We start from the raw sequence: 138,396 nt of genomic DNA, 5'->3' as shown, positions 1-138,396 counted from the left end.
TCTATAACACTGGTACTCACCAGGAGTTGAAGTGAACCGAGGTGGGTTGGCTGAGTACTTCAATCTGGCCAACCCAATCCCTGTACAGTCTGCTTTCCTAGGGAATTGTTTAATGTTTACCTTAAATCCTACATCTTGACATTCTTTGACTCCTATTCTATAAGTCACTCGTCCTTGATGGTCAGTGTGTTATATAGTTTGTCTTTTACTTCTTATCAATGACAACGGCATTGTATAATTAGTACCGGAAGGTGGTGGATCTGGATGTATCAGAAAGATTACCAAGACTATGATGCAGCTCAGAGTCCCTAATATTTCCAAAAACCGCCAACCCTCTCCTGCCCTTAGTCGGTCTGCTAGGTACCACCCCATACTCACACTTCTAGGAGCACACACAGTGATGATAGGTCAGGGTAGGAAATCTTCGTTAAAGTGGTAACCCCGGACCCTATTGGTACTCGGTTCTGCTCCCTAACTCTGTGTGTGTTCAGCAGTGTTTGTATGCGTTCCTACCTTTTTGCAGTGGGTAACGTGGACCCAAGTGGCTCTCTCCGCTATTCTAATGGCAAAGGCGGTGGTTAACAGAACCTGGTATGGGCCGTCCCAACGGGGCCACTTCCAGTCTTTTCTCCTCAAGGATTGAATCCACACCCAGTCTCCCAGTTGGATCGAGGGAATCACCGTCTTCTGTAACTCACCTTTAGGACACAAAAGCTTTGAAATACGGGTGTGGTTAACCTGTTAGGGCTAGGGGGCAGTATTTACATGGCCGGATAAAAAACGTACCCGATTTAATCTGGTTATTACTACTGCCCAGAAACTAGAATATGCATATAATTATTGGCTTTTGATAGAAAACACCCTAAAGTTTCTAAAACTGTTTGAATGGTGTCTGTGAGTATAACAGAACTCATATGGCAGGCAAAAACCTGAGAAGATTCTGTACAGGAAGTGCCCTCTCTGACCATTCCTTGGGCTTCTTGGCTCTCTTTATTGAAAACTGAGGATCTTTGCTGTAACGTGACACTTCCTACGGCTCCCATAGGCTCTCAGAACCCGGGAAAAAGCTGAATGATGTAATTCCAGCCCCTGGCTGAAAAACATTAGCGCCTTTGGTAAGTGGTCTATCAGAGAACAATGAGACTGAGGCGCGTGCACGAGGCGACCCCATGTTTTTATTTTCTCTCGCTTTGAACTAAAACACAGATTCCCGGTCGGAATATTATCTCTTTTTTACGAGAAAAATCGCATAAAAATTGATTTTAAACAGCGGTTGACATGCTTCGAAGTACGGTAATGGAATATTTAGAACTTTTTTGTCACGAAACGCGTCGGGCGAGTCACCCTTCGTCACCCTTCTGATAGTGTCTTGAACGCACGAACAAAACAGAGGATATTTGAACATAACTATGGATTATTTTGAACCAAACCAACATTTGTTATTGAAGTAGAAGTCCTGGGAGTGCATTCTGACGAAGAACAGCAAAGGTACTCCAATTTTTATTATAGTAAATCTGAGTTTGGTGAGGGCCAAACTTGGTGGGGTTCAAAATAGCTAGCCCGTGATGGCGAGCTATCTACTCAGAATATTGCAAAATGTGCTTTTGCCGAAAAGCTATTTTAAAATCTCACACCGCGATTGCATAAAGGAGTTCGGTATCTATAATTCTTAAAATAATTGTTATGTTTTTTGTGAACGTTTATCGTGAGTAATTTAGTAAATTCACCGGAAGTTTGCGGTGGGTATGCTAGTTCTGAATGTCACATGCTAATGTAAAAAGCTGTTTTTTGATATAAATATGAACTTGATTGAACAAAACATGCATGTATTGTATAACATAATGTCCTAGGAGTGTCATCTGATGAAGATCATCAAAGGTTAGTGCTGCATTTAGCTGTGGTTTGGGTTTATGTGACATTATATGCTAGCTTGAAAAATGGGTGTCTGATTATTTCTGGCTGGGTACTCTGCTGACATAATCTAATGTTTTGCTTTCGTTGTAAAGCCTTTTTGAAATCGGACAGTGTGGTTAGATTAACGAGAGTCTTGTCTTTAAAATGGTGTAAAATAGTCATATGTTTGAGAAATTGAAGTAATAGCATTTCTAAGGTATTTGAATAACGCGCAATGGGATTCCACTGGCTGTTGAGTAGGTGGGACGATTTCGTCCCACATACCCTAGAGAGGTTAATGTAACCACGTTAACCGAGTTCAAAAAGGCTTTACGGCGAAAGCATAAAGTTAGATTATGTTAGGACAGTGAAAACACAAGAAAAACCACACAGCCATTTTCAATGCAAGGACAGGTGTCACCAAAAGCAGAAAACCAGCTAAAATGATGCACTAACCTTTGACGATCTTCATCACATGACACTCCTAGGACATTATGTTATACAATACATGCATGTTTTGTTCAATCAAGTTCATATTTATATCAAAAAACAGCTTTTTACATTAGCATGTGACGTTCAGAACTAGCATACACACCGAAAACTTCCGGTGAATTTACTAAATTACTCTTGATAAATGTTTACAAAATACATAAGAATTATTTAAAGAATTATAGATACAGAACTCCTTTATGCAATCGCGGTGTCAGATTTTAAAATAGCTTTTCGGCAAAAGCACATTTTGCAATATTGTGAGTAGATAGCTCGGCCATCATGGCTAGCTAAACAGACACTCGCCAACATCGAGGCTCAGTAAACTCAGATTTACTAGTAGAAAAATTGGATTACCTTTGCTGTTCTTCGTCAGAATGCACTCCCAGGACTTCTACTTCAATAACAAATGTTGTTTTGGTTCAAAATATTCCATAGTTATGTTCAAATATCCTCCGTTTTGTTTGTGTGTTCAGGTACCTATCCGAAGGGTGATGCGCGGACGCCTGTCGTGACAAAAAAATTCTAAATATTCCATTACCGTACATAGAAGCATGTCAAACGCTGTTTAAAATCAATTTTTATGCTATTTTTCTCATAAAATAGCGATAATATTCCAACCGGGCGACGTTGTTTTCGTTCAAAGGCTGAAAGAAAAACATGGCCACTTCTCGGGGCCGCGCATCTCCTGTCTCTGAGCCACCAGCCTGACCACTCACAAACAGCGCTCCTGTACCTAGCCCAGAGACAGCAGAGATCTCATTCCACTTTCTGGCGCCTTCAGAGAGCCTATGGGAGCCTTAGAAATTGTCACGTTACAGCAGAGATGCTGTATTTTTGACAGAGATGCCACAGAAGCACAAGAAATGGTCAGAGAGTGCACTTCCTGTATGGAATCTTCTCGGGTTTTGGCCTGCCATATGAGTTCTGTTACACTCACAGACACCATTCAAACAGTTTTATAAACTTTAGAGTGTTTTCTATCCAAATCTACCAATTATATGCATATTCTCGTTCTGGAAAAGAGTAGTAACCAGTTTAAATCGGGTACGTTTTTTATCCGGCCGTGAAAATACTGCCCCCTAGCCCTAAGAAGTTAAATGAAGGTCATAACAAAAATCCTAATCCGAAGAGTTATGATTAGAGATAGGCTTAGAACAGTCATCGATAAGTATGTGTTGACAGTATATGCATTTGTTTTCTCTGATGTCCTGAATTAGTTTGATTTTGTGTGACATTTCTGAATTAGTGTGATTTTGTGTGACATTTCTGAATTAGTTTGATTTTGTGTGAAATTTCTGAATCCAATAAAAATAGATGTGTTATAGTGTATGTGAAATATTTAGCCAATAGGGTGGATTGTAATGGAAATCATATGATTAACCTGTTATGGCTAGGGGGCAGTATTTTCACGGCCGGATAAAAAACGTACCCGATTTAATCTGATTATTACTCCTGCCCAGAAACTAGAATATGCATATAATTATTAGCTTTGGATAGAAAACACACAAGTTTCTTAAACTGTTTGAATGGTGTCTGTGAGTATAACAGAACTCATTTGGCAGGCCAAAACCTGAGAAGATTCCTTACAGGAAGTGCCCTGTCTGACCATTTCTTGCCCTTCTTGATTATCTCTATCCATTACAGGGGATCTCTGCTGTTACGTGACACTTCCTACGGCTCCCATGGGCTCTCAGAAGGCGGCAAAAAGCTGAATCGTGGCTTTGCAGGCTCTGGCTGAAAAAAAGTAGCGCGTTTGGTTAGTGGCTGGTCACAGTACTGTGAGACTCAGGCTCGTGCACGAGGGGATCCCATGCTTTTATTTTCTCTCTCTTTGTATGTATACACGCTTTCCCGGTCGGAATATTATCGCTTTTTTACGAGAAAAATGGCATAAAAATTGATTTTAAACAGCGGTTGACATGCTTCGAAGTACGGTAATGGAATATTTACAATTTTTTTGTCACGAAATGCGTCGTGCTCGTGACCCTTATTTACACTTCGGATAGTGTCTTGAACGCATGAACAAAACGCCGCTATTTGAATATAACAATGGATTATTTTGAACCAAACCAACATTTGTTATTGAAGTAGCAGTCCTGGGAGTGCATTCTGACGAAGAACACCAAAGGTAATCAAACTTTTCTAATAGTAAATCGGAGTTTGGTAAGGTCTAAACTTGGTGGGTGTGTAAATAGCTAGCCGTGATGGCTGGGCTATCTACTCAGAATATTGCAAAATGTGCTTTCACCGAAAAACTATTTTAAAATCGGACACCTCGATTGCACAAAGGAGTTCTGTATCTATAATTCTTAAAATAATTGTTATGTTTTTTGTGAACGTTTATCGTGAGTAATTTAGTAAATTCACCGGAGGTTTGCGGGGGGTATGCTAGTTCTGAACGTCACATGCTAATGTAAAAAGCTGTTTTTTGATATAAATATGAACTTGATTGAACAAAACATGCATGTATTGTATAACATAACGTCCTAGGTGTGTCATCTGATGAAGATCATCAAAGGTTAGTGCTGCATTTAGCTGTGGTTTTGTTTTTTGTGACATTATATGCTAGCTTGAAAAATGGGTGTCTGATTATTTCTGGCTTGGTACTCTGCTGACATAATCTAATGTTTTATTTTCGCTGTAAAGCCTTTTTGAAATCGGACAGTGTGGTTAGATAAAGGAGAGTCTTGTCTTTAAAATGCTGTAAAATAGTCATATGTTTGAAATATTGAAGTTTTTGTATTTTTGAGGAATTTGTAATTCGCGCCACGCCTATCATTGGATATTGGAGCAGGTGTTCCGCTAGCGGAACGTCTAGATGTAAGAGGTTAAAGTCAAATCATGATAGAGCACTACAGAAGCCGAGTCCTCTACTGCCCGAGCTGCTGCCACCATAGACTCTAAACATAGTGGCATGGCTTGGGCTACTTCCTTTAATCGGGAGGAATAGTAAGCAATAGGCCTATTTTCCCCCCCGTGTCTCTGGGTAAAGTACTGACGTCATGTACCCCTCCCTACAGTCTACTGTCTGTGTAAAGGGGCGATCATATCTGGGAAACGCCAGTACAGAGCTAGATGTCAATAACCTCTTTATGTTTACAAACTGATTTTCAGCCTCATCTGTCCACTTGATCTTATCTTTTGCTGCCATAGCTTTACCATATATCAATTCACTGAGCTTCCCTGTATGTAATGCAAAGTGGGGTATCCACACACGGCAATAGTTAATCATTCCAAGAAAACTCATCATCTATTTCTTATTGAGTGGTTTAGGTGCTTCTAGAATGGCTGTCTTTCTTGTAGAATTAAGTGTTCTCCCTTCCTGGGTTATAGTGTGCCCCAAATAAATAACTTCCTCCTGCCAGAGTTGCAACTTCCTCTTGCTAACTTTATGACCTTGTTCTGCTAAGAATACTAACAGAGCCAGAGCATCAGCCTTACAGCCCTCCTGAGAGGGATTCGCCATCAATATATCGTCTACATATATCAAAATTTGGCTGTAATTCGGGGGGTCAAATTGTCCTAGATTTTGGGTAAGGGCTTGGCTAAATATTGTTGGACTTTCCTAAAATCCCATTGGCAGTCTTGAATACACCCATTTCTTTCCCAAAAAGGTAAAGCCGAACCATCCCTGGCTGTCTGGGTGTACTGGAATGCTAAAAAATGCATTTCCTAAGTCTGTCACCGTGAGTTAAGCATTTTTGGGTTTCAACCGATTCAGTAAGGTGTGTGGGTCCGGTACGCATGGAATTCGTGGAATAATTTTATTATTAACCCCTTGTAAGTCTGTTACCATCCTCCAATCAGTACTGGGTGCTGTCTTGTTAACAGGGAAAACTGGTGAGTTGCAAAACGTTTCATCTCCTGGCACTATCACCCCTCCTTGTCTCAACTGCTCAAAAACAGGCATAATGCCTTTTATTGCCTCAGGTTTCATGGGATATTGCTTCTGATATGGTCGGAAATTTGATTTTGGCACTACTTGTTTGGGGACTACTCCTTTAATTAATCCTACATCTGCTGGGCCTTGTGACCATAAATATTCAGGAACTTGTCTTAATTCCTCCTCTTGTCCCTCAGTCAGCAGATACATCTTTTCTCATTTCCCCCCATGGTCGCTCAGATGTACCCCAGGAATACTATTGGCTCTCCAATTCAGCTTCCTACGGTATCGATCAGTGGAGGGACTGTGCTGGTCTCCCCCCGTCACATCAATCCAATCTGTAATTCTCTTTCCCTTAGACACCCACTCTCCCATGTCCTCCCACCCCTCTGAAGGCTCTTTGGCGAGAGATACATGCGCACTCCCTCTCTCCCTGAACAGCTTCTTAGTCTGAGGCAACAATTCTACTTCGACTGCAGCGTGTGTACTGTCATAGTGAAACCAATTCAAACCGATAGTTCTTTCTGCTGTTTTAAACAAAACCTCCTCATAGGCTGGGTCTGGACCCGAATGCTTGTTATACCAGAGAGTACAGTGTAAATCATTGGGGGACATCTTAGTGGGTCCTGATACTACATCATCAGCGAGTTCCATCAAAGTTTTAGGAATATTGGTCAATCCCCCCCTCAGTAAATCTTGACTGTACCAATAATATGGTTCCCCATCTCCACAGACAACCATATTATCTCTGACTATGTATGCTTTCATTCCCCTCTCCGTGGGAGTAACTACCACATTCAGTTTAGTCATTACATCCCTACCTAACAGGTTAACCTCTTACATCTAGACGTTCCGCGAGCGGAACACCGCTCCAATATCCAATGATAGGGTGTGGCGCGAAATACAAACTCCTCGAAAATCCTATCCTAATTCTATCCAAAGCCAATAATTATATGCATATTGTAGTTACTGGGCAGGAGTAGTAACCAGATTAAATCGGGTACGTTTTTTATCCAGCCGTGAAAATACTGCCCCCTAGCCATAACAGGTTAACTTGGGTCAAACGTTTCGGGTAGCCTTCCACAAGCTTCCCACAATAAGTTGGGTTAATTTTGCCCCATTCCTCTTGACAGAGCTGGTGTCTCTGAGTCAGGTTTGTAGGCCTCCTTGCTCGCACACGCTTTTTCAGTTCTGCCCACAATTTTTCTATGGGATTTGGGTCAGGGCTTTGTGATGGACACTCCAGGAACCTCAAATTAGTATAATATGTTATGTTTGGTATGGTTATATAAGACAGAAGGTCACTTGAGGCAAAATCGAAAGGAGGGTGGTTGTTCGGAGTGGATTGGTGGGCACATAACACGAACATCTAGCAAATCAAAGGTTGCGTGTTTGAATCACATCAAGGACAACTTTAGCATTTTAGCTAATTATCTACTTTAACCATCAGTCATTGTTCTTCATGAATCTTTGCCACACTTGATGTTCTGACTCATTTTCTGTGTTCTGACACATGTTATGTTCTGATTTCATCTTCTGTCTCACTTTGTAAAAAAAGCAATTCTGCAATCCAGAGACAGAGTCCAGAAACAGACAGAGAGATACAATACCTGACCCACTCAATCTCTCAGCACACTTTCCTGTGTAGGAGGGTGGATAAAGTCCAAGAGGAAAATGTGTTTGTGTGTGTGTGTGTGTGCCTATGGTTTAACCTCTCTAGGGTAGGGGGCAGTATTTGCACGGCCGGATAAAAAACGTACCCGATTTAATCTGGTTATTACTACTGCCCAGAAACTAGAATATGCATATAATTGTTTGATTTGGATAGAAAACACCCTAAAGTTTCTAAAACTGTTTGAATGGTGTCTGTGAGTATAACAGAACTCATATGGCAGGCAAAAACCTGAGAAGATTCCTTACAGGAAGTGCCCTCTCTGACCATTTCTTGGCCTTCTACACTCTCTTTATTGAAAACTGAGGATCTCTGCTGTAACGTGACACTTCCTACGGCTCCCATAGGCTCTCAGAAGGCGGCAGAACGTTGAATGATGACTTTGCAGCCCATTGCTGAAAAACAGTAGCGCATTTGGATAGTGGTCGATCAGAGAACAATGAGACTGGGGGCGCGTGCACGAGACGACTCCATGTTTTTATTTTTTCGTCTTTGAACGAAAACAGGGTTTCCCGGTCTGAATATTATCGCTTTTTTATGAGAAAAATCGCATAAAAATTGATTTTAAACAGCGTTTGACATGCTTCGAAGTACGGTAATGGAATATTTTGAATTTTTTTGTCACGAAACGCATCGGGCGAGTCACCCTTCGTCACCCTTCGGATAGTGTCTTGAACGCATGAACAAAACAGAGGATATTTGAACATAACTATGGATTATTTTGAACCAAACCAATATTTGTTATTGAAGTAGAAGTCCTGGGAGTGCATTCTGACGAAGAACAGCAAAGGTAATCCAATTTTTCTTATAGTAAATCTGAGTTTGGTGAGTGCCAAACTTGGTGGGTGTCAAAATAGCTAGCCCGTGATGGCGAGCTATCTACTCAGAATATTGCAAAATGTGCTTTTGCCGAAAAGCTATTTTAAAATCGGACATAGCGATTGCATAAAGGAGTTCTATATCTATAATTCTTAAAATAATTGTTATGTTTTTTGTGAACGTTTATCGTGAGTAATTTAGTAAATTCACCGGAAGTTTGCGGTGGGTATGCTAGTTCTGAACGTCACATGCTAATGTAAAAGCTGTTTTTTGATATAAATATGAACTTGATTGAACAAAACATGCATGTATTGTATAACATAATGTCCTAGGAGTGTCATCTGATGAAGATCATCAAAGGTTAGTGCTGCATTTAGCTGTGGTTTGGGTTTATGTGACATTATATGCTAGCTTGAAAAATGGGTGTCTGATTATTTCTGGCTGGGTATTCTGCTGACATAATCTAATGTTTTGCTTTCGTTGTAAGGAACTGACTTCGGCGGAAATCGTGACAACGCTCTTCTCAATTTACCTCAACAACATAGCCCAGGCAGTAGGAAGCTCTCTCATCCATTTATATGCAGATGATACAGCCTTGTACTCAGCTGGCCCCTCCCCAGATTTTGTGTTAAATGCTCTACAACAAAGCTTTCTTAGTGTCCAACAAGCTTTCTCTACCCTTAACCTTGTTCTGAACACCTCCAAAACAAAGGTCATGTGGTTGGGGAAGAGGAATGCCCCTCTTCCCACAGGTGTGATTACTATCTCTGAGGGTTTACAGCTTGAGGTAGTCACCTCATACAAGTACTTGGGAATATGACTAGACGGTGCACTGTCCTTCTCTCAGCACATATCAAAGCTACAGGCTAAAGTTAAATCTAGACTTGGTTTCCTCTATCGTAATCGCTCCTCTTTCACCCCAGCTGCCAAACTAACCCTGATTCAGATGACCATCCTACCCATGCTAGATTATGGTGACATAATTTATAGATCGGCAGGTAAGCGTGCTCTCGAGCGGCTAGATGTTCTTTACCATTCAGCCATCAGATTTGCCACCAATATGTACATGAAAATATATGAATGAGCGATGGCCGAACGGCTTAGGCAAGATGCAGTAGATGGTATAGAGTACAGTATATACATATGAGATGAGTAATGTATGGTATGTAAACATTATATAAAGTGGCATTGTTTAAAGTGGCTAGTGATACATTTATTACATAAATGTTTCATTATTAAAGTGCCTAGAGATGAGTCAGTATGTTGCAGCAGCCACTCAATGTTAGTGATTGCTGTTTAACAGTCTGATGGCCTTGAGATAGAAGCTGTTTTTCAGTCTCTCGGTCCCCGCTTTGATGCACCTGTACTGACCTCACCTTCTGGATGATAGTGGGGTGAACAGGCAGTGGCTCGGGCGGTTGTTGTCCTTGATGAACTTTTTGGCCTTCCTGTGACATCGGGTGGTGTAGGTGTCCTGGAGGGCAGGTAGTTTTCGTCCGTTGATGCGTTGTGCAGACCTCACCACCCTCTGGAGAGCCTTGCGGTTGAGGGCGGTGCAGTTGCCGTACCAGGCTGTGATACAGTCCGACAGGATGCTTTTGATTGTGCATCTGTAAAAGTTTGTCAGGGTTTTGGGTGACAAGCCACAGTTCTTTGTTGGTAATCAAGCCTACCACTGTAGTGTCGTCTGCAAACTTGATGATTGAGTTGGAGGCGTGCATGGCCACGCAGTCATGGGTGAACAGGGAGTACAGGAGAGTGCTGAGAACGCACCCTTGTGGGACCCCAGTGTTGAGGATCAGCGGGATAGAGATGTTGTTACCTACTCTCACCACCTGGGGGCGGACGTCAGGAAGTTAAAGACCCAGTTGCACAGGGCGGGGTCAAGACCCAGGGTCTCGAGCTTAATGACGAGTTTGGAGGGTACTACGGTGTTAAATGCTGAGCTGTAGTCGATGAACAGCATTCTTACATAGGTATTCCTCTTGTCCAGATGGGTTAGGGCAGTGTGATTGCGATTGTGGACCTATTGGGGCGGTAAGCAAATTGGAGTGGGTCTAGGGTGTCAGGTAGGGTGGAGGTGATATGGTCCTTGACTAGTCTCTCAAACACTTCATGATGACGGAAGTAAGTGCTACGGAGCAATAGTCATTTAGCTCAGTTACCTTAGCTTTCTTGGGAACAGGAACAATGATGGTCCTCTTGAAGCATGTGGGAACAGCAGACTGGGATAAGGATTGATTGAATATGTCCGTAAACACACCAGCCAGCTGGTCTGCGCATGCTCTGAGGACGCGGCTGGGGATGCCGTCTGGGCCGGCAGCCTTGCGAGGGTTAACACGTTTAAATGTTTTACTCACGTTGGCTACAGTGAAGGAGAGCCCACAGGTTTTGGTAGCGGGCTGTGTCAGTGGCACTGTATTGTCCTCAAAGCGAGCAAAGAAGTTGTTTAGTTTGTCTGGGAGCAAGACATCGTGGTTCGCGACAGGGCTGGTTTTCCTTTTGTAGTCCGTGATTGACTGTAGACCCTGCCACATACCTCTCGTGTCTGAGCCGTTGAATTGCGACTCTACTTTGTCTCTATACTGCCACTTAGCTTGTTTGATTGCGTTGCGGAGGGAATAGCTACACTGTTTGTATTCGGTCATGTTTCCGGTCACCTTGCCCTGATTAAAAGCAATGGTTCGCGCTTTCAGTTTTGCGTGAATGGTTTCTGGTTGGGGAATGTTTTAACCTCTTACATCTAGACGTTCCGTGAGCGGAACACCTGCTCCAATATCCAATGATAGGCGTGGCGCGAAATACAAACTCCTCGAAAATCCGGAAACTTAAATTTTTCAAACATATGACTATTTTACACCATTTTAAAGACAAGACTCTCGTTAATCTAACCACACTGTCCGATTTCAAAAAGGCTTTACAACGAAAGCAAAACATTAGATTATGTCAGCAGAGTACCCAGCCAGAAATAATCAGACACCTATTTCTCAAGCTAGCATATAATGTCACATAAACCCAAACCACAGCTAAATGCAGCGCTAACCTTTGATGATCTTCATCAGATGACACTCCTAGGACATTATGTTATACAATACATGCATGTTTTGTTCAATCAAGTTCATATTTATATCAAAAAACAGCTTTTTACATTAGCATGTGACTAGCATTCCCACCGAACACTTCCGGTGAATTTACTAAATTACTCACGATAAACGTTCACAAAAAACATAACAATTATTTTAAGAATTATAGATACAGAACTCCTTTATGCAATCGCTATGTCCGATTTTAAAATAGCTTTTCGGTGAAAGCACATTTTGCAATATTCTGAGTAGATAGCCTGGCCATCACAGGCTAGCTATTTTGACACCCACCAAGTGTGGTACTCACCAAACTCAGAATTACTATTAGAAAAATTGGATTACCTTTGCTGTTCTTCGTCAGAATGCACTCCCAGGACTTCTACTTCAATAACAAATGTTGGTTTGGTTCCAAATAATCCATAGTTATATCCAAATAGCTGCGTTTTTTTCGTGCGTTCAAGACACTATCCAAAGGGTGACGCGCCCGGCGCGTTTCGTTACAAAAAAATTCAAAATATTCCATTACCGTACTTCGAAGCATGTCAAACGCTGTTTAAAATACATTTTTATGCGATTTTTCTCGTAAAAAAGCGATAATATTCCGACCGGGAGTCGTTGTTTTCGTTCAAAGACTGAAAATGAAAACATGGAGCCATCTTGTGCACGCGCGCACCAGTCTCATTGTTCTCAGATCGACCACTTACCAAATGCGTTACTGTTTTTCAGCCATGGCCTGCAAAGTCATCATTCAACGTTCTGGCGCCTTCTGAGAGCCTATGGGAGCGTTAGAAAATGTCACGTTACAGCAGAGATCCCCTGTTTTGGATAGAGATGATCAAGAAGGCCAAGAAATGGTCAGAGAGGGCGCTTCCTGTTTGGAATCTTCTCAGGTTTTGGCCTGCCAAATGAGTTCTGTTATACTCACAGACACCATTCAAACAGTTTTAGAAACTTTGGAGTGTTTTCTATCCAAAGCTAATAATTATATGCATATTCTAGTTTCTGGGCAGGAGTAATAATCAGATTAAATCGGGTACGTTTTTATCCGGCCGTGAAAATACTGCCCCCTATCCATAACAAGTTAATAGACGCTGTGGGTACAACATCACCGATGCACTTGCTAATAAACTCACTCAACCAGACCCACTGGTTGCTGCTTTTTTTAACTCTTAAGCCTCACTTCCCCCTATCTCTGATATCTACTGCAGCCCTCATCCTCCACATACAACACCCGTTCTACGAGTCACATTCTGATAAAGATCCCCAAAGCACACACATCCTTGGGTCGCTCTTCTTTTCAGTTCACTGCAGCTAGTGACTGGAACGAGCTGCAACAAACACTCAAACTGGACAATTTTATCTCAATCTCTTCATTCAAAGACTCAATCATGGACACACTTACTGACAGTTGTGGCTGATTTGTGTGATGTATTGTTGTCTCTACCTTCTTGCCCTTTGTGCTGTTGTCTGTGCCCAATAATGTTTGTACCATGTTTTGTGCTGCTACCATGTTGTGTTGCTACCATGTTGTCATGTTGTGTTGCTACCATGTTGTTGTTGTGTTGCTACTATGCTGTGTTGTCATGTTGTGTTGCTGCCTTGCTATGTTGTTGTCTTAGATCTCTCTTTATGTAGTGTTGTGTCTCTCTTGTTGTGATGTGTGTTTTGTCCTATATTCATATTGTATTTATTTATTTATTTTATTTTTAATCCCAGGCCCATGTCCCCGCAGGAGGCCTTTTCCTTATGGTAGGCCGTCATTGTAAATAAGAATTTGTTCTTAACTGACTTGCCTAATTAAATAAAGATTAAATAAAAAATATATAATAATAACATAAGTAACCTATAGCCATACTGCCTGCCATACTATACGTAACATACAGCCATACTGCCTGTCCTACTATACGTAACCTATATCCATACTGCCTGTCAAACTATACATAACCTATAGCCATACTGTCTGTCATACTATATGTAACCTATAGCCATACTGCCTCATACTATCCTTTCAAAATATCCCAGGTTTCGCATCTCATTTTTATTTTACTGAATTTTTTTATTCAACCTTTATTTAACCAGGTAGGCCAGTTAAGAACAAGTTCTCATTTACAACTGCGACCTGGCCAAGATAAAGCAAAGCAGTGCGACAAAAACAACAACACAGAGTTACATGGCGAGGTTTGTAAATGTCTAACCAAGATGCCTGGACAAGTGAATACATTATGGCTCCTATAAATGGTGTCTGAGGGAAGCAGTGTTGGCAGATAAAAACAAATGACAGGACTCTAATAGAGGCCTACCACTCCAACCGTTGCAATGACGTTGAAGGCTGAAGGGAAAAGAGAGACGAGGAGGAGGAGGGAGGGGTGAGTGGTTAGATGGAGAGAGTGGGTGAAAGAGACTCAATGCAATTGTTAAAATTCTATAAATAAAAAAATGTAAATCATGATTTCCGAAGATTTTGTTGAAAAGTTTGTTTTTAAATACCTCACCAACGTCTCTCTACCTCACTATCCATACCCTGACACAGGAAGCAGCAGATTTTACAGCGTTCCTAAAACAGCTGCCAGGAAATGAAACCTAAGATGTCACCATCAGGGTATCTATTCAATAGCCAGGTCCCAGATCTGTTTGCGCTGTCTTGCCAACCCCTATGGTCATTGTCACGCTATTGGTACAAACAGATCTGGGACCTGGCTATCTATTCAGGGGCTGGTTAACAGTGGGACCAGGGTCGATACACTTTTGCCTACATACTGTATAGCCAACAGTACCACGTTATTCACACACTAGTGAAAGTTCTGAAGCTGTGGTCAACAACATCAGACTGGTGTTAGAGTGCCACTTTCCATTGTGGACAGGCAAGGTGCTCTCATTTTAAGATATTTTTTCCATCAAGAAAGTCATCAAAACATAATAATCTATGCAGTGCAGTATATCAGCTATATGGTGGTGCTGCTGTAATTGTCACGTTCTGACCAGTAAAGGGGTTATTTGTTATTGTAGTTTGGTCAGGATGTGGCAGGGGGTATTTGTTTTATGTGGTTCGGGGTGTGTGTTTATGTAAAGGGGTGTTTGGTTAGTGTTTTCCAGGATTTTTGGGCTATGTTCTATGTTAGTATATTTCTATGTTCTAGTCTAGTCTTTTTAGTTTATTGATTTGGCCTTCAATTGGAGGCAGCTATTCCTCTTTGCCTCTGATTGAAGGTCATATAAAGAGGGATGTGTTTTGTTTGGGTTTCGTGGGAAGTTGTGATTGCATAGCTGTGTTTAGCCTGTAATCCTGTTCGGTTGTACGTTTTCGTAAGTGTTCAAAAATAAATATATAATGAGCACTCAACCCGCTGCGCTTTGGTCCACTTACTACGACGACCGTTACAGTAATGCTTGACATGATGCAACAGTTCTGTTCATGTTCGCAACGCAACAGTTCATTGGTTGCAGAGCAACAGCTTGTGTTTTAAAAGGGGATGTGGTTATGAGAGGGTGGTTTTCAGGGTTGAGTTAAATATATTCTGCTTTATAAAAGGCTGGCGTAGAGTAAGAGAGCAAGGAAGTCACAGAGCGAGCTGTGAAGAGATGATCTACACTAGATATTAGATAATTTTGTGATCTTTTAATGACTTTTGATTGAACAGAATCAATCTAAAACAGTTTGCATATGTTATGTTCTTGGAACAGTATGTCATATTTATATTTTATGTGACTATGTGGGTCAAAAACACTTGTTTTCATTTTCCGATCGCAAAAAGTTTTCATGGGGTGTGCCCTAGTGAACACAACCATTTCCTCTCCACATGCTGCGCCGGCTCCAGTCAGGCCTCTGGTCTAGTCCAGGTCAGGAAGTAGTTGAGACAGGCAGCCCATGTTTGACGGCTGTCTCGATTGTTTGAGCCTTTAGAAGAAACACAAAAAACAAATAGATCCAAAATAAATCCCAAACATTTGTCTAATATATTCATCATCTGCATGAACAGGAGAAGGGGTGAGGAGACAACAGGATGAGCTGGAACCGTGCCAAGATCATATCTATTGGCCTGTGATTGGCTCGCTAGCATATAAAGGGACTGTGTGGAATTATGTGTGTTGAATGGCTAGAGGAGGAACTTTGGGACAGAATAAACTGGTCTGTAAAGTGAATGTGCATTGACCCATAAAAATCACTCCAAGATCAGTGACAAACCACTTACCCAATTTGCAAAACTGGTTGAATCAACGCTGTTTCCATGTCATTTCAACCCAAAAAACTGAATAGGTTTGCAAAAATTCACCAACATAAGTGAATTTTGTATTTTTTTCACCTAACTTTTAACCTAAATATGATGACAGGGTAAAATTTGTGGTTGATTTCAAGTTGAATTCACATTCAATTCAAGTTAGTTGACAGCTCAACCAAATGTAAATCCAAACTAGACGTTGAACTAATGTCTGTGCCCAGTGGTTATGCATTACAATCAGTCAGGCTATTATGGTGAACAAGCCCATTTTTCTAAGTCTGGGGTAATATGATGAAGCAAGAAGTGTAAACTCAAAGGGTGAAACAGAATGGTAAACATTCATCTGACATGGCATCTGACATGACATTTGACAGGAATTAGGGTTTTCGTGTATTTCGTGAAAAGGTTAATTTTCCTTGGTACTGTAGCCCAGTCTCACTGACTGGCTTTAACGTCAGCTCTGAATAAAGTCTGTGGTGGACCATTTATACATCTGTGCTCCACATCTTCTCTAGTAGGGTCCAGAACATGTACAGTAGGTGAAATACTATTGTAATCCTATGTATAAGAACTATATTATCTAAAGCAAAGGCTTTGTGTACATACTCATTGTGAGTGTGAGGAAGTACATCTGCCTACTAAGCTAGTCTTTGCGTTTTTATGTATTGTAAGAAAGTTATGTTGGGAAATGAGCTACACTAGATGAATTATTGGCAGTGATTATTTTGTAAGGGATAAATGGTAGGTTATCAAAATGTTTTTCAGGTCCCACCTGCTCAAATATCTCAAAACTGCATCTGTTCAATCTTCTCTGCCTTAGTTCACAGTATCATCTGTCGGTGTAACTTAGCAAGAGTTCCCTCATCACTACCATGAGAATCCTTGGCAACTAAGGGCAGTACGTACAACAGACCCACACTAGGAATCTTGATGAATTCTTTGATCCATTGTTGGCACCACTAAAGTCTTGCCCAGGTCAGATTCTAGTCACACTAGGGTCACAGTAGAGTAAAACTGCTGCTCCTCCCTGGGCACCAGAATGAATCCAGGCCATGCCAGTTGTCTGTCACCACTAGGTCCACAGGTCACCAGAGCTCCATGCCTGTGCTATTGTTTAGGAGCGAGGAACACTGACGTATTCCAGATGGCCATCCCCACCCATCACCCAAATGTCCTCACCCCAAGACCTCACAAGTTCGTCAAGTCAACCAGCGTGTATTCCCCGTGCTCCTGCTTTTTCTATTCTCTCTTTTGCTAGTCCTCCCGGTTTTGACCCTTGCATGCCCTGACTCTGAACCCGCCTGCCTGACCATACTGCCTGCCCTGACCTCGAGCCTGCCTGCCACTCTGTACCTCCTGGACTCTGACCTTGTTGTGATATTTTTGCCAGTCCACGACCATTCTCTTGCCTGCCCCTTGGAAACTAATAAAAATCTGAGACTCGAACCATCTGCCTCCCGTGTCTGCATCTGGGTCTTGCCCTGTGCCCTTATAGGTTGGTCAAAATGAGGCTACATGAAAAGTGGAATTGTAACGGCTGTCGTCGGGAATAGGGGACCAAAACGCAGCAGGAATGTGGATGCTCATCTTGTTATTTTAAATAAAGATACCACCAAAATAACAAAACAGTCTTGTCACACTCACACAGGCAAAACAATCTCCCACAACACCAAACCAAACAATTACCCATATATAGGACTCTCAATCAGAGGCAACGAGAAAGCACCTGCCTCCAATTGAGAGTCCAACCCCCCATCAACCTAAACATAGAAATACAACAAACCAGAAAGAACACAGAAATATAGAACATAGACCAAAACCCGGAAATAATAAATCAAACACCCTACTACATACACAAACAAAATACCCTCTGCCACGTCCTGACCAAACTACAATAGCAAATACTCCCTAAACTGGTCAGGACGTGACAGGAATAATGTTAATAAAACCGTGTGTTAGTGTGGGTTTTCAATGAATTTATGTAAATTACAAAGCTCATCTGTATTTCCTCAACCACATTTCCTGTGATCAAATTAAGTGCCTACAGTGGTGACGTCTGCCACTAAGAAGGTGTTGACAACACCATAACCAAAAAGAACACCGTGTCTCTATAACGTTGTCAGAAACGCCACGTTGCACTCGGCTTCTTTGCTCTCAGCACTCCTTCTTCCTCTTCTAAGACAAATAATAACTGTACTAGCAAGAGGAGCAGAAGTACAATTGATATACTGTTGACGATGTGTTACAGTATGACAACGAATGTTTAAGAAATAGAATAGTGGCATTAAAAGTTAAAATCCTAAAGAAATTGATTATGATTGTGACAAAAAAAGCAACGATGATGATATTGTTCCTTTGAGTAAAATGTTGAATGTGCATTTTCTGTGTGGACCAAATAAACCACACGTTCTAAACCTGTGGTAATCCTGTGGCTTGGGTGGATGACTATTCAGTTTTCTGTCATTCAAAAGCTAAATACTGCTGTCCTATACTTAAAAAAAAAAAAAACTTTAAAATATTTCTTTACGCACAGTTCCCAGAAAGAAAATGACTTGTTTTTAATGTCCATTGTTAGTGGATTCCACTGGGAGTTTTGTATATTACACTACATTGTTACATTGTTCCATTGTTATCAGTATGAACAGACGCCATCTGCTCAAAGACGAAAAGGAGACAACCATATATTTGTCATCACGACCATTAATAGACAACCACAGCCTATGGGAGTGTGTCCAAGCAGTGTTCTGTATAACAATGAACAGTCTCACAACCCAGACTCCTTAAAATGTCTGATTAAATTTAGGCCATACAGTTTGATAGAGTGGAGGAAGTGGAAAACAAGGTTGTCGATAGAAAGAAAGACATAGAGAGGGGGAGGAAACTATTTGCACATCATTACAACACAGTATATATCCATAATATGACATTTGAAATGTCTCTATTCCTTTAGAGAGAGAGAGAGAGAGAGAGAGAGAGAGAGAGAGAGAGAGAGAGAGAGAGAGAGAGAGAGAGAGAGAGAGAGAGAGAGAGAGAGAGAGAGAGAGAGAGAGAGAGAGAGAGAGAGAGAGAGAGAGAGAGAGAGAGAGAGAGAGAGAGAGAGAGAGAGAGAGAGAGAGAGAGAGAGAGAGAGAGAGAGAGAGAGAGGAGAGAGAGAGAGAGAGAGAGAGAGAGAGAGAGAGAACCACCTAAAAGGAAGCAATTCCCAAACCTTCCATAACAAAGCCATCACCTACAGAGAGATGAACCTGGAGAAGAGCTGGGGCTCTGTTCACAAACAGGCCCCACAGAGCCCCAGGACAGCAACACAATTAGACCCAACCAAACCATGAGACAACAAAAATATAATTACTTGACACATTGGAAAGAATTAACAAAAAAACAGCGCCAACTAGAATGCTATTTGGCCCTAAACAGAGAGTACACACTTATTTCACTTGCTTTGGCAATGTAAACAAATGTTTCCCTTGCCAATAAAGCCCCTTAAATTGGAGAAAGAGAGAGAGTCCAGTTTAGGTCGTGTTGTTGTCATGGAACCCTAAAGAGCAGAGATCAAAAAATAAAATTAAACAGCAGCAGTTGCTAAACCCCCTCCTCGTCCTCCAACCGCATTGCCCTGCCTCACTGTCTCAGGGGCGTGACTCAACAGCAGCGGCTCAACTGAAACTCTGCCCAGAAACCTCTTAGTATGTCAGTAAGCCAGACACAGCCCAGACCACCACACAGGGTGGAAGAGAAGGAGAGCGAGTCAGAGACAGAGAGTTCTAGGCAAGTGATGAGAGCACAGTGACTACTTGTCATTTTATCTCTCATTTGGTGATGTCAGCAGAACTCAGTCTACTAGACAGAAGCTTGACTGAGTTGATGGAAACGGGTGCCATTTATCTTCAGTAAAACAACCCTGAGAAGTTTGGAGAAACTCCTGAGAAGAAGAGAAGACGGATCTTTATCACACTTTTGAATAGAGTTTCAGCCCTGGTCTAATCTTGTGCGTTGTGATTCTCATAGAAGAGGTAGTGAGATTCTTCTTCACCATGACAGGCAGAGTGCATCTCCTGATTCTGGGTGAGTCATTTTTGTAAACTGTTTACACAGAAGTCATGTTGCCATGGAGAAGGTTGTGTGTTTGGGAGAGAAAGCACTAAATCAGAGAGTGTTTATGTTTGATCGGGGATGGTTAGATGAAGAGTAAAGTAGAGTAAAAGACGTGGATGTTGAACTTGAAGAGGCAAATCCTAACTTGAATTGAATTTTCACTTAGTCTCCCATTGATATCAAAGCATAACTAAGTGATCATTTGACTTAAATTAGGATTTGCCTGAAATGCTACTGTGCAAATTCATTGGCAGGTCATTATGATCAGGGTCCCACAGGAGGTCACTACAGGGTTGAACACCTCTCAGCTTAGCCTGCTCCAAGATCTGTTCTTACTGTCTTGCCAACCCCTATGGTCATGGTCACATGCCAGACACAAACAGATCTGGGACCAGGCTACTCTCAGATTGCATTAGACATAATTTCTGACATGAACTGAAACTACATTTAGGAACAACTGAAAAATGTTATTAAGTAAAGCGGAATGGTTGAGTTATCAGTGGTGGAAAAAGTACCCATTTTTCATACTTAAGGAAAAATAAAGGTACCTTAATAGAATATTTCTCAAGTAAAATTACGCAGTAAAATACTACTTGAGTAAAAGTCTAAAAGTATTTGGTTTTAAATGTACTTATTTATCAAAAGTAAATGTAATTGAAAAAATATACTTAAGTATCAACAGTAAAATATCTGGCAAAAATGCTGAGTTGTGAGTTACAGCCGCTCTAATATTCAAAAGTTATTTCTGGCTGTATATAATAATGCAAAGGACGTTCTGAGCTAATAAGGTGAGAAATAACATAAAAAGGAGCCATGAACACGGCGACCATCTCTATCAGCGCCATCTTGAAAGCTATGCAAGGGGGAAAAGATTATAAGCCTTGAGAGGCACCTAAGGGTAGAATCATGACAAGCCATGATGTCAACTGTCACACTCTGGCAAAACTGTGGAGGGAAAACATGGTGCCTAAGCCAGCCTGTCGGGCTTTCACGCCCTGGCTGGCTCGAGAGGTTTTCCTGGTTTGGCGGCTTCCCACCCCCATCACACTCTACTGGATCATCGGGCTCCCCTTCAGCGGGATCGACAGACGTCATGCCTCAGCCGGATCGTCAGGCTCTCATGCTTCAGCCGTGTCTCTAGGCTTTCACGCTCCTGCCGGTTCATCGGGTTTTACGCCCCAACTGGCTTGCCCAGCGCCCATGCCTCGGCCGGTTCGCCCAGGTGGGACGCCGGGTGGCGTTCCAAGATTAAGGGAAAACCCCCCTAATTTGGACAAAATAACATGGGAACATATTGGCATAGCACGAATCATACACACGATTGTAAATACCACCGAAAGCGGTCCATCTCCGGGCCAATCATATGGCAATTTTCCGATGGCAATTGCCAATTGTAACACCCCAAATTTCCAATAGATGGCGAGCGCGCTCCACCGTGGATTGATACCCAAGTCTACACCCAAGGGTCAGATTTTGATAATATGATATTTTTTTGAAAACTTATCAACCCTTAAAAAAGTGGTTTCTGGACCGTTTTTCGAAAATTTTTCGATTGTTATGTCAATTACACATGTATAAGAGCTGTATGAACATGCTTATGACGTTTTTTATTGACGTCGTTTTTTGGGTTGCTTTTGCTTGTGCACAAGGCATATGATTTGTGCATTTTGAATATGATTTCATAGGAAAAAAGTGACATTTTTCTTTTCATTTTTCTGGCAAAATGACATATCCAATGCTTTTTTTTGTCAATTATGAAAGTATTGAATGTGCCAAATCACAGCAAATATCCAATAGATGGCTAGAGCTCTCCGCAGTGAATTTTCATATTGCAAATGTAACACAATTCAAGACCCAAGAGTCAAATTTTGAAAAAATGACATATTTTTGGAAAACTTTTCAACCCCTTAAAAAGTGGTTTCTGGACCGTTTTTCGATTTTTTTTCGATTGTTATGTCAATTACACATGTATAAGAGCTGTATGAACATGCTAATGACGTTTTTTTATTGACGTCGTTTTTTGGGTTGCTTTTGCTTGTGCACAAGGCATATGTTTTGTGCATTTGGAATATGATTTCATAGGAAAAAAGTGATTTTTGTTTTTCATTTTTTTTGCAAAATGACATGTTCAATGCTTTTTTTTGTCAATTATGAAAGTATTGAATGTGCCAAATCACAGCAAATTTTCAATAGATGGCTAGAGCTCTCCGCTGTGAGTTTTCATATTGCAAATGTAACACAATTCAAGACCCAAGAGTCAAATTTTGAAAAAATGACATATTTTTTGAAAACTTTTCAACCCCTTAAAGAGTGGTTTCTCAATTTTTATGGCAATTACACATGTATAAGAGCTGTATGGACATACATTTGACATATTTTATTGACATAATTTTTTGGGTTGTTTTTGCTTGTGCATAAGGCATATGTTTTGTGCATTTGCAATATGATTTCATAGGAAGTCAAAAGTGACATATTTGCTTGTGCATAAGGCATATGATTTGTGCATTTGGAATATGATTTCATAGGAAGTCAAAAGTGACATATTTTTTTCTTTTTTTTATGCCAAATGCCATTAGAAATGTGCAAATGAAATGTCCAATTCTTTTTTGTCAATTATACGTGTATGAAAGTATTGAAGGTGCCAAATCAGGATGTTTGTCTGTTTGCCATGTACGATCATAGGAAGTCGGTTTCCAAACCCAAAAGTCAGTGAACCATAGTCCAAATGGTATTTATACTGCCCAAATGATATATAGCCCTATGTTAAGCCATGAATCAATGCAGACAGTCTACTTGTCATGTATGATGAGGGAGAAGTGGGACACTGTTGCTTTAAACATTTTTAACGAATTTGACATGCTCAGAATGCATAATTGACTGGCCCGATGATCTCGGGATGGCCGTGCAGTGACTGTGGTTCCTCTCCATCGCTCGTTGTGTTGATTTCATCATGTCAACTTTGGTGATATTTTTTGCTGTTGAATCATGTTGAAAATGCGCGTTACGTTTGCAATATAGCGTGTTACGTTTGCAATATGATTCAATGGGCATTTAGCATCACGAATTTAGGCATGCTCAAAAATACTGCAGAAATGCATAATTGACTGTCCCGATGATCTCGGTATGGCCGGACAGTGACTGTGGTTCCTCTCCATGGCTCTATGGTGACATGAGAGAAGTGGGACTGTCGTTTTTTAGCGTATTTTTTGAAAAATGTCCAAAATGACTAGGGGCGCCCCATATTGGATGGGCACTGATGGAAGGTGCTCCCTACCCAACTGTGGACCCCTTGCACCCCCCTAAAGGCATTTAAAACCCTTCTAAAAAAATTATCCTGGTAACCCATTTCGGGTCACCATGTGCACGGATGCGCATTTGCAAAATGTTTCAATGGGCCTCAACATCACGAATTTGGCATGCTCAAAAACCCTGCAGAAATGCATAATTGACTGTCCCAATGAACTGGGGATGGCCGTGCAGTGACTGTGGTTCCTCTCTATCGCTCATTGTGTTGATTTCATCATGTCAACTTTGGTGATATTTTTTGCTGTTAAATCATATTGCAAACGCGCGTTACGTTTGCACTTTTTCCAACTCGTATAGAAGCCAACTATCACATATGTCAGAGAAGGCCCATAATTCACAGTGCTTTCAATTTTAACCATAAAAAACCATAAAACACATAGTTACGTTATAGCTGCGGGTCCAGCTCTGACAATATGTGTAGGCCTATGTGAGGCGACCCCGAATCCCAAGTTTCGGCTCGATAGGTCATTCGGTGCCCGAGCAATGGCCTTAATTGGTGCTGAAAATCCACTTTTTCATGGTGTTACTACGGGGTCCCTGAATGAGCTATCGGACAGAGACATTGGGGTCCGTCTCTATGGGCTGAGGCGGTTTCAATGCACCTAGTCTTGCGACTCTGGGACATTTCTACATGTCGCCATGTCCGTGATATTCAAAATGAATTGAACATATTGCAAATGCACGAGGCGATTTCTCGGTCTGAGAACCTTCTAGAGCCACATAAATCACCGTGCACTATCGACTTGAGCTCTAGAACAGGTTTCTAAAATTTCGGAGCTCTAGGTCTGACGGTTCTTGAATTGTTTGAACGAAAATAACTATTGAAGGCGGTATAAGCCTCTAAGCCCCACACTATGTAACTATGGCCAAATTGTGTGTATGTGTTTTAGTTTTTTTTTGCAAAAAGAATAGACACACGTTGTCTTTGGGGTAGGCATATACAGAATCCTGAATATGAAATCTCTACCTTAAGAATTGAATGAATGACAGATGGTTGAGTTGCGTGATTTTCACTATATGAGTTTTATATGACAATAGCTCTAGGCTGTTTTTAACAACTTCCGGTTGTCACAGGAAGTTCTTACTCAACACACGTTGTCTTTGGGGTAGACATAAACAGAATCCTGAATATGAAGTCTCTACCTTAAGAATTGACTGAATGACAGATGGTTGAGTTGCGTGATTTTCACTATCTGCTGGTTTGCCATAAGACAATAGCTCTTGGGTGTTTTTATCAACTTCCGGTTGTCACAGGAAGTTCTTACTCCACACACGTTGTCTTTGGGGTAGACATAAACACAATCCTGAATAAGAAGTCTCTACCTTAAGAATTGACTGAATGACAGATGGTTGAGTTGCGTGATTTTCACTATGTGCGCTTTATATGACAATAGCTCTAGGCTGTTTTTAACAACTTCCGGTTGTCACAGGAAGCTCTTGCTCCACACACGTTGTCTTTGGGGTAGACATAAACAGAATCCTGAATATGAAGTCTCTACCTTAAGAATTGACTGAATGGCACATGGTTGAGTTGCGTGATTTTCTCTATCTGCTGGTTGGCCATATGATAATAGCTCTAGGCTGTTTTTAACAACTTCCGGTTGTCACAGGAAGCTCTTGCTCCACACACGTTGTCCTTGGGGTAGACATAAACAGAATCCTGAATATGAAGTCTCTACCTTAAGAATTGATTGAATGACAGATGGTTGAGTTGCGTGATTTTCACCGTGTGCGTTTTATATGACAATAGCTCTAGGCTGTTTTTAACCACTTCCGGTTGTCACAGGAAGCTCTTGCTCCACACACGTTGTCTTTGCGGTAGACATAAACAGAATCCTGAATATGAAGTCTCTACCTTAAGAATTGACTGAATAACAGATGGTTGAGTTGCGTGATTTTCACTATCTGCTGGTTGGCAATATGACAATAGCTCTAGGCTGTTTTTAACAACTTCCGGTTGTCACAGGAAGTTCTTGCTCCACACACGTTGTCTTTGGGGTAGACATAAACAGAATCCTGAATATGAAGTCTCTACCTTAAGAATTGACTGAATGACAGATGGTTGAGTTGCGTGATTTTCACTATCTGCTGGTTGGCCATATGACAAAAGCTCTTGGGTGTTTTTAACAACTTCCGGTTGTCACAGGAAGTTCTTACTCAACACACGTTGTCTTTGGGATAGACATAAACAGAATCCTGAATAAGAAGTCTCTACCTTAAGAATAGACTGAATGACAGATGGTTGAGTTGCGTGATTTTCACTATGTGCGTTTTATATGACAATAGCTCTAGGCTGTTTTTAACCACTTCCGGTTGTCACAGGAAGCTCTTGCTCCACACACGTTGTCTTTGGGGTAGACATAAACAGAATCCTGAATATGAAGTCTCTACCTTAACCTCTATGGGCTAGGTGGGACGCTAGCGTCCCCCCCGTGGTGCACTCCATCAACAGCAGGTGCATTTCAAGAGCGGCAAATTTGCAATATTGCGCGTTACGTTTGCAATATGATTCAATGGGCATTTAGCATCACAAATTTAGGCATGCTCAAAAATACTGCAGAAATGCATAATTGACTGGCCCGATGAACTCGGGATGGCCGGGCAGTGACTGTGGTTCCTCTCCATTGCTTGTCACCCAGCAGTCAGCGTCCATCAGTCAATTAGATGTCATTCTGACACCAAACTGATACCATCTGACACCAAATCCACTTTTTCCAACTCGTATAGAAGCCAACTATCACATATGTCAGAGAAGGCCCATAATTCACAGTGCTTTCAAATTTAACCATAAAAAAACATGAAACACATAGTTACGTTATAGCTGTGGGTCCAGCTCTGACAATATGTGTAGACCTATGTGAGGCGACCACGAATCCCAAGTTTCGGCTCGATAGGTCATTCGGTGCCCGAGCAATGGCCTTAATTGGTGCTGAAAATCCACTTTTTCAGGGCGTTACTACGGGGTCCCTGAATGAGCTATCGGACAGAGACATTGGGGTCCGTCTCTATGGGCTGAGGCGGTTTCAATGCACCTAGTCTTGCGACTCTGGGACATTTCTACATGTCGCCATGTCCGTGATATTCAAAATGAATTGAACATATTGCAAATGCACGAGGCGATTTCTCGGTCTGAGAACCTTCTAGAGCCACATAAATCACCGTGCACTATCGACTTGAGCTCTAGAACAGGTTTCTAAAATTTCGGAGCTCTAGGTCTGACGGTTCTTGAATTGTTTGAACGAAAATAACTATTGAAGGCGGTATAAGCCTCTAAGCCCCACACTATGTAACTATGGCCAAATTATGTGTATGTGTTTTAGTTTTTTTTTGCAAAAAGAATAGACACACGTTGTCTTTGGGGTAGGCATATACAGAATCCTGAATATGAAATCTCTACCTTAAGAATTGACTGAATGACAGATGGTTGAGTTGCGTGATTTTCACTATATGAGTTTTATATGACAATAGCTCTAGGCTGTTTTTAACAACTTCCGGTTGTCACAGGAAGTTCTTACTCAACACACGTTGTCTTTGGGGTAGACATAAACAGAATCCTGAATATGAAGTCTCTACCTTAAGAATTAACTGAATGACAGATGGTTGAGTTGCGTGATTTTCACTATGTGCATTTTATATGACAATAGCTCTAGGCTGTTTTTAACCACTTCCGGTTGTCACAGGAAGTTCTTACTCAACACACGTTGTCTTTGGGGTAGACATAAACACAATCCTGAATAAGAAGTCTCTACCTTAAGAATTGACTGAATGACAGATGGTTGAGTTGCGTGATTTTCACTATCTGCTGGTTGGCAATATGACAATAGCTCTAGGCTGTTTTTAACAACTTCCGGTTGTCACAGGAAGTTCTTGCTCCACACACGTTGTCTTTGGGGTAGACATAAACAGAATCCTGAATATGAAGTCTCTACCTTAAGAATTGACTGAATGACAGATGGTTGAGTTGCGTGATTTTCACTATCTGCTGGTTGGCCATATGACAAAAGCTCTTGGGTGTTTTTAACAACTTCCGGTTGTCACAGGAAGTTCTTACTCAACACACGTTGTCTTTGGGATAGACATAAACAGAATCCTGAATAAGAAGTCTCTACCTTAAGAATAGACTGAATGACAGATGGTTGAGTTGCGTGATTTTCACTATGTGCGTTTTATATGACAATAGCTCTAGGCTGTTTTTAACCACTTCCGGTTGTCACAGGAAGCTCTTGCTCCACACACGTTGTCTTTGGGGTAGACATAAACAGAATCCTGAATATGAAGTCTCTACCTTAAACTCTATGGGCTAGGTGGGACGCTAGCGTCCCCCCCGTGGTGCACTCCATCAACAGCAGGTGCATTTCAAGAGCGGCAAATTTGCAATATTGCGCGTTACGTTTGCAATATGATTCAATGGGCATTTAGCATCACAAATTTAGGCATGCTCAAAAATACTGCAGAAATGCATAATTGACTGGCCCGATGAACTCGGGATGGCCGGGCAGTGACTGTGGTTCCTCTCCATTGCTTGTCACCCAGCAGTCAGCGTCCATCAGTCAATTAGATGTCATTCTGACACCAAACTGATACCATCTGACACCAAATCCACTTTTTCCAACTCGTATAGAAGCCAACTATCACATATGTCAGAGAAGGCCCATAATTCACAGTGCTTTCAAATTTAACCATAAAAAAACATGAAACACATAGTTACGTTATAGCTGTGGGTCCAGCTCTGACAATATGTGTAGACCTATGTGAGGCGACCACGAATCCCAAGTTTCGGCTCGATAGGTCATTCGGTGCCCGAGCAATGGCCTTAATTGGTGCTGAAAATCCACTTTTTCAGGGCGTTACTACGGGGTCCCTGAATGAGCTATCGGACAGAGACATTGGGGTCCGTCTCTATGGGCTGAGGCGGTTTCAATGCACCTAGTCTTGCGACTCTGGGACATTTCTACATGTCGCCATGTCCGTGATATTCAAAATGAATTGAACATATTGCAAATGCACGAGGCGATTTCTCGGTCTGAGAACCTTCTAGAGCCACATAAATCACCGTGCACTATCGACTTGAGCTCTAGAACAGGTTTCTAAAATTTCGGAGCTCTAGGTCTGACGGTTCTTGAATTGTTTGAACGAAAATAACTATTGAAGGCGGTATAAGCCTCTAAGCCCCACACTATGTAACTATGGCCAAATTATGTGTATGTGTTTTAGTTTTTTTTTGCAAAAAGAATAGACACACGTTGTCTTTGGGGTAGGCATATACAGAATCCTGAATATGAAATCTCTACCTTAAGAATTGACTGAATGACAGATGGTTGAGTTGCGTGATTTTCACTATATGAGTTTTATATGACAATAGCTCTAGGCTGTTTTTAACAACTTCCGGTTGTCACAGGAAGTTCTTACTCAACACACGTTGTCTTTGGGGTAGACATAAACAGAATCCTGAATATGAAGTCTCTACCTTAAGAATTGACTGAATGACAGATGGTTGAGTTGCGTGATTTTCACTATGTGCATTTTATATGACAATAGCTCTAGGCTGTTTTTAACCACTTCCGGTTGTCACAGGAAGCTCTTGCTCCACACACGTTGTCTTTGGGGTAGACATAAACAGAATCCTGAATATGAAGTCTCTACCTTAGGAATTGACTGAATAACAGATGGTTGAGTTGCGTGATTTTCACTATCTGCTGGTTTGCCATAAGACAATAGCTCTTGGGTGTTTTTATCAACTTCCGGTTGTCACAGGAAGTTCTTACTCCACACACGTTGTCTTTGGGGTAGACATAAACAGATTCCTGAATAAGAAGTCTCTACCTTAAGAATTGACTGAATGACAGATGGTTGAGTTGCGTGATTTTCACTATGTGCGCTTTATATGCCAATAGCTCTAGGCTGTTTTTAACAACTTCCGGTTGTCACAGGAAGCTCTTCCTCCACACACGTTGTCTTTGGGGTAGACATAAACAGAATCCTGAATATGAAGTCTCTACCTTAAGAATTGACTGAATGGCACATGGTTGAGTTGCGTGATTTTCTCTATCTGCTGGTTGGCCATATGATAATAGCTCTAGGCTGTTTTTAACAACTTCCGGTTGTCACAGGAAGCTCTTGCTCCACACACGTTGTCCTTGGGGTAGACAAACAGAATCCTGAATATGAAGTCTCTACCTTAAGAATTGATTGAATGACAGATGGTTGAGTTGCGTGATTTTCACTGTGTGCGTTTTATATGACAATAGCTCTAGGCTGTTTTTAACCACTTCCGGTTGTCACAGGAAGCTCTTGCTCCACACACGTTGTCTTTGCGGTAGACATAAACAGAATCCTGAATATGAAGTCTCTACCTTAAGAATTGACTGAATAACAGATGGTTGAGTTGCGTGATTTTCACTATCTGCTGGTTGGCAATATGACAATAGCTCTAGGCTGTTTTTAACAACTTCCGGTTGTCACAGGAAGTTCTTGCTCCACACACGTTGTCTTTGGGGTAGACATAAACAGAATCCTGAATATGAAGTCTCTACCTTAAGAATTGACTGAATGACAGATGGTTGAGTTGCGTGATTTTCACTATGTGTGTTTAATATGACAATAGCTCTAGGCTGTTTTTAACCACTTCCGGTTGTCACAGGAAGCTCTTGCTCCACACACCTTGTCTTTGGGGTAGACATAAACAGAATCCTGAATATGAAGTCTCTACCTTAAGAATTGACTGAATGACAGATGGTTGAGTTGCGTGATTTTCACTATCTGCTGGTTGGCCATATGACAAAAGCTCTTGGGTGTTTTTAACAACTTCCGGTTGTCACAGGAAGTTCTTACTCAACACACGTTGTCTTTGGGATAGACATAAACAGAATCCTGAATAAGAAGTCTCTACCTTAAGAATAGACTGAATGACAGATGGTTGAGTTGCGTGATTTTCACTATGTGCGTTTTATATGACAATAGCTCTAGGCTGTTTTTAACCACTTCCGGTTGTCACAGGAAGCTCTTGCTCCACACACGTTGTCTTTGGGGTAGACATAAACAGAATCCTGAATATGAAGTCTCTACCTTAACCTCTATGGGCTAGGTGGGACGCTAGCGTCCCCCCCGTGGTGCACTCCATCAACAGCAGGTGCATTTCAAGAGCGGCAAATTTGCAATATTGCGCGTTACGTTTGCAATATGATTCAATGGGCATTTAGCATCACAAATTTAGGCATGCTCAAAAATACTGCAGAAATGCATAATTGACTGGCCCGATGAACTCGGGATGGCCGGGCAGTGACTGTGGTTCCTCTCCATTGCTTGTCACCCAGCAGTCAGCGTCCATCAGTCAATTAGATGTCATTCTGACACCAAACTGATACCATCTGACACCAAATCCACTTTTTCCAACTCGTATAGAAGCCAACTATCACATATGTCAGAGAAGGCCCATAATTCACAGTGCTTTCAATTTTAACCATAAAAAACCATAAAACACATAGTTACGTTATAGCTGCGGGTCCAGCTCTGACAATATGTGTAGGCCTATGTGAGGCGACCCCGAATCCCAAGTTTCGGCTCGATAGGTCATTCGGTGCCCGAGCAATGGCCTTAATTGGTGCTGAAAATCCACTTTTTCATGGTGTTACTACGGGGTCCCTGAATGAGCTATCGGACAGAGACATTGGGGTCCGTCTCTATGGGCTGAGGCGGTTTCAATGCACCTAGTCTTGCGACTCTGGGACATTTCTACATGTCGCCATGTCCGTGATATTCAAAATGAATTGAACATATTGCAAATGCACGAGGCGATTTCTCGGTCTGAGAACCTTCTAGAGCCACATAAATCACCGTGCACTATCGACTTGAGCTCTAGAACAGGTTTCTAAAATTTCGGAGCTCTAGGTCTGACGGTTCTTGAATTGTTTGAACGAAAATAACTATTGAAGGCGGTATAAGCCTCTAAGCCCCACACTATGTAACTATGGCCAAATTGTGTGTATGTGTTTTAGTTTTTTTTTGCAAAAAGAATAGACACACGTTGTCTTTGGGGTAGGCATATACAGAATCCTGAATATGAAATCTCTACCTTAAGAATTGAATGAATGACAGATGGTTGAGTTGCGTGATTTTCACTATATGAGTTTTATATGACAATAGCTCTAGGCTGTTTTTAACAACTTCCGGTTGTCACAGGAAGTTCTTACTCAACACACGTTGTCTTTGGGGTAGACATAAACAGAATCCTGAATATGAAGTCTCTACCTTAAGAATTGACTGAATGACAGATGGTTGAGTTGCGTGATTTTCACTATGTGCATTTTATATGACAATAGCTCTAGGCTGTTTTTAACCACTTCCGGTTGTCACAGGAAGCTCTTGCTCCACACACGTTGTCTTTGGGGTAGACATAAACAGAATCCTGAATATGAAGTCTCTACCTTAGGAATTGACTGAATAACAGATGGTTGAGTTGCGTGATTTTCACTATCTGCTGGTTTGCCATAAGACAATAGCTCTTGGGTGTTTTTATCAACTTCCGGTTGTCACAGGAAGTTCTTACTCCACACACGTTGTCTTTGGGGTAGACATAAACAGAATCCTGAATAAGAAGTCTCTACCTTAAGAATTGACTGAATGACAGATGGTTGAGTTGCGTGATTTTCACTATGTGCGCTTTATATGACAATAGCTCTAGGCTGTTTTTAACAACTTCCGGTTGTCACAGGAAGCTCTTGCTCCACACACGTTGTCTTTGGGGTAGACATAAACAGAATCCTGAATATGAAGTCTCTACCTTAAGAATTGACTGAATGGCACATGGTTGAGTTGCGTGATTTTCTCTATCTGCTGGTTGGCCATATGATGATAGCTCTAGGCTGTTTTTAACAACTTCCGGTTGTCACAGGAAGCTCTTGCTCCACACACGTTGTCCTTGGGGTAGACATAAACAGAATCCTGAATATGAAGTCTCTACCTTAAGAATTGATTGAATGACAGATGGTTGAGTTGCGTGATTTTCACTGTGTGCGTTTTATATGACAATAGCTCTAGGCTGTTTTTAACCACTTCCGGTTGTCACAGGAAGCTCTTGCTCCACACACGTTGTCTTTGGGGTAGACATAAACAGAATCCTGAATATGAAGTCTCTACCTTAAGAATTGACTGAATAACAGATGGTTGAGTTGCGTGATTTTCACTATCTGCTGGTTGGCAATATGACAATAGCTCTAGGCTGTTTTTAACAACTTCCGGTTGTCACAGGAAGTTCTTGCTCCACACACGTTGTCTTTGGGGTAGACATAAACAGAATCCTGAATATGAAGTCTCTACCTTAAGAATTGACTGAATGACAGATGGTTGAGTTGCGTGATTTTCACTATGTGTGTTTAATATGACAATAGCTCTAGGCTGTTTTTAACCACTTCCGGTTGTCACAGGAAGCTCTTGCTCCACACACCTTGTCTTTGGGGTAGACATAAACAGAATCCTGAATATGAAGTCTCTACCTTAAGAATTGACTGAATGACAGATGGTTGAGTTGCGTGATTTTCACTATCTGCTGGTTGGCCATATGACAAAAGCTCTTGGGTGTTTTTAACAACTTCCGGTTGTCACAGGAAGTTCTTACTCAACACACGTTGTCTTTGGGATAGACATAAACAGAATCCTGAATAAGAAGTCTCTACCTTAAGAATAGACTGAATGACAGATGGTTGAGTTGCGTGATTTTCACTATGTGCGTTTTATATGACAATAGCTCTAGGCTGTTTTTAACCACTTCCGGTTGTCACAGGAAGCTCTTGCTCCACACACGTTGTCTTTGGGGTAGACATAAACAGAATCCTGAATATGAAGTCTCTACCTTAACCTCTATGGGCTAGGTGGGACGCTAGCGTCCCCCCCGTGGTGCACTCCATCAACAGCAGGTGCATTTCAAGAGCGGCAAATTTGCAATATTGCGCGTTACGTTTGCAATATGATTCAATGGGCATTTAGCATCACAAATTTAGGCATGCTCAAAAATACTGCAGAAATGCATAATTGACTGGCCCGATGAACTCGGGATGGCCGGGCAGTGACTGTGGTTCCTCTCCATTGCTTGTCACCCAGCAGTCAGCGTCCATCAGTCAATTAGATGTCATTCTGACACCAAACTGATACCATCTGACACCAAATCCACTTTTTCCAACTCGTATAGAAGCCAACTATCACATATGTCAGAGAAGGCCCATAATTCACAGTGCTTTCAAATTTAACCATAAAAAAACATGAAACACATAGTTACGTTATAGCTGTGGGTCCAGCTCTGACAATATGTGTAGACCTATGTGAGGCGACCACGAATCCCAAGTTTCGGCTCGATAGGTCATTCGGTGCCCGAGCAATGGCCTTAATTGGTGCTGAAAATCCACTTTTTCAGGGCGTTACTACGGGGTCCCTGAATGAGCTATCGGACAGAGACATTGGGGTCCGTCTCTATGGGCTGAGGCGGTTTCAATGCACCTAGTCTTGCGACTCTGGGACATTTCTACATGTCGCCATGTCCGTGATATTCAAAATGAATTGAACATATTGCAAATGCACGAGGCGATTTCTCGGTCTGAGAACCTTCTAGAGCCACATAAATCACCGTGCACTATCGACTTGAGCTCTAGAACAGGTTTCTAAAATTTCGGAGCTCTAGGTCTGACGGTTCTTGAATTGTTTGAACGAAAATAACTATTGAAGGCGGTATAAGCCTCTAAGCCCCACACTATGTAACTATGGCCAAATTGTGTGTATGTGTTTTAGTTTTTTTTTGCAAAAAGAATAGACACACGTTGTCTTTGGGGTAGGCATATACAGAATCCTGAATATGAAATCTCTACCTTAAGAATTGACTGAATGACAGATGGTTGAGTTGCGTGATTTTCACTATATGAGTTTTATATGACAATAGCTCTAGGCTGTTTTTAACAACTTCCGGTTGTCACAGGAAGTTCTTACTCAACACACGTTGTCTTTGGGGTAGACATAAACAGAATCCTGAATATGAAGTCTCTACCTTAAGAATTGACTGAATGACAGATGGTTGAGTTGCGTGATTTTCACTATGTGCATTTTATATGACAATAGCTCTAGGCTGTTTTTAACCACTTCCGGTTGTCACAGGAAGCTCTTGCTCCACACACGTTGTCTTTGGGGTAGACATAAACAGAATCCTGAATATGAAGTCTCTACCTTAGGAATTGACTGAATAACAGATGGTTGAGTTGCGTGATTTTCACTATCTGCTGGTTTGCCATAAGACAATAGCTCTTGGGTGTTTTTATCAACTTCCGGTTGTCACAGGAAGTTCTTACTCCACACACGTTGTCTTTGGGGTAGACATAAACAGAATCCTGAATAAGAAGTCTCTACCTTAAGAATTGACTGAATGACAGATGGTTGAGTTGCGTGATTTTCACTATGTGCGCTTTATATGACAATAGCTCTAGGCTGTTTTTAACAACTTCCGGTTGTCACAGGAAGCTCTTGCTCCACACACGTTGTCTTTGGGGTAGACATAAACAGAATCCTGAATATGAAGTCTCTACCTTAAGAATTGACTGAATGGCACATGGTTGAGTTGCGTGATTTTCTCTATCTGCTGGTTGGCCATATGATAATAGCTCTAGGCTGTTTTTAACAACTTCCGGTTGTCACAGGAAGCTCTTGCTCCACACACGTTGTCCTTGGGGTAGACATAAACAGAATCCTGAATATGAAGTCTCTACCTTAAGAATTGATTGAATGACAGATGGTTGAGTTGCGTGATTTTCACTGTGTGCGTTTTATATGACAATAGCTCTAGGCTGTTTTTAACCACTTCCGGTTGTCACAGGAAGCTCTTGCTCCACACACGTTGTCTTTGGGGTAGACATAAACAGAATCCTGAATATGAAGTCTCTACCTTAAGAATTGACTGAATAACAGATGGTTGAGTTGCGTGATTTTCACTATCTGCTGGTTGGCAATATGACAATAGCTCTAGGCTGTTTTTAACAACTTCCGGTTGTCACAGGAAGTTCTTGCTCCACACACGTTGTCTTTGGGGTAGACATAAACAGAATCCTGAATATGAAGTCTCTACCTTAAGAATTGACTGAATGACAGATGGTTGAGTTGCGTGATTTTCACTATGTGTGTTTAATATGACAATAGCTCTAGGCTGTTTTTAACCACTTCCGGTTGTCACAGGAAGCTCTTGCTCCACACACCTTGTCTTTGGGGTAGACATAAACAGAATCCTGAATATGAAGTCTCTACCTTAAGAATTGACTGAATGACAGATGGTTGAGTTGCGTGATTTTCACTATGTGCGCTTTATATGACAATAGCTCTAGGCTGTTTTTAACAACTTCCGGTTGTCACAGGAAGCTCTTGCTCCACACACGTTGTCTTTGGGGTAGACATAAACAGAATCCTGAATATGAAGTCTCTACCTTAAGAATTGACTGAATGGCACATGGTTGAGTTGCGTGATTTTCTCTATCTGCTGGTTGGCCATATGATAATAGCTCTAGGCTGTTTTTAACAACTTCCGGTTGTCACAGGAAGCTCTTGCTCCACACACGTTGTCCTTGGGGTAGACATAAACAGAATCCTGAATATGAAGTCTCTACCTTAAGAATTGATTGAATGACAGATGGTTGAGTTGCGTGATTTTCACTGTGTGCGTTTTATATGACAATAGCTCTAGGCTGTTTTTAACCACTTCCGGTTGTCACAGGAAGCTCTTGCTCCACACACGTTGTCTTTGGGGTAGACATAAACAGAATCCTGAATATGAAGTCTCTACCTTAAGAATTGACTGAATAACAGATGGTTGAGTTGCGTGATTTTCACTATCTGCTGGTTGGCAATATGACAATAGCTCTAGGCTGTTTTTAACAACTTCCGGTTGTCACAGGAAGTTCTTGCTCCACACACGTTGTCTTTGGGGTAGACATAAACAGAATCCTGAATATGAAGTCTCTACCTTAAGAATTGACTGAATGACAGATGGTTGAGTTGCGTGATTTTCACTATGTGTGTTTAATATGACAATAGCTCTAGGCTGTTTTTAACCACTTCCGGTTGTCACAGGAAGCTCTTGCTCCACACACCTTGTCTTTGGGGTAGACATAAACAGAATCCTGAATATGAAGTCTCTACCTTAAGAATTGACTGAATGACAGATGGTTGAGTTGCGTGATTTTCACTATCTGCTGGTTGGCCATATGACAAAAGCTCTTGGGTGTTTTTAACAACTTCCGGTTGTCACAGGAAGTTCTTACTCAACACACGTTGTCTTTGGGATAGACATAAACAGAATCCTGAATAAGAAGTCTCTACCTTAAGAATAGACTGAATGACAGATGGTTGAGTTGCGTGATTTTCACTATGTGCGTTTTATATGACAATAGCTCTAGGCTGTTTTTAACCACTTCCGGTTGTCACAGGAAGCTCTTGCTCCACACACGTTGTCTTTGGGGTAGACATAAACAGAATCCTGAATATGAAGTCTCTACCTTAAGAATTGACTGAATGACAGATGGTTGAGTTGCGTGATTTTCACTATGTGCATTTTATATGACAATAGCTCTAGGCTGTTTTTAACCACTTCCGGTTGTCACAGGAAGCTCTTGCTCCACACACGTTGTCTTTGGGGTAGACATAAACAGAATCCTGAATATGAAGTCTCTACCTTAGGAATTGACTGAATAACAGATGGTTGAGTTGCGTGATTTTCACTATCTGCTGGTTTGCCATAAGACAATAGCTCTTGGGTGTTTTTATCAACTTCCGGTTGTCACAGGAAGTTCTTACTCCACACACGTTGTCTTTGGGGTAGACATAAACAGAATCCTGAATAAGAAGTCTCTACCTTAAGAATTGACTGAATGACAGATGGTTGAGTTGCGTGATTTTCACTATGTGCGCTTTATATGACAATAGCTCTAGGCTGTTTTTAACAACTTCCGGTTGTCACAGGAAGCTCTTGCTCCACACACGTTGTCTTTGGGGTAGACATAAACAGAATCCTGAATATGAAGTCTCTACCTTAAGAATTGACTGAATGGCACATGGTTGAGTTGCGTGATTTTCTCTATCTGCTGGTTGGCCATATGATGATAGCTCTAGGCTGTTTTTAACAACTTCCGGTTGTCACAGGAAGCTCTTGCTCCACACACGTTGTCCTTGGGGTAGACATTAACAGAATCCTGAATATGAAGTCTCTACCTTAAGAATTGATTGAATGACAGATGGTTGAGTTGCGTGATTTTCACTGTGTGCGTTTTATATGACAATAGCTCTAGGCTGTTTTTAACCACTTCCGGTTGTCACAGGAAGCTCTTGCTCCACACACGTTGTCTTTGGGGTAGACATAAACAGAATCCTGAATATGAAGTCTCTACCTTAAGAATTGACTGAATAACAGATGGTTGAGTTGCGTGATTTTCACTATCTGCTGGTTGGCAATATGACAATAGCTCTAGGCTGTTTTTAACAACTTCCGGTTGTCACAGGAAGTTCTTGCTCCACACACGTTGTCTTTGGGGTAGACATAAACAGAATCCTGAATATGAAGTCTCTACCTTAAGAATTGACTGAATGACAGATGGTTGAGTTGCGTGATTTTCACAATGTGTGTTTAATATGACAATAGCTCTAGGCTGTTTTTAACCACTTCCGGTTGTCACAGGAAGCTCTTGCTCCACACACCTTGTCTTTGGGGTAGACATAAACAGAATCCTGAATATGAAGTCTCTACCTTAGGAATTGACTGAATAACAGATGGTTGAGTTGCGTGATTTTCACTATCTGCTGGTTTGCCATAAGACAATAGCTCTTGGGTGTTTTTATCAACTTCCGGTTGTCACAGGAAGTTCTTACTCCACACACGTTGTCTTTGGGGTAGACATAAACAGAATCCTGAATAAGAAGTCTCTACCTTAAGAATTGACTGAATGACAGATGGTTGAGTTGCGTGATTTTCACTATGTGCGCTTTATATGACAATAGCTCTAGGCTGTTTTTAACAACTTCCGGTTGTCACAGGAAGCTCTTTCTCCACACACGTTGTCTTTGGGGTAGACATAAACAGAATCCTGAATATGAAGTCTCTACCTTAAGAATTGACTGAATGGCACATGGTTGAGTTGCGTGATTTTCTCTATCTGCTGGTTGGCCATATGATGATAGCTCTAGGCTGTTTTTAACAACTTCCGGTTGTCACAGGAAGCTCTTGCTCCACACACGTTGTCCTTGGGGTAGACATAAACAGAATCCTGAATATGAAGTCTCTACCTTAAGAATTGATTGAATGACAGATGGTTGAGTTGCGTGATTTTCACTGTGTGCGTTTTATATGACAATAGCTCTAGGCTGTTTTTAACCACTTCCGGTTGTCACAGGAAGCTCTTGCTCCACACACGTTGTCTTTGGGGTAGACATAAACAGAATCCTGAATATGAAGTCTCTACCTTAAGAATTGACTGAATAACAGATGGTTGAGTTGCGTGATTTTCACTATCTGCTGGTTGGCAATATGACAATAGCTCTAGGCTGTTTTTAACAACTTCCGGTTGTCACAGGAAGTTCTTGCTCCACACACGTTGTCTTTGGGGTAGACATAAACAGAATCCTGAATATGAAGTCTCTACCTTAAGAATTGACTGAATGACAGATGGTTGAGTTGCGTGATTTTCACTATGTGTGTTTAATATGACAATAGCTCTAGGCTGTTTTTAACCACTTCCGGTTGTCACAGGAAGCTCTTGCTCCACACACCTTGTCTTTGGGGTAGACATAAACAGAATCCTGAATATGAAGTCTCTACCTTAAGAATTGACTGAATGACAGATGGTTGAGTTGCGTGATTTTCACTATCTGCTGGTTGGCCATATGACAAAAGCTCTTGGGTGTTTTTAACAACTTCCGGTTGTCACAGGAAGTTCTTACTCAACACACGTTGTCTTTGGGATAGACATAAACAGAATCCTGAATAAGAAGTCTCTACCTTAAGAATAGACTGAATGACAGATGGTTGAGTTGCGTGATTTTCACTATGTGCGTTTTATATGACAATAGCTCTAGGCTGTTTTTAACCACTTCCGGTTGTCACAGGAAGCTCTTGCTCCACACACGTTGTCTTTGGGGTAGACATAAACAGAATCCTGAATATGAAGTCTCTACCTTAACCTCTATGGGCTAGGTGGGACGCTAGCGTCCCCCCCGTGGTGCACTCCATCAACAGCAGGTGCATTTCAAGAGCGGCAAATTTGCAATATTGCGCGTTACGTTTGCAATATGATTCAATGGGCATTTAGCATCACAAATTTAGGCATGCTCAAAAATACTGCAGAAATGCATAATTGACTGGCCCGATGAACTCGGGATGGCCGGGCAGTGACTGTGGTTCCTCTCCATTGCTTGTCACCCAGCAGTCAGCGTCCATCAGTCAATTAGATGTCATTCTGACACCAAACTGATACCATCTGACACCAAATCCACTTTTTCCAACTCGTATAGAAGCCAACTATCACATATGTCAGAGAAGGCCCATAATTCACAGTGCTTTCAAATTTAACCATAAAAAAACATGAAACACATAGTTACGTTATAGCTGTGGGTCCAGCTCTGACAATATGTGTAGACCTATGTGAGGCGACCACGAATCCCAAGTTTCGGCTCGATAGGTCATTCGGTGCCCGAGCAATGGCCTTAATTGGTGCTGAAAATCCACTTTTTCAGGGCGTTACTACGGGGTCCCTGAATGAGCTATCGGACAGAGACATTGGGGTCCGTCTCTATGGGCTGAGGCGGTTTCAATGCACCTAGTCTTGCGACTCTGGGACATTTCTACATGTCGCCATGTCCGTGATATTCAAAATGAATTGAACATATTGCAAATGCACGAGGCGATTTCTCGGTCTGAGAACCTTCTAGAGCCACATAAATCACCGTGCACTATCGACTTGAGCTCTAGAACAGGTTTCTAAAATTTCGGAGCTCTAGGTCTGACGGTTCTTGAATTGTTTGAACGAAAATAACTATTGAAGGCGGTATAAGCCTCTAAGCCCCACACTATGTAACTATGGCCAAATTATGTGTATGTGTTTTAGTTTTTTTTTGCAAAAAGAATAGACACACGTTGTCTTTGGGGTAGGCATATACAGAATCCTGAATATGAAATCTCTACCTTAAGAATTGACTGAATGACAGATGGTTGAGTTGCGTGATTTTCACTATATGAGTTTTATATGACAATAGCTCTAGGCTGTTTTTAACAACTTCCGGTTGTCACAGGAAGTTCTTACTCAACACACGTTGTCTTTGGGGTAGACATAAACAGAATCCTGAATATGAAGTCTCTACCTTAAGAATTGACTGAATGACAGATGGTTGAGTTGCGTGATTTTCACTATGTGCATTTTATATGACAATAGCTCTAGGCTGTTTTTAACCACTTCCGGTTGTCACAGGAAGCTCTTGCTCCACACACGTTGTCTTTGGGGTAGACATAAACAGAATCCTGAATATGAAGTCTCTACCTTAAGAATTGACTGAATGACAGATGGTTGAGTTGCGTGATTTTCACTATCTGCTGGTTGGCCATATGACAAAAGCTCTTGGGTGTTTTTAACAACTTCCGGTTGTCACAGGAAGTTCTTACTCAACACACGTTGTCTTTGGGATAGACATAAACAGAATCCTGAATAAGAAGTCTCTACCTTAAGAATAGACTGAATGACAAATGGTTGAGTTGCGTGATTTTCACTATGTGCGTTTTATATGACAATAGCTCTAGGCTGTTTTTAACCACTTCCGGTTGTCACAGGAAGCTCTTGCTCCACACACGTTGTCTTTGGGGTAGACATAAACAGAATCCTGAATATGAAGTCTCTACCTTAACCTCTATGGGCTAGGTGGGACGCTAGCGTCCCCCCCGTGGTGCACTCCATCAACAGCAGGTGCATTTCAAGAGCGGCAAATTTGCAATATTGCGCGTTACGTTTGCAATATGATTCAATGGGCATTTAGCATCACAAATTTAGGCATGCTCAAAAATACTGCAGAAATGCATAATTGACTGGCCCGATGAACTCGGGATGGCCGGGCAGTGACTGTGGTTCCTCTCCATTGCTTGTCACCCAGCAGTCAGCGTCCATCAGTCAATTAGATGTCATTCTGACACCAAACTGATACCATCTGACACCAAATCCACTTTTTCCAACTCGTATAGAAGCCAACTATCACATATGTCAGAGAAGGCCCATAATTCACAGTGCTTTCAAATTTAACCATAAAAAAACATGAAACACATAGTTACGTTATAGCTGTGGGTCCAGCTCTGACAATATGTGTAGACCTATGTGAGGCGACCACGAATCCCAAGTTTCGGCTCGATAGGTCATTCGGTGCCCGAGCAATGGCCTTAATTGGTGCTGAAAATCCACTTTTTCAGGGCGTTACTACGGGGTCCCTGAATGAGCTATCGGACAGAGACATTGGGGTCCGTCTCTATGGGCTGAGGCGGTTTCAATGCACCTAGTCTTGCGACTCTGGGACATTTCTACATGTCGCCATGTCCGTGATATTCAAAATGAATTGAACATATTGCAAATGCACGAGGCGATTTCTCGGTCTGAGAACCTTCTAGAGCCACATAAATCACCGTGCACTATCGACTTGAGCTCTAGAACAGGTTTCTAAAATTTCGGAGCTCTAGGTCTGACGGTTCTTGAATTGTTTGAACGAAAATAACTATTGAAGGCGGTATAAGCCTCTAAGCCCCACACTATGTAACTATGGCCAAATTATGTGTATGTGTTTTAGTTTTTTTTTGCAAAAAGAATAGACACACGTTGTCTTTGGGGTAGGCATATACAGAATCCTGAATATGAAATCTCTACCTTAAGAATTGACTGAATGACAGATGGTTGAGTTGCGTGATTTTCACTATATGAGTTTTATATGACAATAGCTCTAGGCTGTTTTTAACAACTTCCGGTTGTCACAGGAAGTTCTTACTCAACACACGTTGTCTTTGGGGTAGACATAAACAGAATCCTGAATATGAAGTCTCTACCTTAAGAATTGACTGAATGACAGATGGTTGAGTTGCGTGATTTTCACTATGTGCATTTTATATGACAATAGCTCTAGGCTGTTTTTAACCACTTCCGGTTGTCACAGGAAGCTCTTGCTCCACACACGTTGTCTTTGGGGTAGACATAAACAGAATCCTGAATATGAAGTCTCTACCTTAGGAATTGACTGAATAACAGATGGTTGAGTTGCGTGATTTTCACTATCTGCTGGTTTGCCATAAGACAATAGCTCTTGGGTGTTTTTATCAACTTCCGGTTGTCACAGGAAGTTCTTACTCCACACACGTTGTCTTTGGGGGAGGACATAAACAGAATCCTGAATAAGAAGTCTCTACCTTAAGAATTGACTGAATGACAGATGGTTGAGTTGCGTGATTTTCACTATGTGCGCTTTATATGACAATAGCTCTAGGCTGTTTTTAACAACTTCCGGTTGTCACAGGAAGCTCTTCCTCCACACACGTTGTCTTTGGGGTAGACATAAACAGAATCCTGAATATGAAGTCTCTACCTTAAGAATTGACTGAATGGCACATGGTTGAGTTGCGTGATTTTCTCTATCTGCTGGTTGGCCATATGATAATAGCTCTAGGCTGTTTTTAACAACTTCCGGTTGTCACAGGAAGCTCTTGCTCCACACACGTTGTCCTTGGGGTAGACATAAACAGAATCCTGAATATGAAGTCTCTACCTTAAGAATTGATTGAATGACAGATGGTTGAGTTGCGTGATTTTCACTGTGTGCGTTTTATATGACAATAGCTCTAGGCTGTTTTTAACCACTTCCGGTTGTCACAGGAAGCTCTTGCTCCACACACGTTGTCTTTGCGGTAGACATAAACAGAATCCTGAATATGAAGTCTCTACCTTAAGAATTGACTGAATAACAGATGGTTGAGTTGCGTGATTTTCACTATCTGCTGGTTGGCAATATGACAATAGCTCTAGGCTGTTTTTAACAACTTCCGGTTGTCACAGGAAGTTCTTGCTCCACACACGTTGTCTTTGGGGTAGACATAAACAGAATCCTGAATATGAAGTCTCTACCTTAAGAATTGACTGAATGACAGATGGTTGAGTTGCGTGATTTTCACTATGTGTGTTTAATATGACAATAGCTCTAGGCTGTTTTTAACCACTTCCGGTTGTCACAGGAAGTTCTTACTCCACACACGTTGTCTTTGGGGTAGACATAAACAGAATCCTGAATAAGAAGTCTCTACCTTAAGAATTGACTGAATGACAGATGGTTGAGTTGCGTGATTTTCACTATGTGTGTTTAATATGACAATAGCTCTAGGCTGTTTTTAACCACTTCCGGTTGTCACAGGAAGTTCTTACTCCACACACGTTGTCTTTGGGGTAGACATAAACAGAATCCTGAATAAGAAGTCTCTACCTTAAGAATTGACTGAATGACAGATGGTTGAGTTGCGTGATTTTCACTATGTGCATTTTATATGACAATAGCTCTAGGCTGTTTTTAACCACTTCCGGTTGTCACAGGAAGCTCTTGCTCCACACACGTTGTCTTTGGGGTAGACATAAACAGAATCCTGAATATGAAGTCTCTACCTTAGGAATTGACTGAATAACAGATGGTTGAGTTGCGTGATTTTCACTATCTGCTGGTTTGCCATAAGACAATAGCTCTTGGGTGTTTTTATCAACTTCCGGTTGTCACAGGAAGTTCTTACTCCACACACGTTGTCTTTGGGGGAGGACATAAACAGAATCCTGAATAAGAAGTCTCTACCTTAAGAATTGACTGAATGACAGATGGTTGAGTTGCGTGATTTTCACTATGTGCGCTTTATATGACAATAGCTCTAGGCTGTTTTTAACAACTTCCGGTTGTCACAGGAAGCTCTTCCTCCACACACGTTGTCTTTGGGGTAGACATAAACAGAATCCTGAATATGAAGTCTCTACCTTAAGAATTGACTGAATGGCACATGGTTGAGTTGCGTGATTTTCTCTATCTGCTGGTTGGCCATATGATAATAGCTCTAGGCTGTTTTTAACAACTTCCGGTTGTCACAGGAAGCTCTTGCTCCACACACGTTGTCCTTGGGGTAGACATAAACAGAATCCTGAATATGAAGTCTCTACCTTAAGAATTGATTGAATGACAGATGGTTGAGTTGCGTGATTTTCACTGTGTGCGTTTTATATGACAATAGCTCTAGGCTGTTTTTAACCACTTCCGGTTGTCACAGGAAGCTCTTGCTCCACACACGTTGTCTTTGCGGTAGACATAAACAGAATCCTGAATATGAAGTCTCTACCTTAAGAATTGACTGAATAACAGATGGTTGAGTTGCGTGATTTTCACTATCTGCTGGTTGGCAATATGACAATAGCTCTAGGCTGTTTTTAACAACTTCCGGTTGTCACAGGAAGTTCTTGCTCCACACACGTTGTCTTTGGGGTAGACATAAACAGAATCCTGAATATGAAGTCTCTACCTTAAGAATTGACTGAATGACAGATGGTTGAGTTGCGTGATTTTCACTATGTGTGTTTAATATGACAATAGCTCTAGGCTGTTTTTAACCACTTCCGGTTGTCACAGGAAGTTCTTACTCCACACACGTTGTCTTTGGGGTAGACATAAACAGAATCCTGAATAAGAAGTCTCTACCTTAAGAATTGACTGAATGACAGATGGTTGAGTTGCGTGATTTTCACTATGTGTGTTTAATATGACAATAGCTCTAGGCTGTTTTTAACCACTTCCGGTTGTCACAGGAAGTTCTTACTCCACACACGTTGTCTTTGGGGTAGACATAAACAGAATCCTGAATAAGAAGTCTCTACCTTAAGAATTGACTGAATGACAGATGGTTGAGTTGCGTGATTTTCACTATGTGCATTTTATATGACAATAGCTCTAGGCTGTTTTTAACCACTTCCGGTTGTCACAGGAAGCTCTTGCTCCACACACGTTGTCTTTGGGGTAGACATAAACAGAATCCTGAATATGAAGTCTCTACCTTAGGAATTGACTGAATAACAGATGGTTGAGTTGCGTGATTTTCACTATCTGCTGGTTTGCCATAAGACAATAGCTCTTGGGTGTTTTTATCAACTTCCGGTTGTCACAGGAAGTTCTTACTCCACACACGTTGTCTTTGGGGGAGGACATAAACAGAATCCTGAATAAGAAGTCTCTACCTTAAGAATTGACTGAATGACAGATGGTTGAGTTGCGTGATTTTCACTATGTGCGCTTTATATGACAATAGCTCTAGGCTGTTTTTAACAACTTCCGGTTGTCACAGGAAGCTCTTCCTCCACACACGTTGTCTTTGGGGTAGACATAAACAGAATCCTGAATATGAAGTCTCTACCTTAAGAATTGACTGAATGGCACATGGTTGAGTTGCGTGATTTTCTCTATCTGCTGGTTGGCCATATGATAATAGCTCTAGGCTGTTTTTAACAACTTCCGGTTGTCACAGGAAGCTCTTGCTCCACACACGTTGTCCTTGGGGTAGACATAAACAGAATCCTGAATATGAAGTCTCTACCTTAAGAATTGATTGAATGACAGATGGTTGAGTTGCGTGATTTTCACTGTGTGCGTTTTATATGACAATAGCTCTAGGCTGTTTTTAACCACTTCCGGTTGTCACAGGAAGCTCTTGCTCCACACACGTTGTCTTTGCGGTAGACATAAACAGAATCCTGAATATGAAGTCTCTACCTTAAGAATTGACTGAATAACAGATGGTTGAGTTGCGTGATTTTCACTATCTGCTGGTTGGCAATATGACAATAGCTCTAGGCTGTTTTTAACAACTTCCGGTTGTCACAGGAAGTTCTTGCTCCACACACGTTGTCTTTGGGGTAGACATAAACAGAATCCTGAATATGAAGTCTCTACCTTAAGAATTGACTGAATGACAGATGGTTGAGTTGCGTGATTTTCACTATGTGTGTTTAATATGACAATAGCTCTAGGCTGTTTTTAACCACTTCCGGTTGTCACAGGAAGTTCTTACTCCACACACGTTGTCTTTGGGGTAGACATAAACAGAATCCTGAATAAGAAGTCTCTACCTTAAGAATTGACTGAATGACAGATGGTTGAGTTGCGTGATTTTCACTATGTGTGTTTAATATGACAATAGCTCTAGGCTGTTTTTAACCACTTCCGGTTGTCACAGGAAGTTCTTACTCCACACACGTTGTCTTTGGGGTAGACATAAACAGAATCCTGAATAAGAAGTCTCTACCTTAAGAATTGACTGAATGACAGATGGTTGAGTTGCGTGATTTTCACTATGTGCATTTTATATGACAATAGCTCTAGGCTGTTTTTAACCACTTCCGGTTGTCACAGGAAGCTCTTGCTCCACACACGTTGTCTTTGGGGTAGACATAAACAGAATCCTGAATATGAAGTCTCTACCTTAGGAATTGACTGAATAACAGATGGTTGAGTTGCGTGATTTTCACTATCTGCTGGTTTGCCATAAGACAATAGCTCTTGGGTGTTTTTATCAACTTCCGGTTGTCACAGGAAGTTCTTACTCCACACACGTTGTCTTTGGGGGAGGACATAAACAGAATCCTGAATAAGAAGTCTCTACCTTAAGAATTGACTGAATGACAGATGGTTGAGTTGCGTGATTTTCACTATGTGCGCTTTATATGACAATAGCTCTAGGCTGTTTTTAACAACTTCCGGTTGTCACAGGAAGCTCTTCCTCCACACACGTTGTCTTTGGGGTAGACATAAACAGAATCCTGAATATGAAGTCTCTACCTTAAGAATTGACTGAATGGCACATGGTTGAGTTGCGTGATTTTCTCTATCTGCTGGTTGGCCATATGATAATAGCTCTAGGCTGTTTTTAACAACTTCCGGTTGTCACAGGAAGCTCTTGCTCCACACACGTTGTCCTTGGGGTAGACATAAACAGAATCCTGAATATGAAGTCTCTACCTTAAGAATTGATTGAATGACAGATGGTTGAGTTGCGTGATTTTCACTGTGTGCGTTTTATATGACAATAGCTCTAGGCTGTTTTTAACCACTTCCGGTTGTCACAGGAAGCTCTTGCTCCACACACGTTGTCTTTGCGGTAGACATAAACAGAATCCTGAATATGAAGTCTCTACCTTAAGAATTGACTGAATAACAGATGGTTGAGTTGCGTGATTTTCACTATCTGCTGGTTGGCAATATGACAATAGCTCTAGGCTGTTTTTAACAACTTCCGGTTGTCACAGGAAGTTCTTGCTCCACACACGTTGTCTTTGGGGTAGACATAAACAGAATCCTGAATATGAAGTCTCTACCTTAAGAATTGACTGAATGACAGATGGTTGAGTTGCGTGATTTTCACTATGTGTGTTTAATATGACAATAGCTCTAGGCTGTTTTTAACCACTTCCGGTTGTCACAGGAAGCTCTTGCTCCACACACCTTGTCTTTGGGGTAGACATAAACAGAATCCTGAATATGAAGTCTCTACCTTAAGAATTGACTGAATGACAGATGGTTGAGTTGCGTGATTTTCACTATCTGCTGGTTGGCCATATGACAAAAGCTCTTGGGTGTTTTTAACAACTTCCGGTTGTCACAGGAAGTTCTTACTCAACACACGTTGTCTTTGGGATAGACATAAACAGAATCCTGAATAAGAAGTCTCTACCTTAAGAATAGACTGAATGACAGATGGTTGAGTTGCGTGATTTTCACTATGTGCGTTTTATATGACAATAGCTCTAGGCTGTTTTTAACCACTTCCGGTTGTCACAGGAAGCTCTTGCTCCACACACGTTGTCTTTGGGGTAGACATAAACAGAATCCTGAATATGAAGTCTCTACCTTAACCTCTATGGGCTAGGTGGGACGCTAGCGTCCCCCCCGTGGTGCACTCCATCAACAGCAGGTGCATTTCAAGAGCGGCAAATTTGCAATATTGCGCGTTACGTTTGCAATATGATTCAATGGGCATTTAGCATCACAAATTTAGGCATGCTCAAAAATACTGCAGAAATGCATAATTGACTGGCCCGATGAACTCGGGATGGCCGGGCAGTGACTGTGGTTCCTCTCCATTGCTTGTCACCCAGCAGTCAGCGTCCATCAGTCAATTAGATGTCATTCTGACACCAAACTGATACCATCTGACACCAAATCCACTTTTTCCAACTCGTATAGAAGCCAACTATCACATATGTCAGAGAAGGCCCATAATTCACAGTGCTTTCAAATTTAACCATAAAAAAACATGAAACACATAGTTACGTTATAGCTGTGGGTCCAGCTCTGACAATATGTGTAGACCTATGTGAGGCGACCACGAATCCCAAGTTTCGGCTCGATAGGTCATTCGGTGCCCGAGCAATGGCCTTAATTGGTGCTGAAAATCCACTTTTTCAGGGCGTTACTACGGGGTCCCTGAATGAGCTATCGGACAGAGACATTGGGGTCCGTCTCTATGGGCTGAGGCGGTTTCAATGCACCTAGTCTTGCGACTCTGGGACATTTCTACATGTCGCCATGTCCGTGATATTCAAAATGAATTGAACATATTGCAAATGCACGAGGCGATTTCTCGGTCTGAGAACCTTCTAGAGCCACATAAATCACCGTGCACTATCGACTTGAGCTCTAGAACAGGTTTCTAAAATTTCGGAGCTCTAGGTCTGACGGTTCTTGAATTGTTTGAACGAAAATAACTATTGAAGGCGGTATAAGCCTCTAAGCCCCACACTATGTAACTATGGCCAAATTATGTGTATGTGTTTTAGTTTTTTTTTGCAAAAAGAATAGACACACGTTGTCTTTGGGGTAGGCATATACAGAATCCTGAATATGAAATCTCTACCTTAAGAATTGACTGAATGACAGATGGTTGAGTTGCGTGATTTTCACTATATGAGTTTTATATGACAATAGCTCTAGGCTGTTTTTAACAACTTCCGGTTGTCACAGGAAGTTCTTACTCAACACACGTTGTCTTTGGGGTAGACATAAACAGAATCCTGAATATGAAGTCTCTACCTTAAGAATTGACTGAATGACAGATGGTTGAGTTGCGTGATTTTCACTATGTGCATTTTATATGACAATAGCTCTAGGCTGTTTTTAACCACTTCCGGTTGTCACAGGAAGCTCTTGCTCCACACACGTTGTCTTTGGGGTAGACATAAACAGAATCCTGAATATGAAGTCTCTACCTTAAGAATTGACTGAATGACAGATGGTTGAGTTGCGTGATTTTCACTATCTGCTGGTTGGCCATATGACAAAAGCTCTTGGGTGTTTTTAACAACTTCCGGTTGTCACAGGAAGTTCTTACTCAACACACGTTGTCTTTGGGATAGACATAAACAGAATCCTGAATAAGAAGTCTCTACCTTAAGAATAGACTGAATGACAGATGGTTGAGTTGCGTGATTTTCACTATGTGCGTTTTATATGACAATAGCTCTAGGCTGTTTTTAACCACTTCCGGTTGTCACAGGAAGCTCTTGCTCCACACACGTTGTCTTTGGGGTAGACATAAACAGAATCCTGAATATGAAGTCTCTACCTTAACCTCTATGGGCTAGGTGGGACGCTAGCGTCCCCCCCGTGGTGCACTCCATCAACAGCAGGTGCATTTCAAGAGCGGCAAATTTGCAATATTGCGCGTTACGTTTGCAATATGATTCAATGGGCATTTAGCATCACAAATTTAGGCATGCTCAAAAATACTGCAGAAATGCATAATTGACTGGCCCGATGAACTCGGGATGGCCGGGCAGTGACTGTGGTTCCTCTCCATTGCTTGTCACCCAGCAGTCAGCGTCCATCAGTCAATTAGATGTCATTCTGACACCAAACTGATACCATCTGACACCAAATCCACTTTTTCCAACTCGTATAGAAGCCAACTATCACATATGTCAGAGAAGGCCCATAATTCACAGTGCTTTCAAATTTAACCATAAAAAAACATGAAACACATAGTTACGTTATAGCTGTGGGTCCAGCTCTGACAATATGTGTAGACCTATGTGAGGCGACCACGAATCCCAAGTTTCGGCTCGATAGGTCATTCGGTGCCCGAGCAATGGCCTTAATTGGTGCTGAAAATCCACTTTTTCAGGGCGTTACTACGGGGTCCCTGAATGAGCTATCGGACAGAGACATTGGGGTCCGTCTCTATGGGCTGAGGCGGTTTCAATGCACCTAGTCTTGCGACTCTGGGACATTTCTACATGTCGCCATGTCCGTGATATTCAAAATGAATTGAACATATTGCAAATGCACGAGGCGATTTCTCGGTCTGAGAACCTTCTAGAGCCACATAAATCACCGTGCACTATCGACTTGAGCTCTAGAACAGGTTTCTAAAATTTCGGAGCTCTAGGTCTGACGGTTCTTGAATTGTTTGAACGAAAATAACTATTGAAGGCGGTATAAGCCTCTAAGCCCCACACTATGTAACTATGGCCAAATTATGTGTATGTGTTTTAGTTTTTTTTTGCAAAAAGAATAGACACACGTTGTCTTTGGGGTAGGCATATACAGAATCCTGAATATGAAATCTCTACCTTAAGAATTGACTGAATGACAGATGGTTGAGTTGCGTGATTTTCACTATATGAGTTTTATATGACAATAGCTCTAGGCTGTTTTTAACAACTTCCGGTTGTCACAGGAAGTTCTTACTCAACACACGTTGTCTTTGGGGTAGACATAAACAGAATCCTGAATATGAAGTCTCTACCTTAAGAATTGACTGAATGACAGATGGTTGAGTTGCGTGATTTTCACTATGTGCATTTTATATGACAATAGCTCTAGGCTGTTTTTAACCACTTCCGGTTGTCACAGGAAGCTCTTGCTCCACACACGTTGTCTTTGGGGTAGACATAAACAGAATCCTGAATATGAAGTCTCTACCTTAGGAATTGACTGAATAACAGATGGTTGAGTTGCGTGATTTTCACTATCTGCTGGTTTGCCATAAGACAATAGCTCTTGGGTGTTTTTATCAACTTCCGGTTGTCACAGGAAGTTCTTACTCCACACACGTTGTCTTTGGGGGAGGACATAAACAGAATCCTGAATAAGAAGTCTCTACCTTAAGAATTGACTGAATGACAGATGGTTGAGTTGCGTGATTTTCACTATGTGCGCTTTATATGACAATAGCTCTAGGCTGTTTTTAACAACTTCCGGTTGTCACAGGAAGCTCTTCCTCCACACACGTTGTCTTTGGGGTAGACATAAACAGAATCCTGAATATGAAGTCTCTACCTTAAGAATTGACTGAATGGCACATGGTTGAGTTGCGTGATTTTCTCTATCTGCTGGTTGGCCATATGATAATAGCTCTAGGCTGTTTTTAACAACTTCCGGTTGTCACAGGAAGCTCTTGCTCCACACACGTTGTCCTTGGGGTAGACATAAACAGAATCCTGAATATGAAGTCTCTACCTTAAGAATTGATTGAATGACAGATGGTTGAGTTGCGTGATTTTCACTGTGTGCGTTTTATATGACAATAGCTCTAGGCTGTTTTTAACCACTTCCGGTTGTCACAGGAAGCTCTTGCTCCACACACGTTGTCTTTGCGGTAGACATAAACAGAATCCTGAATATGAAGTCTCTACCTTAAGAATTGACTGAATAACAGATGGTTGAGTTGCGTGATTTTCACTATCTGCTGGTTGGCAATATGACAATAGCTCTAGGCTGTTTTTAACAACTTCCGGTTGTCACAGGAAGTTCTTGCTCCACACACGTTGTCTTTGGGGTAGACATAAACAGAATCCTGAATATGAAGTCTCTACCTTAAGAATTGACTGAATGACAGATGGTTGAGTTGCGTGATTTTCACTATGTGTGTTTAATATGACAATAGCTCTAGGCTGTTTTTAACCACTTCCGGTTGTCACAGGAAGTTCTTACTCCACACACGTTGTCTTTGGGGTAGACATAAACAGAATCCTGAATAAGAAGTCTCTACCTTAAGAATTGACTGAATGACAGATGGTTGAGTTGCGTGATTTTCACTATGTGTGTTTAATATGACAATAGCTCTAGGCTGTTTTTAACCACTTCCGGTTGTCACAGGAAGTTCTTACTCCACACACGTTGTCTTTGGGGTAGACATAAACAGAATCCTGAATAAGAAGTCTCTACCTTAAGAATTGACTGAATGACAGATGGTTGAGTTGCGTGATTTTCACTATGTGCATTTTATATGACAATAGCTCTAGGCTGTTTTTAACCACTTCCGGTTGTCACAGGAAGCTCTTGCTCCACACACGTTGTCTTTGGGGTAGACATAAACAGAATCCTGAATATGAAGTCTCTACCTTAGGAATTGACTGAATAACAGATGGTTGAGTTGCGTGATTTTCACTATCTGCTGGTTTGCCATAAGACAATAGCTCTTGGGTGTTTTTATCAACTTCCGGTTGTCACAGGAAGTTCTTACTCCACACACGTTGTCTTTGGGGGAGGACATAAACAGAATCCTGAATAAGAAGTCTCTACCTTAAGAATTGACTGAATGACAGATGGTTGAGTTGCGTGATTTTCACTATGTGCGCTTTATATGACAATAGCTCTAGGCTGTTTTTAACAACTTCCGGTTGTCACAGGAAGCTCTTCCTCCACACACGTTGTCTTTGGGGTAGACATAAACAGAATCCTGAATATGAAGTCTCTACCTTAAGAATTGACTGAATGGCACATGGTTGAGTTGCGTGATTTTCTCTATCTGCTGGTTGGCCATATGATAATAGCTCTAGGCTGTTTTTAACAACTTCCGGTTGTCACAGGAAGCTCTTGCTCCACACACGTTGTCCTTGGGGTAGACATAAACAGAATCCTGAATATGAAGTCTCTACCTTAAGAATTGATTGAATGACAGATGGTTGAGTTGCGTGATTTTCACTGTGTGCGTTTTATATGACAATAGCTCTAGGCTGTTTTTAACCACTTCCGGTTGTCACAGGAAGCTCTTGCTCCACACACGTTGTCTTTGCGGTAGACATAAACAGAATCCTGAATATGAAGTCTCTACCTTAAGAATTGACTGAATAACAGATGGTTGAGTTGCGTGATTTTCACTATCTGCTGGTTGGCAATATGACAATAGCTCTAGGCTGTTTTTAACAACTTCCGGTTGTCACAGGAAGTTCTTGCTCCACACACGTTGTCTTTGGGGTAGACATAAACAGAATCCTGAATATGAAGTCTCTACCTTAAGAATTGACTGAATGACAGATGGTTGAGTTGCGTGATTTTCACTATGTGTGTTTAATATGACAATAGCTCTAGGCTGTTTTTAACCACTTCCGGTTGTCACAGGAAGTTCTTACTCCACACACGTTGTCTTTGGGGTAGACATAAACAGAATCCTGAATAAGAAGTCTCTACCTTAAGAATTGACTGAATGACAGATGGTTGAGTTGCGTGATTTTCACTATGTGCGCTTTATATGACAATAGCTCTAGGCTGTTTTTAACAACTTCCGGTTGTCACAGGAAGCTCTTCCTCCACACACGTTGTCTTTGGGGTAGACATAAACAGAATCCTGAATATGAAGTCTCTACCTTAAGAATTGACTGAATGGCACATGGTTGAGTTGCGTGATTTTCTCTATCTGCTGGTTGGCCATATGATAATAGCTCTAGGCTGTTTTTAACAACTTCCGGTTGTCACAGGAAGCTCTTGCTCCACACACGTTGTCCTTGGGGTAGACATAAACAGAATCCTGAATATGAAGTCTCTACCTTAAGAATTGATTGAATGACAGATGGTTGAGTTGCGTGATTTTCACTGTGTGCGTTTTATATGACAATAGCTCTAGGCTGTTTTTAACCACTTCCGGTTGTCACAGGAAGCTCTTGCTCCACACACGTTGTCTTTGGGGTAGACATAAACAGAATCCTGAATATGAAGTCTCTACCTTAAGAATTGACTGAATAACAGATGGTTGAGTTGCGTGATTTTCACTATCTGCTGGTTGGCAATATGACAATAGCTCTAGGCTGTTTTTAACAACTTCCGGTTGTCACAGGAAGTTCTTGCTCCACACACGTTGTCTTTGGGGTAGACATAAACAGAATCCTGAATATGAAGTCTCTACCTTAAGAATTGACTGAATGACAGATGGTTGAGTTGCGTGATTTTCACTATGTGTGTTTAATATGACAATAGCTCTAGGCTGTTTTTATCAACTTCCGGTTGTCACAGGAAGTTCTTACTCCACACACGTTGTCTTTGGGGTAGACATAAACAGAATCCTGAATAAGAAGTCTCTACCTTAAGAATTGACTGAATGACAGATGGTTGAGTTGCGTGATTTTCACTATGTGCGCTTTATATGACAATAGCTCTAGGCTGTTTTTAACAACTTCCGGTTGTCACAGGAAGCTCTTCCTCCACACACGTTGTCTTTGGGGTAGACATAAACAGAATCCTGAATATGAAGTCTCTACCTTAAGAATTGACTGAATGGCACATGGTTGAGTTGCGTGATTTTCTCTATCTGCTGGTTGGCCATATGATAATAGCTCTAGGCTGTTTTTAACAACTTCCGGTTGTCACAGGAAGCTCTTGCTCCACACACGTTGTCCTTGGGGTAGACATAAACAGAATCCTGAATATGAAGTCTCTACCTTAAGAATTGATTGAATGACAGATGGTTGAGTTGCGTGATTTTCACTGTGTGCGTTTTATATGACAATAGCTCTAGGCTGTTTTTAACCACTTCCGGTTGTCACAGGAAGCTCTTGCTCCACACACGTTGTCTTTGCGGTAGACATAAACAGAATCCTGAATATGAAGTCTCTACCTTAAGAATTGACTGAATAACAGATGGTTGAGTTGCGTGATTTTCACTATCTGCTGGTTGGCAATATGACAATAGCTCTAGGCTGTTTTTAACAACTTCCGGTTGTCACAGGAAGTTCTTGCTCCACACACGTTGTCTTTGGGGTAGACATAAACAGAATCCTGAATATGAAGTCTCTACCTTAAGAATTGACTGAATGACAGATGGTTGAGTTGAGTGATTTTCACTATGTGTGTTTAATATGACAATAGCTCTAGGCTGTTTTTAACCACTTCCGGTTGTCACAGGAAGCTCTTGCTCCACACACCTTGTCTTTGGGGTAGACATAAACAGAATCCTGAATATGAAGTCTCTACCTTAAGAATTGACTGAATGACAGATGGTTGAGTTGCGTGATTTTCACTATCTGCTGGTTGGCCATATGACAAAAGCTCTTGGGTGTTTTTAACAACTTCCGGTTGTCACAGGAAGTTCTTACTCAACACACGTTGTCTTTGGGATAGACATAAACAGAATCCTGAATAAGAAGTCTCTACCTTAAGAATAGACTGAATGACAGATGGTTGAGTTGCGTGATTTTCACTATGTGCGTTTTATATGACAATAGCTCTAGGCTGTTTTTAACCACTTCCGGTTGTCACAGGAAGCTCTTGCTCCACACACGTTGTCTTTGGGGTAGACATAAACAGAATCCTGAATATGAAGTCTCTACCTTAACCTCTATGGGCTAGGTGGGACGCTAGCGTCCCCCCCGTGGTGCACTCCATCAACAGCAGGTGCATTTCAAGAGCGGCAAATTTGCAATATTGCGCGTTACGTTTGCAATATGATTCAATGGGCATTTAGCATCACAAATTTAGGCATGCTCAAAAATACTGCAGAAATGCATAATTGACTGGCCCGATGAACTCGGGATGGCCGGGCAGTGACTGTGGTTCCTCTCCATTGCTTGTCACCCAGCAGTCAGCGTCCATCAGTCAATTAGATGTCATTCTGACACCAAACTGATACCATCTGACACCAAATCCACTTTTTCCAACTCGTATAGAAGCCAACTATCACATATGTCAGAGAAGGCCCATAATTCACAGTGCTTTCAAATTTAACCATAAAAAAACATGAAACACATAGTTACGTTATAGCTGTGGGTCCAGCTCTGACAATATGTGTAGACCTATGTGAGGCGACCACGAATCCCAAGTTTCGGCTCGATAGGTCATTCGGTGCCCGAGCAATGGCCTTAATTGGTGCTGAAAATCCACTTTTTCAGGGCGTTACTACGGGGTCCCTGAATGAGCTATCGGACAGAGACATTGGGGTCCGTCTCTATGGGCTGAGGCGGTTTCAATGCACCTAGTCTTGCGACTCTGGGACATTTCTACATGTCGCCATGTCCGTGATATTCAAAATGAATTGAACATATTGCAAATGCACGAGGCGATTTCTCGGTCTGAGAACCTTCTAGAGCCACATAAATCACCGTGCACTATCGACTTGAGCTCTAGAACAGGTTTCTAAAATTTCGGAGCTCTAGGTCTGACGGTTCTTGAATTGTTTGAACGAAAATAACTATTGAAGGCGGTATAAGCCTCTAAGCCCCACACTATGTAACTATGGCCAAATTGTGTGTATGTGTTTTAGTTTTTTTTTGCAAAAAGAATAGACACACGTTGTCTTTGGGGTAGGCATATACAGAATCCTGAATATGAAATCTCTACCTTAAGAATTGACTGAATGACAGATGGTTGAGTTGCGTGATTTTCACTATATGAGTTTTATATGACAATAGCTCTAGGCTGTTTTTAACAACTTCCGGTTGTCACAGGAAGTTCTTACTCAACACACGTTGTCTTTGGGGTAGACATAAACAGAATCCTGAATATGAAGTCTCTACCTTAAGAATTGACTGAATGACAGATGGTTGAGTTGCGTGATTTTCACTATCTGCTGGTTTGCCATAAGACAATAGCTCTTGGGTGTTTTTATCAACTTCCGGTTGTCACAGGAAGTTCTTACTCCACACACGTTGTCTTTGGGGTAGACATAAACACAATCCTGAATAAGAAGTCTCTACCTTAAGAATTGACTGAATGACAGATGGTTGAGTTGCGTGATTTTCACTATGTGCGCTTTATATGACAATAGCTCTAGGCTGTTTTTAACAACTTCCGGTTGTCACAGGAAGCTCTTGCTCAACACACGTTGTCTTTGGGGTAGACATAAACAGAATCCTGAATATGAAGTCTCTACCTTAAGAATTGACTGAATGACAGATGGTTGAGTTGCGTGATTTTCACTATCTGCTGGTTGGCCATATGACAAAAGCTCTTGGGTGTTTTTAACAACTTCCGGTTGTCACAGGAAGTTCTTACTCAACACACGTTGTCTTTGGGATAGACATAAACAGAATCCTGAATAAGAAGTCTCTACCTTAAGAATAGACTGAATGACAGATGGTTGAGTTGCGTGATTTTCACTATGTGCGTTTTATATGACAATAGCTCTAGGCTGTTTTTAACCACTTCCGGTTGTCACAGGAAGCTCTTGCTCCACACACGTTGTCTTTGGGGTAGACATAAACAGAATCCTGAATATGAAGTCTCTACCTTAACCTCTATGGGCTAGGTGGGACGCTAGCGTCCCCCCCGTGGTGCACTCCATCAACAGCAGGTGCATTTCAAGAGCGGCAAATTTGCAATATTGCGCGTTACGTTTGCAATATGATTCAATGGGCATTTAGCATCACAAATTTAGGCATGCTCAAAAATACTGCAGAAATGCATAATTGACTGGCCCGATGAACTCGGGATGGCCGGGCAGTGACTGTGGTTCCTCTCCATTGCTTGTCACCCAGCAGTCAGCGTCCATCAGTCAATTAGATGTCATTCTGACACCAAACTGATACCATCTGACACCAAATCCACTTTTTCCAACTCGTATAGAAGCCAACTATCACATATGTCAGAGAAGGCCCATAATTCACAGTGCTTTCAAATTTAACCATAAAAAAACATGAAACACATAGTTACGTTATAGCTGTGGGTCCAGCTCTGACAATATGTGTAGACCTATGTGAGGCGACCACGAATCCCAAGTTTCGGCTCGATAGGTCATTCGGTGCCCGAGCAATGGCCTTAATTGGTGCTGAAAATCCACTTTTTCAGGGCGTTACTACGGGGTCCCTGAATGAGCTATCGGACAGAGACATTGGGGTCCGTCTCTATGGGCTGAGGCGGTTTCAATGCACCTAGTCTTGCGACTCTGGGACATTTCTACATGTCGCCATGTCCGTGATATTCAAAATGAATTGAACATATTGCAAATGCACGAGGCGATTTCTCGGTCTGAGAACCTTCTAGAGCCACATAAATCACCGTGCACTATCGACTTGAGCTCTAGAACAGGTTTCTAAAATTTCGGAGCTCTAGGTCTGACGGTTCTTGAATTGTTTGAACGAAAATAACTATTGAAGGCGGTATAAGCCTCTAAGCCCCACACTATGTAACTATGGCCAAATTGTGTGTATGTGTTTTAGTTTTTTTTTGCAAAAAGAATAGACACACGTTGTCTTTGGGGTAGGCATATACAGAATCCTGAATATGAAATCTCTACCTTAAGAATTGACTGAATGACAGATGGTTGAGTTGCGTGATTTTCACTATATGAGTTTTATATGACAATAGCTCTAGGCTGTTTTTAACAACTTCCGGTTGTCACAGGAAGTTCTTACTCAACACACGTTGTCTTTGGGGTAGACATAAACAGAATCCTGAATATGAAGTCTCTACCTTAAGAATTGACTGAATGACAGATGGTTGAGTTGCGTGATTTTCACTATGTGCATTTTATATGACAATAGCTCTAGGCTGTTTTTAACCACTTCCGGTTGTCACAGGAAGCTCTTGCTCCACACACGTTGTCTTTGGGGTAGACATAAACAGAATCCTGAATATGAAGTCTCTACCTTAGGAATTGACTGAATAACAGATGGTTGAGTTGCGTGATTTTCACTATCTGCTGGTTTGCCATAAGACAATAGCTCTTGGGTGTTTTTATCAACTTCCGGTTGTCACAGGAAGTTCTTACTCCACACACGTTGTCTTTGGGGTAGACATAAACAGAATCCTGAATAAGAAGTCTCTACCTTAAGAATTGACTGAATGACAGATGGTTGAGTTGCGTGATTTTCACTATGTGCGCTTTATATGACAATAGCTCTAGGCTGTTTTTAACAACTTCCGGTTGTCACAGGAAGCTCTTCCTCCACACACGTTGTCTTTGGGGTAGACATAAACAGAATCCTGAATATGAAGTCTCTACCTTAAGAATTGACTGAATGGCACATGGTTGAGTTGCGTGATTTTCTCTATCTGCTGGTTGGCCATATGATAATAGCTCTAGGCTGTTTTTAACAACTTCCGGTTGTCACAGGAAGCTCTTGCTCCACACACGTTGTCCTTGGGGTAGACATAAACAGAATCCTGAATATGAAGTCTCTACCTTAAGAATTGATTGAATGACAGATGGTTGAGTTGCGTGATTTTCACTGTGTGCGTTTTATATGACAATAGCTCTAGGCTGTTTTTAACCACTTCCGGTTGTCACAGGAAGCTCTTGCTCCACACACGTTGTCTTTGGGGTAGACATAAACAGAATCCTGAATATGAAGTCTCTACCTTAAGAATTGACTGAATAACAGATGGTTGAGTTGCGTGATTTTCACTATCTGCTGGTTGGCAATATGACAATAGCTCTAGGCTGTTTTTAACAACTTCCGGTTGTCACAGGAAGTTCTTGCTCCACACACGTTGTCTTTGGGGTAGACATAAACAGAATCCTGAATATGAAGTCTCTACCTTAAGAATTGACTGAATGACAGATGGTTGAGTTGCGTGATTTTCACTATGTGTGTTTAATATGACAATAGCTCTAGGCTGTTTTTAACCACTTCCGGTTGTCACAGGAAGCTCTTGCTCCACACACCTTGTCTTTGGGGTAGACATAAACAGAATCCTGAATATGAAGTCTCTACCTTAAGAATTGACTGAATGACAGATGGTTGAGTTGCGTGATTTTCACTATCTGCTGGTTGGCCATATGACAAAAGCTCTTGGGTGTTTTTAACAACTTCCGGTTGTCACAGGAAGTTCTTACTCAACACACGTTGTCTTTGGGATAGACATAAACAGAATCCTGAATAAGAAGTCTCTACCTTAAGAATAGACTGAATGACAGATGGTTGAGTTGCGTGATTTTCACTATGTGCGTTTTATATGACAATAGCTCTAGGCTGTTTTTAACCACTTCCGGTTGTCACAGGAAGCTCTTGCTCCACACACGTTGTCTTTGGGGTAGACATAAACAGAATCCTGAATATGAAGTCTCTACCTTAACCTCTATGGGCTAGGTGGGACGCTAGCGCCCCCCCCCGTGGTGCACTCCATCAACAGCAGGTGCATTTCAAGAGCGGCAAATTTGCAATATTGCGCGTTACGTTTGCAATATGATTCAATGGGCATTTAGCATCACAAATTTAGGCATGCTCAAAAATACTGCAGAAATGCATAATTGACTGGCCCGATGAACTCGGGATGGCCGGGCAGTGACTGTGGTTCCTCTCCATTGCTTGTCACCCAGCAGTCAGCGTCCATCAGTCAATTAGATGTCATTCTGACACCAAACTGATACCATCTGACACCAAATCCACTTTTTCCAACTCGTATAGAAGCCAACTATCACATATGTCAGAGAAGGCCCATAATTCACAGTGCTTTCAAATTTAACCATAAAAAAACATGAAACACATAGTTACGTTATAGCTGTGGGTCCAGCTCTGACAATATGTGTAGACCTATGTGAGGCGACCACGAATCCCAAGTTTCGGCTCGATAGGTCATTCGGTGCCCGAGCAATGGCCTTAATTGGTGCTGAAAATCCACTTTTTCAGGGCGTTACTACGGGGTCCCTGAATGAGCTATCGGACAGAGACATTGGGGTCCGTCTCTATGGGCTGAGGCGGTTTCAATGCACCTAGTCTTGCGACTCTGGGACATTTCTACATGTCGCCATGTCCGTGATATTCAAAATGAATTGAACATATTGCAAATGCACGAGGCGATTTCTCGGTCTGAGAACCTTCTAGAGCCACATAAATCACCGTGCACTATCGACTTGAGCTCTAGAACAGGTTTCTAAAATTTCGGAGCTCTAGGTCTGACGGTTCTTGAATTGTTTGAACGAAAATAACTATTGAAGGCGGTATAAGCCTCTAAGCCCCACACTATGTAACTATGGCCAAATTGTGTGTATGTGTTTTAGTTTTTTTTTGCAAAAAGAATAGACACACGTTGTCTTTGGGGTAGGCATATACAGAATCCTGAATATGAAATCTCTACCTTAAGAATTGACTGAATGACAGATGGTTGAGTTGCGTGATTTTCACTATATGAGTTTTATATGACAATAGCTCTAGGCTGTTTTTAACAACTTCCGGTTGTCACAGGAAGTTCTTACTCAACACACGTTGTCTTTGGGGTAGACATAAACAGAATCCTGAATATGAAGTCTCTACCTTAAGAATTGACTGAATGACAGATGGTTGAGTTGCGTGATTTTCACTATGTGCATTTTATATGACAATAGCTCTAGGCTGTTTTTAACCACTTCCGGTTGTCACAGGAAGCTCTTGCTCCACACACGTTGTCTTTGGGGTAGACATAAACAGAATCCTGAATATGAAGTCTCTACCTTAGGAATTGACTGAATAACAGATGGTTGAGTTGCGTGATTTTCACTATCTGCTGGTTTGCCATAAGACAATAGCTCTTGGGTGTTTTTATCAACTTCCGGTTGTCACAGGAAGTTCTTACTCCACACACGTTGTCTTTGGGGTAGACATAAACAGAATCCTGAATAAGAAGTCTCTACCTTAAGAATTGACTGAATGACAGATGGTTGAGTTGCGTGATTTTCACTATGTGCGCTTTATATGACAATAGCTCTAGGCTGTTTTTAACAACTTCCGGTTGTCACAGGAAGCTCTTCCTCCACACACGTTGTCTTTGGGGTAGACATAAACAGAATCCTGAATATGAAGTCTCTACCTTAAGAATTGACTGAATGGCACATGGTTGAGTTGCGTGATTTTCTCTATCTGCTGGTTGGCCATATGATAATAGCTCTAGGCTGTTTTTAACAACTTCCGGTTGTCACAGGAAGCTCTTGCTCCACACACGTTGTCCTTGGGGTAGACATAAACAGAATCCTGAATATGAAGTCTCTACCTTAAGAATTGATTGAATGACAGATGGTTGAGTTGCGTGATTTTCACTGTGTGCGTTTTATATGACAATAGCTCTAGGCTGTTTTTAACCACTTCCGGTTGTCACAGGAAGCTCTTGCTCCACACACGTTGTCTTTGGGGTAGACATAAACAGAATCCTGAATATGAAGTCTCTACCTTAAGAATTGACTGAATAACAGATGGTTGAGTTCCGTGATTTTCACTATCTGCTGGTTGGCAATATGACAATAGCTCTAGGCTGTTTTTAACAACTTCCGGTTGTCACAGGAAGTTCTTGCTCCACACACGTTGTCTTTGGGGTAGACATAAACAGAATCCTGAATATGAAGTCTCTACCTTAAGAATTGACTGAATGACAGATGGTTGAGTTGCGTGATTTTCACTATGTGTGTTTAATATGACAATAGCTCTAGGCTGTTTTTAACCACTTCCGGTTGTCACAGGAAGCTCTTGCTCCACACACCTTGTCTTTGGGGTAGACATAAACAGAATCCTGAATATGAAGTCTCTACCTTAAGAATTGACTGAATGACAGATGGTTGAGTTGCGTGATTTTCACTATCTGCTGGTTGGCCATATGACAAAAGCTCTTGGGTGTTTTTAACAACTTCCGGTTGTCACAGGAAGTTCTTACTCAACACACGTTGTCTTTGGGATAGACATAAACAGAATCCTGAATAAGAAGTCTCTACCTTAAGAATAGACTGAATGACAGATGGTTGAGTTGCGTGATTTTCACTATGTGCGTTTTATATGACAATAGCTCTAGGCTGTTTTTAACCACTTCCGGTTGTCACAGGAAGCTCTTGCTCCACACACGTTGTCTTTGGGGTAGACATAAACAGAATCCTGAATATGAAGTCTCTACCTTAACCTCTATGGGCTAGGTGGGACGCTAGCGCCCCCCCCGTGGTGCACTCCATCAACAGCAGGTGCATTTCAAGAGCGGCAAATTTGCAATATTGCGCGTTACGTTTGCAATATGATTCAATGGGCATTTAGCATCACAAATTTAGGCATGCTCAAAAATACTGCAGAAATGCATAATTGACTGGCCCGATGAACTCGGGATGGCCGGGCAGTGACTGTGGTTCCTCTCCATTGCTTGTCACCCAGCAGTCAGCGTCCATCAGTCAATTAGATGTCATTCTGACACCAAACTGATACCATCTGACACCAAATCCACTTTTTCCAACTCGTATAGAAGCCAACTATCACATATGTCAGAGAAGGCCCATAATTCACAGTGCTTTCAAATTTAACCATAAAAAAACATGAAACACATAGTTACGTTATAGCTGTGGGTCCAGCTCTGACAATATGTGTAGACCTATGTGAGGCGACCACGAATCCCAAGTTTCGGCTCGATAGGTCATTCGGTGCCCGAGCAATGGCCTTAATTGGTGCTGAAAATCCACTTTTTCAGGGCGTTACTACGGGGTCCCTGAATGAGCTATCGGACAGAGACATTGGGGTCCGTCTCTATGGGCTGAGGCGGTTTCAATGCACCTAGTCTTGCGACTCTGGGACATTTCTACATGTCGCCATGTCCGTGATATTCAAAATGAATTGAACATATTGCAAATGCACGAGGCGATTTCTCGGTCTGAGAACCTTCTAGAGCCACATAAATCACCGTGCACTATCGACTTGAGCTCTAGAACAGGTTTCTAAAATTTCGGAGCTCTAGGTCTGACGGTTCTTGAATTGTTTGAACGAAAATAACTATTGAAGGCGGTATAAGCCTCTAAGCCCCACACTATGTAACTATGGCCAAATTGTGTGTATGTGTTTTAGTTTTTTTTTGCAAAAAGAATAGACACACGTTGTCTTTGGGGTAGGCATATACAGAATCCTGAATATGAAATCTCTACCTTAAGAATTGACTGAATGACAGATGGTTGAGTTGCGTGATTTTCACTATATGAGTTTTATATGACAATAGCTCTAGGCTGTTTTTAACAACTTCCGGTTGTCACAGGAAGTTCTTACTCAACACACGTTGTCTTTGGGGTAGACATAAACAGAATCCTGAATATGAAGTCTCTACCTTAAGAATTGACTGAATGACAGATGGTTGAGTTGCGTGATTTTCACTATGTGCATTTTATATGACAATAGCTCTAGGCTGTTTTTAACCACTTCCGGTTGTCACAGGAAGCTCTTGCTCCACACACGTTGTCTTTGGGGTAGACATAAACAGAATCCTGAATATGAAGTCTCTACCTTAGGAATTGACTGAATAACAGATGGTTGAGTTGCGTGATTTTCACTATCTGCTGGTTTGCCATAAGACAATAGCTCTTGGGTGTTTTTATCAACTTCCGGTTGTCACAGGAAGTTCTTACTCCACACACGTTGTCTTTGGGGTAGACATAAACAGAATCCTGAATAAGAAGTCTCTACCTTAAGAATTGACTGAATGACAGATGGTTGAGTTGCGTGATTTTCACTATGTGCGCTTTATATGACAATAGCTCTAGGCTGTTTTTAACAACTTCCGGTTGTCACAGGAAGCTCTTGCTCCACACACGTTGTCTTTGGGGTAGACATAAACAGAATCCTGAATATGAAGTCTCTACCTTAAGAATTGACTGAATGGCACATGGTTGAGTTGCGTGATTTTCTCTATCTGCTGGTTGGCCATATGATAATAGCTCTAGGCTGTTTTTAACAACTTCCGGTTGTCACAGGAAGCTCTTGCTCCACACACGTTGTCCTTGGGGTAGACATAAACAGAATCCTGAATATGAAATCTCTACCTTAAGAATTGACTGAATGACAGATGGTTGAGTTGCGTGATTTTCACTATGTGCATTTTATATGACAATAGCTCTAGGCTGTTTTTAACCACTTCCGGTTGTCACAGGAAGCTCTTGCTCCACACACGTTGTCTTTGGGGTAGACATAAACAGAATCCTGAATATGAAGTCTCTACCTTAGGAATTGACTGAATAACAGATGGTTGAGTTGCGTGATTTTCACTATCTGCTGGTTTGCCATAAGACAATAGCTCTTGGGTGTTTTTATCAACTTCCGGTTGTCACAGGAAGTTCTTACTCCACACACGTTGTCTTTGGGGTAGACATAAACAGAATCCTGAATAAGAAGTCTCTACCTTAAGAATTGACTGAATGACAGATGGTTGAGTTGCGTGATTTTCACTATCTGCTGGTTGGCCATATGACAAAAGCTCTTGGGTGTTTTTAACAACTTCCGGTTGTCACAGGAAGTTCTTACTCAACACACGTTGTCTTTGGGATAGACATAAACAGAATCCTGAATAAGAAGTCTCTACCTTAAGAATAGACTGAATGACAGATGGTTGAGTTGCGTGATTTTCACTATGTGCGTTTTATATGACAATAGCTCTAGGCTGTTTTTAACCACTTCCGGTTGTCACAGGAAGCTCTTGCTCCACACACGTTGTCTTTGGGGTAGACATAAACAGAATCCTGAATATGAAGTCTCTACCTTAACCTCTATGGGCTAGGTGGGACGCTAGCGTCCCCCCCGTGGTGCACTCCATCAACAGCAGGTGCATTTCAAGAGCGGCAAATTTGCAATATTGCGCGTTACGTTTGCAATATGATTCAATGGGCATTTAGCATCACAAATTTAGGCATGCTCAAAAATACTGCAGAAATGCATAATTGACTGGCCCGATGAACTCGGGATGGCCGGGCAGTGACTGTGGTTCCTCTCCATTGCTTGTCACCCAGCAGTCAGCGTCCATCAGTCAATTAGATGTCATTCTGACACCAAACTGATACCATCTGACACCAAATCCACTTTTTCCAACTCGTATAGAAGCCAACTATCACATATGTCAGAGAAGGCCCATAATTCACAGTGCTTTCAAATTTAACCATAAAAAAACATGAAACACATAGTTACGTTATAGCTGTGGGTCCAGCTCTGACAATATGTGTAGACCTATGTGAGGCGACCACGAATCCCAAGTTATGGCTCGATAGGTCATTCGGTGCCCGAGCAATGGCCTTAATTGGTGCTGAAAATCCACTTTTTCAGGGCGTTACTACGGGGTCCCTGAATGAGCTATCGGACAGAGACATTGGGGTCCGTCTCTATGGGCTGAGGCGGTTTCAATGCACCTAGTCGTGCGACTCTGGGACATTTCTACATGTCGCCATGTCCGTGATATTCAAAATGAATTGAACATATTGCAAATGCATGAGGCGATTTCTCGGTCTGAGAACCTTCTAGAGCCACATAAATCACCGTGCACTATCGACTTGAGCTCTAGAACAGGTTTCTAAAATTTCGGAGCTCTAGGTCTGACGGTTCTTGAATTGTTTGAACGAAAATAACTATTGAAGGCGGTATAAGCCTCTAAGCCCCACACTATGTAACTATGGCCAAATTGTGTGTATGTGTTTTAGTTTTTTTTTGCAAAAAGAATAGACACACGTTGTCTTTGGGGTAGGCATATACAGAATCCTGAATATGAAATCTCTACCTTAAGAATTGACTGAATGACAGATGGTTGAGTTGCGTGATTTTCACTATATGAGTTTTATATGACAATAGCTCTAGGCTGTTTTTAACAACTTCCGGTTGTCACAGGAAGTTCTTACTCAACACACGTTGTCTTTGGGGTAGACATAAACAGAATCCTGAATATGAAGTCTCTACCTTAAGAATTGACTGAATGACAGATGGTTGAGTTGCGTGATTTTCACTATGTGCATTTTATATGACAATAGCTCTAGGCTGTTTTTAACCACTTCCGGTTGTCACAGGAAGCTCTTGCTCCACACACGTTGTCTTTGGGGTAGACATAAACAGAATCCTGAATATGAAGTCTCTACCTTAGGAATTGACTGAATAACAGATGGTTGAGTTGCGTGATTTTCACTATCTGCTGGTTTGCCATAAGACAATAGCTCTTGGGTGTTTTTATCAACTTCCGGTTGTCACAGGAAGTTCTTACTCCACACACGTTGTCTTTGGGGTAGACATAAACAGAATCCTGAATAAGAAGTCTCTACCTTAAGAATTGACTGAATGACAGATGGTTGAGTTGCGTGATTTTCACTATGTGCGCTTTATATGACAATAGCTCTAGGCTGTTTTTAACAACTTCCGGTTGTCACAGGAAGCTCTTCCTCCACACACGTTGTCTTTGGGGTAGACATAAACAGAATCCTGAATATGAAGTCTCTACCTTAAGAATTGACTGAATGGCACATGGTTGAGTTGCGTGATTTTCTCTATCTGCTGGTTGGCCATATGATAATAGCTCTAGGCTGTTTTTAACAACTTCCGGTTGTCACAGGAAGCTCTTGCTCCACACACGTTGTCCTTGGGGTAGACATAAACAGAATCCTGAATATGAAGTCTCTACCTTAAGAATTGATTGAATGACAGATGGTTGAGTTGCGTGATTTTCACTGTGTGCGTTTTATATGACAATAGCTCTAGGCTGTTTTTAACCACTTCCGGTTGTCACAGGAAGCTCTTGCTCCACACACGTTGTCTTTGGGGTAGACATAAACAGAATCCTGAATATGAAGTCTCTACCTTAAGAATTGACTGAATAATAGATGGTTGAGTTGCGTGATTTTCACTATCTGCTGGTTGGCAATATGACAATAGCTCTAGGCTGTTTTTAACAACTTCCGGTTGTCACAGGAAGTTCTTGCTCCACACACGTTGTCTTTGGGGTAGACATAAACAGAATCCTGAATATGAAGTCTCTACCTTAAGAATTGACTGAATGACAGATGGTTGAGTTGCGTGATTTTCACTATGTGTGTTTAATATGACAATAGCTCTAGGCTGTTTTTAACCACTTCCGGTTGTCACAGGAAGCTCTTGCTCCACACACCTTGTCTTTGGGGTAGACATAAACAGAATCCTGAATATGAAGTCTCTACCTTAAGAATTGACTGAATGACAGATGGTTGAGTTGCGTGATTTTCACTATCTGCTGGTTGGCCATATGACAAAAGCTCTTGGGTGTTTTTAACAACTTCCGGTTGTCACAGGAAGTTCTTACTCAACACACGTTGTCTTTGGGATAGACATAAACAGAATCCTGAATAAGAAGTCTCTACCTTAAGAATAGACTGAATGACAGATGGTTGAGTTGCGTGATTTTCACTATGTGCGTTTTATATGACAATAGCTCTAGGCTGTTTTTAACCACTTCCGGTTGTCACAGGAAGCTCTTGCTCCACACACGTTGTCTTTGGGGTAGACATAAACAGAATCCTGAATATGAAGTCTCTACCTTAACCTCTATGGGCTAGGTGGGACGCTAGCGTCCCCCCCGTGGTGCACTCCATCAACAGCAGGTGCATTTCAAGAGCGGCAAATTTGCAATATTGCGCGTTACGTTTGCAATATGATTCAATGGGCATTTAGCATCACAAATTTAGGCATGCTCAAAAATACTGCAGAAATGCATAATTGACTGGCCCGATGAACTCGGGATGGCCGGGCAGTGACTGTGGTTCCTCTCCATTGCTTGTCACCCAGCAGTCAGCGTCCATCAGTCAATTAGATGTCATTCTGACACCAAACTGATACCATCTGACACCAAATCCACTTTTTCCAACTCGTATAGAAGCCAACTATCACATATGTCAGAGAAGGCCCATAATTCACAGTGCTTTCAAATTTAACCATAAAAAAACATGAAACACATAGTTACGTTATAGCTGTGGGTCCAGCTCTGACAATATGTGTAGACCTATGTGAGGCGACCACGAATCCCAAGTTATGGCTCGATAGGTCATTCGGTGCCCGAGCAATGGCCTTAATTGGTGCTGAAAATCCACTTTTTCAGGGCGTTACTACGGGGTCCCTGAAGGAGCTATCGGACAGAGACATTGGGGTCCGTCTCTATGGGCTGAGGCGGTTTCAATGCACCTAGTCGTGCGACTCTGGGACATTTCTACATGTCGCCATGTCCGTGATATTCAAAATGAATTGAACATATTGCAAATGCACGAGGCGATTTCTCGGTCTGAGAACCTTCTAGAGCCACATAAATCACCGTGCACTATCGACTTGAGCTCTAGAACAGGTTTCTAAAATTTCGGAGCTCTAGGTCTGACGGTTCTTGAATTGTTTGAACGAAAATAACTATTGAAGGCGGTATAAGCCTCTAAGCCCCACACTATGTAACTATGGCCAAATTGTGTGTATGTGTTTTAGTTTTTTTTTGCAAAAAGAATAGACACACGTTGTCTTTGGGGTAGGCATATACAGAATCCTGAATATGAAATCTCTACCTTAAGAATTGACTGAATGACAAATGGTTGAGTTGCGTGATTTTCACTATATGAGTTTTATATGACAATAGCTCTAGGCTGTTTTTAACAACTTCCGGTTGTCACAGGAAGTTCTTACTCAACACACGTTGTCTTTGGGGTAGACATAAACAGAATCCTGAATATGAAGTCTCTACCTTAAGAATTGACTGAATGACAGATGGTTGAGTTGCGTGATTTTCACTATGTGCATTTTATATGACAATAGCTCTAGGCTGTTTTTAACCACTTCCGGTTGTCACAGGAAGCTCTTGCTCCACACACGTTGTCTTTGGGGTAGACATAAACAGAATCCTGAATATGAAGTCTCTACCTTAGGAATTGACTGAATAACAGATGGTTGAGTTGCGTGATTTTCACTATCTGCTGGTTTGCCATAAGACAATAGCTCTTGGGTGTTTTTATCAACTTCCGGTTGTCACAGGAAGTTCTTACTCCACACACGTTGTCTTTGGGGTAGACATAAACAGAATCCTGAATAAGAAGTCTCTACCTTAAGAATTGACTGAATGACAGATGGTTGAGTTGCGTGATTTTCACTATGTGCGCTTTATATGACAATAGCTCTAGGCTGTTTTTAACAACTTCCGGTTGTCACAGGAAGCTCTTCCTCCACACACGTTGTCTTTGGGGTAGACATAAACAGAATCCTGAATATGAAGTCTCTACCTTAAGAATTGACTGAATGACAGATGGTTGAGTTGCGTGATTTTCACTATGTGCATTTTATATGACAATAGCTCTAGGCTGTTTTTAACCACTTCCGGTTGTCACAGGAAGCTCTTGCTCCACACACGTTGTCTTTGGGGTAGACATAAACAGAATCCTGAATATGAAGTCTCTACCTTAGGAATTGACTGAATAACAGATGGTTGAGTTGCGTGATTTTCACTATCTGCTGGTTTGCCATAAGACAATAGCTCTTGGGTGTTTTTATCAACTTCCGGTTGTCACAGGAAGTTCTTACTCCACACACGTTGTCTTTGGGGTAGACATAAACAGAATCCTGAATAAGAAGTCTCTACCTTAAGAATTGACTGAATGACAGATGGTTGAGTTGCGTGATTTTCACTATGTGCGCTTTATATGACAATAGCTCTAGGCTGTTTTTAACAACTTCCGGTTGTCACAGGAAGCTCTTCCTCCACACACGTTGTCTTTGGGGTAGACATAAACAGAATCCTGAATATGAAGTCTCTACCTTAAGAATTGATTGAATGACAGATGGTTGAGTTGCGTGATTTTCACTGTGTGCGTTTTATATGACAATAGCTCTAGGCTGTTTTTAACAACTTCCGGTTGTCACAGGAAGTTCTTGCTCCACACACGTTGTCTTTGGGGTAGACATAAACAGAATCCTGAATATGAAGTCTCTACCTTAAGAATTGACTGAATGACAGATGGTTGAGTTGCGTGATTTTCACTATGTGTGTTTAATATGACAATAGCTCTAGGCTGTTTTTAACCACTTCCGGTTGTCACAGGAAGCTCTTGCTCCACACACCTTGTCTTTGGGGTAGACATAAACAGAATCCTGAATATGAAGTCTCTACCTTAAGAATTGACTGAATGACAGATGGTTGAGTTGCGTGATTTTCACTATCTGCTGGTTGGCCATATGACAAAAGCTCTTGGGTGTTTTTAACAACTTCCGGTTGTCACAGGAAGTTCTTACTCAACACACGTTGTCTTTGGGATAGACATAAACAGAATCCTGAATAAGAAGTCTCTACCTTAAGAATAGACTGAATGACAGATGGTTGAGTTGCGTGATTTTCACTATGTGCGTTTTATATGACAATAGCTCTAGGCTGTTTTTAACCACTTCCGGTTGTCACAGGAAGCTCTTGCTCCACACACGTTGTCTTTGGGGTAGACATAAACAGAATCCTGAATATGAAGTCTCTACCTTAACCTCTATGGGCTAGGTGGGACGCTAGCGTCCCCCCCGTGGTGCACTCCATCAACAGCAGGTGCATTTCAAGAGCGGCAAATTTGCAATATTGCGCGTTACGTTTGCAATATGATTCAATGGGCATTTAGCATCACAAATTTAGGCATGCTCAAAAATACTGCAGAAATGCATAATTGACTGGCCCGATGAACTCGGGATGGCCGGGCAGTGACTGTGGTTCCTCTCCATTGCTTGTCACCCAGCAGTCAGCGTCCATCAGTCAATTAGATGTCATTCTGACACCAAACTGATACCATCTGACACCAAATCCACTTTTTCCAACTCGTATAGAAGCCAACTATCACATATGTCAGAGAAGGCCCATAATTCACAGTGCTTTCAAATTTAACCATAAAAAAACATGAAACACATAGTTACGTTATAGCTGTGGGTCCAGCTCTGACAATATGTGTAGACCTATGTGAGGCGACCACGAATCCCAAGTTATGGCTCGATAGGTCATTCGGTGCCCGAGCAATGGCCTTAATTGGTGCTGAAAATCCACTTTTTCAGGGCGTTACTACGGGGTCCCTGAATGAGCTATCGGACAGAGACATTGGGGTCCGTCTCTATGGGCTGAGGCGGTTTCAATGCACCTAGTCGTGCGACTCTGGGACATTTCTACATGTCGCCATGTCCGTGATATTCAAAATGAATTGAACATATTGCAAATGCATGAGGCGATTTCTCGGTCTGAGAACCTTCTAGAGCCACATAAATCACCGTGCACTATCGACTTGAGCTCTAGAACAGGTTTCTAAAATTTCGGAGCTCTAGGTCTGACGGTTCTTGAATTGTTTGAACGAAAATAACTATTGAAGGCGGTATAAGCCTCTAAGCCCCACACTATGTAACTATGGCCAAATTGTGTGTATGTGTTTTAGTTTTTTTTTGCAAAAAGAATAGACACACGTTGTCTTTGGGGTAGGCATATACAGAATCCTGAATATGAAATCTCTACCTTAAGAATTGACTGAATGACAGATGGTTGAGTTGCGTGATTTTCACTATATGAGTTTTATATGACAATAGCTCTAGGCTGTTTTTAACAACTTCCGGTTGTCACAGGAAGTTCTTACTCAACACACGTTGTCTTTGGGGTAGACATAAACAGAATCCTGAATATGAAGTCTCTACCTTAAGAATTGACTGAATGACAGATGGTTGAGTTGCGTGATTTTCACTATGTGCATTTTATATGACAATAGCTCTAGGCTGTTTTTAACCACTTCCGGTTGTCACAGGAAGCTCTTGCTCCACACACGTTGTCTTTGGGGTAGACATAAACAGAATCCTGAATATGAAGTCTCTACCTTAGGAATTGACTGAATAACAGATGGTTGAGTTGCGTGATTTTCACTATCTGCTGGTTTGCCATAAGACAATAGCTCTTGGGTGTTTTTATCAACTTCCGGTTGTCACAGGAAGTTCTTACTCCACACACGTTGTCTTTGGGGTAGACATAAACAGAATCCTGAATAAGAAGTCTCTACCTTAAGAATTGACTGAATGACAGATGGTTGAGTTGCGTGATTTTCACTATGTGCGCTTTATATGACAATAGCTCTAGGCTGTTTTTAACAACTTCCGGTTGTCACAGGAAGCTCTTCCTCCACACACGTTGTCTTTGGGGTAGACATAAACAGAATCCTGAATATGAAGTCTCTACCTTAAGAATTGACTGAATGGCACATGGTTGAGTTGCGTGATTTTCTCTATCTGCTGGTTGGCCATATGATAATAGCTCTAGGCTGTTTTTAACAACTTCCGGTTGTCACAGGAAGCTCTTGCTCCACACACGTTGTCCTTGGGGTAGACATAAACAGAATCCTGAATATGAAGTCTCTACCTTAAGAATTGATTGAATGACAGATGGTTGAGTTGCGTGATTTTCACTGTGTGCGTTTTATATGACAATAGCTCTAGGCTGTTTTTAACCACTTCCGGTTGTCACAGGAAGCTCTTGCTCCACACACGTTGTCTTTGGGGTAGACATAAACAGAATCCTGAATATGAAGTCTCTACCTTAAGAATTGACTGAATAACAGATGGTTGAGTTGCGTGATTTTCACTATCTGCTGGTTGGCAATATGACAATAGCTCTAGGCTGTTTTTAACAACTTCCGGTTGTCACAGGAAGTTCTTGCTCCACACACGTTGTCTTTGGGGTAGACATAAACAGAATCCTGAATATGAAGTCTCTACCTTAAGAATTGACTGAATGACAGATGGTTGAGTTGCGTGATTTTCACTATGTGTGTTTAATATGACAATAGCTCTAGGCTGTTTTTAACCACTTCCGGTTGTCACAGGAAGCTCTTGCTCCACACACCTTGTCTTTGGGGTAGACATAAACAGAATCCTGAATATGAAGTCTCTACCTTAAGAATTGACTGAATGACAGATGGTTGAGTTGCGTGATTTTCACTATCTGCTGGTTGGCCATATGACAAAAGCTCTTGGGTGTTTTTAACAACTTCCGGTTGTCACAGGAAGTTCTTACTCAACACACGTTGTCTTTGGGATAGACATAAACAGAATCCTGAATAAGAAGTCTCTACCTTAAGAATAGACTGAATGACAGATGGTTGAGTTGCGTGATTTTCACTATGTGCGTTTTATATGACAATAGCTCTAGGCTGTTTTTAACCACTTCCGGTTGTCACAGGAAGCTCTTGCTCCACACACGTTGTCTTTGGGGTAGACATAAACAGAATCCTGAATATGAAGTCTCTACCTTAACCTCTATGGGCTAGGTGGGACGCTAGCGTCCCCCCCGTGGTGCACTCCATCAACAGCAGGTGCATTTCAAGAGCGGCAAATTTGCAATATTGCGCGTTACGTTTGCAATATGATTCAATGGGCATTTAGCATCACAAATTTAGGCATGCTCAAAAATACTGCAGAAATGCATAATTGACTGGCCCGATGAACTCGGGATGGCCGGGCAGTGACTGTGGTTCCTCTCCATTGCTTGTCACCCAGCAGTCAGCGTCCATCAGTCAATTAGATGTCATTCTGACACCAAACTGATACCATCTGACACCAAATCCACTTTTTCCAACTCGTATAGAAGCCAACTATCACATATGTCAGAGAAGGCCCATAATTCACAGTGCTTTCAAATGTAACCATAAAAAAACATGAAACACATAGTTACGTTATAGCTGTGGGTCCAGCTCTGACAATATGTGTAGACCTATGTGAGGCGACCACGAATCCCAAGTTATGGCTCGATAGGTCATTCGGTGCCCGAGCAATGGCCTTAATTGGTGCTGAAAATCCACTTTTTCAGGGCGTTACTACGGGGTCCCTGAAGGAGCTATCGGACAGAGACATTGGGGTCCGTCTCTATGGGCTGAGGCGGTTTCAATGCACCTAGTCGTGCGACTCTGGGACATTTCTACATGTCGCCATGTCCGTGATATTCAAAATGAATTGAACATATTGCAAATGCACGAGGCGATTTCTCGGTCTGAGAACCTTCTAGAGCCACATAAATCACCGTGCACTATCGACTTGAGCTCTAGAACAGGTTTCTAAAATTTCGGAGCTCTAGGTCTGACGGTTCTTGAATTGTTTGAACGAAAATAACTATTGAAGGCGGTATAAGCCTCTAAGCCCCACACTATGTAACTATGGCCAAATTGTGTGTATGTGTTTTAGTTTTTTTTTGCAAAAAGAATAGACACACGTTGTCTTTGGGGTAGGCATATACAGAATCCTGAATATGAAATCTCTACCTTAAGAATTGACTGAATGACAAATGGTTGAGTTGCGTGATTTTCACTATATGAGTTTTATATGACAATAGCTCTAGGCTGTTTTTAACAACTTCCGGTTGTCACAGGAAGTTCTTACTCAACACACGTTGTCTTTGGGGTAGACATAAACAGAATCCTGAATATGAAGTCTCTACCTTAAGAATTGACTGAATGACAGATGGTTGAGTTGCGTGATTTTCACTATGTGCATTTTATATGACAATAGCTCTAGGCTGTTTTTAACCACTTCCGGTTGTCACAGGAAGCTCTTGCTCCACACACGTTGTCTTTGGGGTAGACATAAACAGAATCCTGAATATGAAGTCTCTACCTTAGGAATTGACTGAATAACAGATGGTTGAGTTGCGTGATTTTCTCTATCTGCTGGTTGGCCATATGATAATAGCTCTAGGCTGTTTTTAACAACTTCCGGTTGTCACAGGAAGCTCTTGCTCCACACACGTTGTCCTTGGGGTAGACATAAACAGAATCCTGAATATGAAGTCTCTACCTTAAGAATTGATTGAATGACAGATGGTTGAGTTGCGTGATTTTCACTGTGTGCGTTTTATATGACAATAGCTCTAGGCTGTTTTTAACCACTTCCGGTTGTCACAGGAAGCTCTTGCTCCACACACGTTGTCTTTGGGGTAGACATAAACAGAATCCTGAATATGAAGTCTCTACCTTAAGAATTGACTGAATAACAGATGGTTGAGTTGCGTGATTTTCACTATCTGCTGGTTGGCAATATGACAATAGCTCTAGGCTGTTTTTAACAACTTCCGGTTGTCACAGGAAGTTCTTGCTCCACACACGTTGTCTTTGGGGTAGACATAAACAGAATCCTGAATATGAAGTCTCTACCTTAAGAATTGACTGAATGACAGATGGTTGAGTTGCGTGATTTTCACTATGTGTGTTTAATATGACAATAGCTCTAGGCTGTTTTTAACCACTTCCGGTTGTCACAGGAAGCTCTTGCTCCACACACCTTGTCTTTGGGGTAGACATAAACAGAATCCTGAATATGAAGTCTCTACCTTAAGAATTGACTGAATGACAGATGGTTGAGTTGCGTGATTTTCACTATCTGCTGGTTGGCCATATGACAAAAGCTCTTGGGTGTTTTTAACAACTTCCGGTTGTCACAGGAAGTTCTTACTCAACACACGTTGTCTTTGGGATAGACATAAACAGAATCCTGAATAAGAAGTCTCTACCTTAAGAATAGACTGAATGACAGATGGTTGAGTTGCGTGATTTTCACTATGTGCGTTTTATATGACAATAGCTCTAGGCTGTTTTTAACCACTTCCGGTTGTCACAGGAAGCTCTTGCTCCACACACGTTGTCTTTGGGGTAGACATAAACAGAATCCTGAATATGAAGTCTCTACCTTAACCTCTATGGGCTAGGTGGGACGCTAGCGTCCCCCCCGTGGTGCACTCCATCAACAGCAGGTGCATTTCAAGAGCGGCAAATTTGCAATATTGCGCGTTACGTTTGCAATATGATTCAATGGGCATTTAGCATCACAAATTTAGGCATGCTCAAAAATACTGCAGAAATGCATAATTGACTGGCCCGATGAACTCGGGATGGCCGGGCAGTGACTGTGGTTCCTCTCCATTGCTTGTCACCCAGCAGTCAGCGTCCATCAGTCAATTAGATGTCATTCTGACACCAAACTGATACCATCTGACACCAAATCCACTTTTTCCAACTCGTATAGAAGCCAACTATCACATATGTCAGAGAAGGCCCATAATTCACAGTGCTTTCAAATTTAACCATAAAAAAACATGAAACACATAGTTACGTTATAGCTGTGGGTCCAGCTCTGACAATATGTGTAGACCTATGTGAGGCGACCACGAATCCCAAGTTTCGGCTCGATAGGTCATTCGGTGCCCGAGCAATGGCCTTAATTGGTGCTGAAAATCCACTTTTTCAGGGCGTTACTACGGGGTCCCTGAATGAGCTATCGGACAGAGACATTGGGGTCCGTCTCTATGGGCTGAGGCGGTTTCAATGCACCTAGTCTTGCGACTCTGGGACATTTCTACATGTCGCCATGTCCGTGATATTCAAAATGAATTGAACATATTGCAAATGCACGAGGCGATTTCTCGGTCTGAGAACCTTCTAGAGCCACATAAATCACCGTGCACTATCGACTTGAGCTCTAGAACAGGTTTCTAAAATTTCGGAGCTCTAGGTCTGACGGTTCTTGAATTGTTTGAACGAAAATAACTATTGAAGGCGGTATAAGCCTCTAAGCCCCACACTATGTAACTATGGCCAAATTGTGTGTATGTGTTTTAGTTTTTTTTTGCAAAAAGAATAGACACACGTTGTCTTTGGGGTAGGCATATACAGAATCCTGAATATGAAATCTCTACCTTAAGAATTGACTGAATGACAGATGGTTGAGTTGCGTGATTTTCACTATATGAGTTTTATATGACAATAGCTCTAGGCTGTTTTTAACAACTTCCGGTTGTCACAGGAAGTTCTTACTCAACACACGTTGTCTTTGGGGTAGACATAAACAGAATCCTGAATATGAAGTCTCTACCTTAAGAATTGACTGAATGACAGATGGTTGAGTTGCGTGATTTTCACTATGTGCATTTTATATGACAATAGCTCTAGGCTGTTTTTAACCACTTCCGGTTGTCACAGGAAGCTCTTGCTCCACACACGTTGTCTTTGGGGTAGACATAAACAGAATCCTGAATATGAAGTCTCTACCTTAGGAATTGACTGAATAACAGATGGTTGAGTTGCGTGATTTTCACTATCTGCTGGTTTGCCATAAGACAATAGCTCTTGGGTGTTTTTATCAACTTCCGGTTGTCACAGGAAGTTCTTACTCCACACACGTTGTCTTTGGGGTAGACATAAACAGAATCCTGAATAAGAAGTCTCTACCTTAAGAATTGACTGAATGACAGATGGTTGAGTTGCGTGATTTTCACTATGTGCGCTTTATATGACAATAGCTCTAGGCTGTTTTTAACAACTTCCGGTTGTCACAGGAAGCTCTTGCTCCACACACGTTGTCTTTGGGGTAGACATAAACAGAATCCTGAATATGAAGTCTCTACCTTAAGAATTGACTGAATGGCACATGGTTGAGTTGCGTGATTTTCTCTATCTGCTGGTTGGCCATATGATAATAGCTCTAGGCTGTTTTTAACAACTTCCGGTTGTCACAGGAAGCTCTTGCTCCACACACGTTGTCCTTGGGGTAGACATAAACAGAATCCTGAATATGAAATCTCTACCTTAAGAATTGACTGAATGACAGATGGTTGAGTTGCGTGATTTTCACTATGTGCATTTTATATGACAATAGCTCTAGGCTGTTTTTAACCACTTCCGGTTGTCACAGGAAGCTCTTGCTCCACACACGTTGTCTTTGGGGTAGACATAAACAGAATCCTGAATATGAAGTCTCTACCTTAGGAATTGACTGAATAACAGATGGTTGAGTTGCGTGATTTTCACTATCTGCTGGTTTGCCATAAGACAATAGCTCTTGGGTGTTTTTATCAACTTCCGGTTGTCACAGGAAGTTCTTACTCCACACACGTTGTCTTTGGGGTAGACATAAACAGAATCCTGAATAAGAAGTCTCTACCTTAAGAATTGACTGAATGACAGATGGTTGAGTTGCGTGATTTTCACTATGTGCGCTTTATATGACAATAGCTCTAGGCTGTTTTTAACAACTTCCGGTTGTCACAGGAAGCTCTTCCTCCACACACGTTGTCTTTGGGGTAGACATAAACAGAATCCTGAATATGAAGTCTCTACCTTAAGAATTGACTGAATGGCACATGGTTGAGTTGCGTGATTTTCTCTATCTGCTGGTTGGCCATATGATAATAGCTCTAGGCTGTTTTTAACAACTTCCGGTTGTCACAGGAAGCTCTTGCTCCACACACGTTGTCCTTGGGGTAGACATAAACAGAATCCTGAATATGAAGTCTCTACCTTAAGAATTGATTGAATGACAGATGGTTGAGTTGCGTGATTTTCACTGTGTGCGTTTTATATGACAATAGCTCTAGGCTGTTTTTAACCACTTCCGGTTGTCACAGGAAGCTCTTGCTCCACACACGTTGTCTTTGGGGTAGACATAAACAGAATCCTGAATATGAAGTCTCTACCTTAAGAATTGACTGAATAACAGATGGTTGAGTTGCGTGATTTTCACTATCTGCTGGTTGGCAATATGACAATAGCTCTAGGCTGTTTTTAACAACTTCCGGTTGTCACAGGAAGTTCTTGCTCCACACACGTTGTCTTTGGGGTAGACATAAACAGAATCCTGAATATGAAGTCTCTACCTTAAGAATTGACTGAATGACAGATGGTTGAGTTGCGTGATTTTCACTATGTGTGTTTAATATGACAATAGCTCTAGGCTGTTTTTAACCACTTCCGGTTGTCACAGGAAGCTCTTGCTCCACACACCTTGTCTTTGGGGTAGACATAAACAGAATCCTGAATATGAAGTCTCTACCTTAAGAATTGACTGAATGACAGATGGTTGAGTTGCGTGATTTTCACTATCTGCTGGTTGGCCATATGACAAAAGCTCTTGGGTGTTTTTAACAACTTCCGGTTGTCACAGGAAGTTCTTACTCAACACACGTTGTCTTTGGGATAGACATAAACAGAATCCTGAATAAGAAGTCTCTACCTTAAGAATAGACTGAATGACAGATGGTTGAGTTGCGTGATTTTCACTATGTGCGTTTTATATGACAATAGCTCTAGGCTGTTTTTAACCACTTCCGGTTGTCACAGGAAGCTCTTGCTCCACACACGTTGTCTTTGGGGTAGACATAAACAGAATCCTGAATATGAAGTCTCTACCTTAAGAATTGACTGAATAACAGATGGTTGAGTTGCGTGATTTTCACTATCTGCTGGTTGGCAATATGACAATAGCTCTAGGCTGTTTTTAACAACTTCCGGTTGTCACAGGAAGTTCTTGCTCCACACACGTTGTCTTTGGGGTAGACATAAACAGAATCCTGAATATGAAGTCTCTACCTTAAGAATTGACTGAATGACAGATGGTTGAGTTGCGTGATTTTCACTATGTGTGTTTAATATGACAATAGCTCTAGGCTGTTTTTAACCACTTCCGGTTGTCACAGGAAGCTCTTGCTCCACACACCTTGTCTTTGGGGTAGACATAAACAGAATCCTGAATATGAAGTCTCTACCTTAAGAATTGACTGAATGACAGATGGTTGAGTTGCGTGATTTTCACTATCTGCTGGGTGCGCTTTATATGACAATAGCTCTAGGCTGTTTTTAACAACTTCCGGTTGTCACAGGAAGCTCTTGCTCCACACACGTTGTCTTTGGGGTAGACATAAACAGAATCCTGAATATGAAGTCTCTACCTTAAGAATTGACTGAATGGCACATGGTTGAGTTGCGTGATTTTCTCTATCTGCTGGTTGGCCATATGATAATAGCTCTAGGCTGTTTTTAACAACTTCCGGTTGTCACAGGAAGCTCTTGCTCCACACACGTTGTCCTTGGGGTAGACATAAACAGAATCCTTTATATGAAGTCTCTACCTTAAGAATTGATTGAATGACAGATGGTTGAGTTGCGTGATTTTCACTGTGTGCGTTTTATATGACAATAGCTCTAGGCTGTTTTTAACCACTTCCGGTTGTCACAGGAAGCTCTTGCTCCACACACGTTGTCTTTGGGGTAGACATAAACAGAATCCTGAATATGAAGTCTCTACCTTAAGAATTGACTGAATAACAGATGGTTGAGTTGCGTGATTTTCACTATCTGCTGGTTGGCAATATGACAATAGCTCTAGGCTGTTTTTAACAACTTCCGGTTGTCACAGGAAGTTCTTGCTCCACACACGTTGTCTTTGGGGTAGACATAAACAGAATCCTGAATATGAAGTCTCTACCTTAAGAATTGACTGAATGACAGATGGTTGAGTTGCGTGATTTTCACTATGTGTGTTTAATATGACAATAGCTCTAGGCTGTTTTTAACCACTTCCGGTTGTCACAGGAAGCTCTTGCTCCACACACCTTGTCTTTGGGGTAGACATAAACAGAATCCTGAATATGAAGTCTCTACCTTAAGAATTGACTGAATGACAGATGGTTGAGTTGCGTGATTTTCACTATCTGCTGGTTGGCCATATGACAAAAGCTCTTGGGTGTTTTTAACAACTTCCGGTTGTCACAGGAAGTTCTTACTCAACACACGTTGTCTTTGGGATAGACATAAACAGAATCCTGAATAAGAAGTCTCTACCTTAAGAATAGACTGAATGACAGATGGTTGAGTTGCGTGATTTTCACTATGTGCGTTTTATATGACAATAGCTCTAGGCTGTTTTTAACCACTTCCGGTTGTCACAGGAAGCTCTTGCTCCACACACGTTGTCTTTGGGGTAGACATAAACAGAATCCTGAATATGAAGTCTCTACCTTAAGAATTGACTGAATAACAGATGGTTGAGTTGCGTGATTTTCACTATCTGCTGGTTGGCAATATGACAATAGCTCTAGGCTGTTTTTAACAACTTCCGGTTGTCACAGGAAGTTCTTGCTCCACACACGTTGTCTTTGGGGTAGACATAAACAGAATCCTGAATATGAAGTCTCTACCTTAAGAATTGACTGAATGACAGATGGTTGAGTTGCGTGATTTTCACTATGTGTGTTTAATATGACAATAGCTCTAGGCTGTTTTTAACCACTTCCGGTTGTCACAGGAAGCTCTTGCTCCACACACCTTGTCTTTGGGGTAGACATAAACAGAATCCTGAATATGAAGTCTCTACCTTAAGAATTGACTGAATGACAGATGGTTGAGTTGCGTGATTTTCACTATCTGCTGGTTGGCCATATGACAAAAGCTCTTGGGTGTTTTTAACAACTTCCGGTTGTCACAGGAAGTTCTTACTCAACACACGTTGTCTTTGGGATAGACATAAACAGAATCCTGAATAAGAAGTCTCTACCTTAAGAATAGACTGAATGACAGATGGTTGAGTTGCGTGATTTTCACTATGTGCGTTTTATATGACAATAGCTCTAGGCTGTTTTTAACCACTTCCGGTTGTCACAGGAAGCTCTTGCTCCACACACGTTGTCTTTGGGGTAGACATAAACAGAATCCTGAATATGAAGTCTCTACCTTAACCTCTATGGGCTAGGTGGGACGCTAGCGTCCCCCCCGTGGTGCACTCCATCAACAGCAGGTGCATTTCAAGAGCGGCAAATTTGCAATATTGCGCGTTACGTTTGCAATATGATTCAATGGGCATTTAGCATCACAAATTTAGGCATGCTCAAAAATACTGCAGAAATGCATAATTGACTGGCCCGATGAACTCGGGATGGCCGGGCAGTGACTGTGGTTCCTCTCCATTGCTTGTCACCCAGCAGTCAGCGTCCATCAGTCAATTAGATGTCATTCTGACACCAAACTGATACCATCTGACACCAAATCCACTTTTTCCAACTCGTATAGAAGCCAACTATCACATATGTCAGAGAAGGCCCATAATTCACAGTGCTTTCAAATTTAACCATAAAAAAACATGAAACACATAGTTACGTTATAGCTGTGGGTCCAGCTCTGACAATATGTGTAGACCTATGTGAGGCGACCACGAATCCCAAGTTTCGGCTCGATAGGTCATTCGGTGCCCGAGCAATGGCCTTAATTGGTGCTGAAAATCCACTTTTTCAGGGCGTTACTACGGGGTCCCTGAATGAGCTATCGGACAGAGACATTGGGGTCCGTCTCTATGGGCTGAGGCGGTTTCAATGCACCTAGTCTTGCGACTCTGGGACATTTCTACATGTCGCCATGTCCGTGATATTCAAAATGAATTGAACATATTGCAAATGCACGAGGCGATTTCTCGGTCTGAGAACCTTCTAGAGCCACATAAATCACCGTGCACTATCGACTTGAGCTCTAGAACAGGTTTCTAAAATTTCGGAGCTCTAGGTCTGACGGTTCTTGAATTGTTTGAACGAAAATAACTATTGAAGGCGGTATAAGCCTCTAAGCCCCACACTATGTAACTATGGCCAAATTGTGTGTATGTGTTTTAGTTTTTTTTTGCAAAAAGAATAGACACACGTTGTCTTTGGGGTAGGCATATACAGAATCCTGAATATGAAATCTCTACCTTAAGAATTGACTGAATGACAGATGGTTGAGTTGCGTGATTTTCACTATATGAGTTTTATATGACAATAGCTCTAGGCTGTTTTTAACAACTTCCGGTTGTCACAGGAAGTTCTTACTCAACACACGTTGTCTTTGGGGTAGACATAAACAGAATCCTGAATATGAAGTCTCTACCTTAAGAATTGACTGAATGACAGATGGTTGAGTTGCGTGATTTTCACTATGTGCATTTTATATGACAATAGCTCTAGGCTGTTTTTAACCACTTCCGGTTGTCACAGGAAGCTCTTGCTCCACACACGTTGTCTTTGGGGTAGACATAAACAGAATCCTGAATATGAAGTCTCTACCTTAGGAATTGACTGAATAACAGATGGTTGAGTTGCGTGATTTTCACTATCTGCTGGTTTGCCATAAGACAATAGCTCTTGGGTGTTTTTATCAACTTCCGGTTGTCACAGGAAGTTCTTACTCCACACACGTTGTCTTTGGGGTAGACATAAACAGAATCCTGAATAAGAAGTCTCTACCTTAAGAATTGACTGAATGACAGATGGTTGAGTTGCGTGATTTTCACTATGTGCGCTTTATATGACAATAGCTCTAGGCTGTTTTTAACAACTTCCGGTTGTCACAGGAAGCTCTTGCTCCACACACGTTGTCTTTGGGGTAGACATAAACAGAATCCTGAATATGAAGTCTCTACCTTAAGAATTGACTGAATGGCACATGGTTGAGTTGCGTGATTTTCTCTATCTGCTGGTTGGCCATATGATAATAGCTCTAGGCTGTTTTTAACAACTTCCGGTTGTCACAGGAAGCTCTTGCTCCACACACGTTGTCCTTGGGGTAGACATAAACAGAATCCTGAATATGAAGTCTCTACCTTAAGAATTGATTGAATGACAGATGGTTGAGTTGCGTGATTTTCACTGTGTGCGTTTTATATGACAATAACTCTAGGCTGTTTTTAACCACTTCCGGTTGTCACAGGAAGCTCTTGCTCCACACACGTTGTCTTTGGGGTAGACATAAACAGAATCCTGAATATGAAGTCTCTACCTTAAGAATTGACTGAATAACAGATGGTTGAGTTGCGTGATTTTCACTATCTGCTGGTTGGCAATATGACAATAGCTCTAGGCTGTTTTTAACAACTTCCGGTTGTCACAGGAAGTTCTTGCTCCACACACGTTGTCTTTGGGGTAGACATAAACAGAATCCTGAATATGAAGTCTCTACCTTAAGAATTGACTGAATGACAGATGGTTGAGTTGCGTGATTTTCACTATGTGTGTTTAATATGACAATAGCTCTAGGCTGTTTTTAACCACTTCCGGTTGTCACAGGAAGCTCTTGCTCCACACACCTTGTCTTTGGGGTAGACATAAACAGAATCCTGAATATGAAGTCTCTACCTTAAGAATTGACTGAATGACAGATGGTTGAGTTGCGTGATTTTCACTATCTGCTGGTTGGCCATATGACAAAAGCTCTTGGGTGTTTTTAACAACTTCCGGTTGTCACAGGAAGTTCTTACTCAACACACGTTGTCTTTGGGATAGACATAAACAGAATCCTGAATAAGAAGTCTCTACCTTAAGAATAGACTGAATGACAGATGGTTGAGTTGCGTGATTTTCACTATGTGCGTTTTATATGACAATAGCTCTAGGCTGTTTTTAACCACTTCCGGTTGTCACAGGAAGCTCTTGCTCCACACACGTTGTCTTTGGGGTAGACATAAACAGAATCCTGAATATGAAGTCTCTACCTTAACCTCTATGGGCTAGGTGGGACGCTAGCGTCCCCCCCGTGGTGCACTCCATCAACAGCAGGTGCATTTCAAGAGCGGCAAATTTGCAATATTGCGCGTTACGTTTGCAATATGATTCAATGGGCATTTAGCATCACAAATTTAGGCATGCTCAAAAATACTGCAGAAATGCATAATTGACTGGCCCGATGAACTCGGGATGGCCGGGCAGTGACTGTGGTTCCTCTCCATTGCTTGTCACCCAGCAGTCAGCGTCCATCAGTCAATTAGATGTCATTCTGACACCAAACTGATACCATCTGACACCAAATCCACTTTTTCCAACTCGTATAGAAGCCAACTATCACATATGTCAGAGAAGGCCCATAATTCACAGTGCTTTCAAATTTAACCATAAAAAAACATGAAACACATAGTTACGTTATAGCTGTGGGTCCAGCTCTGACAATATGTGTAGACCTATGTGAGGCGACCACGAATCCCAAGTTTCGGCTCGATAGGTCATTCGGTGCCCGAGCAATGGCCTTAATTGGTGCTGAAAATCCACTTTTTCAGGGCGTTACTACGGGGTCCCTGAATGAGCTATCGGACAGAGACATTGGGGTCCGTCTCTATGGGCTGAGGCGGTTTCAATGCACCTAGTCTTGCGACTCTGGGACATTTCTACATGTCGCCATGTCCGTGATATTCAAAATGAATTGAACATATTGCAAATGCACGAGGCGATTTCTCGGTCTGAGAACCTTCTAGAGCCACATAAATCACCGTGCACTATCGACTTGAGCTCTAGAACAGGTTTCTAAAATTTCGGAGCTCTAGGTCTGACGGTTCTTGAATTGTTAGAACGAAAATAACTATTGAAGGCGGTATAAGCCTCTAAGCCCCACACTATTTAACTATGGCCAAATTATGTGTATGTGTTTTAGTTTTTTTTTGCAAAAAGAATAGACACACGTTGTCTTTGGGGTAGGCATATACAGAATCCTGAATATGAAATCTCTACCTTAAGAATTGACTGAATGACAAATGGTTGAGTTGCGTGATTTTCACTATATGAGTTTTATATGACAATAGCTCTAGGCTGTTTTTAACAACTTCCGGTTGTCACAGGAAGTTCTTACTCAACACACGTTGTCTTTGGGGTAGACATAAACAGAATCCTGAATATGAAGTCTCTACCTTAAGAATTGACTGAATGACAGATGGTTGAGTTGCGTGATTTTCACTATGTGCATTTTATATGACAATAGCTCTAGGCTGTTTTTAACCACTTCCGGTTGTCACAGGAAGCTCTTGCTCCACACACGTTGTCTTTGGGGTAGACATAAACAGAATCCTGAATATGAAGTCTCTACCTTAGGAATTGACTGAATAACAGATGGTTGAGTTGCGTGATTTTCACTATCTGCTGGTTTGCCATAAGACAATAGCTCTTGGGTGTTTTTATCAACTTCCGGTTGTCACAGGAAGTTCTTACTCCACACACGTTGTCTTTGGGGTAGACATAAACAGAATCCTGAATAAGAAGTCTCTACCTTAAGAATTGACTGAATGACAGATGGTTGAGTTGCGTGATTTTCACTATGTGCGCTTTATATGACAATAGCTCTAGGCTGTTTTTAACAACTTCCGGTTGTCACAGGAAGCTCTTCCTCCACACATGTTGTCTTTGGGGTAGACATAAACAGAATCCTGAATATGAAGTCTCTACCTTAAGAATTGACTGAATGGCACATGGTTGAGTTGCGTGATTTTCTCTATCTGCTGGTTGGCCATATGATAATAGCTCTAGGCTGTTTTTAACAACTTCCGGTTGTCACAGGAAGCTCTTGCTCCACACACGTTGTCTTTGGGGTAGACATAAACAGAATCCTGAATATGAAGTCTCTACCTTAGGAATTGACTGAATAACAGATGGTTGAGTTGCGTGATTTTCACTATCTGCTGGTTTGCCATAAGACAATAGCTCTTGGGTGTTTTTATCAACTTCCGGTTGTCACAGGAAGTTCTTACTCCACACACGTTGTCTTTGGGGTAGACATAAACAGAATCCTGAATAAGAAGTCTCTACCTTAAGAATTGACTGAATGACAGATGGTTGAGTTGCGTGATTTTCACTGTGTGCGTTTTATATGACAATAGCTCTAGGCTGTTTTTAACCACTTCCGGTTGTCACAGGAAGCTCTTGCTCCACACACGTTGTCTTTGGGGTAGACATAAACAGAATCCTGAATATGAAGTCTCTACCTTAAGAATTGACTGAATAACAGATGGTTGAGTTGCGTGATTTTCACTATCTGCTGGTTGGCAATATGACAATAGCTCTAGGCTGTTTTTAACAACTTCCGGTTGTCACAGGAAGTTCTTGCTCCACACACGTTGTCTTTGGGGTAGACATAAACAGAATCCTGAATATGAAGTCTCTACCTTAAGAATTGACTGAATGACAGATGGTTGAGTTGCGTGATTTTCACTATGTGTGTTTAATATGACAATAGCTCTAGGCTGTTTTTAACCACTTCCGGTTGTCACAGGAAGCTCTTGCTCCACACACCTTGTCTTTGGGGTAGACATAAACAGAATCCTGAATATGAAGTCTCTACCTTAAGAATTGACTGAATGACAGATGGTTGAGTTGCGTGATTTTCACTATCTGCTGGTTGGCCATATGACAAAAGCTCTAGGCTGTTTTTAACAACTTCCGGTTGTCACAGGAAGTTCTTACTCAACACACGTTGTCTTTGGGATAGACATAAACAGAATCCTGAATAAGAAGTCTCTACCTTAAGAATAGACTGAATGACAGATGGTTGAGTTGCGTGATTTTCACTATGTGCGTTTTATATGACAATAGCTCTAGGCTGTTTTTAACCACTTCCGGTTGTCACAGGAAGCTCTTGCTCCACACACGTTGTCTTTGGGGTAGACATAAACAGAATCCTGAATATGAAGTCTCTACCTTAACCTCTATGGGCTAGGTGGGACGCTAGCGTCCCCCCCGTGGTGCACTCCATCAACAGCAGGTGCATTTCAAGAGCGGCAAATTTGCAATATTGCGCGTTACGTTTGCAATATGATTCAATGGGCATTTAGCATCACAAATTTAGGCATGCTCAAAAATACTGCAGAAATGCATAATTGACTGGCCCGATGAACTCGGGATGGCCGGGCAGTGACTGTGGTTCCTCTCCATTGCTTGTCACCCAGCAGTCAGCGTCCATCAGTCAATTAGATGTCATTCTGACACCAAACTGATACCATCTGACACCAAATCCACTTTTTCCAACTCGTATAGAAGCCAACTATCACATATGTCAGAGAAGGCCCATAATTCACAGTGCTTTCAAATTTAACCATAAAAAAACATGAAACACATAGTTACGTTATAGCTGTGGGTCCAGCTCTGACAATATGTGTAGACCTATGTGAGGCGACCACGAATCCCAAGTTTCGGCTCGATAGGTCATTCGGTGCCCGAGCAATGGCCTTAATTGGTGCTGAAAATCCACTTTTTCAGGGCGTTACTACGGGGTCCCTGAATGAGCTATCGGACAGAGACATTGGGGTCCGTCTCTATGGGCTGAGGCGGTTTCAATGCACCTAGTCTTGCGACTCTGGGACATTTCTACATGTCGCCATGTCCGTGATATTCAAAATGAATTGAACATATTGCAAATGCACGAGGCGATTTCTCGGTCTGAGAACCTTCTAGAGCCACATAAATCACCGTGCACTATCGACTTGAGCTCTAGAACAGGTTTCTAAAATTTCGGAGCTCTAGGTCTGACGGTTCTTGAATTGTTAGAACGAAAATAACTATTGAAGGCGGTATAAGCCTCTAAGCCCCACACTATTTAACTATGGCCAAATTATGTGTATGTGTTTTAGTTTTTTTTTGCAAAAAGAATAGACACACGTTGTCTTTGGGGTAGGCATATACAGAATCCTGAATATGAAATCTCTACCTTAAGAATTGACTGAATGACAAATGGTTGAGTTGCGTGATTTTCACTATATGAGTTTTATATGACAATAGCTCTAGGCTGTTTTTAACAACTTCCGGTTGTCACAGGAAGTTCTTACTCAACACACGTTGTCTTTGGGGTAGACATAAACAGAATCCTGAATATGAAGTCTCTACCTTAAGAATTGACTGAATGACAGATGGTTGAGTTGCGTGATTTTCACTATGTGCATTTTATATGACAATAGCTCTAGGCTGTTTTTAACCACTTCCGGTTGTCACAGGAAGCTCTTGCTCCACACACGTTGTCTTTGGGGTAGACATAAACAGAATCCTGAATATGAAGTCTCTACCTTAGGAATTGACTGAATAACAGATGGTTGAGTTGCGTGATTTTCACTATCTGCTGGTTTGCCATAAGACAATAGCTCTTGGGTGTTTTTATCAACTTCCGGTTGTCACAGGAAGTTCTTACTCCACACACGTTGTCTTTGGGGTAGACATAAACAGAATCCTGAATAAGAAGTCTCTACCTTAAGAATTGACTGAATGACAGATGGTTGAGTTGCGTGATTTTCACTATGTGCGCTTTATATGACAATAGCTCTAGGCTGTTTTTAACAACTTCCGGTTGTCACAGGAAGCTCTTCCTCCACACATGTTGTCTTTGGGGTAGACATAAACAGAATCCTGAATATGAAGTCTCTACCTTAAGAATTGACTGAATGGCACATGGTTGAGTTGCGTGATTTTCTCTATCTGCTGGTTGGCCATATGATAATAGCTCTAGGCTGTTTTTAACAACTTCCGGTTGTCACAGGAAGCTCTTGCTCCACACACGTTGTCCTTGGGGTAGACATAAACAGAATCCTGAATATGAAGTCTCTACCTTAAGAATTGATTGAATGACAGATGGTTGAGTTGCGTGATTTTCACTGTGTGCGTTTTATATGACAATAGCTCTAGGCTGTTTTTAACCACTTCCGGTTGTCACAGGAAGCTCTTGCTCCACACACGTTGTCTTTGGGGTAGACATAAACAGAATCCTGAATATGAAGTCTCTACCTTAAGAATTGACTGAATAACAGATGGTTGAGTTGCGTGATTTTCACTATCTGCTGGTTGGCAATATGACAATAGCTCTAGGCTGTTTTTAACAACTTCCGGTTGTCACAGGAAGTTCTTGCTCCACACACGTTGTCTTTGGGGTAGACATAAACAGAATCCTGAATATGAAGTCTCTACCTTAAGAATTGACTGAATGACAGATGGTTGAGTTGCGTGATTTTCACTATGTGTGTTTAATATGACAATAGCTCTAGGCTGTTTTTAACCACTTCCGGTTGTCACAGGAAGCTCTTGCTCCACACACCTTGTCTTTGGGGTAGACATAAACAGAATCCTGAATATGAAGTCTCTACCTTAAGAATTGACTGAATGACAGATGGTTGAGTTGCGTGATTTTCACTATCTGCTGGTTGGCCATATGACAAAAGCTCTTGGGTGTTTTTAACAACTTCCGGTTGTCACAGGAAGTTCTTACTCAACACACGTTGTCTTTGGGATAGACATAAACAGAATCCTGAATAAGAAGTCTCTACCTTAAGAATAGACTGAATGACAGATGGTTGAGTTGCGTGATTTTCACTATGTGCGTTTTATATGACAATAGCTCTAGGCTGTTTTTAACCACTTCCGGTTGTCACAGGAAGCTCTTGCTCCACACACGTTGTCTTTGGGGTAGACATAAACAGAATCCTGAATATGAAGTCTCTACCTTAACCTCTATGGGCTAGGTGGGACGCTAGCGTCCCCCCCGTGGTGCACTCCATCAACAGCAGGTGCATTTCAAGAGCGGCAAATTTGCAATATTGCGCGTTACGTTTGCAATATGATTCAATGGGCATTTAGCATCACAAATTTAGGCATGCTCAAAAATACTGCAGAAATGCATAATTGACTGGCCCGATGAACTCGGGATGGCCGGGCAGTGACTGTGGTTCCTCTCCATTGCTTGTCACCCAGCAGTCAGCGTCCATCAGTCAATTAGATGTCATTCTGACACCAAACTGATACCATCTGACACCAAATCCACTTTTTCCAACTCGTATAGAAGCCAACTATCACATATGTCAGAGAAGGCCCATAATTCACAGTGCTTTCAAATTTAACCATAAAAAAACATGAAACACATAGTTACGTTATAGCTGTGGGTCCAGCTCTGACAATATGTGTAGACCTATGTGAGGCGACCACGAATCCCAAGTTTCGGCTCGATAGGTCATTCGGTGCCCGAGCAATGGCCTTAATTGGTGCTGAAAATCCACTTTTTCAGGGCGTTACTACGGGGTCCCTGAATGAGCTATCGGACAGAGACATTGGGGTCCGTCTCTATGGGCTGAGGCGGTTTCAATGCACCTAGTCTTGCGACTCTGGGACATTTCTACATGTCGCCATGTCCGTGATATTCAAAATGAATTGAACATATTGCAAATGCACGAGGCGATTTCTCGGTCTGAGAACCTTCTAGAGCCACATAAATCACCGTGCACTATCGACTTGAGCTCTAGAACAGGTTTCTAAAATTTCGGAGCTCTAGGTCTGACGGTTCTTGAATTGTTAGAACGAAAATAACTATTGAAGGCGGTATAAGCCTCTAAGCCCCACACTATGTAACTATGGCCAAATTATGTGTATGTGTTTTAGGTTTTTTTTGCAAAAAGAATAGACACACGTTGTCTTTGGGGTAGGCATATACAGAATCCTGAATATGAAATCTCTACCTTAGGAATTGACTGAATGACAAATGGTTGAGTTGCGTGATTTTCTCTATCTGCTGGTTGGCCATATGATAATAGCTCTAGGCTGTTTTTAACAACTTCCGGTTGTCACAGGAAGCTCTTGCTCCACACACGTTGTCTTTGGGGTAGACATAAACAGAATCCTGAATAAGAAGTCTCTACCTTAAGAATTGACTGAATGACAGATGGTTGAGTTGCGTGATTTTCACTATGTGCGCTTTATATGACAATAGCTCTAGGCTGTTTTTAACAACTTCCGGTTGTCACAGGAAGCTCTTCCTCCACACACGTTGTCTTTGGGGTAGACATAAACAGAATCCTGAATATGAAGTCTCTACCTTAAGAATTGACTGAATGGCACATGGTTGAGTTGCGTGATTTTCTCTATCTGCTGGTTGGCCATATGATAATAGCTCTAGGCTGTTTTTAACAACTTCCGGTTGTCACAGGAAGCTCTTGCTCCACACACGTTGTCCTTGGGGTAGACATAAACAGAATCCTGAATATGAAGTCTCTACCTTAAGAATTGATTGAATGACAGATGGTTGAGTTGCGTGATTTTCACTGTGTGCGTTTTATATGACAATAGCTCTAGGCTGTTTTTAACCACTTCCGGTTGTCACAGGAAGCTCTTGCTCCACACACGTTGTCTTTGGGGTAGACATAAACAGAATCCTGAATATGAAGTCTCTACCTTAAGAATTGACTGAATAACAGATGGTTGAGTTGCGTGATTTTCACTATCTGCTGGTTGGCAATATGACAATAGCTCTAGGCTGTTTTTAACAACTTCCGGTTGTCACAGGAAGTTCTTGCTCCACACACGTTGTCTTTGGGGTAGACATAAACAGAATCCTGAATATGAAGTCTCTACCTTAAGAATTGACTGAATGACAGATGGTTGAGTTGCGTGATTTTCACTATGTGTGTTTAATATGACAATAGCTCTAGGCTGTTTTTAACCACTTCCGGTTGTCACAGGAAGCTCTTGCTCCACACACCTTGTCTTTGGGGTAGACATAAACAGAATCCTGAATATGAAGTCTCTACCTTAAGAATTGACTGAATGACAGATGGTTGAGTTGCGTGATTTTCACTATCTGCTGGTTGGCCATATGACAAAAGCTCTTGGGTGTTTTTAACAACTTCCGGTTGTCACAGGAAGTTCTTACTCAACACACGTTGTCTTTGGGATAGACATAAACAGAATCCTGAATAAGAAGTCTCTACCTTAAGAATAGACTGAATGACAGATGGTTGAGTTGCGTGATTTTCACTATGTGCGTTTTATATGACAATAGCTCTAGGCTGTTTTTAACCACTTCCGGTTGTCACAGGAAGCTCTTGCTCCACACACGTTGTCTTTGGGGTAGACATAAACAGAATCCTGAATATGAAGTCTCTACCTTAACCTCTATGGGCTAGGTGGGACGCTAGCGTCCCCCCCGTGGTGCACTCCATCAACAGCAGGTGCATTTCAAGAGCGGCAAATTTGCAATATTGCGCGTTACGTTTGCAATATGATTCAATGGGCATTTAGCATCACAAATTTAGGCATGCTCAAAAATACTGCAGAAATGCATAATTGACTGGCCCGATGAACTCGGGATGGCCGGGCAGTGACTGTGGTTCCTCTCCATTGCTTGTCACCCAGCAGTCAGCGTCCATCAGTCAATTAGATGTCATTCTGACACCAAACTGATACCATCTGACACCAAATCCACTTTTTCCAACTCGTATAGAAGCCAACTATCACATATGTCAGAGAAGGCCCATAATTCACAGTGCTTTCAAATTTAACCATAAAAAAACATGAAACACATAGTTACGTTATAGCTGTGGGTCCAGCTCTGACAATATGTGTAGACCTATGTGAGGCGACCACGAATCCCAAGTTTCGGCTCGATAGGTCATTCGGTGCCCGAGCAATGGCCTTAATTGGTGCTGAAAATCCACTTTTTCAGGGCGTTACTACGGGGTCCCTGAATGAGCTATCGGACAGAGACATTGGGGTCCGTCTCTATGGGCTGAGGCGGTTTCAATGCACCTAGTCTTGCGACTCTGGGACATTTCTACATGTCGCCATGTCCGTGATATTCAAAATGAATTGAACATATTGCAAATGCACGAGGCGATTTCTCGGTCTGAGAACCTTCTAGAGCCACATAAATCACCGTGCACTATCGACTTGAGCTCTAGAACAGGTTTCTAAAATTTCGGAGCTCTAGGTCTGACGGTTCTTGAATTGTTTGAACGAAAATAACTATTGAAGGCGGTATAAGCCTCTAAGCCCCACACTATTTAACTATGGCCAAATTGTGTGTATGTGTTTTAGTTTTTTTTGCAAAAAGAATAGACACACGTTGTCTTTGGGGTAGGCATATACAGAATCCTGAATATGAAATCTCTACCTTAAGAATTGACTGAATGACAGATGGTTGAGTTGCGTGATTTTCACTATATGAGTTTTATATGACAATAGCTCTAGGCTGTTTTTAACAACTTCCGGTTGTCACAGGAAGTTCTTACTCAACACACGTTGTCTTTGGGGTAGACATAAACAGAATCCTGAATATGAAGTCTCTACCTTAAGAATTGACTGAATGACAGATGGTTGAGTTGCGTGATTTTCACTATGTGCATTTTATATGACAATAGCTCTAGGCTGTTTTTAACCACTTCCGGTTGTCACAGGAAGCTCTTGCTCCACACACGTTGTCTTTGGGGTAGACATAAACAGAATCCTGAATATGAAGTCTCTACCTTAGGAATTGACTGAATAACAGATGGTTGAGTTGCGTGATTTTCACTATCTGCTGGTTTGCCATAAGACAATAGCTCTTGGGTGTTTTTATCAACTTCCGGTTGTCACAGGAAGTTCTTACTCCACACACGTTGTCTTTGGGGTAGACATAAACAGAATCCTGAATAAGAAGTCTCTACCTTAAGAATTGACTGAATGACAGATGGTTGAGTTGCGTGATTTTCACTATGTGCGCTTTATATGACAATAGCTCTAGGCTGTTTTTAACAACTTCCGGTTGTCACAGGAAGCTCTTGCTCCACACCCGTTGTCTTTGGGGTAGACATAAACAGAATCCTGAATATGAAGTCTCTACCTTAAGAATTGACTGAATGGCACATGGTTGAGTTGCGTGATTTTCTCTATCTGCTGGTTGGCCATATGATAATAGCTCTAGGCTGTTTTTAACAACTTCCGGTTGTCACAGGAAGCTCTTGCTCCACACACGTTGTCCTTGGGGTAGACATAAACAGAATCCTGAATATGAAGTCTCTACCTTAAGAATTGATTGAATGACAGATGGTTGAGTTGCGTGATTTTCACTGTGTGCGTTTTATATGACAATAGCTCTAGGCTGTTTTTAACCACTTCCGGTTGTCACAGGAAGCTCTTGCTCCACACACGTTGTCTTTGGGGTAGACATAAACAGAATCCTGAATATGAAGTCTCTACCTTAAGAATTGACTGAATGACAGATGGTTGAGTTGCGTGATTTTCACTATGTGTGTTTAATATGACAATAGCTCTAGGCTGTTTTTAACCACTTCCGGTTGTCACAGGAAGCTCTTGCTCCACACACCTTGTCTTTGGGGTAGACATAAACAGAATCCTGAATATGAAGTCTCTACCTTAAGAATTGACTGAATGACAGATGGTTGAGTTGCGTGATTTTCACTATCTGCTGGTTGGCCATATGACAAAAGCTCTTGGGTGTTTTTAACAACTTCCGGTTGTCACAGGAAGTTCTTACTCAACACACGTTGTCTTTGGGATAGACATAAACAGAATCCTGAATAAGAAGTCTCTACCTTAAGAATAGACTGAATGACAGATGGTTGAGTTGCGTGATTTTCACTATGTGCGTTTTATATGACAATAGCTCTAGGCTGTTTTTAACCACTTCCGGTTGTCACAGGAAGCTCTTGCTCCACACACGTTGTCTTTGGGGTAGACATAAACAGAATCCTGAATATGAAGTCTCTACCTTAACCTCTATGGGCTAGGTGGGACGCTAGCGTCCCCCCCGTGGTGCACTCCATCAACAGCAGGTGCATTTCAAGAGCGGCAAATTTGCAATATTGCGCGTTACGTTTGCAATATGATTCAATGGGCATTTAGCATCACAAATTTAGGCATGCTCAAAAATACTGCAGAAATGCATAATTGACTGGCCCGATGAACTCGGGATGGCCGGGCAGTGACTGTGGTTCCTCTCCATTGCTTGTCACCCAGCAGTCAGCGTCCATCAGTCAATTAGATGTCATTCTGACACCAAACTGATACCATCTGACACCAAATCCACTTTTTCCAACTCGTATAGAAGCCAACTATCACATATGTCAGAGAAGGCCCATAATTCACAGTGCTTTCAAATTTAACCATAAAAAAACATGAAACACATAGTTACGTTATAGCTGTGGGTCCAGCTCTGACAATATGTGTAGACCTATGTGAGGCGACCACGAATCCCAAGTTTCGGCTCGATAGGTCATTCGGTGCCCGAGCAATGGCCTTAATTGGTGCTGAAAATCCACTTTTTCAGGGCGTTACTACGGGGTCCCTGAATGAGCTATCGGACAGAGACATTGGGGTCCGTCTCTATGGGCTGAGGCGGTTTCAATGCACCTAGTCTTGCGACTCTGGGACATTTCTACATGTCGCCATGTCCGTGATATTCAAAATGAATTGAACATATTGCAAATGCACGAGGCGATTTCTCGGTCTGAGAACCTTCTAGAGCCACATAAATCACCGTGCACTATCGACTTGAGCTCTAGAACAGGTTTCTAAAATTTCGGAGCTCTAGGTCTGACGGTTCTTGAATTGTTTGAACGAAAATAACTATTGAAGGCGGTATAAGCCTCTAAGCCCCACACTATGTAACTATGGCCAAATTGTGTGTATGTGTTTTAGTTTTTTTTTGCAAAAAGAATAGACACACGTTGTCTTTGGGGTAGGCATATACAGAATCCTGAATATGAAATCTCTACCTTAAGAATTGACTGAATGACAGATGGTTGAGTTGCGTGATTTTCACTATGTGCATTTTATATGACAATAGCTCTAGGCTGTTTTTAACCACTTCCGGTTGTCACAGGAAGCCCTTGCTCCACACACGTTGTCCTTGGGGTAGACATAAACAGAATCCTGAATATGAAGTCTCTACCTTAAGAATTGATTGAATGACAGATGGTTGAGTTGCGTGATTTTCACTGTGTGCGTTTTATATGACAATAGCTCTAGGCTGTTTTTAACCACTTCCGGTTGTCACAGGAAGCTCTTGCTCCACACACGTTGTCTTTGGGGTAGACATAAACAGAATCCTGAATATGAAGTCTCTACCTTAAGAATTGACTGAATAACAGATGGTTGAGTTGCGTGATTTTCACTATCTGCTGGTTGGCAATATGACAATAGCTCTAGGCTGTTTTTAACAACTTCCGGTTGTCACAGGAAGTTCTTGTTCCACACACGTTGTCTTTGGGGTAGACATAAACAGAATCCTGAATATGAAGTCTCTACCTTAAGAATTGACTGAATGACAGATGGTTGAGTTGCGTGATTTTCACTATGTGTGTTTAATATGACAATAGCTCTAGGCTGTTTTTAACCACTTCCGGTTGTCACAGGAAGCTCTTGCTCCACACACCTTGTCTTTGGGGTAGACATAAACAGAATCCTGAATATGAAGTCTCTACCTTAAGAATAGACTGAATGACAGATGGTTGAGTTGCGTGATTTTCACTATGTGCGTTTTATATGACAATAGCTCTAGGCTGTTTTTAACCACTTCCGGTTGTCACAGGAAGCTCTTGCTCCACACACGTTGTCTTTGGGGTAGACATAAACAGAATCCTGAATATGAAGTCTCTACCTTAACCTCTATGGGCTAGGTGGGACGCTAGCGTCCCCCCCGTGGTGCACTCCATCAACAGCAGGTGCATTTCAAGAGCGGCAAATTTGCAATATTGCGCGTTACGTTTGCTATATGATTCAATGGGCATTTAGCATCACAAATTTAGGCATGCTCAAAAATACTGCAGAAATGCATAATTGACTGGCCCGATGAACTCGGGATGGCCGGGCAGTGACTGTGGTTCCTCTCCATTGCTTGTCACTCAGCAGTCAGCGTCCATCAGTCAATTAGATGTCATTCTGACACCAAACTGATACCATCTGACACCAAATCCACTTTTTCCAACTCGTATAGAAGCCAACTATCACATATGTCAGAGAAGGCCCATAATTCACAGTGCTTTCAAATTTAACCATAAAAAAACATGAAACACATAGTTACGTTATAGCTGTGGGTCCAGCTCTGACAATATGTGTAGACCTATGTGAGGCGACCACGAATCCCAAGTTTCGGCTCGATAGGTCATTCGGTGCCCGAGCAATGGCCTTAATTGGTGCTGAAAATCCACTTTTTCAGGGCGTTACTACGGGGTCCCTGAATGAGCTATCGGACAGAGACATTGGGGTCCGTCTCTATGGGCTGAGGCGGTTTCAATGCACCTAGTCTTGCGACTCTGGGACATTTCTACATGTCGCCATGTCCGTGATATTCAAAATGAATTGAACATATTGCAAATGCACGAGGCGATTTCTCGGTCTGAGAACCTTCTAGAGCCACATAAATCACCGTGCACTATCGACTTGAGCTCTAGAACAGGTTTCTAAAATTTCGGAGCTCTAGGTCTGACGGTTCTTGAATTGTTTGAACGAAAATAACTATTGAAGGCGGTATAAGCCTCTAAGCCCCACACTATGTAACTATGGCCAAATTGTGTGTATGTGTTTTAGTTTTTTTTTGCAAAAAGAATTGACACACGTTGTCTTTGGGGTAGGCATATACAGAATCCTGAATATGAAATCTCTACCTTAAGAATTGACTGAATGACAGATGGTTGAGTTGCGTGATTTTCACTATATGCAGTTTTATATGACAATAGCTCTAGGCTGTTTTTAACAACTTCCGGTTGTCACAGGAAGTTCTTACTCAACACACGTTGTCTTTGGGGTAGACATAAACAGAATCCTGAATATGAAGTCTCTACCTTAAGAATTGACTGAATGACAGATGGTTGAGTTGCGTGATTTTCACTATGTGCATTTTATATGACAATAGCTCTAGGCTGTTTTTAACCACTTCCGGTTGTCACAGGAAGCTCTTGCTCCACACACTTTGTCTTTGGGGTAGACATAAACAGAATCCTGAATATGAAGTCTCTACCTTAGGAATTGACTGAATAACAGATGGTTGAGTTGCGTGATTTTCACTATCTGCTGGTTTGCCATAAGACAATAGCTCTTGGGTGTTTTTATCAACTTCCGGTTGTCACAGGAAGTTCTTACTCCACACACGTTGTCTTTGGGGTAGACATAAACAGAATCCTGAATAAGAAGTCTCTACCTTAAGAATTGACTGAATGACAGATGTTTGAGTTGCGTGATTTTCACTATGTGCGCTTTATATGACAATAGCTCTAGGCTGTTTTTAACAACTTCCGGTTGTCACAGGAAGCTCTTGCTCCACACACGTTGTCTTTGGGGTAGACATAAACAGAATCCTGAATATGAAGTCTCTACCTTAAGAATTGACTGAATGGCACATGGTTGAGTTGCGTGATTTTCTCTATCGGCTGGTTGGCCATATGATAATAGCTCTAGGCTGTTTTTAACAACTTCCGGTTGTCACAGGAAGCTCTTGCTCCACACACGTTGTCCTTGGGGTAGACATAAACAGAATCCTGAATATGAAGTCTCTACCTTAAGAATTGATTGAATGACAGATGGTTGAGTTGCGTGATTTTCACTGTGTGCGTTTTATATGACAATAGCTCTAGGCTGTTTTTAACCACTTCCGGTTGTCACAGGAAGCTCTTGCTCCACACACGTTGTCTTTGGGGTAGACATAAACAGAATCCTGAATATGAAGTCTCTACCTTAAGAATTGACTGAATAACAGATGGTTGAGTTGCGTGATTTTCACTATCTGCTGGTTGGCAATATGACAATAGCTCTAGGCTGTTTTTAACAACTTCCGGTTGGCACAGGAAGTTCTTGCTCCACACACGTTGTCTTTGGGGTAGACATAAACAGAATCCTGAATATGAAGTCTCTACCTTAAGAATTGACTGAATGACAGATGGTTGAGTTGCGTGATTTTCACTATGTGTGTTTAATATGACAATAGCTCTAGGCTGTTTTTAACCACTTCCGGTTGTCACAGGAAGCTCTTGCTCCACACACCTTGTCTTTGGGGTAGACATAAACAGAATCCTGAATATGAAGTCTCTACCTTAAGAATTGACTGAATGACAGATGGTTGAGTTGCGTGATTTTCACTATCTGCTGGTTGGCCATATGACAAAAGCTCTTGGGTGTTTTTAACCTCTATGGGCTAGGTGGGACGCTAGCGTGCCACCCGTGGTGCACTCCATCAACAGCAGGTGCATTTCAAGAGCGGCAAATTTGAATCCAAATAAATGTCAAAATTCAAATTTTTCAAACATACAACTATTTTACACCCTTTGAAAGATAAACATCTCCTTAATCTAACCACGTTTTACGATTTCAAAAAGGTTTTACGGCGAAAGCATAAATTTAGAGTATGTTAGGACAGTACATTTACAAGAGTTGTGTGTAATGTTTTGTCAAGTCAAAGACAGGGTCACCAAAACCATAAAACCAGCTAAAATGATGCACTAACCTTTTACAATCTCCATCAGATGACACTCCTAGGACATTATGTTAGACAATGCATGCATTTTTAGTTCTATCAAGTTCATATTTATATCCAAAAACAGCGTTTTACTATGGCATTGATGTTGAGGAAATCGTTTCCCTCCAATAACCGGCAGTCAAGTCAACACCACAAATTAAATAATTAAAATTAGAAAACATTGGTAAAATATTATATTGTCATTTAAAGAATTATAGACTTACATCTCTTGAACGCAATCAACTTGCCAGATTTAAAAATAACCTTACTGGGAAATCACACTTTGCAATAATCTGAGCACTGCGCCCAGAAAAATACGCGTTGCGATACAGACTAGACGTCATGTTGGGGAGATCTAAAATCGAAAATACTATGTAAATAATCCATTACCTTTGATTCTCTTCATCAGATGTCACTTCCAGGTATCACAGGTCCATAACGAATGTAGTTTTGTTCAAAAAAGCTCATCATTTATGTCCAAAAATCTCCGTCTTGTTAGCACATGATCTAAGCCAGCCGGACTTCTCGTCATGAACGAGGGGAAAAAATATATTTCCGTTCGTTCAAACATGTCAAACGTTGTATAGCATAAATCATTAGGGCCTTTTTTAACCAGAACATGAATAATATTCAAGGTGGACGAATGCATACTCTTTTATAACGTATTGGAACGAGGGTACCCAACATGAACTCGCGCGCCAGGTGTCTAATGGGACATCATCGTTCCATGGCTCTTGTTCGGTCAGATCTCCCTCCAGAAGACTCAAAACACTTTGTAAAGGCTGGTGACATCTAGTGGAAGCAATAGGAAGTGCCAAAATATTCCTCAGCCCCTGTGTTTTTCAATGGGATAGGTTTAAAGTCAATACAACACATCAGGTATCCACTTCCTGTCAGAAAATGTCTCAGGGTTTTGCCTGCCAAATGAGTTCTGTTATACTCACAGACACCATTCAAACAGTTTTAGAAACTTTAGAGTGTTTTCTATCCATATATAATAAGTATATGCATATTCTAGTTACTGGGTAGGATTAGTAACCAGATTAAATCCCGTACATTTTTTTTATCCAGACGTGCAAATGCTGCCCCCTAGCCCTAACAGGTTATCAACTTCCGGTTGTCACAGGAAGTTCTTACTCAACACACGTTGTCTTTGGGATAGACATAAACAGAATCCTGAATAAGAAGTCTCTACCTTAAGAATAGACTGAATGACAGATGGTTGAGTTGCGTGATTTTCACTATGTGCGTTTTATATGACAATAGCTCTAGGCTGTTTTTAACCACTTCCGGTTGTCACAGGAAGCTCTTGCTCCACACACGTTGTCTTTGGGGTAGACATAAACAGAATCCTGAATATGAAGTCTCTACCTTAAGAATTGACTGAATAACAGATGGTTGAGTTGCGTGATTTTCACTATCTGCTGGTTGGCAATATGACAATAGCTCTAGGCTGTTTTTAACAACTTCCGGTTGGCACAGGAAGTTCTTGCTCCACACACGTTGTCTTTGGGGTAGACATAAACAGAATCCTGAATATGAAGTCTCTACCTTAAGAATTGACTGAATAACAGATGGTTGAGTTGCGTGATTTTCACTATCTGCTGGTTGGCAATATGACAATAGCTCTAGGCTGTTTTTTAACAACTTCCGGTTGGCACAGGAAGTTCTTGCTCCACGACACGTTGTCTTTGGGGTAGACATAAACAGAATCCTGAATATGAAGTCTCTACCTTAAGAATTGACTGAATGACAGATGGTTGAGTTGCGTGATTTTCACTATCTGCTGGTTGGCCATATGACAAAAGCTCTTGGGTGTTTTTAACCTCTATGGGCTAGGTGGGACGCTAGCGTGCCACCCGTGGTGCACTCCATCAACAGCAGGTGCATTTCAAGAGCGGCAAATTTGAATCCAAATAAATGTCAAAATTCAAATTTTTCAAACATACAACTATTTTACACCCTTTGAAAGATAAACATCTCCTTAATCTAACCACGTTTTACGATTTCAAAAAGGTTTTACGGCGAAAGCATAAATTTAGAGTATGTTAGGACAGTACATTTACAAGAGTTGTGTGTAATGTTTTGTCAAGTCAAAGACAGGGTCACCAAAACCATAAAACCAGCTAAAATGATGCACTAACCTTTTACAATCTCCATCAGATGACACTCCTAGGACATTATGTTAGACAATGCATGCATTTTTAGTTCTATCAAGTTCATATTTATATCCAAAAACAGCGTTTTACTATGGCATTGATGTTGAGGAAATCGTTTCCCTCCAATAACCGGCAGTCAAGTCAACACCACAAATTAAATAATTAAAATTAGAAAACATTGGTAAAATATTATATTGTCATTTAAAGAATTATAGACTTACATCTCTTGAACGCAATCAACTTGCCAGATTTAAAAATAACCTTACTGGGAAATCACACTTTGCAATAATCTGAGCACTGCGCCCAGAAAAATACGCGTTGCGATACAGACTAGACGTCATGTTGGGGAGATCTAAAATCGAAAATACTATGTAAATAATCCATTACCTTTGATTCTCTTCATCAGATGTCACTTCCAGGTATCACAGGTCCATAACGAATGTAGTTTTGTTCAAAAAAGCTCATCATTTATGTCCAAAAATCTCCGTCTTGTTAGCACATGATCTAAGCCAGCCGGACTTCTCGTCATGAACGAGGGGAAAAAATATATTTCCGTTCGTTCAAACATGTCAAACGTTGTATAGCATAAATCATTAGGGCCTTTTTTAACCAGAACATGAATAATATTCAAGGTGGACGAATGCATACTCTTTTATAACGTATTGGAACGAGGGTACCCAACATGAACTCGCGCGCCAGGTGTCTAATGGGACATCATCGTTCCATGGCTCTTGTTCGGTCAGATCTCCCTCCAGAAGACTCAAAACACTTTGTAAAGGCTGGTGACATCTAGTGGAAGCAATAGGAAGTGCCAAAATATTCCTCAGCCCCTGTGTTTTTCAATGGGATAGGTTTAAAGTCAATACAACACATCAGGTATCCACTTCCTGTCAGAAAATGTCTCAGGGTTTTGCCTGCCAAATGAGTTCTGTTATACTCACAGACACCATTCAAACAGTTTTAGAAACTTTAGAGTGTTTTCTATCCATATATAATAAGTATATGCATATTCTAGTTACTGGGTAGGATTAGTAACCAGATTAAATCCCGTACATTTTTTTTATCCAGACGTGCAAATGCTGCCCCCTAGCCCTAACAGGTTATCAACTTCCGGTTGTCACAGGAAGTTCTTACTCAACACACGTTGTCTTTGGGATAGACATAAACAGAATCCTGAATAAGAAGTCTCTACCTTAAGAATAGACTGAATGACAGATGGTTGAGTTGCGTGATTTTCACTATGTGCGTTTTATATGACAATAGCTCTAGGCTGTTTTTAACCACTTCCGGTTGTCACAGGAAGCTCTTGCTCCACACACGTTGTCTTTGGGGTAGACATAAACAGAATCCTGAATATGAAGTCTCTACCTTAACCTCTATGGGCTAGGTGGGACGCTAGCGTCCCCCCCGTGGTGCACTCCATCAACAGCAGGTGCATTTCAAGAGCGGCAAATTTGCAATATTGCGCGTTACGTTTGCAATATGATTCAATGGGCATTTAGCATCACAAATTTAGGCATGCTCAAAAATACTGCAGAAATGCATAATTGACTGGCCCGATGAACTCGGGATGGCCGGGCAGTGACTGTGGTTCCTCTCCATTGCTTGTCACCCATCAGTCAATTAGATGTCATTCTGACACCAAACTGATACCATCTGACACCAAATCCAATTTTCCAACTCGTATAGAAGCCAACTATCACATATGTCAGAGAAGGCCCATAATTCACAGTGCTTTCAAATTTAACCATAAAAAAACATGAAACACATAGTTACGTTATAGCTGTGGGTCCAGCTCTGACAATATGTGTAGACCTATGTGAGGCGACCACGAATCCCAAGTTTCGGCTCGATAGGTCATTCGGTGCCCGAGCAATGGCCTTAATTGGTGCTGAAAATCCACTTTTTCAGGGCGTTACTACGGGGTCCCTGAATGAGCTATCGGACAGAGACATTGGGGTCCGTCTCTATGGGCTGAGGCGGTTTCAATGCACCTAGTCTTGCGACTCTGGGACATTTCTACATGTCGCCATGTCCGTGATATTCAAAATGAATTGAACATATTGCAGATGCACAAGGGGGTTTCTCGGTCTGAGAACCTTCTAGAGCCACATAAATCACCGTGCACTATCGACTTGAGCTCTAGAACAGGTTTCTAAAATTTCGGAGCTCTAGGTCTGACGGTTCTTGAATCGTTTGAACGAAAATAACTATTGAAGGCGGTATAAGCCTCTAAGCCCCACACTATGTACCTATGGCCAAATTGTGTGTGTGTGTGTTTTAGTTTTTTTTGCAAAAAGAATAGACACACGTTGTCTTTGGGGTAGGCATATACAGAATCCTGAATATGAAGTCTCTACCTTAAGAATTGACTGAATGACAGATGGTTGAGTTGCGTGATTTTCAGGGGTTTTTTCAGGGCGTTACTACGGGGTCCCTGAATGAGCTATCGGACAGAGACATTGGGGTCCGTCTCTATGGGCTGAGGCGGTTTCAATGCACCTAGTCGTGCGACTCTGGGACATTTCTACATGTCGCCATGTCCGTGATATTCAAAATGAATTGAACATATTGCAAATGCACGAGGCGGTTTCTCGGTCTGAGAACCTTCTAGAGCCACATAAATCACCGTGCACTATCGACTTGAGCTCTAGAACAGGTTTCTAAAATTTCGGAGCTCTAGGTCTGACGGTTCTTGAATCGTTTGAACGAAAATAACTATTGAAGGCGGTATAAGCCTCTAAGCCCCACACTATGTACCTATGGCCAAATTGTGTGTGTGTGTTTTAGTTTTTTTTGCAAAAAGAATAGACACACGTTGTCTTTGGGGTAGGCATATACAGAATCCTGAATATGAAGTCTCTACCTTAAGAATTGACTGAATGACAGATGGTTGAGTTGCGTGATTTTCACTATGTGCGTTTTACATGACAATTGCTCTAGGCTGTTTTTAACAACTTCCGGTTGTCACAGGAAGCTCTTGCTCCACACATGTTGTCTTTGGGGTAGACATAAACAGAATCCTGAATATGAACTCTCTACCTTAAAAATTGACTGAATGACAGATGGTTGAGTTGCGTGATTTTCACTATGTGCAGGTTATATGACAATAGCTCTAGGCTGTTTTTAACCACTTCCGGTTGTCACAGGAAGCTCTTGCTCCACACACGTTGTCTTTGGGGTACCCATAAACAGAATCCTGAATATGAAGTCTCTACCTTAAAACCTGTTAGGGCTAGGGGGCAGTATTGACACGGCTGGATAAAAAAACATACCCGATTTAATCTGGTTACCACTCCTACCCAGTAACTAGAATATGCATATACTTATTATATATGGATAGAAAACACCCTAAATTTTCTAAAACTGTTTGAATGGTGTCTGTGAGTATAACAGAACTCATTTGGCAGGCAAAACCCTGAGACATTTTCTGACAGGAAGTGGATACCTGATGTGTTGTATTACCTTTAAACCTATCCCATTGAAAAACACAGGGGCTGAGGAATATTTTGGCACTTCCTATTGCTTCCACTAGATGTCACCAGCCTTTACAAAGTGTTTTGAGTCTTCTGGAGGGAGATCTGACCGAACAAGAGCCATGGAACGATGATGGCCCATTAGACACCTGGCGCGCGAGTTCATGTTGGGTACCCTCGTTCCAATACGTTATAAAAGAGTATGCATTCGTCCACCTTGAATATTATTCATGTTCTGGTTAAAAAAGGCCCTAATGATTTATGCTATACAACGTTTGACATGTTTGAACGAACGTAAATATATTTTTTCCCCTCGTTCATGACGAGAAGTCCGGCTGGCTTAGATCATGTGCTAACAAGACGGAGATTTTTGGACATAAATGATGAGCTTTTTTGAACAAAACTACATTCGTTATGGACCTGTGATACCTGGAAGTGACATCTGATGAAGAGAATCAAAGGTAATGGATTATTTACATAGTATTTTCGATTTTAGATCTCCCCAACATGACGTCTAGTCTGTATCGCAACGCGTATTTTTCTGGGCGCAGTGCTCAGATTTTTGCAAAGTGTGATTTCCCAGTAAGGTTATTTTTAAATCTGGCAAGTTGATTGCGTTCAAGAGATGTAAATCTATAATTCTTTAAATGACAATATAATATTTTACCAATGTTTTCTAATTTTAATTATTTAATTTGTGGTGTTGAATTGACTGCCGGTTATTGGAGGGAAACGATTTCCTCAACATCAATGCCATAGTAAAACGCTGTTTTTGGATATAAATATGAACTTGATAGAACTAAAAATGCATGCATTGTCTAACATAATGTCCTAGGAGTGTCATCTGATGGAGATTGTAAAAGGTTAGTGCATCATTTTAGCTGGTTTTATGGTTTTGGTGACCCTGTCTTTGAATTGACAAAACATTACACACAACTCTTGTAAATGTACGTCCTAACATACTCTAAATTTATGCTTTCGCCGTAAAACCTTTTTGAAATCGTAAAACGTGGTTAGATTAAGGAGATGTTTATCTTTCAAAGGGTGTAAAATAGTTGTATGTTTGAAAAATTTGAATTTTGACATTTATTTGGATTCAAATTTGCCGCTCTTGAAATGCACCTGCTGTTGATGGAGTGCACCACGGGTGGGACGCTAGCGTCCCACCTAGCCCATAGAGGTTAAGAATTGACTGAATGACAGATGGTTGAGTTGCGTGATTTTCACTATGTGCAGGTTATATGACAATAGCTCTAGGGTGATTTTAACAACTTCCGGTTGCTCCAGGAACCTTAGAATCGACACAGGTAGACCTCACAGTAGCCTGATGGATTGTTATAGAAGACAGGTTCATAAGGCATTCATAACCCACATAGACTTCAGGTTGAATTTAGCAGAATAGTCAATGTATTCCTATGGGGAGAGAAGTCATTGCACACTTTTTGATCTAAACACCTTCTTTTCACTGTGAAGGGTTAATGCCACAGGGTCAAGGTTAGGCTTGCACAGATCGGGAGGACCTCAGGAACGCTCCCGAGGTTGAATTGTGCTTCTAACTCTAACGGTTCTCTCACTGTCACCCAAAAGCACTTGACATATTGGTGCAGGCATCATTTTGGGCCTAGTTTTCTCAGGGTCGCTGCGCTCAGACCGAACGAGCTACGGTCAAGCTGGGCATCTCGTTGAACTCGTCTCAGCCTAGAGATAATGGTAATGCCATTGCAGGCGCTTTGTGTCTTTAAGCACCACACTGTGTCACTCCGTCCTTGCTGTGTGTGTGTGTGTGAGAGAGCTTTTCTTTGACATCTGATAGGTTAAATGACTGATTTACAGTTCATGAGGGTTGCCTAGTCACACATATGAAGTTGTGGAAAGATCTGACCTTTTTAACCCTTCAAAACAGCCCCTATGACACCATTTTAAGGCACTTCTGGTTGACACAGGAAGCTGAACGTTAGGCTCTTATAGAATATTGAGTTTTAAGTCTTTATGTTAAGAACTGACTTATTTACAGAGGGTTGAACAAGTGTGTGTTGTTTCAGAAAATCACAGAAAATCACAGAAATCTCGCAGAGCTCCGAAACCCGCCTTAACGGACTCATCTGAACACGCTGCAACTGGATATGTAACTTTTTTGAAAAAGAAACCCTCCTGTTGTTGAATATCACCAATGTGTCATTGTACAATTTCTCTGAAATGAACATTGGTAAATGCATGGTTCCTTTTCTCCTGACACCGTAGGATCATGTCGTTTGATGTGAAGTGGTCAAATCAGCACTCTATTTTCCTGTTTGACTTTCAATCCCAGAAAAATAGCCTTAACTCGAAAAGCGTCGAGGCCTCGACTCCATCCTGTTCGTGGCCAACTGCCCATTATGCCAAACCCTGACCGAGTTTCGTCTCCGAATTCTTTACCGTTTAGGAAAAAAAAGCCGCGTTGTGATTGGTGATATATGTTACATTTGCAATATGATTCCGTTCGCCCTCCCGTGGAATAATCCGGGACTGCAAAGAAATGACAAAAATTTTGAACATTTTATTAAACGGAAACGGAAGGTCCGAGAGACTCCGTTCGATGACTTCCTGGAAGATCCGGCCCCTGTGAGCGGCCGACGCCGTCCGCGGATTTTTCGGACATAGTCGGACGTCGAGTAAGGGAGCGTACATTGGCAACATGCGCTTCCTCACTAACCACACAGCTGGCGCACGAGAGTTCCTTCATGTATGGGAGGGCTACTGTCACGTCTGCTCCCGCTCTTCCCTTCCCCTGGCGCTTGAGGGCGCCAGATTACCCTGCATCACACGCTCCTGCCATCAATCATGCACACCTGCCTTCCCTCGTCACTCGCATCAGCGTTATTGGACTCACCTGGACTCATTTATCACCTGTTATTTCCTCCCCCATATTTGTCAGTTCCCCAGCTCTGTTCCCCGCTGCTGCATTGATTGTTTTTGTCTTTGTATTTGTTTCTGACGCTGTTCCTGTCTCGTTATATGTCCGTTATTCATTAAATGTTTACTCCCCGTACCTGCTTCGTCTCTCCAGCGTCATTCCACGTGACATGGAGGGTTGTGAAGGGAGAGAATAAAGCTACTGTATCAGAGAACAATGTTTGACAGATGGTTCCTCAATGAAAAGTTCCACTATTTAAAAACGTTTTTTTCTTAATATTTTTTACTAGTTAGAATGAAACAGAGAGCACCAGAAATGTGGAGCTTAAACAGTGCATACACATCGTTTTAGAAGACTCTCTCTGTGACAACAACATTCCACACTACTGCTGCCTCTTCTCTCCACTCATTAACACAATGGACTGACTACCCATTCACTATCATACAGACTGAGGAGGTTTACAGTCATTATCACACAGTCCCATGCCAGGTGATGGCTTCCTGGTAAAGAGGAAATGGTCACCTCCGGACAGCCGTGTGCAATTCAGGAGTTATTATGGGCATATCCTGTGAGCACAGATGCCGTAGGAACAATCTGCTGAAATCCAGATAGGGGGTATACCTTTTTGAACAGAGAGAGAGAAATATTTAAACCTTTAAAAACTATTGCTGCACGTTTCTGTGCCTGAAACCTCTCCAACTGATTAATGTTACAACCTTACAATCATAGTCAAAGGTTGGTTCTAAAAAAGTAGTTTTGTCATGTACTTGTCAATATTACACATGTTCAGGGCACTCCCCCAATACCATTAATGTTCTGTGCTATCCAGTATCCTTGGGACGTCCCTACCATATTGAATTTGAAATGTAAAAAGGTAAGAGTGAAGGTTAGGGTAAGGTGAGGGTTAAGGTTAGGGTTAGGCTTTAGGGTAGGGATGTTCCAAGTATCCAGGATAGCAGTGACCATACGATAATGGGACAACTTATTAGAGAATCTGCCTGTTTCTTACTCTGCAGCTCTTCACCTTGCCCCGCTGATGGTACATGTATCAGCCTGTCCCCCAGGATTCTCTACAAAGGGGAAAGATTGCATTGGTATGTACATGTCTGGCTTGTATTATATCTTCTATATACAGTTGAAGTCGGAAGTTCACATACACTTAGGTTGGAGTCATTACAACTTGTTTTTCAACCACTTCATACATTTCTTGTTAACAAACTATTGTTTTGGCAAGTCGGTTAGGACATCTACTTTGTGCATGACACAAGTAATTTTTCCAACAATTGTTTACAGACACAATTCTAATGGGTCAGAAGTTTACATACACTAAGTTGACTGTGCCTTTAAACAGCTTGGAAAATTCCAGAAAATGATGTCATGGATTTAGAAGCTTCTGATAGGCTAATTGACATAATTTCAGTCAATTGGAGGTGTACCTGTGGATGTATTTCAAGGCCTACCTTCAAACTCAGTGCCTCTTTGCTTGACATCATGGGAAAATCAAAAGAAATAAACCAAGACCTCCGAAAAAACTTGTGGACCTCCACAAGTCTGGTTCATCCTTGGGAGCAATTTCCAAACGCCTGAAGGTACCACGTTCATCTGTATAAACAATAGTACGCAAGTATAAACACCATGGGACCACACAGCCATCGTACCGCTCAAGAAGGAGACGCGTTCTGTCTCCTAGAGATGAACGTACTTTGGTGCGAAAAGTGCAAATCAATCCCAGAACAACAGCAAAGTACCTTGTGAAGATGCTGGAGGAAACAGGTACAAAAGTATCGATATCCAGAGTAAAAACGACTCCTTTATCTGCATAACCTGAAAGGCCGCTCAGCAAGGAAGAAACCACTGCTCCAAAACCACCATAAAAAAGCCAGACTACCGTTTGCAACTTTACATGGGGACAAACATCGTACTTTTTGGAGAAATGTCCTCTGGTCTGATGAAACAAAAATAGAACTGTTTGGCCATAATGACCATCGTTATGTTTGGAGGAAAAAGGTGGAGGCTTGCAAGCCGAAGATCACCATCCCAACCGTGAAGCACGGGGGTGGCAGCATCATGTTGTGGGGGTGCTTTGCTGCAGGAGGGACTGGTGCACTTCACAAAATAGATGGCATCATTTGGTACGAAAGTTATGTGGATATATTGAAGCAACATCTCAAGACATCAGTCAGGAAGTTAACTTGTTATGGATAGGGGGCAGTATTTTCACGGCCGGATAAAAAACGTACCCGATTTAATCTGATTATTACTCCTGCCCAGAAACTAGAATATGCATATAATTAAGCTTTGGATAGAAAACACTCATGTTTCTAAAACTGTTTGAATGGTGTCTGTGAGTATAACAGAACTCATTTGGCAGGCCAAAACCTGAGAAGATTCTGTACAGGATGTACCCTGTCTGACCATTTCTTGGCCTTCTTGATCATCTCTATCCAAAACAGGGGATCTCTGCTGTTACGTGACATTTTCTAACGCTCCCATAGGCTCTCAGAAGGGGCCAGAACGATGAATGGTGACTTTGCAGGCCATGGCTGAAAAACAGTAGTGCATTTGGATAGTGGTCGATCTGAGAACAATGAGACTGGGGTCGCGTGCACAAGACGACTCCATGTTTAAATTTTCTGTCTTTGAACGAAAACAACGATTCCTGGTCGGAATATTATCGCTTTTTTACGAGAAAAATCGCATAAAAATTGATTTTAAACAGCGTTTGACATGCTTCGAAGTACGGTAATGGAATATTTTGAATTTTTTTGTCACGAAACGCGCCGGGCGCGTCACCCTTCTTTACCCTTCGGATAGTGTCTTGAACGCACAACAAAACGCCGCTATTTGGATACAACTATGGATTATTTGGAACCAAACCAACATTTGTTATTGAAGTAGAAGTCCTGGGAGTGCATTCTGACGAAGAACAGCAAAGGTAATCCAATTTTTCTTATAGTAAATCTGAGTTTGGTGAGTACCAAACTTGGTGGGTGTCAAAATAGCTAGCCCGTGATGGCGAGCAATCTACTCAGAATATTGCAAAATGTGCTTTCACCGAAAAGCTATTTTAAAATCGGACACCGCGATTGCATAAAGGAGTTCTGTATCTATAATTCTTAAAATAATTGTTATGTTTTTTGTGAACGTTTATCGTGAGTAATTTAGTAAATTCACCGGAAGTTTCGGTGGGTATGCTAGTTCTGAACGTCACATGCTAATGTAAAAAGCTGTTTTTTGATGTAAATATGAACTTGATTGAACAAAACATGCATGTATTGTATAACATAATGTCCTAGGAGTGTCATCTGATGAAGATCATCAAAGGTTAGTGCTGCATTTAGCTGTGGTTTTGTTTTTTGTGACATTATATGCTAGCTTGAAAAATGGGTGTCTGATTATTTCTGGCTGGGTACTCTCCTGACATAATCTAATGTTTTTCTTTCGCTGTAAAGCCTTTTTGAAATCGGACAGTGTGGTTAGATAAAGGAGAGTCTTGTCTTTAAAATGGTGTAAAATAGTCATATGTTTGAAAAATGGAAGTTTTCGGATTTTCGAGGACTTTGTATTTCGCGCCACGCCCATCATTGGATATTGGAGCAGATGTTCCGCTAGCGGAATGTCTAGATGTAAGAGGTTTTTAAAGCTTGGTTGCAAATGGGTCTTCCAAATGGACAATGACCCCAAGCATACTTCCAAAGTTGTGTCAAAATGGCTTAACGACAACAAAGTCAAGGTATTGGAGTGGCCATCACAAAGCCCTGACCTCAATCCATAGAAAATTTGTGGACAGAATTGAAAAAGCGTGTGCGAGCAAGGAGGCCTACAAACCTGACTCAGTTACACCAGCTCTGTCAGGAGGAATGGGCCAAAATTCACCCAACTTATTGTGGGAAGTGTTGATGATTAGTTATTTGAGAAGGAGACAAGTCAAGACGCTGGACCGGGTGATTCAGTTTATAGTAAGGCAGTTTATTATGAGACAAAGATATTTGGCTGAGCGTGCACGGACTCCTTCGTTTAGCTCATAGGGAACTAGCAGAAGAGAGCCCCGAAACATAGTATACATCCAATTTATACAATGAAATAACAGTGTGTTGACGTTGAGTCTAGTAGGTCCGCTCTCCTGACTGGTCGATGAGTGGAGGGACGGTCCACTCTCCAGGTGGTGTCGACTTCCCATTGGCCCTTGGCAGTGTCCTTTGTCCTCGGAGTCCAACACACCTAAGTGTGTGTGTGTGTGTATTTCTGGTAATTCGTGTCTGGGTGCTTGCGATATTCATGGAATGTTGTTCTTTACACCAGTGGTCAGTTCGTGTGGCTAGGGCTTAAGTCAGCCATCTGTCTCTGGGTGTGGTCGTGATTGGTATCAGTTGGTCGCTCAATATGTCTCTGGAATTTTGTTGTGTGTTGTTGTGAAACATGTTGTGCAAATGCCCTCCTTATATATCATTAGGTAAAACGTTAGATTATCTTTATTACAGAAGCTTGTGGAAGGCTACCTGAAACGTTTGACCCAAGTTAAACAATTTTAAAGGCAACGCTACCAAATACTAATTGAGTGTTTTTAAACTTCTGACATTCTCTCTACTATTATTCAGACATTCTTAAAATTAATTGGTGATCCTAACTGACCTAAGACAGGGAATTGTTAATTGGATTAAATGTCAGGAATTGTGAAAAACTGAGTTTAAATGTATTTCGCTAAGGTGTATGTAAACTTCCGACGTCAACTGTATATCTCTCTTATATTTTGAATGACCATTCCCATTCCCCTACCTCTCTTCACACTTTCTCAATGCTTGTTTTTGACCCCAGATGAGAATGAGTGTAATCCTCCTAGTGATGAATATAACGATGACCCTGAAACACCACAAATCTGTGGTGAGAATGCAGCATGCATCAACACTGAAGGAAGCTTCTACTGTCAATGTGCTCCTGGGTTCAGATCATCATCACAGCGGATTAACTTCACAGCTGTCTTACGTGAAACATGTATAGGTAAACGACTCTCTTTTTACTTACCTTATAGCATTTCTATACATTGCAGTCCTGGCCAGAGAACACAGCACTGCTGCAATGTTGGAATCCATACACTTATTCGCTATAGTGACTATACTGAACAAAATATAAACGCAACATGCAACAATTTAAAATAATTTACTGAGTTACAGTTTATATATAAGGAAATCAATCAATTTAAATAAATACATTAGGTCATTATCTATGGATTTCACAGGACTAGGAATACAGATATGATCTCTTGGTCACAGATAACTTTAAAAAAAGATAGGGGCGTGGATCAGAAAACCAGTCAGTATCTGGTGTGACCACCATTTGCCTCATGCAGCACAACACATCTCTTTCGCATAGAGTTGATCAGGCTGTTGATTGTGGCCTGTGGAATGTTGTCCCACTCCTCTTCAATGGCTGTGTGAAGTTGCTGAATATTGATCGGAACTGGAACACGCTGTCGCACACGTCGATCCAGAGCATTCCAAACATGCTCAACATGTCTGGTGAGTATGCAGGCCATGAAAGAACTGGGACATTTTCAGCTTCAAGGAATTGTGTACAGATCCTTGCGATATGGGGCTGTGCATTATCATGCTGAAACATGAGGTGATGGCAGCTGATGAATGGCACGTCAATGGGTCTCTGGATCTCGTCACGGTATCACTGTGCATTCAAATTGTCATAGATGAAATGCAATTGTGTTCGTTGTCTGTAGTTTATGCCTGCCCATACAATAACCCCACTGCCACCATGGGTCACTCTGTTCACAATGTTGACATCAGCAAACCGCTCTCCCACACAACGCCATACATGTGGTCTGCGATCGCGAGGCCGGTTTGAAGTACTGGCAAATTCTCTGAAACAACATTGGAGGCGGCTTTTAGTAGAGAAATTAACATTCAATTCTCTGGCAATAGCTCTGGTGGACATTCCTGAGGTCAATTGCACGCTCCCTCAAACGTGAAAAATCTGTGGCATTGTGTTGTGTGACAAAACTGCACATTTTAGAGTGGCCTTTTATTGTCCGCAGTACAATGTGGATCTCGTGTAATGATCATGCTGTATAATCAGCTTCTTGATATGCCGGATTATTTTGGCAAAGGAGAAATGCTCACTAACAAGGATGTAAACAAATTTGTACACAACATTTCAGCTCATGAAACATGGGACCAACACTTTACATGTTGCATTTATATTTTTGTTCAGTGTATATTCTACGTTTGCATTTGAGGTGTGACTGACTATTCCTTTCTCTGTGCCTCAAGACATCAACGAGTGTTTGGAGAAGGCCACCTGTGGTCCCAATGCCGAGTGTCACAATGTGTTAGGGTCATACTCCTGCATCTGCAATGAGGGGTTTGTCTCCAATACTGGAGTGGAAAGATTTATATTTGGCCAAGGAGTCACATGTAAAGGTAAGATGCCAAAGAAAACTGGTGATAACACTTACTATCAAAAGATGTGTACAGTACATCCAGAGAGCATATCAGGCATATACAGGATGTCATCATGTATGAAATGGAGAGTTTCCTTTTCCTAATGGTCTTTTTTACCCAGGTATTTGTAGTTGTCCACATATTCTAAGTCAGAACCGTCCAGAGTAGTGATGCTGGACGGGCGGGCAGGTGCAGGCAGCGATCGGTTGAAGAGCATGCATTTAGTTTTACTTGTATTTAAGAGCAGTTGGAGGCCACGGAAGGAGAGTTGTATGGCATTAAAGCTCGTCTGGAGGGTAGTTAACACAGTGTCCAAAGAAGGGCCAGAAGTATACAGAATGGTGTCGTCTGCGTAGAGGTGGATCAGAGACTCACCAGCAGCAAGAGCGACATCATTGAATGACCATTCCCATTCCCCTACCTCTCTTCACACTTTCTCAATGCTTGTTTTTGACCCCAGATGAGAATGAGTGTAATCCTCCTAGTGATGACTATAACGATGACCCTGAAACACCACAAATCTGTGGTGAGAACGCAGCATGCATCAACACTGAAGGAAGCTTCTACTGTCAATGTGCTCCTGGGTTCAGATCATCATCACAGCGGATGACCTTCTGATTAGAGAATGTATATGTTTAAAGGTAATGACTAAACAATTCCACCCTGAAACGTAATTATGACATGCAACATATATAATGAATAATTAGACAAACGTAACTATTAGTAATTATTAGATTCTGTAACATGTATAATGAATTAGAATGTTAAACTTCAGTCTAATAAGGTTTGGTCAAGACAAGTAGAAATGTGTGTGTGACTAAGAAAATACCGAGAACAATTAAACTGTGTATGACCTGACCTGGCTAGAACTCTGAGAAACTTACGGCAGGAAAGGGAGTTCCATCAAGGTCCCTCTAATCTCGGGGGAATGGAACTGCCAGCTTGGTAGTGATAAACAGTGGTGAGAACTATGGGGAAGGATACATCCCACCTACTGTTCGTGTGTATGTATGTGTGTACGCTATCTACTGTTTGTGTGTAGGTACTGTATGTGCGTAAGCAGGGAGGGAGTGAGTTATAAAATGATATGTTCTTTGTATTTTGACTTTAGAATGTTCTCGTGAATAAACTTTACAGGCCTTTTGCATTAGCTGAGTCTTTGCCTAATTATTATTAAACCCAGAGTCTTACAAACCTTGGGGATTGGTCAAAGCTTATTGATTGTTAGTTATTATCATTGGGATTGAAAATTCTCGTGACACCTTCAGAGCTGACTCACCTGAAAAAGGTATAGGTTAACAACTCTCTTTTTTAGTTACCTTATAACATTTCTATACATTGCAGTCCTGGCCAGAGAATACAGCACTACTGCAATTTTGGAATCCATACACTTATTCGCTATAGTGACTATACTGAACAGAACAAAATAGATGGCATTATGCGGTAGGAAAATTATGTGGATATATTGAAGCAACATCTCAAGACATCAGTCAGGAAGTTAAAGCTTGGTTGCAAATGGGTCTTCCAAATGGACAATGACCCCAAGCATACTTACAAAGTTGTGTCAAAATGGCTTAAATAATTGTTATGTTTTTTTGTGAACGTTTATCGTGAGAAATTTAGTAAATTCACCGGAAGTGTTCGGTGGGAATGCTAGTTCTGAACGTCACATGCTAATGTAAAAAGCTGTTTTTTGATATAAATATGAACTTGATTGAACAAAACATGCATGTATTGTACACTGCTCAAAAAAAATTCTCAAACATATGACTATTTTACAGCATTTTAAAGACAAGACTCTCGTTAATCTAACCACACTGTCCGATTTCAAAAAGGCTTTACAACGAAAGCAAAACATTAGATTATGTCAGCAGAGTACCCAGCCAGAAATAATCAGACACCCATTTTTCAAGCTAGCATATAATGTCACAAAAACCCAAACCACAGCTAAATGCAGCACTAACCTTTGATGATCTTCATCAGATGACAACCATAGGACATTATGTTATACAATACATGCATGTTTTGTTCAATCAAGTTCATATTTATATCAAAAAACAGCTTTTTACATTAGCATGTGACGTTCAGAACTAGCATACCCCCCGAACACTTCCGGTGAATTTACTAAATTACTCACGATAAACGTTCACAAAAAACATAACAATTATTTTAAGAATTATAGATACAGAACTCCTTTGTGCAATCGAGGTGTCCGATTTTAAAATAGCTTTTCGGTGAAAGCACATTTTGCAATATTCTCAGTAGATAGCCCAGCCATCACGGCTAGCCATTTAGACACCGACCAAGTTTAGCCCTGACCAAACTCCGATTTACTATTACAAAAGTTTGATTACCTTTGTTGTCTTCGTCAGAATGCACTCCCAGGACTGCTACTTCAATAAAAAATGTTGGTTTGGTCCAAAATAATCCATCGTTATATCCGAATAGCGGCGTTTTGTTCGTGCGTTCCAGACACTATCCGAAATGGTAAATCAGGGTCGCGAGCATGGCGCAATTCGTGACAAAAAAATTCTAAATATTCCATTATCTTACTTCGAAGCATGTCAACCGCTGTTTAAAATCCATTTTTATGCCATTTTTCTTGTAAAAAAGCGATAATATTCCGACCGGGAATCTCCTTTTAGGTAAACAGAGGAAAGAAAACAAAGCTTTCGGTCGACGCGGGCACGAGCCTGAGTCTCACAGTACTGTAACCAGCCACTACCCAAACACGCAACTTTTTTTCAGCCAGAGCCTGCAAAGCCACGATTCAGCTTTTTGCCGCCTTCTGAGAGCCTATGGCAGCCGTAGGAAGTGTCAAGTAATAGCAGAGATCCTTTGTAATGGATAGAGATGGCAAAGAAGGCCAAGAAATGGTCAGACAGGGTACTTCCTGTACAGAATCTTCTCAGGTTTTGACCTGCCATTTGAGTTCTGTTATACTCACAGACACCATTCAAACAGTTTTAGAAACTTTGGAGTGTTTTCTATCCAAGGCCAATAATTATATGCATATTCTAGTTACTGGGCAGGAGTAGTAACCAGATTAAATCGGGTACGTTTTTTATCCAGCCGTGTCAATACTGCCCCCTAGCCCTAACAGGTTAAATGTATTTCGCTAAGGTGTATCTAAACTTCCGACTTCAACTGTATATCTCTCTTATATACATTATATATATTTTTTTATTTCCCCCTTATTTAACCAGGTAGGCAAGTTGAGAACAAGTTCTCATTTACAATTGCGACCTGGCCAGATAAAGCAAGCAGTTTGACACATACAACAACACAGAGTTACACATGGAGTAAAACAAACATACAGTCAATAATATAGTAGAACAATACGTCTATATACAAAGTGAGCAAATGAGGTGAGATAAGGGAGGTAAAGGAAAAAAGGCCATGGTGGCGAAGTAAATACAATACAGCAAGTAAAACACTGGAATGGTAGATTTGCAGTGGAAGAAAATACAAAGTAGAAATAGAAATAATGGGGTGCAAAGAAGCAAAATAAATAAATAAATACAGTAGGGGAAGAGGTAGTTGTTTGGGCTAAATTATAGATGGGCTATGTACAGGTGCAGCACTCTGTGAGCTGCTCTGACAGCTGGTGCTTAACCCTCCCGTTGTCTAGGCTGGGTCAGAGTGACCCCGGCGGGGGGCAGCATTAGCAAGGTGTATGTTATAACCCCCCCTCCCGTTGTCTAGGCCGAGTCAGAGCGAGCCATGGACTCCACCGACCTGCGTGCCTACGTAGGGCTGCTAATCCTAGCGGGCATCTACAGGTCCCGAGGTAAGGCCGCGGCCAGCCTGTGGGACGCGGAGAGTGGCAGGACCGTGTTCCGAGCCACCATGCCGCTCAAGGTTTTTCACAAGTACTCGAGGCTGCTGCGATTCGACGACCGCCAGTCGAGACCCGCGAGACTCGCCACCGACAGACTGGCGGCCATAAGAGAGGTCTGGGACCTGTGGGAGGAGCGGCTGTCGACCCTCTACAACCCGGGGTCTGACTTGACGGTGGACGAACAACTGGTCCCGTTCAGAGTTACTGTGTGTATGTATGTGTAGTATACAGAGGTAGCAGCAGCAGTAGCATCAGCAGTAGCAGCATCAGTAGTAGTAGCATCAGCAGTAGTAGCATCAGTAGTAGCAGCGGTGGCGTGTAACATAAACGCCGTGCGCCCCAATGATGAGCCAGTAACGACGACGCTGATAATCTCTTCTCCCTCTCCCAAAAGGATGCTGTCCTTTCCGACCGTACATTCCCAGCAAGCCAGCCAAATACGGCATCAAGTCGTAGGTGGCCTGCGATGCCAAGTCCAGCTACGCTTGGAAGATGCAAGTCTACACCGGTAAGGTGGCCAGCGGAGGCCCCGAGAAGAATCAGGGCGTGCGAGTCGTCCTCGATCTGACAAAGTGACTGCGCGGTGGTCACAATGTCACCTTGTGACAATTTCTTCACCTCCTACGAACTCGGACAGTGGCTCTTCGAGAAGAACCTCACCATGGTCGGCACAGTGCTAAAGAACAAGCCCGAGATCCCTCCCGCTCTGCTCCAGTCAAAGGGCAGACAGGTCTCATCCTCCAGGTTCACCTTCACGCCCACCGCCACTCTAGTGTCCTACCTGGCAAAGAGAAATAAGAACGTGCTACTTCTGAGCACGCTGCACACAGAGGCCGAAGTTAGCGATTGCCGCGACCGAAAGCCTGCCCTCGTCCTAGACTACAACAAGGGCGGCGTGGACAACCTAGACAAGGTGGTCGGGACCTACAGCTGCAGATGGATGACTGGCCCCTGGTCATCTTCCACAACATCCTCAACGTGTCCTCCTACAACGCCTTTGTCATATGACGAGAGATCAAGCCCGAGTGGATGCCTCAGAAGCGGAACAAGAGGAGGGTTTTCCTGGAGCAGCAGGGAAAGGCACTTGTGAAGCCGTTGATCCAAAGAAGGCAGCGTCTCCCCCGCACCGAAGCGGCGTCCGCACTTGTCAAAGTCCTACAGAGTGCTACTGCCGCAGATCGTCCGCAAGCCCGGGAACACGCCGCCAGCCCGGCCGCCGCTGACACCCCCGCCGCCCCGCTAGAGGCAAGTAAGAGGAAGAGGTGTCAGCTCTGCCCTCCCAAGAAGGACGCCAAGACACACGCGGCGTGCTGCAGGTGTAAGAAATACATCTGCAAAGGATGTTCACACGCATACTGTCACACTTGTGCCCACTGGGCCTTTAGCCAAGACGGGACAGGGTGACCCGGGGGGACACGGTGTGGTAGGCATAATACGAGGACAACGGGAGGGTTATATAACAACCATTCCCAAAAGGCACAATATCCACAACCAAGGGAAGGTAGTGTAGGAGGGGGGGCATTTTTAGAGTCCATACCCAAACTCACACGGGGCCCAAGGGCAGTACAGGGGGCAGACTGTCCATTCGCACACAGTGCCCTTGGCCAGAATGTTGAATCTGTGAGTTTTCAGGCAGGACCTCTGACTAGTGGCCACCATCACATCTCAGATATCGAACACTTGATATTCTATCCAATGTACTAATACAGGGAAGTACTTATATGTGAGGTTGGGTTGTGTGGTGGCTAATTTCTGCATTACCAAATGAGGATTTACAAACACACCAGTCCGAGTTAAAACTACATCTTTAATACTTTAAGATACTTTTGCAAAAGTTCTTGACCCCACTAATGCATTCTCTCGAATGAACCATTTAATGAGGTGCTTACAGAATGGCTCAGGGATCTTTTATAGCAACGATACAGCCCCTTCAACGTACATTGACAAACCACAGATACTTAGTAACAGTTCACAAAGGTTAAGTTTTGTATGACAGATATCAATAAAACACATCAGACAGTAACTGCTATGTCAACAGGATTAATGGTATAGCCCAGTATCTGGTCTCCTTAGAACTGTCCCTCCCTGGTACGGTATTGAACAGAACTATTTCATCCAATACCATATATCAATTGTCAACTCTAGATACTCCCATCTCAAGCAAACCCCCTCTTGACCCCACTCCTGGACAGGCTCACTGGAGGGAGTGAGCCTCTAGGCCATATATTATCACAGGATAAGGGTGAGATCTAAGAGACCATGGTCCCAGACACTGCCATAAACCTCCCCACAATAAGGAAAAGGAGGGTGTGACTTGCTCACAGACATTGTGGAGACAAGTCATTGGTCCCCCAGTAATCACGCCATCCCTTCACATGGTTTAAGCATAGGTAAAGAGACATTCACATATGAAGACAATATTTCATTCTGTCCTCCTCTCTTGCTGATATTCTGCAGAGCAACAGAGACAAGTAAAAGACAAGTCTGACCTCTTCCCCTCTCTGGGCCCCAAGTGTCTGAGCCCCAGCTAAGGGAAATGTGTAACTGAAAAGACACCAGAGTCCAATGGACACTTTCTAATGACAAGTACCTCAAATAAGCATATTATACTAATAAAACATCTTAATTATCTATGTTACCCAACTAATTCTGATTCGTCCACGACATTCCCCTCTCAAGGGACTCCGTCCCTTCTAGAGAATCAGAACAGTAACGTTACAGCGGAACCAGTGTCTAAACACAGGCTTCATCACAACAGAAAAGACAGTCATCCCTCTGTGTCCCCTCTCAACTTAAAAGAAAATCACCAGATTTAAGAACATTCATTCACATAGAACATACATATATATATTCTACATCAACCAAAAATCACAAAACAATAACTCATTGCATGGGGTTCCTGCACATAACATCCCAAGAAACTCAGCACTGTCTCTTATTATCATCCCCCAACATTTACTAAACACTCTAGCAATTTGTCTGGGAAGGCCATGATACACAGTCACCTGCACGAACCCATGAAGAAAAACAAAAAATGCATACAGTTTATGAGATTCAAAGCTATATTTTCCATAGACAGTGAAAATCGCATATTTAATGCATAATGCAGTGCATGCAACAATGGAGTTTAATAAAATAATCTTTAGTTATCTATCACACTCCAATGGATCAGCATAGTATGTTGGAAATGACTAATCCCAGAAACTAAGATTAGCATATCTTGTTCTACAAATCCATGTAGTGACTCCTGGTTTAAGTAAAATGTATTCCATTGATGCCTAATAAACATGACCCAAGACAAGCATCATGATTCCACTATTTATAAGGCAATGCCTATAGATCAAATAGATTAGGATCAGTTTCACTCTCCAGATCAGAGTTCACCCATGTCATTCACCCATGGCATGCTTATAATAACCTCAACATCTTTAGTTCATAACAACAATCAAAACAATCTCCAATACATTAATTCCTTCACTCATTTAGATATTAACATACTCAACTCAAATCAATCTTTCAGTTTTAAAATTCATTCAATTTCCAAATAAAATCATAATTAGAACTTAATTAGAACTTAATTATCCAACCAAAATTTCAAAATGACATTGCTCAGTGATTCAAATTTGTCTTATCACTCAAAGTAAAAAATAAATTTAAACACACATCAATATTAGCAGAATGTCCATTCATTTTAACATCCAGTATAATTATCCCATAATTTCTACTATTAACAATTTTATCACGATTATTCTACAGATCAGTATCTCAATGCATTCTTAATCTAAATTACTATAATTTTACGTGGTGTAGACCTCTACAATCAACCTGATACCCCAAAAGTCTAAACAGTTATGGGCACAGTTGACCAAACCCCTCTCTCCAGGCACTGATTCTTCTGGCGTCCTCTTCGTTCTTCTTCAGATAACTTTAAAGTTCAAAGTGAATGACCCATTATAATGTCCCAATGTCAATGTTTCACCTTAGATGCCCATTATGTCTTGTCCATTCGTCAACCAATATACCAGCAACATAAGAATAGTTTAGAACAGCACCTTTCCCCATGCTCACTCCATGTGGACTCCTCTCACACTCCTGAGAGAAACATGAGATAAAAGCAGTTGATAGCTTAGATCGGATACTGTACACCGGTTGCTGGCTCGGCCATTCCTCTCAGTAGAAATGGTTCGGACAGGGCCATATTCAACGCCTTCGTCACTCCTTCTTCAGCCAATTAGAGGGGGTTTGAGGTACACACACTTTTCGGTCCAATTATCTCTTCCATGCATTAAGATACCGTCTGATGTCACTTTTCATGATAACCTCGAAAGAACAGATCAGAACAACAGTTTAGTTCAGTTCATTAACTACATGATAAATTATTACTTTTACCAATTATTCTTAATACAAATGTCTAAACATTATTCAAAGAGAATAACAACAAATTCTATTGAAATTATTCTTTCACATTGGCTAATACTTCCCATCACGATTTCAACTCCATCGCAGAGACACAGAATCAGGAAGTTAGACCTATAACCCATCGGTAATAGAACCGAACAAACAACACAACAATACACTCCTTCACATATCACTCAAGGTGTGTAAACTTCAATCCAAATTTCAAAGAACTGAATCCAAACCTTCAAAGGACTGTATCCTCCCCCATTTTTTAACACATAACTCTCCATGAGAGTAATGTATAAAAAACACTACTACAAATCAAAAGATAAAACAAAATGTCAAATAACATAACCAAATGAAAATCACTACTCTGAAAATCTCCACAAAGAAAAAATGATTTACCCATATGGTCATAGGAAAACAGACTTCGAGCAGCCTACCCTAAGTGAAAGGCAATGCCCTATATCACATAGGTCCAAATTACAAATATGTCTAAGAACTTTAAATTCCATCATAATTATAAATTTCACGAATTACCTTGAAATCAGTATAACAAATGACCTAAAATGTATTATCCAAATGGCTTTCCCATGAGGCTGATCAGACCACACAGGAAAACCCAGACAAAGGTCATAAGTCAAACCACCCCTTCCCAGAAATGTTTCTTACTATCTTAGACAAAAAAAAATCTAAATCAAACATCATTTTCTACATGTTGTATCACAGGTTACCCAGAACATTTCATTAACAAAAGAATCCACATGTTTAATTAAAACTCAGGAAAAAACTTCTAAAAATTCCATGTGTATACCCCTTTAAGATATCTTAGCACTAAGTCATATGGAAAACACACCAATCCCACAGGAAATAGAAAAACAAATCAAACATACTATTTTAACAACACAAACAAATAGCAATAACAAATGTGTTGTGTGTGGGTATTTGCAAACCCTAAAGTAAAAACAAACAAAAAATGTCCAGGCCTCTTCCATTTTGGTAGTTTATAGCCTCAATCTCACTCACCCAAGATTATAGCCCCAGGAAACATTCCAAAGAGAGACAATGAAATCCCCATTTTCCCAAAGAAAAACACAAAACACTTCTTTAGCAGTCATTATACTACACCAATTCAGAAACCCAAAAGTTAACTACAAACAAAACCTAATGAAAATTCCACTGTACTCCCTCATCATTAGTTTTAATCTGCATCAATGTATATGCATGCTTAATTGACCCTTAGATACAATTATCCTGGTATCATTACTAGACCAATGTCCAACAAATATGTGATAGCTTTTTTACACCTTTGTATTGTTTCTGTTACCCCACTAAATGAAAAAAAAATTATGTTGCAAATGTAGTACATTTCTCAGCATAAGAAATCAGCAATATTTAATTACAGTCATTTAATAAAATGTAGTTTGAGACGTGTTCTCTCATATCGCCTTTAACATACATACTTCAGTTGACTTTCATCCGTCCTGGAGGAAAGAATCCTACTCAAACACATCAGATAATACAATGTTTAATTAAGTGAAAACAACACCAAAAATAAACAATAAACAGTAAACAATAAACAAACCCATAACCTCTTTCCCGCAATCAAATCATTTCAACCTGTTGCATAAATTTAGTACAACAAACCTTGTTTAACAAATCTAAAACCTTAAAAAAGTGTGCGTCTCATCAGCATAAGAATCAAAACTAACTTTTTTCCACTCATAATATACAATGTTTTAATTCCCCAAAGGTCAATAATGTTCAGCTCATACATGAATGATCTTCCTTCTGTCTGTACAGAGTCTGAAGTTCCAATGTATGCAGATGATACAGTGATAAATGCATGCAATTAACAAACAACCTACACAAAAACTCACTACTGTAATGGTTGAGATGACAAAGTTGCTCAGAGACTCATGTTTGCATCTCAATAAAATTAAAATAAAACACCAAACACAGTCTGCATGTTCCTTACAAAGAAAACAACTGATGCCCCTGAGACAGATGTCTATTTATCAGGGGAAAAGTTCCACGTGATATCTGATTTTAAGTTCCACGGCATCATACTTGATTCCAACCTCTCTTTTAAAAGCAAATGAAAAAGGTCATTCAAATAACCAAATGCAACCTAGCTAATTTCCAAAACATATGAAATTGTTTTACTACATAAGTAACAAAACTATGCTTCAAGGTCTCAGAGCGAGTAACGTCACCGATTGAAACGCTACTAGCGCGCACCATCTCGGTTACACTCACCTCCCTTACAAAGCTCGTCCTCGCGCTATCTTGCGACTCTACGTCTTACAGGAACGCACACGCCGGCCAAGCACACGCACAACTGTGATGAATTTGCACTGTCCCTGTAAAATAAAATTAACTCAACCTGCAATTCACTGTACTGTCCTGACATTGTTCCACGTAATGGAAACAGAGTATAATGTTTAAATACATAAACTTCCTTCTCTAATTCACTGGTGTTACCTAAACATTCAAACCAAGAATCAATAACCAGCTTTCTATCACAAAATCCTTCCTTCCAGCCAAACATAGCCCAAGCATAGCTCAGCGCACATAACCAATTCTCTTCTCATCTTTTGTTTTACCCATAAGCAAAAATATAACCCACTACTCAACCAACGTTCTGCCTTACCTCTATAGTAAGATTAAAACCAAACTTTACAACTTCCTCTTCTCTTTCAGCTTCACACTTATGAAATATCCAAGACTTTAAAAGTAACATGTAAATCGCCATACTTATAAAAATAACATCATTCAACTCTTTCTCTGTATGTCAGTTCCAGCAACAGACAACGTATCATATCAAAATTCCCTCGCTATTATTTTCTAATGAATTAGTCTTTCAATTTAAACTAATCAAGCTATCAAAACGTTACATTTATATCTTAAACAAACGCTAGCAACCGTATCTCTCCAGGCAAAACATTTCAATAGTTAAATTAACATTTAGTCCCCTGGTGCATGGGCTAGGATACCCTGGCCTCCTATGTGGCAGGTGACAATTCTACCCCTGTACCACCAATGCTATTTAATTGAACCAGACTCCCAGCAAATAAACCCATTCACAATTGTCTGTAGTCGTAAAATCAGGCACGTATTACCGAGACAATTCCCAGAAAATAGCCCTAATTTCAAAGTCCAAGCGTTACTCTGGCGATGATTCTCACATGCCAAATGAATAGATTAGCAGTCAAAGAGTAAAATCAACATTCATAGACTAGGAAACAGATCTTGCGCATTTTAATACAAGTAGATTATGTTTTCTCAACGTATTTCAATTACTTTACTTCATCATATTAAAATCAGCCAATGATAATTAGTTTGATGGATACCCTAGGCTTTGTCCGACTTTATAAATTATGTCGAGATTCCATCTTAATTCGCTCCAACTTTATGGAAAACGGTGTATTCAATAAATCCAGCAACTCCTCTCATACTGGGAGGAAAAATAAAACAGTTTCAGACCTTAAGGGCAGTTTTATTTCAACTGTTTTACCCAGACGGATATAATCCAATAAGCATTTATAGTTACATCATTAGGGTAAGATAACCAAAAGTGGACACACTCCAATCAGTTTCTAGAGCACAATTTCCCAAACATTGTAGACAGTTTAATAACGCTTAAAAACTCATCTTTATCAAATTATCCATTAAAGATACCAACTCAAAACCTACGTACGTCTACGAATGGGTGGTTTAAATTGTATCTAATTATATTCTCAGCATTACTTTCTTTATCAAATCTCTAGTAATCGATTATACACACACATACAATTTATCATATTTTCACAGAATCCAAATAAAACGTTAGAAACTTTTAGGGACTCACACAGAACTTTAAGGATCACCCACACAGAATTGGCCCGATACTCACACAGAACTGGTCCGATGTTCACACAGAACATAATTGAAAGGTTAGTCACACAGAGTAAACCTACTCACGCTCACACAGAACGCTCCTACAAAGATTACCTAGTGGTAACTTTAACAAAATACTCACACAGAGTAACCCAGGGCATACCTGGCTAGCACATTTAAAATAATTGGAATTCACCACCTCTGAGGGTCACTTAGACAGTCACACAGACATTCTCAGAACTAGGTCCTTATTCCAATAGGGCTTCACCAAGTACCGTGTTTCACACAGAACACACAGTCACCCTGGCCCCTCACCCCCACAGACCGCACCAATCCCCACTGTGATCAATTCAGTGTCGGGACGGCTCTAGGTCGCCCGCAACCGACCAGTGGCAGAGTATCATTGAGTCCGCAAACTCTCAGATTGCTCTCCTCTGACTCGGCCCTGTTTACGCCTCCAAGGTGCCCCCTCACAAAGGAATACACACTCAGAGCTCACGTAACAGAGGCTTTTCTAAAAACTCGACTTCAAGTGTGTTTTGCTCACCTCTTTCTTTAAAAAAAACTAAGTTTGAAATGTGGTATCCACTCGGCTCGCTACCTCTCAGATCAAAGGTGGGTCCATCTGCTTCGTTCCCGAAGTGTGGTTTCCCTGAGATCCCAAGTTTGAGGGATCCCTCGTGCACGATTTACCTAGGTCGTCAGGAGCGATCATCAAGTGAAGATTCACATCACATCCTCGTTGCCAAATGTGGTGGCTAATTTCTGCATTACCAAATGAGGATTTACAAACACACCAGTCCGAGTTAAAACTACATCTTTAATACTTTAAGATACTTTTGCAAAAGTTCTTGACCCCACTAATGCATTCTCTCGAATGAACCATTTAATGAGGTGCTTACAGAATGGCTCAGGGATCTTTTATAGCAACGATACAGCCCCTTCAACGTACATTGACAAACCACAGATACTTAGTAACAGTTCACAAAGGTTAAGTTTTGTATGACAGATATCAATAAAACACATCAGACAGTAACTGCTATGTCAACAGGATTAATGGTATAGCCCAGTATCTGGTCTCCTTAGAACTGTCCCTCCCTGGTACGGTATTGAACAGAACTATTTCATCCAATGCCATATATCAATTGTCAACTCTAGATACTCCCATCTCAAGCAAACCCCCTCTTGACCCCACTCCTGGACAGGCTCACTGGAGGGAGTGAGCCTCTAGGCCATATATTATCACAGGATAAGGGTGAGATCTAAGAGACCATGGTCCCAGACACTGCCATAAACCTCCCCACAATAAGGAAAAGGAGGGTGTGACTTGCTCACAGACATTGTGGAGACAAGTCATTGGTTCCCCAGTAATCACGCCATCCCTTCACATGGTTTAAGCATAGGTAAAGAGACATTCACATATGAAGACAATATTTCATTCTGTCCTCCTCTCTTGCTGATATTCTGCAGAGCAACAGAGACAAGTAAAAGACAAGTCTGACCTCTTCCCCTCTCTGGGCCCCAAGTGTCTGAGCCCCAGCTAAGGGAAATGTGTAACTGAAAAGACACCAGAGTCCAATGGACACTTTCTAATGACAAGTACCTCAAATAAGCATATTATACTAATAAAACATCTTAATTATCTATGTTACCCAACTAATTCTGATTCGTCCACGACAGTTGTTACAACATTTTACATGTATCAACACTGGGGAAGAGGTATCAGCTATATCAAGCATGACTATAACGGGTCACCTGTTCATTTTTGTTGCAACAATGCACTTGTCTCTATGTGTGCATCTGTATGGAAAGCACAGTGTCATCAGTGATGGACCTGTGCTTGAAGAAGACTACCTGGGTGTGGATGGGGGACTTGACCTTGACGGAGAATATCGTGGTATGGATGGAGGGCCTGAGTTTGACAGAGAAGACAGGGTTGTGAACGGAGGCACTGAGTTTGACAGACCCTGATTACAAGGGAGATCTAGAGTGGCCCGTTCTATCGAAGGTGGTTGGAATGACCACTCTATGCCTGACCTCATTGGGGTAGAGAAAGGTTATTGCTACAGGAACATTTGTATGCAATTTGACACCTGGAACGTTACTTACCGGGTGACATTGATGAAACCATACCAAGTGTATAAACTTGATTGTAAATGTCTGCCTATCACTCTAGTACGCTACTACGGAAAAGGAAAGCCTGACGTCTTGGTGTTCTCTGTGGTGTTTAACTGGAAGACAACGTGTACTCAGTCTCTAATACCCAGTGGATCACAATACAAGGGAGGTGTACAGATCTTGGTGAACTGTGCATCTGGAAGAGACATGGATGGTCCCGGAACAGCCGTGGTAGATCGGCCTTACTATGCAGCCTGTCCTGTGGACTGTACCAGATACAACGTGAACACTGGCGCCAGACTACATTCCCTGGGTCTCAGTGTACTGAAGACTGAAGGTGTGAGGATGATGGACCCAGCATCGGTCTCACTGAATCTGACACTGCTCCGTGAAAGTATGGGGGAGATGTAATTATCCTACAGTTGAAATGTTATATTGTATTAATTTGGTAATATGGACCTCTTTTATCAATAAAGTACTTGACAGTTGCTTGTCTGAGCATACTTTATTTTTTACTTGCATTCAACAGCATTATAAACTATAACATGGCTATAATGTTAGTGTAATGGTGCTATTTACAAGTGGAGCTGTACATTTCACTTTCCATGTAAGTCATTACCTAGAGCATAGTGGTTAACATGTCCATAATAGCCTCATACCCAAGCCCTCACAGTGAACAAGCATGGAAGCCAGTATCGGCTCCTGTGGCTTCTTAGGCCCGCTCTTATAGGGTCCTGTGGCTTCTGTCAAGCTCTGTGTGATTGATGATGCTTCCTTAGTCCCTCCCTAGCAGGACTCAGTCAGCAAGCATGGAAGCCCTTATAGGCTCCTGTGGCTTCTGTCAAGTTCTGTGTGATTGATGATGCTTCCTTAGTCCCTCCCTAGCATGACTCAGTCAGCAAGCATGGAAGCCATTATAGGCTCTTGTGATCTATGACAGATTGTTTAGACCCTGCACTATCATGACTCAGTCTGTAGAACATTTACATTTACATTTAAGTCATTTAGCAGACGCTCTTATCCAGAGCGACTTACAAATTGGTGCATTCACCTTATAATATCCAGTGGAACAACCACTTTACAATAGTGCATCTAAATCTTTTAAGGGGGGGGGGGGGTTAGAAGGATTACTTTATCCTATCCCAGGTATTCCTTAAAGAGGTGGGGTTTCAGGTGTCTCCGGAAGGTGGTGATTGACTCCGCTGTCCTGGCGTCGTGAGGGAGCTTGTTCCACCATTGGGGTGCCAGAGCAGCGAACAGTTTTGACTGGGCTGAGCAGGAACTGTGCTTCCTCAGAGGTAGGGAGGCGAGCAGGCCAGAGGTGGATGAACGCAGTGCCCTTGTTTGGGTGTAGGGCCTGATCAGAGCCTGAAGGTACGGAGGTGCCGTTCCCCTCACAGCTCCGTAGGCAAGCACCATGGTCTTGTAGCGGATGCGAGCTTCAACTAGAAGCCAGTGGAGAGAGCGGAGGAGCGGGGTGACGTGAGAGAACTTGGGAAGGTTGAACACCAGACGGGCTGCGGCGTTCTGGATGAGTTGTAGGGGTTTAATGACACAGGCAGGGAGCCCAGCCAACAGCGAGTTGCAGTAATCCAGGCGGGAGATGACAAGTGCCTGGATTAGGACCTGCGCCGCTTCCTGTGTGAGGCAGGGTCGTACTCTGCGAATGTTGTAGAGCAGGAACCTACAGGATCGGGTCACCGCCTTGATGTTAGTGGAGAACGACAGGGTGTTGTCCAGGGTCACGCCGAGGCTCTTAGCACTCTGGGAGGAGGACACAAGGGAGTTGTCAACCGTGATGGCGAGATCATGGAATGGGCAGTCCTTCCCCGGGAGGAAGAGCAGCTCCGTCTTGCCGAGGTTCAGCTTGAGGTGGTGATCCGTCATCCACACTGATATGTCTGCCAGACATGCAGAGATGCGATTCGCCACCTGGTTGTCAGAAGGGGGAAAGGAGAAGATTAATTGTGTGTCGTCTGCATAGCAATGATAGGAGAGACCATGTGAGGATATGACAGAGCCAAGAGACTTGGTGTATAGCGAGAATAGGAGAGGGCCTAGAAAAGAGCCCTGGGGGACACCAGTGGTGAGAGCACGTGGTGCGGAGACAGATTCTCGCCACGCCACCTGGTTGGAGCGACCTGTCAGGTAGGACGCAATCCAAGCGTGGGCCGCGCCGGAGATGCCCAGCTCGGAGAGGGTGGAGAGGAGGATCTGATGGTTCACAGTATCAAAGGCAGCAGATAGGTCTAGAAGGATGAGAGCAGAGGAGAGAGAGTTAGCTTTAGCAGTGCGGAGAGCCTCCGTCACACAGAGAAGAGCAGTCTCAGTTGAATGCGCAGTCTTGAAACCTGACTGATTAGGATCAAGAAGGTCATTCTGAGAGAGATAGCAAGAGAGCTGGCCAAGGACGGCACGTTCAAGAGTTTTGGAGAGAAAAGAAAGAAGGGATACTGGTCTGTAGTTGTTGACATCGGAGGGATCGAGTGTAGGTTTTTTCAGAAGGGGTGCAACTCTCGCTCTCTTGAAGACGGAAGGGACGTAGCCAGCGGTCAAGGATGAGTTGATGAGCGAGGTGAGGTAGGGGAGAAGGTCTCCGGAAATGGTCTGGAGAAGAGAGGAGGGGATAGGGTCAAGTGGGCAGGTTGTTGGGCGGCCGGCCGTCACAAGACGCGAGATTTCATCTGGAGAGAGAGGGGAGAAAGAGGTCAAAGCACAGGGTAGGGCAGTGTGAGCAGGACCAGCGGTGTCGTTTGACTTAGCAAACGAGGATCGGATGTCGTCAACCTTCTTTTCAAAATGGTTGACGAAGTCATCCGCAGAGAGGGAGGAGGGGGGGAGGGGGAGGAGGATTCAGGAGGGAGGAGAAGGTAGCAAAGAGCTTCCTAGGGTTAGAGGCAGATGCTTGGAATTTAGAGTGGTAGAAAGTGGCTTTAGCAGCAGAGACAGAAGAGGAAAATGTAGAGAGGAGGGAGTGAAAGGATGCCAGGTCCGCAGGGAGGCGAGTTTTCCTCCATTTCCGCTCGGCTGCCCGGAGCCCTGTTCTGTGAGCTCGCAGTGAGTCGTCGAGCCACGGAGCAGGAGGGGAGGACCGAGCCGGCCTGGAGGATAGGGGACATAGAGAGTCAAAGGATGCAGAGAGGGAGGAGAGGAGGGTTGAGGAGGCAGAATCAGGAGATAGGTTGGAGAAGGTTTGAGCAGAGGGAAGAGATGATAGGATGGAAGAGGAGAGAGTAGCGGGAGAGAGAGAGCGAAGGTTGGGACGGCGCAATACCATCCGAGTAGGGGCAGAGTGAGAAGTGTTGGATGAGAGCGAGAGGGAAAAGGATACAAGGTAGTGGTCAGAGACTTGGAGGGGAGTTGCAATGAGATTAGTGGAAGAACAGCATCTAGTAAAGATGAGGTCAAGCGTATTGCCTGCCTTGTGAGTAGGGGGAGAAGGTGAGAGGGTGAGGTCAAAATAGGAGAGGAGTGGAAAGAAGGAGGCGGAGAGGAATGAGTCAAAGGTAGACGTGGGGAGGTTAAAGTCACCCAGAACTGTGAGAGGTGAGCCATCCTCAGGAAAGGAACTTATCAAGGCGTCAAGCTCATTGATGAACTCTCCAAGGGAACCTGGAGGGCGATAAATGATAAGGATGTTAAGCTTGAAAGGGCTGGTAACTGTGACAGCATGGAATTCAAATGAGGAGATAGACAGATGGGTCAGGGGAGAAAGAGAGAATGTCCACTTGGGAGAGATGAGGATTCCAGTGCCACCACCCCGCTGGCTCGATGCTCTAGGGGTATGCGAGAACACGTGGGCAGACGAGGAGAGAGCAGTAGGAGTAGCAGTGTTATCTGTGGTAATCCATGTTTCCGTCAGCGCCAGGAAGTCTAGGGACTGGAGGGTAGCATAGGCTGAGATGAACTCAGCCTTGTTGGCCGCAGACCGGCAGTTCCAGAGGCTGCCGGAGACCTGGAACTCCACGTGGGTCGTGCGCGCTGGGACCACCAGGTTAGAGTGGCAGCGGCCACGCGGTGTGGAGCGTTTGTATGGCCTGTGCAGAGGGGAGAGAACAGGGATAGACAGACACATAGTTGACAAGCTACAGAAGAGGCTACGCTAATGCAAAGGAGATTGGAATGACAAGTGGACTACACGTCTCGAATGTTCGGAAAGTTAAGCTTACGTTGCAAAAATCTTATTGACTAAAATGACGAAAATGATACAGTACTGCTGGCTGGTGGAGTAGGCTAGCTAGCAGTGGCTGCGTTGTTGACTTTGAACGTGTAGCTGGCTAGGTAACCTTGATAGTTTCAGTACTACACCTTGTCATGATACAAAAGCAACTTTGTAGCTAGCTAACATAACACTAATCAAGACGTTCCTTTGTAATGTATTTAGTTTCTACAATGCTGCTTGTCGGTAATAGTTGGCTGGGTTTGGAAAAATGGCGTCGCGGGGGAAGGAAATGGCTGGCTAGCTAACCTCGATAATTACTAAACTACACAATTATCAAGCTATGACAAAGACAACTATGTAGCTAGCTAGCTAACACTGCACTAGTCAAATCGTTCCGTTGTAAAGTATTAGTATCTACAGCGCTGCTAGTCGGTAACGGTTGGCTAGCTAGCAGTGGGTTAATGATGACTAGGTGTGTTGACTAAGTCTGGCGTCGCGTCGCGGCTGGCTAGCTAGCCTCGATAATTACTCTAAACTACACAATTATCTTAGATGCAATGACAGCAAAGACAACTATGTAGCTGGCTAACTAACACTAACACTACACTAATCAAGTCGTTCCGTTGTAATGTAATAGTTTCTACAGTGCTGCTCGTCGGTAGAAGTTGGCGTGTTGGCTAGCTAGCAGTGTTGACTAGCTAGCTAGCAGTGATGACTACGTTAGGAGGACGAAGATAGCTAACCTCGATAATTACTCTAAACTACACAATTATCTTTGATACAAAGACGGCTATGTAGCTAGCTAAGAAAAATTGCTCAGATCAAACAAATCAAACCGTTGTAATGTAATGAAGTGTAATATTACCTGTGGAGCGAAGCGTAGTGCGACTGCTCGCTCCAAACCGGAAATGAGCTCCGGGTCTTTGGCAATAGGGGGGCAAATCAATATATTAATGACTACACTGATGCCTCTTAAGAAGCAGAACAGAGTGTATAATGGCACATGGGAAATCAGAGTCTTTTTATACACTCAGATATTGTAATACAGCAAAGGGAAATGACAGTAGCGATGACTCAGACGTTGACTTTGTTAGTGGCAGCACATGCAGAGAGCTGCAGTTCAACCCTGTTACAGTTGAAGATGCCCAGTTGATGTGCACTAGGCTGAAGGTGCAATGCAAGAAGAGGTCTCTCAGTCATACTGCGTCTGGTGTGTTAGGTGCTCCTTGTAAGAATGTGAAAATAAAAGGTGACGGAAATTGTTTCTTCAGAGCGGTCAGTGAAGCACTATGTGGTACAGAGGAGTACCATGAACCAATTCGAAATGCGGTGGTGCAGCAGCTACAGAGCAAACAACATACGTATAGGACCATCCTGAGAATGTGTTACCGTTTAGTGTCAGAGTACATTACGGAGTCCAACATGAATTGTTTAGGTAGTTGGGCGACCAAAGTGGAGATTCAAGCCGCTGCAGACATGTTGGGTGTAAGCATATATACATACTATACCAACCGTTGGATTGAATACAGATGTAATGGTTTAGAGGTGTCTAAGCAAGGCATATATTTGGAGAATAATCGGAACCATTATGAGACAGTTGTTTGTGTCAAGAGGTCTCAGACTCAGTCTTGTTACGGTTACTGCCAGGGTTATGAGATTGGGAATAGCTGTATACCACAAGCAGTTAGATCCTCAGGCTCCAAATCATCTGATTCCGAAAGCAGTTGGGGAGCGGCCATGGCAGGTGACTATGAGGATTGGATGTGTGATGATTATCAGGACTATTGTCAAGAGGACTATACCCATACCCGAGAAACTCCCGGTGCTGACATGGAGGATACCAGAGACCAGGAGGCTGAAACTACTCCCCATTATTATTCAGCCGATAGTCTTGTGGACTACGACATTTACGATTCCGAGGAGTCAGACTACGATGCCCCCACGCAAGATGTCGACAGTAAACAGGTTGACGGTGAAGAGTTGGTGTACTGTGAAGGGGTTGACACTGGCACTGTCGTGGAATGTGAAGAAGTCTTTGATGACGAGGTGGTGGACTGTGATGACCTGTATGATGAAGAGGTTTACGATGACGAGGTGGTGGACAGCAACGAAGGCTACGATGAAGTGGGTAGTCAAGTACAGGTTTACTGTGAAGGTGGTCACGACTCGATTCGAGCTGTGGAAGATTCCAGACAGCAACATCAGATGGAAAGCATGCTTAATTGGTCTATACTGAACAAATCATGGCATTCCTTCCTAGAATGGCTGGGGGAGCACTGGTGGGGATCAGTCTCTAAAGAGCAGATTATCACATTCATGGATAAAGCTAACATTCGCAAAGGGGACATTGTCGTCGCAGCACACTTTGGTGGTATGCAAGGAGGAGTGTGTTCGATTATGGTGAAGACACAGGATTCAGTCATGACCTTTACTGTTGCCATTAGTCGAGGCAGATACATCTGTACCGATATGGTACAAGGTCTATTTTCAACCCCTATTGACATTATGAAAGTTCTGGTGCGTAAACTAGGAGAAGGACACTTGCTACGTAGACCCGGGTACATGACTCATAACCCCAAATGCTTTGCTATGGCACATATAGTGGACGAGATGTGTTATATGGTAAAGGTGCTGAACACATCATGGTGGGGGGCTACATTCCTAAGTTTGAAAATGTCACCACTACATGGTGAAGTGATTGAGCTTCTACGAATGAGGACAAACAAGCACACCAACCCAGCTGCCGCAATCCATTATATCGATGAGGACAGTTTGGGATACCTGTTTGATATTGTAACTGCCAACGGAAAGAGATTCAAGGTGGCGTTTGATAACTCAGGATTTACGATTGGGACAGGCGAACGATTTTCAGAAATCACATCTGTACTTTCTCGCATCTGCTGCCTTGAAAATGTAACCTTTGTAGCACGACCAAGGAACCACATCTTTGGGGATGGAGACCTGGAACGTCACCCAGGTGTCATAGATGCCTGACACACTGTCTAGAGTAGGAAAGATATACGTATGTGGAAAGCAAATGTAATCACTGTCATATTGCTTGGTAAATGTGCCATTTTAAAGTGCTTGTGGTATATTATTCAATGTCCATATCCTTATGTGAATAAAGACAATAATATCCTGAGCAAGAATACCAGGTCACATTTATTTACAGACTACATTACATTACATTTAAATACATCCATACAAAAAGTAGGACATAGTTGCAGTTCAAAAAGGAATAAAATGGGTTCAGTGTAGTAAGGTCTCAACACATTGCAACCTAGTCATCTCCATCCTCATCATCTCCATCCTCATCATCTCCATCCTCATCAGCTCCATCCTCATCATCTGCCATATACTTGAGAGAAAGAGACATAACCACATTACCAACAAGTCATACACACAAGCAAAAGTGTCATCACAGTATACACTACCATATCTACCATTTCATCTTCTGCATTGTTCAGCTGGGGAAGAGGAGGTAATGCTAGGTGAGGTTGAGGCTGGTTGATGACTTCTGGGGGAAACAGTGGAAGAGCTTGTTCCAAGACAAGGTTCCTAGGTCCCTCATCGTCAGACGATAGTATGTAATCACTCTCCTGAATGTGTATTATCGGCATGGGAAATGTATCACCTATACATGGTATACTTTACAACAGTGAATGAAAGGACATCAAACCGAGTACCTACAGAACGGGTCAGGATTATAGTAGATACCTGTGGAGTAGAGTTGAGTGTTAGAATCAGTACAAGCTAAATGTCTATGGTTAGGATGGTCTATGAAACAGGTGTCTATAGAGAATGAT

General features: G+C 41.9%; 1 protein-coding gene across 2 annotated transcripts; it reads left to right on the top strand.

Moving 5' to 3' along the window:
* The first annotated feature begins 19,740 nt into the window (after positions 1 to 19,740).
* On the top strand, positions 19,741 to 117,342 carry LOC106606771 (adhesion G protein-coupled receptor E2). Of its 2 annotated transcripts, XM_014203129.3 has the most exons (5): positions 19,741 to 20,121; positions 110,760 to 110,837; positions 114,559 to 114,741; positions 116,022 to 116,171; positions 116,653 to 117,342. In XM_014203129.3, the coding sequence occupies exons 1-5, from the start codon at positions 20,091 to 20,093 to the stop codon at positions 116,808 to 116,810; spliced, it is 600 nt and encodes a 199-aa protein (XP_014058604.1). In that variant the 5' UTR covers positions 19,741 to 20,090; the 3' UTR covers positions 116,811 to 117,342. The 2 variants fall into 2 exon arrangements, with proteins under 2 accessions (XP_014058604.1, XP_045576009.1); XM_045720053.2 differs by lacking the exon at positions 114,559 to 114,741 and having other exon boundaries at positions 19,761 to 20,121.
* The last annotated feature ends 21,054 nt before the right edge of the window (positions 117,343 to 138,396 follow it).

Source organism: Salmo salar, chromosome 06 (assembly GCF_965601325.2).
Source record: "Salmo salar chromosome 06, fSalSal1, whole genome shotgun sequence".
Taxonomy (NCBI): Eukaryota; Metazoa; Chordata; class Actinopteri; order Salmoniformes; family Salmonidae; genus Salmo; species Salmo salar.
Note: the sequence above shows the minus strand (reverse complement) of the source record. Positions and strands in the feature narration are given on the sequence as shown.

Bases quoted from the DNA above. Each gene is read 5' to 3' on its own strand.
- LOC106606771 (XM_014203129.3), top strand. From the start codon at position 20,091: ATGACAGGCAGAGTGCATCTCCTGATTCTGG. The intron at 114,742-116,021 runs GTAAACGACTCT...CTGTGCCTCAAG, and splicing joins CTTACGTGAAACATGTATAG to ACATCAACGAGTGTTTGGAG. The intron at 116,172-116,652 runs GTAAGATGCCAA...TTTTGACCCCAG, and splicing joins CCAAGGAGTCACATGTAAAG to ATGAGAATGAGTGTAATCCT.